Source organism: Ambystoma mexicanum, chromosome 2p (assembly GCF_040938575.1).
Source record: "Ambystoma mexicanum isolate Mex_15411 chromosome 2p, UKY_AmexF1_1, whole genome shotgun sequence".
Lineage (NCBI taxonomy): Eukaryota > Metazoa > Chordata > Amphibia > Caudata > Ambystomatidae > Ambystoma > Ambystoma mexicanum.
In genome coordinates this window covers 109,754,499-109,898,677 of record NC_090923.1, presented here as the reverse complement: position 1 = coordinate 109,898,677, position 144,179 = coordinate 109,754,499, and the positions used below count along the sequence as shown (strand labels likewise).

General features: G+C 47.0%; 1 protein-coding gene across 2 annotated transcripts; it reads left to right on the top strand.

Annotated features, from left to right (window-relative positions):
• Nucleotides 1-35,172: 35,172 nt before the first annotated feature.
• On the top strand, nucleotides 35,173-137,410 carry LOC138566265 (renalase-like). 2 transcript variants are annotated; one of them, XM_069643352.1, is made up of 3 exons: nucleotides 35,173-35,305; nucleotides 104,688-104,826; nucleotides 134,821-137,410. In XM_069643352.1, exon 3 carries the CDS (start codon nucleotides 134,856-134,858, stop codon nucleotides 136,047-136,049), a length of 1,194 nt encoding a protein of 397 aa, XP_069499453.1. In that variant the 5' UTR covers nucleotides 35,173-35,305; nucleotides 104,688-104,826; nucleotides 134,821-134,855; the 3' UTR covers nucleotides 136,050-137,410. The 2 variants fall into 2 exon arrangements, with proteins under 2 accessions (XP_069499453.1, XP_069499454.1); XM_069643353.1 differs by lacking the exon at nucleotides 104,688-104,826 and having other exon boundaries at nucleotides 35,178-35,305.
• The last annotated feature ends 6,769 nt before the right edge of the window (nucleotides 137,411-144,179 follow it).

The window sequence follows — 144,179 nt, the reverse complement described above, 5'->3', positions numbered from 1 at the left end:
GACAGCACAGGGGGCTCACGTGCGCAGGTTGTGGATAGGTTTGGGGCAAATACTCTACAAAGACAAGGTAATATACTGCAGATGATCTTGCTATAAATCGGCAGAGTCTTCTCACATAATGGACAAACTCATCAGAGAAAATTTCTCGGTGATGTGTGGAAGGTAACATCAGTGAAATAAACAATAGAATCCCCACAACATTCACATAGACCCTGCATGTGCAGAAAGAAAAATAAAAAACAGGCAGTGCATCCCTAGTCGATTTGGACAAGTATTTCAGTTGCTACTTCTTCTGCTTGTGATCGTGTGACCATGAGGTCTTCCTAATTGAGTACGGTACGCATGCACTTGTAGTTCATCGAGGTCCTGAACATTAGCACTGTCAGTCACGGAGACTCTGCTGCCAGGTGAGGCAACTGCTTTGTAGGGCTTGATGTCGTGGAGGTGATTCCATGCAGATTTGCCTACTAGCTTAACAGCTTGGTCTGCCACTGCCTCCACCACATGGGGGCGACTGAATCTAGGCACATTCCAGCATCCCACAAAATGACTCAGAACAATATCTCCCACTTTCAGAGAATGCTTTAGTTCATAGTCTTGTGGTGCGTCGTTGCAGATGACCTCTTTGCTGTCTTCTGGGCACCCCTGGATTCGCTTTATCTGGCGAGAGATAATAGAAGCGCTAGCCACCAAAGAAGTGATGTAATCATACATCTCCTGTCCTAGCACATCTGCACTATTCTCACAGTCTTTCAGTGCGCTTGTGGAAGGAGCAAGGGGAAGATGCATGCACTGTCCTGTCACCACCTCATGGGGCATTAAAGGGTGGTCTGACTCTAGCTTATTGCGCAATTCAAACAAGGCTAGGGGTAAACAATGCAACCCATTTTTCTTGGTGCTTTGCTGAGTCTTGGCTATGCACTGCTTTAGGAGTCCATTCAGGCGTTCACACACCCCATTTGCATGCAGGTGGCATGCACAGGCAAACGTATGCTTATTGCCTAGCAGGGTTCTGATGTGTTGGAACAGTTTGTTGGCGAAGTGAGGGCTGTTGTTAGACCGCAGGACCTCACACACGCCCATCTCTGGAAAACCTCCCTAACCAGAAACTTTGCCGCTCTAAGGGCGTCGGCATGTGAACAGGGACCAGCCTCGGTCCACCTAGAGAATTGGAAATCAACCACTATCATGCAGCAGTATCCTTGGCAGACTGGGATAATTTCCACGTAGTCCATGTGGAGGTGCAGAAATGGGCATACAGGTTTTGGTATGGCTCCTCTCACAACTACCAAAGTATTCCCTGCTGTAAACTGCTGGTATGTCAAGCAGTTACTGACAAAATCAGCCACATGTTTGTTCAAATTTGGACAAAATCACGTGTCTCCAATGGGTGTAGCAATGACCTCCCGCCCTGTGTATGTGGGCTAGTATGTGGGCTAGTGCAATTGGGCTAATGCGGTCTTCAATATTGCTAGTGGTATGACCATTTCCCCTGTATTGTGTATTATTATGGCGCACCCTCTCTTTACCCATAGCTCCGTCGCCTCGTGGGGTGCAGCTCCCTGCAGCTCCATAATCTGTGTCTCTTGTAGTACATTGTAACCTTCCTTCACCACCATGGTCCTCACTCCTCCCTGAGCCTTTTGTCTCTCTTTTAGCTCCCATAATTGCCCAAAATACGCTGCACATTTTGCCTCATACTCGGCTGCTTCATTCCCTCTTGAGATAGGGTCTTCCTCTTTGGTGTGGGCCTGGCACTTCACTAGTGCTACCTTTTTTGGATCTGCAATCAACTCGATCAATTTGCCCAATAATAGTGCATGCTGCACTGGTGTCCCGTCTGCTCTCCTGAACCCTCTCCTGAGCCATTGCGCCAGTCCTGAGTGTACTGTTGACATCACATAGGTGGAGTCAGAATAAATTGTCACCTCTTTCTCTACACTATTTTCTAGTGCTAATATGAAAGCCACTAGTTCTGCTGCTTGTGCGGAATAATGGGATGGTAGCTGCACACTTGTAACCACCTCACTTGTCCCATCCTCCTTCAGCCTTACCACTGCAGTGCCAGTACATCTGATCCCATCAGTTTGATCAATTGTTGATGAACTGTCAATGTACAGCACGCCTCCCCACTCAAGTGCGTCCTCCTCTACCTTGCATGTCTCACTGAACGTCTGGAGAACGTCTGCCTTAAATGTCACTGGCCCTCATTACGACCCTTGCGGAAAGCGACTGACCGGAGCGCCACAGCGTAAATAGCGTTTCCGCCATTGCACGAAGGAGCAAAGTGCGGCCCATTCCGACCCATCGGGCACGAGCACCACGCCACGGCGGAAGTGCAAAGTCCGCGATGGCGGAAATGACCCCAAAACGGCCCACACCGCCGCCGTACGGCGCCCTAGGTGCAATACCGCCACCCCTCTTAGCGGTCACCGCAGTGTGCGCCTACCGGAAAGTACGGTGACCGGAAATATACGGAAACGGAAGTTAAAACATGGGCCCGGAACGGGAAACATCCCGGCGTACACCTATAAAACCACTAAAACCACACAACCACTAAAATCACTACCCTGAAACACACCCCAACCCGTCACCCACCCTAGCGAAACCAAGACAAATGGGAAAAGTAGCGAAGAAAGCGTGCGACCGCAAGCGGCAGGTCCACTTCTCCCGCGAGGAACTCACCGTGCTAACAGAGACCCTCCAGGAGAATGCTGCCGTCGTCTTCTCCACGCAAATGACCAGAACGGCACTTGCAAACAAGAAGACCATATGGGCTCTGGTGGCACAGCGGGTAAGTGCGGTGGGGACCGCACCCCGCACCCCACAGCAATGCCGCAAGCGATGGGACGACCTGCGGATACGCGTCCGCAGCATACTCTCTGCCAACCGCAACATTGCCACAGCCACCGGGGGAGGTCCTGAATCACCCATCAAGTTGACCCCCTGGGAAGAAATCTGTGCCTCCACCATCGGAATGGAGAGCATAGAGGGAGTCGGAGGGATGGAGAAAGGAGTGCAGACATCCGAAGATTCAGGTAGGTGTACCAGATAAAACAATGCCAAATCCACACAGTCCATCCATGTGAAGTACCATGCGTCCACATAGTGCAACAGAAACACATGTCCAGGAGAACGGCCACACACATCGGCCTGATAGCGCACGTTAAAACCCACAATAAATACATAAATAATTAAAAACCCCTAATACACGCACTACACGTGCAGCAGGCACACCCTAACTGCAGGCTGCCAAACAACTGCACCCTCACTCCACACACAAATCAAAGCACCTCCAAGGACCCGACCCAAATCACCCTCAGGTACCACCCCAGAGCATGTGATACAATGCCATTCCAATTCCCACAGACCCATCATTAACCCTCGCCCTCCTTTACTCCACCACAGGGTCCGATCCAAACGACGAGCTACAGGACACCCCTACCAGCACACCTGCAAAGAGGGCCAAGACCAACGGCCAGAGACCCTCCACCTCAGCTGCACGCATCAAGACACGGCAGCAGCACAAATCAGGTGGCAGCACAGAGGAGGGAACATCAACAGGCACCCCAGCAGCCAGCATGCCCACAACACCACCACCACAGGTCCCCCCAATGGATGCCACAGAAGGCACTGCCTCTGGTGGCAGCAGCACCATAGGTGACACCCCATTGATGGCAGCATGCTCCGACACAGAAAACGGGGATGTCGAAGTCAGATCCATCCATGACCTGTCCCAATCCCCCTGTCTGTCCCATCCCGTACAACATGAGGATACCACGCAGGGGCACCCACAAGACAACGACTGGCCATCCCCCACAAGCCCTGTGGCAAGGCAACATGAGGACAACAGCCCCTCTGTGACACCCCCGCAAATGGGCATGGCCCAGCAGAGGCAACAGTCCCTCGACAAGTTAATCGTGCAACAGCAGCAAATGGCCACGCTCCTCAAGGACCATGCCGATGAATGTGGGGGCACTAAGGCAGACATAGAAACATCAACTGAGACACTTAGGGCAGAAATGGAGAGAGGCACAGAGACGCTAAGGGCACAAATGGAGAGTAGCACCGAGAGCCTGAGAGTCCAAATGGAGAGAAGCACCGAGAGCCTGAGGGGGGAACTGCATGCGACGTCCAAAGACGTATGTGCCGAACTTGCCGCAGTGCGCCGTGTGCTCACTGAGCTCTCGCAAACCCTTAGGGACATGCATGGACGTGAGCAGGCAGACACATCATCCGTTGCAAGTTCCGTCCAGGGCAGCCCCCAACGTAGATCTGGAAGGAACCTGCGCTCCACAGGCAGGGGTGCCCCTGATACCCGCAGAGGGGGCTTGCAATAGCGACAGCCCACTGACAATGAGCATCTTTGGACACTGGGGTTCGGGGGGGAGGTAGGAGGGTGGAGGGGGTGTGTTGGGCTCACTTGGGTGGCGGGTCGATAGGGTGTTCAACATGACATCACATATGCCATAAAAAGTGCACGATCAACCAATGAGATGTGTGGACATTGATTTTTGTGTACTAGGCCATCATAGGCGTACAGTCCATATTGTGCATGTCCCAGACACGCACAGTGCCACGAGTCCCGTGTCCATGTATCAGCCACCAGGCGTGAGTGCTAGAAGCATACATCAATGAGATGCTGACGAATGTCACGGGCCTCCGGTGCCTCGCAGACTCCATGAGGTGCTGCCACATCCCCACCCTCATCATGACCATCATCAGGTGCTTGCAGTTCTGCGTCAGGGGGCATGGGCACATTTCTACGTACGCACATGTTGTGGAGCATGACACATGCCATCACCATCTTTGCAACCTTCTCATGGCGGTACAGGAGTGCCCCGCCAGACCTGCTGAGGCAGCGGAAACGAGTCTTCAGTAGGCCGAATGCCTGTTCAATGACTACACGGGTACGTGAGTGGGCATGGTTGTAGTCCTCCTCATGCTGGTCCCGTGGGTTCCGGACTGGTGTGAGGAGCCATCTCTTCAGTGGATATCCAGCATCACCTGTATGTGGACGAGAAACCTATGATGTGGAATGCCATTGCTACGTACGCACACCCCCCCCCTTCCTGCCAGGACATTGCCAAATCACATTCCCCACATAATCATGCATGTAATGAGACTCACCGAGTAGCCAGGATCTGTTCCCTGCGTGTCGCTCCATGTAGCGTGGTATTGTAGAGTTCCTCAAGACCATAGAATCATGGGTAGATCCAGGGAATCGGGCACAACAATGTGTAATGATCCTGTTGGAGTCACACACCATTTGTACATTCAGGGAATGAAATTGTTTTCTGTTGCGGTACTGGGCCTCCATTGCATGTGGGACGACCAATTCCACATGGGTGCAGTCGATGGCACCAATGCAACCCGGTATGCCGGCAAGTGCATGGAATCCCACTTTTGTGTTGGTAATTTCCTGCTCCGAGCGTGGTAGAGAGATGTAGTCGTCTGCGTGCTGCAGGAGGGCATCGAGCACTTGCAATAGTGTCCGTGAGAACAGTGGCTGAGAAATGCCATGCAACTGTCCGACTGTGTGCTGGTAGGTGCCTGTGGCCAGGAAGTGGAGTACAGACACCACCTTCAGTAGGGGTGGGATGGCGGTTGGGCTATCTATCATGCTGACAAGGTCAGCCTGTGTCATGTCCACAATGGCGGCTATGGTGTCCCGGTCCAGACGGTAGAGGGTGTGGATCTGCTCATCAGTGAGGTTGAACGGATGTGCTCGGAGGCGTGGGATTGCGGGCTGCCTGCGTGGTGGTAGTGGCTGTGCTGGCGGCCCTTGCTGGCCCTGCCTTGCCCTCCTCCTCCTCCTGCGTCTCCTTCGTGCGGCCGGTTGCAGTTGGTGTTCGTCTTCTTCTTGGAGTTGGAGTACTTGCAGTGCTATCAGGTTCCCCAGGGCCAACATCGCGAGTCCTGCCGGTAGCATTTCGGTGTGGTTGTGGGAGGAGACTGGCTGTGCAATTTATGTGTTTTCAGGCTGTATGGCCTCCACCTGTGGTGATTAATTCCACCTGTGCAAGCTGCTCTCCCCTTTAGCCGAGCACGTCCCGCGCACAACGCTGCAAATCTGGGAATGGCATCTTGCTATTGCAATCATGTATTTGTACCCGATGGCCGTGTAACATTGGTTGACATGTTCATTCTGCTGTGGTCCCATTGTTGCACATACTATCTGTGCAGTCGCGAACAGACTTGTGAAGGGTCAGTGGAACGTAGTACTCGAGTAACGGTGGGCCCTCATGCATCACTTTACCGAGTTGCAATGACGGGCGGGGCGTCCCATTTGTGGGTGAAGGCAGTTGCCATTTTCACACACAGCCGCACTCGATGGAATAATTAGTGATTTCAAACGGCCACAGATGCCTTTTCGGCGTGATGTTGCAAATGTGGAATTCCAAGGGCGGCGCTTTCGGTTTCCAGCTAGCGGCGAGGAGATGCCCACAGGTCTGACTGCAAATATAACGTTCTGTTGTTCAATGTCCTTGAGACAGGGCCCATGGCGAGGAAGCAATGATTGATATGAATAGTTTGGGATGCGCAATTGCTACGTGGGCGATGAGGCCGGCCGTTCCCAGATACATGTTACTTCACAACACTGGAATTACGGGCTGGGGCACTGTGGATTTTGCAGGCTGCATAACGCACAGACTCAATGGATGTTTCTAATGTTATGTGAGTAATTATTCAGGCGTTTTGATTCCGGGATGAGGGAATGATGAATGGATGCATGGGCAGGTGATTTGATACAGAGTTTGCCATGTACAGGGCTTCTTGGGATCTATCCGCCTCCCCTACGCTATGTGATGCAGGGCTGCCATGGTGGGACCATCGTCTATCTGGCCTTGTTGAGCCCTCCCTGTCTCGACACGCCCTCAGACACTTGTGTCCATGCACATTAACATTCCCATCTGATGGATTCTGTTTTGACAGACGCATGCACAGGTACACTCGTTTGTGATGGTGTTTGCACCTCGATATAGATGGTTAGGAGTCGCAAGTGGTTTTGGGGTGGTGATGATCCTTTGGAGTGGGCTAGCATGCATATGGCTGTGGATTTCGTGTGATCATTGAAGTGAGTTGTTGGAATGTAGTTCTGATGGCCATTCTGTTCTTTTTCTTTTCTTTTGGTTGACAGGTATCTCCTCCCCTTTTGCCACTGCCATCTGTATGCCACTCCTGCAGATGGGTTTTACTCCTGACACCTGCTGCTTCGTGTTAATCAGTGGAGCAGCATTACGATCTTATGGGACGATCGCCAATGGCCCACATGCCCTTACGCTGTACTGGTGGCTCGGAGCAACATTTCGGCCTTTCGGCTGGACTAGTGCCTCCCCATTGGGACGGCCCTGCGGTTCTGTGCGCTTCCATGTTGCCTTTTCGTACGTGAATGTGGCTCTGTGTACCATGAGGGAACAGGACGACACACAAGTAGTGGCTGGTCATTTCTTGCGGATGCAGCCCACAATGGTGATTGGTGTTTAGGAGTTCATGGCCTGATGGCTGTATGGGCTTGGTGACTTTGATGTGCATTAAATTTCTATTCTGATTTGGCCCGTGTAGCGTTTTTCTTTGCAAGTGATGTGGCATATGCCTATTTGGGGGGCGATGTATTGTGAGGAGATCTGCATTGGGTTCCAGCTTCGGAGTTTAGTTGCGTGCTACTGTACTGGGCGCGTTTGCCTACTAAGCCCGTGAGGTCAGGGATGGGGGCTGCCAATATGACAGTTTGAATGTTGTCATGCTCAGGGGCGGGGGATTGGGTTTTGTGTAACAGATGCCGGTCAGCCAGGTGGACTGGTGGAATGATGTGATTCTCGGAATATGGCTGGTCACAGGTGCCTGTGTTTGCGTGCGTTTCTTGGTGGGGGACTGTGGTCATGTCCATTGGGATGGCTTCTGTATTCGTGCCATCTGTGCCCTGCAGCTCCCATTGGCCCCTCTTGTGTTTCTTTTGTTCGTTGCCATGCATGGGTGACTTGTACATTTCAATGGTTGCATTGTGGCTTCATTGCACCTACGGGGAGTTGTACTTTGTGGGCAGGGAGCGGTGTACAGGCACTCAGTGGGGCCGTTTACGGTTGATTCGCGATGCCGTACTTCTCACCATGGCGGAATGGTACATTACGCCATGCCTGATGGCGTTAGGTACATGTCCGCTAGGGTCGGAATTGGCGTACCGTTGCGCCATGGTGGTGTTTGCGGTTTCGCATGGCGCGCGCGCGCGTGCTTGGTGCAGTTAGCGTTGGCGTTCACTACGGTGTCGCTAATGGCTTCGTACTTTGCGGTGACGGGTCATAGTCGCACCGAGCGCTATTCGATGGCGGTATTGCATTTCCGCCATCGTTTTCCGATTTCCGCAAGGGTCGTAATGAGGGCCACTGTATTTACAGTCTTGCATTTTACTATCTTCAGTCCTATATTCGATAGTAACACCTCATACCCTGATGCTCTCTGTGTGGTCAGTGAGCTCTTTGGCTTATGCTGTATCGCGAAGAGGGCGTGCTCCGCGTACAAAGAGCTGTTGCACCCCATTGTTACTGCTGATGACTATGCCAAGGATTGTTCACATGGATAATATCCTCTCATCACTGGCCCATGCTTGTCTTCTGTATCAGCACCACCTTCATCACAACAACGTCAGTGTGGGAGAATAAGAAGAATTCCTTTTTATTGTCTGTGGTACCTAACACTGGAGCAGAACCTATGGCTTCCTTCAGCTCCTCAAAGGCCTCAGTCATCTCTGTGGTCCATGTCAGTGTCTTTGTTCTGCTCTATGCATCTTTCAGAGAGCCCAGTAGTGGCCTGCTGTACGTACTGTAGTCAAAGACCCATGCTCTGCAGTAATTGCTGAACCCCAAGAACTGTTGCACCTCCCTCAGTGTCGTGGGCTGGGGTGTCTTGTATATCGTCTCTGCTCTGCGGGGGCAATCTGGTGGCCATCCTTGGATGTCACCTGTCCAATGTACAGCACCTACTGTAATTTGGCCTTGTCCACTTTGTACCCCTTGTCAGCTAGCATTATCAACATGTGCACTGAGTCCCTCCTGCTCTGAACTTCTGCCTGCAAATCAAAATGTCGTCTACATACTGTAAAACTGCGCATTCTGTTTGTATGTTACTTAGATCAATCTGTATCAATATGTTACAGATGGATGGTGACTCACAGTACCCTTGTGAAAAATGAGTATGTTTCCACTTCTGGGTTCTGTAAATAAAGCTGGTCAAGTCTTGTGAGTCTGGGTGTAGTGGCACTGAGAAGAATGTGTTCTTACAATCAATGACTGGGAAGCAGGAAGCTTCCGCTGGACTGCTGCACAGAATTGTTGCTGGGTTTGCAGCTAGAGGGTACTCATGCCATGATCCCCCATTTGCTTTGTGCACAGGGTACACTGCAGCATTCGATTTGGTCGACCATGAGATCCTCTGCAAGCACTTAGAGACGGCAGCCCACTTCTCTCAAGAGGCAATCGACTGGATTCAGTCCTTTCTCAACAACAGAACAATGTGAGTCTTCTCCCTGTTAGCTGCTGCGGTCCCTATACATATAATGTGCGGTGTGCCACAGGGCTCCTGTGTCTCGCCCACTTTGTACAACATCTTTACAAATCCCCTTTTCGATGATCTTGACGGTCTGGGTATCACCTACACAAACTATGCCAATGATACCCAGATCCTCATCCCGTTGACGGGGGATTATGACAAGGATTTGGCCTTTGTAAACGGAGTGTACCTCGTCATCCAGGCATGGATGGCCTCCCATGGTCTATGCCTGAACGATGACAAAACAGAACTCCTCATCTTGGGCACAACAGCTAACCTTAACAAACTTGGTCAGAACTACTCTTCATTCGAAATTGACAATAATACCATTGCCGTGACTAAGGAGGTAAAAACCCTTGGCTTCCATTTAGACTCCACACTAACATTAAAAAAACAAGTAAACGCTATGGCTTCCGCCACATCCTATACTTGCAAACTCATCAGAGCAGCCAAACCTTTCCTCTCCTCCAATAATTGCATTACCGTAGCTAGAGCTTTGATCCTGTCCAAGTTAGACTATTGTAATGCCCTATACGTAGGCAGTAACAAATGCATCACAAACAAGATACAAATCTTGCAAAATAATGCCTTAAGAGCAGCCCTTAGTCTCCCGAAGAAAGCCCACATTTCAGCTATCAGAAGATCTGTCAACTGGCTCTCCACGACAGACAAGATCTTCCTTAAATCTGTCTCTGTGATCCACAAATGTCTCCACCATTCTGCCCCTCTTTACCTGACAAAGAGATTTACCAGACAAGTTTCCTGCCGCTCTTCCAGAAAGGTCAACTCAAACCTCCTATTGGTACCGAGATTCAAACGCACTACAACCGGGGGGAGCAGCTTCCCCGTCAAAGCAGCACAACATTGGAACGCTCTACCACCACCCCTAAGGGAAGACCTTCCTTACTTACAATTTAGATCCAATCTTATCCACTGGATCAAGGAACATGACAACTAACGTACTTTCTCACCTACCCTATATGCTTAGCTTTACTTGTAAAATGAGTATATTATACTTTCTGCAAATATGATTTATTGTATCTGTGTTACGCTCACCTGGCTCCCACAGGGGCGTCAGTAGGACCCGGACGGCTGCGGTCTCCACCAACGTGATGCGTAGTGCAGAAATGACTGACTGGACTGGCCCTCCTAATCTTGTCTGCTTGACCCGTAGAAGTATTCTCCTGCAAGTGGAGGGATGGATTTAGCCACCCGTGGATTCAAGTGGTGGCACCCCCCACAGTCCTCCCCACTAATCACCTCCGAAGTGCCTTCTCAGCAATCTCACCTTATACTCTTGAAAGATGAGCTCTCCATCCTGCATGGATTGCAGGGGCGCGTTGATGCCAGTTACTTCACTGGTTTGAAGGCATGGGAGAGATCCGGAGAGTATTGACTCTGAGGTTCCTGGCGAGGACCAGTAAGTATCAAGTTCATAGAGTTCAATATGTCCGATGTTCACTCTTGTTCCCCCCTTCCTTCCTTGTCTTGCAGCTGCGTTCGTGAGAAGATGCTCTCGTGGTAGCTGGTGGCGCTCAGGTAAGAGTCTGTATTACCCGACGCTGTCCGGTAAATGCTGCACGTGTTTAACGTGTTGTTTTTCTCTCTCTTTGCAGGTGCGGCACATGAAGATGTGGAGAGTTATAGAATAATGCCTCCGGTGGTAAATCAGGTAAGTCTATGGTGATAAGAGTTATATTTGTTGGTTTTCTCGGCTCACCTTATTGTTTTCTTTTGTCCCCAGGTGCCGGAGTTCGGAGAAGAAATGATGGAGGCAGTGCCAAATTGAAAGATGCTGCAGGGACTGGTGAGTATGGTGCGATGCTGTAGCTGGAGATGCGACGCGTACTGAAATGATGTTCTTTCCAGGTCCGGAGGCGAGATGGATCCGGAATCAGGGAGGAATTCGAAAATAGTCAATTTTCTAACCTTGTCCGTTTCTTTCCTCTTTGTTTTAGGAGCTCTAGATTCGAGGCGGGCGTGGCAGAAGACTGGATGCTGACTGCAGGCATGGTGATCGTTACGCTGCTGGATGCAGAATAACACGAAGCGTGTGCTGCTGTTCGGCGTGGTTTAAATAGCCTCCAAAGTAGTTCCAGGTAAGAAGTTCCCCAGAACCACGCCCGAGTAAAACATAGTCCCTGTAATAAAATAGTCCCATCCAGGCCTCACGTTGGCTTGGACTCACTTGCAGCATGGTCTGCATCAGGTAAGTAAAGTCTATGAGCCTGGCGCCTATGGCACCAGGACTGATTTCTATGATGAGCCTGGCGTCTAAGGCGCCAGGACTGAACCCAAACAGCCCCCAGCCGGGGCTGTTGGGCTTTTAATAAATATCTGGATGCCTGCTTCCGCAGCTGATGGGCTTGGTCCTGAAGCCGGGGGTAGTTATCATGACACCACTCTCCCCCAAGGCCCCTGCTAAAGTTGTTCTTCCCCTTGGCCCTGGCTTGTCTGGGAAGTCCCGATGGAATCTCTTCACCAACCGAGGTGCATGAACGTGGTCACTAGGCTCCCATGACCTTTCTTGTGGCCCGTAGCCCTTCCAATCGATTAACAAAAAGGTTTTGATTTAACCATCTTGGAGTCCAGGATATTTTTTTCCTCGATTTCAGGTTCTCCATCTATCAAGATGGGGTCGGGTGGTTTGGTTAATCTTTTCCCTGGTTGAACTGGTTTTAAAAGTGAAACATGGAAGACAGGATGAATTTGCATATTAGAGGGTAGGTCCAATTTGACAGCCACCTGGTTGATAATGGCCTTAATGGTGTAAGGTCCCAAATATCTAGGGTTAAAAGTCTGAGTTCCCTTCAGAGGTATGTGTTTTGTAGCCAGCCACACTTGATCCCCAATCTGGTATTGTGGAGTTTCACTTCTATGTTGATCAGCATTTTTCTTATATTTCTCTTTTGCTTGTTTCAAATGTTCTGTTGCCTCCTTAAAGGCTTGCGTAATAGTAGAGTGCAAATGACTAACTGCGGGCATTTCTAAGATTCTGAGTCGAATCTAGTTCTGAGGTTCGAGGGTGATGTCCATATATAGTATAAAAGGAGCTTTGTCCGGTTCCTGAATGTACAGAGTTATTGTATGCATACTCGGAAATCCATAAAATATCTTTCCAATTACTTTCGGTCTGGTGTAGCATGCAACGTAGGTACTGTTCAAGGGTCTGGTTGGTCCTCTCCATCTGACCATCAGTCTGGGGATGGTGACTGGTTGATAACCTCACATCGATTTGCGCCAATTGACAACATTTCTTCCAAAAAAGTGAAATGAATTGACTACCTCGGTCAGAGACCAATAAGGAAGGAAACCCGTGTATTCGAACAATGTTTTCGAGGAACTGCTTGGCCAGAATTGAAGCAGAAGGTAATCCCTTTAAAGGAATAAAGTGGGCCATCTTGGAAAAAAGATCCACAATAGCTAGAATGGTGTTAAATCCATTACATGGAGATAGATCTGTAATAAAGTCTAAAGATAAGGTGTGCCAAGGTGTAGGTGGAATATCCAAAGGTTGTAAAAGGCCAGCTGTTTTTTTCTTCTGACTTTTGTTTTGGGCGCAAATGCCACAAGACATCACAAATGACTTTACTTCTTTTCGCCAGGTGGGCCACCAGAATTGTCTCTTAATTTTAGCTTCAGTTTTTGCGATACCTTGGTGCCCTTCCATCAGGGTGTCATGATAATTAGAGATGACTAGTTCTTGTAGTTCCTTGTGTGGTAGAAATAGTCGCCGTTGATAATAAGGTAGGTCATTGATGACTGAGTAGTCCGGCCCTTTCTTTACCCAGTCCTGCAGGGCTGTTGGATCGAAGAGTTGTTGGATTTTTACATGAATATCCTCTTGTGTCTGTAGAGTAGTTATGCCAAGAATTCTTTGTTCTGAAATTATAGGCACCGGTTCCGGGTTCGCATATGCTTCTCCCATCCCTATTTGGGATAAGGCATCTGCCTTGCCATTTTTACAGCCTGGTCGATAAGTGATCACGAAATCGAACTCGGCAAAGAACAATGCCCATCGAAGTTGGCGCGACGATTGGGCTTTGGCTGTTTTTAAATACTGCAAGTTCCGGTGATCGGTGATTACAGTAATGGTATGCCTGGCACTGAGAAGATAATGCCGCCAAGCCTTGAAGGCGGATTTGATGGCTAATAACTCTTTATCGGTAACCGTATAGTTTAACTCGGGTGCCGAGACCTTTCTCGACCAAAATGCTACTGGGTGAAGTTGACCGGTTTCAGGATCCTTCTGGGACAGGACAGCTCCCATGGCTAAACTGGATGCATCAGTTTCAACTATGTTTGGAAGATCAGGGCGGGGATGCTTTAAGACAGGTGCAGACGTGAATTTCACTTTCAGTTCTTGAAAGGCCTTTTCAGCCTTTTCGGTCCACAAGAAGCGTTTGTTTTTTCGCAAAAGTGCTGTGATGGGGTGTACAACTTGTGAGAAATCCGGAATAAATCTGTGGTAGAAATTAGCAAATCTGAGCATGCTTTGTACCCCATTAACTGAACTGGGTGATGGCCACTTGAGAATTGCGTCCACCTTTCGAGAGTCCTTTCGGACTCCTTTTGGAGTCAGGATAAATCCAAGGAATTCAACTTCCGTAGCATGAAAAACACATTTTTCCAATTTTGCATATAACTTGTGCTGGCGTAGTTTCTCAAGGACTGCACGCACGTGCTTAAGATGGTCTGATTCTGAGGAGGAGCACACTAGAATATCGTCTATGTATACGACAACACAGACGTCAATGAGTTCACGAAGGACATCGTTCATAAAATACTGGAAGGTTGCTGGTGCATTGCACAACCCGAAGGGCATCACCTGATATTCGAATAATCCGTACTTGGTGCGAAAAGCAGTCTTCCATTCGTCACCTTTCTTTACACTTACCAGATGATATGCCCCTCGGATATCCAATTTAGTGTAGATGCAAGCATCCTTTACTTGGTCTAGTAATTCGGGGTTCAGAGGCAATGGGTATAGGTTCTTCACCGTAATCTGATTTAATGCGTGGTAGTCTATGCATGTTCTGAGGTCACCTTCCTTTTTAGGCACGAAGAACAAAGCTGAGGATGCAGGGGAGTTGGATGGACGAATAAAGCCATTAGCAAGGTATTGGTCCAAGTATTGTTGTAGGTGAAGATTTTCGGGTTCCGTAAGGGCGTAGATCCTACTGCATGGAGGTTGTGCACCGGGTATGAGGTTGATTTGACAATCGTATGATCTGTGAGGTGGTAAGGTGTTTGCCTGTTCTTTTTGAAAAACATCCTGGAATTCTTGATATTCCTGAGGTAACTGCACGACTGGATTTGCGACTGTGGCCAGGCCTTTGTTCAAGGTTTTTTCCGGGTAACAGGTGTGTGCACAATCCGGGAAGGTTATTCTCTTCTCTTGCCAATCAATACTAGGATTATGTGTTTCCAACCAAGGTATCCCCAGTATTATTTGGAACTGCAGCGCTTTGATTAAATCAAACACAATAGTCTCTCGATGCCCATCTTGACCCAACAGTTTCATCTCTGTGGTGGAATGAGTTACAGGCGCAGAGGCAATTTCACTTCCATCAACTGTGGTGATGACATCCGAAGAGGTTTTTTTGCAGAAAGGTAGATTCATCCTAGAAGCCAACTTGTGGTCCATATAGTTTCCTACGGCCCAGCTATCAATGTATGCCCTTACTGCATGCATACGTTTTGGCTGCCTCAGATCAATAAGGACCATTGGTATGATTAGGTGCGAGGTCTGAGTGTCCTTCTTTAAGCTTGGCAAGCGGATCTCTACACTTGTCGGGCGTGGTCGTTTCCCGAATCAGGTTCTGTTTGATTTCTATCAGCGCCTCCGACTATTTTCTTGGATGGTTTTATAGGGCAATCCCGTAGAAAATGTCCTGAGGCCCCACAGTATAGACACAATTGCATCTGCCGTCTCCTTTCTCTTTCCTTTGGAGTTAAGGGTCCCTTAACCCCCCCCGATCTGCATATGTTCTGCTGCATCTGTTCCTTTGGGGGTGACGTTGGGTTAACAGATCCTGGTTACCTTGTCATAGGGATAAAAGTTTGTTATCCAGGGCCTGTCCCCGGGAATGTCTAGCGAATAGTCTTTCCATGCTCATTTGAAAACCCTGAAAGTCTCGAAGAAGAGGGTCATCCTGATTGACTAGTGGAATCGACCAATCAGCTGCACTGCCACTCAAATATGATAATACAAAAGCTACTTTGGCTTGGTCATTTGGAAAAGCTCCAGGTCTGCATAAAAAGTGCAAGCGACATTGGTTCATAAACACGGCGAACCTTTTTGGGTCCCCAGCAAAGCGTTCAGGTGGAGCTAAAGGAATAGCCCCTGGTAAAACCACTTGCACCGGATTGCTCGATGAAACAGGAGTTGGATTCCCCCCGAGTCCTGGTAAAGGTGTTTGCCCTGCTTGGTTTTGCAGCAGCTGCCTAGCCAGATCGTCAGTGTGTTCCTTCGAGACAATCAGTTCTTTCCTGAGGGCATTAGTCTCTTGGCGAGCGGAGTGCACTTCCGCCCTAAGTTCCCCCAATAATTGGGCCAGTTGGTCGGTTTCTGAGGTTTCCATAACGCCCGGGTGGGGATTTATAGAAAGGCTCCGCGTTCTGTTACGCTCACCTGGCTCCCACAGGGGCGTCGGTCAGACCCGGATGGCTGCGGTCTCCACCAACGTGATGCGTAGTGCAGAGATGACTGACTGGACTGGCCTTCCTGATCTTGTCTGCTTGACCCGTAGAAGTATTCTCCTGGAGGTGGAGGGATGGATTTAGCCACCCGTGGATCCAAGTGATGGCACCCCCCACAGTCCTCCCCACTAATCACCTCCGAAGTGCCCTCTCAGCAATCTCACCTTGTACTCTTGAAAGATGAGCTATCCATCCTGCATGGATTGCAGGGGCGCGTTGATGCCAGTTACTTCACAGGTTTGAAGGCGTGGGAGAGTTCCGGAGAGTATTGACTCTGAGGTTCCTGGCCAGGCCCAGTAAGTATCAAGTTCATAGAGTTCAATATGTCCGATGTTCACTCTTGTTCCCCCCTTCCTTCCTTGTCTTGCATCTGAGTTTGTGAGAAGATGCTCTCGTGGTAGCTGGTGGCGCTCAGGTAAGAGTCTGTATTACCCGATGCTGTCCGGTAAATGTTGCACGTGTTTAACGTGTTTTTCTCTCTCTTTGCAAGTGCGGCACATGAAGATGTGGAGAGTTATAGAATAATGCCTCCGGTGGTAAATCAGGTAAGTCTATGGTGATGAGAGTTATATTTGTAGGTTTCTCGGCTCACCTTGTTGTTTTCTTTTGTCCCCAGGTGCCGGAGTTCGGTGAAGAAATGATGGAGGCAGTGCCGAATCGAAAGATGCTGCGAGGACTGGTGAGTATGGTGCGGCGCTGCAGCTGGAGATGCGACGTGTACTGAAATGATGTTCTTTCCAGGTCCGGAGGCGAGATGGATCCGGAATCAGGTGAGGAATTCGAAAATAGTTCATTTTCTAACCTTGTCCTTTTCTTTCCTCTTTGTTTTAGGAGCTCCAGATTCGAGGCCTCTGTGGCAGAAGACTGGATGCTGACTGCAGGCACGGTGAGCGTTACGCTGCTGGATGCAGAATAACGCGAAGCGTGTGCTGCTGTTCGGGCGTGGTTTAAAGTAGTTCCAGGTAAGAAGTTCCCCAGAACCACGCCCGAGTAAAAAATAGTCCCTGTAATAAAATAGTCCCATCCAGGCCTCACGTTGGCTTGGACTCACTTGCAGCATGGTCTGCATCAGGTAAGTAAAGTCTATGAGCCTGGTGCCTATGGCGCCAGGACCGATTTCTATGATGAGCCTGGCACCTAAGGCGCCAGGACTGAACCCAAACAGCCCCCAGCCGGGGCTGTTGGGGTTTTAATAAATATCTGGATGCCTGCTTCCGGAGCTGATGGGCTTGGTCCTGAAGCCCGGGGGTAGGCATCATGACAATCTGTTCTTAATGATGCAGACCCGTCCAGTATTGTAACCACAGCTGGACTCCATCAATTTCACCATACGTAACCTAAGCTATACAATCCTCTTGTTGCTCTTGCGCCCTGCTACCCCCGGGTTAGGTGCGCATTACAAATAATAAAAACAAACAAACAAACAAACAAATGCCCTTGCCTGCCTCCTTAGTTAGAGGGTACTGTTTCACTTTTGGCAAAATCGCTCCTGGTTTCAGTTTAATCTTCACTCCCCCAATTCTCTTTATGCATCCCACCTCATAAAGACTTGTGGTCCATAGACTGCTGGGTACTTTGGCCATGAACTCCTACCAGAATGAGGGCGGCATGTCCAGCGCCATCGCCATTCTCTGTGGCACCTCTCTGTAGTGTATCTGTAACCAGTAGGTTACACTCATTTCAAACACCATCTCGACTTCCTGTCTCTCTTCCTGGAATAGTTCTTCGTCTGTCACTGTAGTCAACCTGCACCCCTGTGCAACTGCAATTATTGCTCTTCATGCCCTCCCTGTGTCATCCATCCAGTGGACTACAATCCTATTCTCCCTTGCCAACACTGCCTCTATTTCTACAGACACTATTGTTCCCTCTGGCTCGTCCAATGGTGTTTCTGGCCTGAACAGGTATTCGTTTGGTACTCACCATATCTTCCCTGCAATGCATGGCATCCATGCAATGGCAATGTCAATCCCATATTGAAACACCTCTGGGTCCACTGGTACCCCCCTCTGTACCGTGCATGCACAATATGCTTGAACAATCTCCTTGACATTTAACATGTGTATGCCTGGTGTTGAGCACACTATGCCCTGGTCTGTGAATGGGATGGTCATGTTTAGCCTGCTCATGATGTCTGTCTCGTCCCAATATATTTACAGGTGTCTGTCGAGAGTAAAAAGGTAGTGATAAGTTGTGATCTCCTATAGAGAGATATTATCAGTAAAAGAAACCACTTCTCGAGCCCCAGAGAATCCTTGATTGTTCATGGCATCATCTGACAACGTAAATGTTCCTTCTCTAATGCATGACCTACTCGCCCCAGTGTCAACAAGAAAGGAAATGTTATGTCACCTATCGCCACCCCTATGCGAGGTTCCTCCACAGGGTTGGGTGTGATTGACAGGATGGGACACATCAAGTTTGTCTGTGGACTGTCCTATTGAGGGTACATAGATAACCCATTTCCTGTAAAAAGGTTGTTCCCTACCATGGTAACTCCTCCCAGTCGTCAGATGGGTACTGTCGCCACTGAGTCCATGTATGCTAGAGCGTCATCATTCTGTATTTCGGCTAGCTGTTGTACATAATCTGTGGTGCTTGTAAATACTGTGGTAGTGGTGCTGACATCTGTAGTATCTGCATTTGTGCTTGTGGTACATGTGCTTGTGGCACCTGTTGATATGTACCCTGTGTCTGCCCTTGTGGCTGTTGGTCCTGTGCATAATAATCTTCTTGGCCTCCTTGATATGGTTGCTGGCCCTGCTCTCCCAAATTCTGTTGCATCCCTCTAAATCGGCATTCCCTTGAAATGTGCCCTAGCTGCCGGCAGGTCCAGTATTGTGATGGCGCCCTTCCTTGCCCTGGAAAACCCCCCAGGAAAGTCCCCTGGGTTCTGCTGCACCTGTTGTCCATATCCCGAAACCCTTGTGGGAACCCCTTTGATTGTGATGCAACTGTGGCCCGAATCCACGCCCTCTTTGTAGTCCTCCCCTTCTTCGAAACCCCTGCTGTGGGCTGCCCCACCCCATCTATCCTCCCTCTATGGATGATGCAAACTGTGTGGCTGCTGATGCTGCATCTACTGCTGTCTTTGTGGGGGGGGGTTATAATCGCCCCTTCCATCGCATACTTTGATAGCTTTCTGTGTACTTATTTCACCTCATCAGCCTTCCTGTCTTCCGCCTTTTGCTTAACCTTCTCCTGCCATAGCCTACAGTGATGTACTATCGTGAGCTGTATCTCTGGCCATCCTTGCCAGTTTCTTTAAACTCCTTTAAACTGGCTCTGGTAAAATGTTGCTACAGTTTTGGCCCAAGCTCTCGAGTTTTGAGGCGCCAAAGCTCTTGAATCTCCTGAAATTATATGAATGTACTGCACAGGGTCTTCATCTTCCTGTATTTTACGTGCAAGGCATAAAAAAAGCAGTGTCACATAGCGATTTGCTATGCATTTCTGTAGGTTTGCTAATCAAATGGATACTTGTGTAGCAAAGTTAGCTATTTAGGTTGCCCTCTTCAATGAACGCACAGCTCGCCCTGCATTCCTCTCTTACCCATGATGTTCTCTTCACCCTTTTTTCTCTGTTAACAAGTGCTAATGGAGAGAAAGTGCAGCAGTAATCATCTCCTCCACTCTTTAGTGCCAAAGGTGTGTGGAAGTGCTAGGCAAAAATTTCTTTTTCAAATAATTGCAAACTAGAAGTAACAAGGATGATACTTTTATTAAGCTTTCTATATCCTGTCTGGCAAAGACCAGTATGTGTCAGCTTTATATTTATATAAAATGATGTATGCAATTCCATTCCTAAAATGTACGTTATTACATAATGAATAACTACAGTATTGATACTGTTACACACTGCATCATCTCCATGCGTTACAGTAAATTTAGGCTAGTGTATTTAAATTTCATATTGTCCACCGTATTTCATTTTGTTGGGAAAGATGCATCATATTGACACGTGAACACTTTTGAAAATGTACATGATCACATTCTTTTCATGGAAAACCTAGTTCTGTAACCTGTAGATTGCATACATCTTGCAACTGGTGTTAAACCCATGAGCAAACTCATATTCCTTGAAATGTTGTATTATCACTCTGTTGATTTAAACCAGGTACCCTGAAATGACCACAGTATTCCACCTAGTTTGCCCAGTTCTCTGCTTCCTATGCAATCCACTCTGCTTAGTCTCTTTCTTACCGCTTCCATAATGAATACATAAAGCGAACTAGATGCTTATGCAAAATAGTGATAAATAGTTCCTTTGTCTGTACATCTACAGATCTACTGCAATACCAAACACTTTACCAAACACTGTAGTTGGCCTGCAGAGGACGCTTTGCTTTATGATTGTATTATATTACTACCTGCAGGATACAGCTGGCCAAACTGTTTTCAGAGCCTTTTTATCATATATATTTATTTGTGTCCATTCATGCAGCTAACCTTTTACAAAAATACAAATGTAAGGGTTGGTAGTTCACTAATGCACTCCCCTATTGTTCAGTCACCGTAAAAATAAAGTACACACTTTATGGGTTGTACCCTGGTATGATGATTCTTAGTTTTTATATAGTCACACCTAGTTGCTTAAAGTATGGCACAATATAAAATATCACAGAATATTAGGTTTTGCTCATACAGAAAAAACACAAGAACATAGACAAGTCAGCACAATTGCTTGTGCATTGAACAGAGTATAAATCCTCTACTGTCGATACATGGCGAACAGTGTCAAGAAAAACAAGTGAACATTTAGAACAGAAATATGAAAGACAGGTTTCTTTACAGGACAGTGTCAATATACTGGTAACACTCTGGTTAAAAAAGGTTTGTCTACACCGGGGTGTTTCAGATGTCTATAGGGGCTGGATATGCATTATATCTGATACGGCCTTCTTCAGGACGAGGGACTGTATGAGCAGGATGTTCATGGAGTGCTGTGATCAGTGAAAGGAAGTATGGTCAGGAGAGTGCTAAGGTCATTCTATTTTAGGGTGATAAAATCACTGGGTGTGTCACGTAAGAATTCTAAACACAGCTTACCTGTGGAAAGGAAATGGCCACAGGTATTGTAATGGAAGGGAATTCTCATCTATGAAGGTCACATTGGACTCCTGTCGTAGAGTAAAAGGTGACATTATTATTGTCTCCTTTATGCTTATACATTTTTAGAGAAGCACATATAAATTGTGCGCCGGTCTGTCTCCACAACATACATGGGTGAGCTTACCTCTAAGTGGAGTAGTGGACTTCAGGGTGCGGTATACGCATCGGCGTGACCTCGAGGGATTATCAGAGTATCCTTCAAGAGGGCACGCAATTAGTGGAATGCATGGTGATAAGGTGTCAATCTAGCGTGGTTGGAAATTACGTTATTCAGTAGTAAAATACCTCTGCAGTAATCTGTGTGCGCGCGGGCTGCGTGCAGCAAGAGATGTGCTCCTGCAGGAAATGCTGAGTCACACTGTATGGCGCGAGCCTGATGTTGGCTCGTAGCTTGTGGACCAGGAAGTACAGCGTTGATAACGCCTTTGCTAGGTCACGAGCATATAAATACCAGTGGCCATCTTGGAATGGTGAAAGAGATTGTCTGGAAAAAAACTTGATTAAATGCCTCATGGGGATCGGAAAATGTTGATAAACCAATTATGGTCGATACCTTACAAGGAATGTGTATTATGGTGACAGAATGCTGCATATTTATTAAGGTTGCCATAGCAACCACTGGCGAAACACCATGCTTGATTTAATGGACAAACCGGCCATTTGTTTGCAGAATGCCATACGGTAATTAGTCATAGATTTCAAGTAGTAGATAGTCAAGTAGATTTTTATAAAGGGCGAGTAGCATTTGCAAGAGATGTTTGAAACTTTTATTTAACATTTACTCTGCAGAACAATGTCAAATACAAGTTTCACTGTGCATGGTTGGCCTCTGGGTGGCAGCAGTGTGCCAAACAAAGTGGTTTTGTAGGGACTTGCACCCTTTTAAAGAAACCACAATTTAAATGTGTTGTCCTCGGTTGCTATGGGTCGAGTGAATTTCTCTTAGTTTGAATAGGTTACCCACCTGCAGGTCTAGTTGAAGTTTAAAGGCCCAACTCCTCTCACTAATGTCTTATTACAGCAGTACGCAAAATTGCTGTATTGTTGCTCATTTCATGGGTGTCCGGTCAAAGGGTCGACTACAAATGGTCGAATGGTCAAAGGATCGACACCAAAGGACGGAAAACAAAAGGATCGAATTTTTTTTTTTAAATTACATTTTTTGGGGGGTTTTAGTTTAGGGAAAAAAAGTGGTTTTCCCACAAAAAAATGGGGATTGGACGGGGACCCCCCCCCCAAAAAATAAATGTAAAAACAAAAAATCATTTTTTTCCATCCTTTTGTTTTCGGTCCTTGGTGTCGACCCTTTGACCATTCGATCCTTTAGTTGTCGATCCTTTGACCTATAACCATGTCATGTCTTGGGTACAAATAACTTCTGGTGTATGCCTTGATGTGGCGTAATTGCCCTAATGTCTAATGTGTCTGGATATTGTGTCCTTAATGCTTGCCATACTGCTGCCGTGCAGTTTGCAAATGGTGCCCCATTGTGCGCTGTGTTCTGTTTCGTCACCCCTGGGAAACCAGCCCTCTTTCATACGTTATCTGCTGCATCTCCTAAGATCAACACTAACAGTCCCTTTACATCACCCACTGCTAACCTATGGTCAGCTGTCATCTTCTCCATCTCATAAATCCATTTCCCAGCTCCCACACTCAACGATGGTAACCTACACTTTACATTTTCCTTCCATGCTTCCATGGCACATACTGAGGCCTCACCCCTCCTCTCTCTAATAGAGGCATCTGTGTGTATGCTGTCACCTCCTGAGGTGTCCTTCTGGTCAGTCTAATTTGTCAAGGCCCTCTCTCGTCCTCAATGGGCCTCATTACAAGTTTGGTGGTAACCTTGCCGGTAAAACCGGAGGCTGCCGCCGAACTTGCTAATTTTTGCCGGTGCCTGGCAATGGGGAAATACAGGGCCATTACAACCCTGGCGGACCCTGTATTTCCCCATTGCCAGGCGCCGGAATGCATTACTCCCCATTCCCATTTGAGCCCTATCGGCTCAAATGGGAATGGGGGGGTCGGATGCCCCAGCACCATTCGTGAATGGTGCCGGTGCATCCGACATGGTCTGCTCGCGGGTGTCGTTTCGCCCGCCAGGTCAGGCATAGCAGGCGAAAAGGCACCCGGGAGCAGACCCCGTAGTTTGCTGGTCCAGTAACACCAGTACCGGCAAGCTTACCGGTACCGTTGTTACCAGACCAGCAAACTTATAATTAGGCCCACTGTCTGCGCATACCTCTACTGGTTCCAATATAGGCACTCTCTTGTTATCGTCATAAGCTTTATACAATCGTCCCCTTGAACAAGCTATGGCTGTCTCCCCCCTCCTTTTCCCTGGGAGATCCCTTAGTCTATTAATAGAGGTGCTGTGTGAGGTGCAAAAGTCACCCGTCTATTGTGTCTGCTCGTTTGAGCCACCTCCCTCTTCTCCCTGTGTGTGCATCCTGAACTCCCATGACACCCGTTTGTCTGTCCCTATTTCCGTGGACTGTGATCGGTACTGCTCCCTCTTCTCGTCCCTGCTGTATTTGTCCTCGTTTTCAGACCCCATATCCATGTTGCTACAAAAGTCCTCTGTGAACCTCAGTCTTCTCAATGTCAAGTCTGTATTAGGCTTCATGCTAAGATTGATGTCTCTCAAATCACCCCTGCATCCTCCTACCCAGGCCCGTAGGCCTGCTTCACCTCCCATATTTGCGCTCCTTCCCCGAGAGTTTGTGCTGTCTGGTTCTGTCTGCCTATCTTCCTCACATCTATTACTTTCCCTATGCAGTGCTACCCGTGTCTTCACTGACTATATTGCTCGCTTGTCCTCCTCTCTGCCGTTCCCTTGCCAGTCGAACAAACTGCAACTTCCTATTTTCCCTCTCTGCTAACTTGTGTTTTTCTTTCTCTGCTATCTCTCTCCTTCTCTCTGCCTTTTCCAGTTCCTCTCCCTTTTCTCCCTCATCTCCCTTTCCGCCCGCTTCCTTTCTTTAAGATCTCTCTCTATTCTCTCATCCTGCTCCCTTTCCAAGTGCTCCCTCTCTTCCTCCCTCCTTCATTCCCTGTCTTCCCGCTCCAATTTCTCCTTTCTCCTTCTCCCTATGTCCTTGCGCTCCAATCTCACCTCTCTGTCCTTTTCCCTTCTATCCTACTCGTCCATTAGTTCTGCCCAGTCTGTCGTGTTGCTGTCCCTCTTCAGGCTTGCTATCATCTCGGTCGCCCCTTCTGCCTTTCCATTTGTCTTCCCATGAAGCTTTAAAAGTACCTGAGCTGCTATCCATTCGCTCACGCTTATGCCCTCAAGCTTCTTCTTTGTGCGTTGTTGCTGCGCATTACTGCTCGCCCCTGAATCACTTGCTGGCTGCCCAACGCCTTTCAGCTCATCTTCCTTTGTATATGGTTGTGGCTTATATGTGGGATTTCAATACCCCTCTGCTGCTCTCAGTTCCCTCATTGTCTGTATCATGGGATACTACACTCGGAGGGGCAGGGGGAGGCGCAGAGGGATGGGTCCCTTGGTCCTTCACCTCCTGCTGGCTTAGCATCCATTGACACCTCGCAGCATCCACCTCTCCCTCCTGAAACATGCGCCACAACTTGAATATGGCCATACGTTTGGTCAATTTCTTCCCCTGTATGTTTGTCAATAGTGATTGCTTCACGTCTTTGGAGAAACTTCCACAAGGTGGTCATGGTTTGGTTAATTTGCCCTCAGTAATTTTGGAGCATGCTATGCTATATTTACAGATCGTTCCCTTATAAGGTGGAAGTGTTTTACAAAAATGTTGAAGGGGCGTATCCCCCCCACACTTGCCCTGGTGCATCTCAATACCTTTTACCTGACCTCAAGTCGAGGGTTTTGATAATCCGCTGTTTAGGGGTAAAAAGTCACAATGCAATGATAATACTCTCCAGTTTCTACGAGCCTCTCTGGCTCTACAACTAGTCAAGAGTGCTCCGTGCATCGCCATGCCTTTGCAACCACTGCCATCTCAGGCACATTCACAATATTGCACATGCGCCTTCCGTGTACCGCCGCTTGTTCACCTCGTCTACCAATTCCAAGTTCCCAGTGCTAGCTCCTCACCGTCATAAGCTCTGTGTGTCTTATATGCAAACCTAAGGGTGACATCAGCAAGCTACCAGAACGACATAGGAAAATCAAATATTGTGCGCACACTGGTACACTCAAACCCACACAAAAACCCCAAAGCTGTCTTCCTGCACTCCAGGCTGAGTATACCAATATTCTCTTGTGATCAACTGCACCCACTGCGTCGCCTAACGTGTGAAAAGCCTCACTCCAGGAGACTTAACCAGTCGACTCACCCTACGCAATCTAGGCCAGCTTGCTTGCTAACCCTCATGGGGACACCATTATCTATGACTGGAGCTAAAATGCCCAACCCACAGGAATACCTTCTTTACATAACTTTTGTCATCCAAACCCTAGAGTCACTAGTCTAGGTTATTCACCAGAACTGTTTGCCTCTGCTACCAACTTGTTGGGACAAACTCCCAGGTATGCCAGAGGGCCAGTAGGAGTTTGCGGACTCTCGGAAGGCCCAAAACCTTCCACAGGACAAACGGAAGACTCAGTCAAACGGCAAGTTCAAACTGCGGCTTATTACAGCAAAACCAACAGGAATCAATACAGGGACAGAAGAAATCCATGGATGTCTCAACTTCTTTTTGTACCCGAATGACATCAGAGTGACGGTACAACCTGGGCCCTTCTCCAGAAGACCTATCGGAGCACTGGATTGGGTACTAAGTAATTGACCACCTATAGTGGACACTATACATGTTAGTCTACTGGCCCTCGCATGTCAGGTGGCTAGCCTGATCTATCCCCAAATCACTATCTATAACAATGTTGCAGTGTGAGAGTCTTACCACTGGTTCTTGCCTGCCACTCCCCTCCCCTAGATTACTAAACTGTGATTGGCTACAGCTGAGGTCCACAGGCCTGGGATCCACAAAGGTTCTCAGCTCTTGGTGTACCTATTCAAGGTGATAAGAATGACTATGTGTCTGCATTGTAACTTGTGTGTACTACCTTAGTCTATGAGAGTGCTTGTTCGCTCCGTGCAACACTTGTCTCACATTGTAGCATCTTTGTTGCGAGCTTCTGTCTGGTAGCGTGAGATCAGCTCTCTTTCTCAGTGCTGGTTGCTGTTCACAGTCTGCGTGAGCCAAGTCATGTGGTCCGAGGCCATGATTTGGATCTCTGCAGCTCTGAATTAGGAGAATTATTCGCATTTACTGCAGCTGTGGCTACTCTCGTTCAGGTAATGGAATGTCATCCGTTTCTGGTGGCCTTGGCAGCGGGTCCTGTCTCACACGTTTTGCTCTAGTCCAGACTGAATTCAGCTCAGCTTAATCCTCGCTGAGAGGCGTGTGGCCTGCTATAATTTTCCTAAACCATTATGCGGTCCCTACAGTGTTCGTGCTATTCTATATTCTCCATAGGTTAGTCACACTTGGTTCTGTCAGGTCCCATAGGTGATCCAGCAGTTCCATAAGGTTTTTCGCATATAAGCATCTGCAAGCTTTGCTCAGGATCTCTTGCTTCTTGCGATTTCTGCATTGCTGCGTCTAGCTAGTGGCAAAATAATAAAAGCAATGACAGTATGTATATGTATCTGTCCTCTAACTATAGCACTGTACGCTCATGTTCTTAGTTTATTTGAGTGCGATTTTGTGTCCCGAAGTGCAGATGGCATGTGTGCTTCACATCTAACGCTGCTAGGTCGTGGTGGCTCTATCAACGTCAGCAACATGGCTTCTTAGTGCTTTAATACTGTCAATTGAGGTGTATTTAGTTGCAGCTTGGGGCTCCTTGTCTGCTCTGGGGTAGATTTGTACTGTACCTGGCCTATAGGGCTGGCTGAGGGGATACCTCTCGACATACTTATCAATCATTTGAGCACTGGGAATTGGTCCAAAATAGTATGGACGAACACAGTATCTCCTGGTCTTCTTCCGTGTCATGTATATGACAGGAGGGGGATGAGGTGGTAAAGTTCCCCATCCCCCTTCAAAAAATGTTGTAACTACAAGGCTATTTTGACTTCAATATACCCCAAATTCTAAAAAAATAATATTATTTTAAAAAAGGAGATAACGATAAATATAGCAATTTCAATTTTAGCTGCTGAATCATTTCCTAGCTGGAGCAGAATCTGTCAGAGCAGAGCGCTGTGCTAAATCGTAGTAAACTGCACAGTATCAATATGCTTAAATAAGCCACAGACCGGCTTGACGGTGTCACGCCAGTGCTGTCGCGCCTGGTGGCCAAAGATATATCGACAAGAATTACAGCTCTGTTGAAAATCTGTTTCAATGATTTTGTAACTATTTGTTAAGTGCTGATGAATTGTAATGTATCATGCAACACTATAGGAGTTTGGAAGTGCTGTGAAAACAACAATAAGGTTGCAGTATTTCTGTTACCATTAGTTTACTGCCACGTTACTGCACTGCCGAACCAGAGATTGGAGGGAGAGGATTCACCAACAGAAAACAAAAAAAAACAAAAAACTGGGGGTACATCTTCCACTTTACATCGAATAATCAGCAGATTTAGTGCACAGAATTACCGCTCACAGTAAATCTGCCAAAAATTCCCATGCAGTTTTATGGACTCCAAAAATGGGGATTTACACTGCAGTGCCACCACTCGGGATCCTGTAGTAATGCCTCGGGACCAAGTGGCGGCAATAATAAATGATTTTGACAGTACATTCGGCAGATTTACTGCCGATTTATTGCCAGACTTGTAATGTGGCCCATATGTCTTTGTATGAACTTTCATGGTTATAAATAACTGAAATAAAGTTTTTTACAAACAAATTGACTTGTTTCTGCTCATTGTTCAATCATTCCAACTTTGTTTCCTTAAATGGGAAAATGTCCATCCCTATGCTGTGTGTTTGGGTCTCGCTGGAGGGAGCTTCATGCTCCTTCCATACAATACGGGTTTCTGGACTTCTTCTGGCCCTATGCGTGTTGGGATTCACAGAAGTGTCCATGGAGGGTTTGTGAGACGAGGGAAAGTGAGGTGATGGTAAAGGTAGAATTCATAATTAGGTACTGGGACGAAGGATGTGTGGGTACTGTAGTGATTACTATTGGGGTACTCTGATGGAGGAAGAGTGAAAGATGTGTAGTTGGAGACCGACGAGGAAGAGTGAGGTGGGGTAGTGGGGTACAGTGACAAAGAAAAGTGAGGTGGGGCTAGCGGGTCACTGTGATGAGGAAGAGTGAGGTGGGGCTGTGGGGAACTATGGCGAGGAAGACGGAAGGTGGGGGCAACGGGGGACTGTGACGAGGAAGAATGAGGTGGAGTTAGTGGGGACTGTGAAGAGAAACAGTGAGGTGGGTGTTGCGAGGGACTGTGAGGAGGAAGAGTGAGGTGGGGCAGTGGAGGACCAATGAGGAAGACGAAACGGGATGTAAAGATAAGATCACTATTCAGTACAGGAACAAGAGGAATGTAGGAGTTGAGGTAAGATTACGAATTAGATACTGTGACAAATAAGAAGGGGTGCAATAATGTAAAGATCTTCCCTGCTGACGTCAGGAGAAAATCAAGATCATGCACCATTACCCCATGTAAAAAGCTTGACCAATCAATAGAAAGGGTATAGTAAACAAGCATCAGCTTCCCTTGGTCAAATGTGCACTTTCTTCATGTAATTAAGCAATGGTATTGTGGCGCTGGCCCTTTAAGGGCGCGCACGCGACAGGGTGACGTTCACTCCGTCGCGTGTGCTGTATAAATAAACGGGGCATTCCCGGCGGCCGCAGAGCCACCGGGGAGCCCACACGAAGCACATCCAGTCTCTGTGTCATGGTGTATGCGAGTGGGGGGCTCATGGCGGGCAGTCTGGGTAACTGCTAACAGTGGCGACGAGCGATCGGGCCATACTCCGGGACAGGCAGTGATTTTGTTGAATGCGCGGATGATCGTACGTGAGTGCATTTTGCAAAAACAGGCCGCGGAGAGGGGAGTGAGACACGCGGCCGGCGGCCATTTTGTTAAACAGGCCCTGGGAGGTCATGGCTTCGTAATGAAGCACCAGTGAGCCATCCAAGCCAAATTTTTGGACGATCCAGTGGCGGATAGCCACTAGAAGCAGCACATGTCATTTTCATAGTGAGTTATTGACATTTTCACTGTTTTTCACCGAGTACTTGGGTGAAGCACCAAGGAAGGCCTGCTGGATGCACACCTTGGGGCCCACCCTGCTCAATTTTTGGATCCTTCACATCTGCCTGGTCACCTGATCTACCCATCGTGGAACTGCAGTTGCCTGGCTGCATCTGAGGAACATTGGTATCTGTGGGCTGGTTGTGGCTGCATTTCAGGACCATTCTCTGCAGAAGAACACTGGTGTGTGTGGTGGTGAGTTGCGGCCCCATTATTTGTACATCCCTGGCGTGCCTGTGCGCTTACCACCATTAGCCAAGCTGCAGCGGCTGCCCCTCAACAACCGGCGGCTCCTGCACCACAGCCACCACCCATCCTGCCGCCAAGACCGTTGCTGAAGCCACCTGGGGCCCTACAACCAATGCCTGAGTCTGATGTCTCAGGCACGCCATCAAGTCTGGGACCGAGGTGGAAGATGTGGATAGACAGACTCGAGGTGTACTTCAGGGCCACAATGGAGACTAGTGATGACAGTAAGTTGGCCACCCTCCTGTACTCTGCAGGCCCTGCAGTACATGAGATATTCTTATCCCTGCAACCTGCGTATGGGTCTTTTGCAGCGGTGAAGGATGCGCTCCACAACCATTTTCTGCCAATGGCAAATGCAGATTATGAGCGTTTCCTCATGGGGGCGGCGCGTCAAAATGATGATTAGACCCTTGATGTCTTCTATGGGAGGTTGCGCAGACTGGCGGTGACGTGTGCGTGGAATGACCCAGACACCATGATTCGCAACCACCTCATACAACGGTGTGTGTCTGGCAAACTGCTGTGCCAAATCCTGCGAGAGCCTGGCATCACCCTTCCCCGCATCCTAGAACTTGGCAGAGGCCATGAGGTGTCCGAACTGTGAGCAACCAGAATGGAGGCCGGAGTGTGCTCCAGCAAGTCGGATAACATCTGCGCGGTCGGCAGAGGCCGTGGGTTTAGACGCCCCGCAAGAGGCCAAGGAACTAGAGTGCCAGCAGGGAATAACTCCTGCATGAAATGCGGATGCGATCTTCCGCACCCAGCAGAGTGCCCAGCCGTGGGTGTGAAGTGTGGCCGGTGTGGGGGTGCGGACGACTACGCCAGGATGTGTAGGACCACAACTCCGAAGGTGGTTCCCAGAGGACCTGTCCGGGCTGGTTTCTTCCGCCCCCAGAGGTCGTCAAATGTCGCCCAGGTGGACCAGGGTGATGATGGTGCCCCTCAGGAGGGTGACGAGGAGGAGGAGGACGACGAGGAAAAAGTGTTTTTTGTGTCCAGCATTGGTGTCCTGAGAAACCACTCCAAGAGACAGCCCAGGTGCAATGTGCTGGTCAACGGGGACTCAATACCAATGTTAGTAGGCACTGGGGCATCTGTGAATGTGATGGCCAGACAACACTATGACTCGATGCAGACCCCTCCGGCTCTGGCGACGCCGAAGGCACGTATCTTCACTTTTGGGGGCGACCAGCCAATCCCACTGGATGGCGTGTTTGTGGCAGGAGTCAAGTACGGCAACACATAACTCCGAGCCAGGTTCTACGTCACACCGGTAAGCAACAACACACTGCTATGCTGTGCGGCGGCTGAGGCTCTCAGAATTGTGACATTTGCATACTCGGTATACCTGGACAACATACAGGTATTGCTGGGCAAGCACGCTTCCCTGTTTGAAGGAATTGGACAGATGGTGGGTGAACCTGTGAGGATACACATAGATGAGTCGATCCAGCCAGTGGTGCTCAAGCATCGGCAGGTGCCATTCCACCTTAGAGAGCTGGTGGACCAGGAGTTGGACAACCTTGTCGGTTTGGGCATCATTGAAAAGGTGGAAGGCCCCACCCCGTGGGTGTCCCCCATTGTAATCGCCCACAAGCCCAAACAACCAGATGCAGTAAGAATCTGCGTGGACATGCGTCTCCCCAACAAGGCCATAACGAGGGAGCGGCACCTGAAACCCACCATTGATGACATCATAATGGAACTGCAAGGGGCGAGGTTCTTCTCTAAGCTGGATCTAAGAGCAGGGTATCATCAGGTGGTCCTGCACCCCGAGTCCCGCTATATAACGACATTCACCACTCATCGGGGTTGTACAGATATAAAAGGCTGAGCTTTGGGGTCTCATTGGCGGCAGAGGTATTCCAGAACATCATCAGAGGGGCGTTGGCAGACCTGGATGGAGTCCTTAACATCAGCAACGACATCCTGGTGAATGCCAAGTCTGAGGCGGAACATCTGGCGCACCTTGCCAAGACATTTGGACGCCTTCGCTCACTGGGACTCACGCTGCATAGAGACAAATGCGAGTTTCTCAAAATGCCCATTGAGTTTTTTGGATTTGTTTTCAAGGCGGACGGCGTGTCCGCTGACCCCCGCAAGGGGAGGGACATAAAGGAGGCCAGACCACCGGAGAACGTATCTGATGTGAGGAGTTTTCTGGGCATGGTCACGTATTGTGGCCGTTTCATCCGGAACTTGGCATCCCGCTCTGAGCCATTGAGGGCACTAACGAAGAAGGACACCGTCTGGCAGTGGTGGCCGCTTGAACAGGCAGCCTTCGATGACATCAACAGCGCTCTGGCTGCCGAGGACACCATGGCGTTTTTTGATCCGAGCCTACAGACTGAGATCATTGTGGATGCCAGCCCCTATGGTCTGGGGGCGGTCCTCACCCAAGTTGGGAGTGATCAGGAAATCCGCCCGATAGCATACGCCAGCAAGGCGCTCTCCGACACCCAGCAACGGTATTCACAAATCAAGCGAGAGACCCTGGCGGTGCTGTGGGGCTGAAGACATTTTCGCTTGTACATCTTGGGGCGACCAGTGACTGTGGTTACGGACCACAAGCCTTTATTGCCCATCTTGGCTGGGTCCTCATCGAAGCCACCAGTGAGGATAGAGCGCTGGATGCTCGCGCTACTCGAGTATGGAGTTTCGCTGATCTATCGTCCGGAAAGTAACAACGCTGCTGGCTATCTCTTCAGACATCCGAGAGGGGGCTCCCAGGAGTCCACGTCGGCAGAGGAAGCAGATGAACATGTTCGGCTTGTCATTGAAACGGCAACCCCAAACTCAAGGCAGGTGGAGGAGTTGGAGCAGGCAAATGATGAGTGTTTTGAAATACTGAAGACGTCCATGGGGCAAGGTGCCTGGAAGACTGTGTTGGAAGCTTTGGGCAGAAGAACAAATGAGGCCAAAGTGGCGCTGGAGCAACTCTGGCGGGTGCGCGAAGAATTGACATTCTCGGAGTCTGGGCTCCTGCTGAGAGGAGACAGGATTGTGGTCCCCCAGGCCAAGGTTCAGCAAATCATCGCCTTGGCGCACCAGGGTCATCAAGGCGCCCCCAAAACAAAGGCTCGTCTCCGCCAAAAGGTGTGGTTCCCAGAGCTGGAAAGGAGAGTGAAGGAGTTTGTGTCGTCTTGTGTGTGGTGCCAGGCTGCTTCACCGGCCCAGCGCGAGCCATCCATCGAAACGATGCCCCAAGGGACCAGGCCATGGGAAGTGGTTCATGCTGACTGTGGGTCCACGATCAGGGGCACTCACTTCCTAGTGGTGGTGGACGAGTGGTCTCGGTACCCCGAGGTCGAGTTTGTGGAGTCGGTGGCATTCGACAAGGTGGTGATAGCACTGGAGAAGATCTTTGCCACCCACGGCCTACCCACTGTCCTGTGCTCCGACAATGGGGCGCCCTTCCAAGGAGAGAGCTTCGCAAACCTCATGAAGGACTACGGCATCCATCATAGAAAGGTCACTCCACTCTGGCCTCGGGCCAACGGGGAAGCAGAGCGCATGATGCGCACACTAAACAAAGTGTTTAGGATCGCTCAAGGAAAGGGCGAGTGCCTACAAAGGGCGCTGTATGTGTTCCTGCGAGGATACCAGACGACACCCCACTCCTCTATGGGTGTGGCACCAGCAGAGGCCCTGTTCCAGCGTTGCCCGAGAGACATTATACCTGAAGTAGGGGAGCGAGAGCCGGCTGTCATTGACGATGATCAGGTGGAAGAGGAGAGAAGGGCAAGGACTGAAATGGAAAACAACAGAAGAGGTTTGAGACCCCAAAGGACTGCTCCTGGAGACGAAGTGCTGGTGCGGAATCGTCACCCACAGGGCAAGTTGTCTCTCACATATGAACCAGCTCCTTTGGACGTGGTGGCGGTCAAGGGGTCCATGGTGACTGCATCCGATGGAACAGCATCAGTGACTAGGAATGCCAGCTTCTTTAAGAGACTGGGTGAGCCGAGGGCGGAGGCCATGGAGGACATGCACCTCGAAGAAGCACCGGACGAAGGAGGGGGTCGAGCCCCCACAGTGGACTCACCAACCCGTGGGGGGCCAAGCGAAGGGACACCGATCAGAGAGGCTGGCAGGAGGTATCCCCTGAGAACAGGGCATGGGAAACCTGCCCGCCTTACAGACTATGTGGCAGACTGAGATGGGAAGGCTGGTCGGTAGATATGCCCAGGCCTTTGGGCAAAGTGCTATCGGGGGATCCAGGGTGGTGGCCAACAAACAGGGGACGTGTGGGTGCTCTAATGTGTGCTGTTAAATGTGTGATAGTTTAGACCATCCTTTTTCAAGTTTTGTTGTTATGGAAAAGGAGGAGTGTGGCGCTGGCCCTTTAAGGGCGCGCACGCGATGGGGCGACGTTCACTCCGTCGCGTGCGCTGTATAAATAAACGGGGCGTTCCCGGCGGCCGCAGAGCCACCGGGGAGCCCACACGAAGCACATCTAGTCTCTGTGTCATGGTGTATGCGAGTGGGGGGCTCACGGGCGCGCAGTCTGGGTAACTGCTAACAGGTATGATTTTTAAATACATTTAACACGCCCAAACACTAATAGCCCCCTAGAACCACCCTCCTACACATTTTGTTCTTGGACGCAATCTCTGCAAAACACGGGATTGCTTCCTCAAATAACTTAAAATATGTATCTTCCCCTAACTAGCAATCACAGTGATTGCCACATCTGAATATATATCAATTTTGAAGTATTTACTCTTTTTTTTTGCTACTCAAAACCAATCGAGATCTTGGTAAAACGCTCAGAAAAAAATACTACATTATCTTCAAGTCCCATACCTTCACAAATCATCCTTTGGAAAAATGAATGGAAAAAAGTGAAAAATATACCCCTTTTGACACTTTATATCTTTTGAAACGTAGCATGGATTTGCATGAAATGTTCCCATTGTGGGGGCCCCAGGCACCAAATTACATTTGTAAAAGATTGTGCTGATCTTCCTAAAGCTCAAAACGTCTGGCATTTTGTGTGGAAGCTCTTTGCATCCCTGCTTCAGAAAGCAATCAAGCACCGGTTTTTGGTTTTAATTCTGGGATTTGTAGTCCTAAATGTAATGTGGAACAAACAAAACGACAATGGAAAAATAAGACGCATTCTCACGGCATTGTTCAAAATAAAGCGTACAGCTAAAATGTGCAATTTTTTTTATTATAATTTTGCAACAATGTTTAACTTTCTCTACCTTAAAACTACTTTTGCCCAATGTAAATCAAGACGAGACGTGCAGGTCTCCCGTTTCCTCATGCAAAACCCACTGCATGCTTCCCATAGCAACAAAATAGAGCAGACTGACACATTGTGAATTGCAGAGCGGGGCATGCTGGGATTGACCGTCCTAATAACCCGGAAGCTGTTTAAAGCTGCAAAGCTACTTTGAAAACTTGGGAGTCCGAGTGCAAATGGCTGGCTAAGGCGGTTGATTTAGCGCCCGTCGCCCTACGTGTGTGTATTGTTTGTAGGTAAGTTGGACTGATGTGCGAGTGCGTGTAGAGGCGGAAAAGTGAACAAGATCGAGTTCACTGATTACACGGAACTTCCATTAAAGTGACAGACTTCGTTCGTTGTAGGATGCTGTACATATTCTAAACTAGCTGGAAGGTGCCTCGCAGTATTGGGTACAATCCTGGGGGGCGGGAGGGAAAGGCATATCGATGCATAGCTCTTTACTCACACGCTTTGTAAAGGACTGACTCACCCGCCAAGCCTCATGCACGCCCATTCATTCGAGTGGGTGACTCACCCGCCAAAAACAAAAGCGGGTGATCATTTCCACCCGCCTTTGCGACACAAATGGTTGAGAGCTATGTGGATGAATGGCTTGGACGGGTAACCGTGCACAAGGAGTCTGTTGTGCAACACTTGGCTGCCAGGCTGGTGTGGCAGCTGTGGGTGCACTTCTGTTAGGGAAAGCCGCGTTGTAATTTGAGACTTGGAAATCTCGGGAAGAGGGATCGTAGTAAAGAGGCTCGCTACTTCCAGTAGGTGAAGCGAGCATTTGCCATTCTTTCTGGGACCTACCCCCCCGGCTTCCTCTTCCGGGGAATAACGCGCTCACTCGTTTACAACATCACGTTATTACATTGGGTCTGCAACAGAGCCATGGAATGGCTTCCCAGTGGTAATTGTCATATATCCTGGCTGGGGTGTAGTTTAGTCAATAATACTGGAGCGAAACCGCGGGAGAGGGATTTCCGCGTTTGTGTTATAGCACGCTATGTCTTGTACCGAGCTGAAAAGGAATGCACACTTGTTTTTACTGTGGCTGCTATGCCGTCAGATAGTTTAATGTAATACCCTAGGCTGTCAGAATGTATATCGGTCCTGTATTTGAGGAAGAACAGGGTGTCGTTTTGAATAGAAATGGCTTAAAGTAGCGAACAATAGCGGAGTCAGTCCTAGGGTAAGGCACTCAGTCCTAGGGTAAGGCACTTTTACATATTTGTATTTGTTTATATTGCGCTTTCATTCAAAGCGCTTAACATTATTACAGAGTACATAGAACATTATAACAGTAGAAGCAATAAACAATCATGAATCGAACCAATAAAACAGTCGGTAGAGCAATTAATCTGTGGGGGAATAAGGAAGGGGTGAGGGAGGGAAGCAAGGGGTATAAGGGCGAAAAGGAGGGAGGAAATATGAGCATCGTTTCGGTCATGAAATGGTAAAAGAAGAAACCTACGGGACTGGAGACCATTTAAAAAAAAGTGCCTGATTTTGTGTATTTGAAAATCATAGAATGGTACTGAGGGTAGAATGAAAGAGTAGAGGGTAGAGTTGTTTGTTTAGGAGGGTAGAAGTTTTTGCAGACTTTCTATTGCTTGCAGTTGGGGTGTGAGTTGCGCTTTGAAGAGATGACTTTGATGGCCGATGTGGATGGAGGCAGTGGAGTGGGAAAAGGGTGAAACGTGGGATGTTTATAGGGGACCGATGGCTAGAGGAGAGGGAGAGTACAGGGGACTGATGGGTAGAGGAGAGGGAGAGTAGAAAGAGATGGCATCAGTGGGACTGCATGGATTGAGTAGTAGTAGGATAACACTATCCCTTCTGCAATTATTTTAACCCCAAATCTTTTGCTGATCAGGAAGGACCTCAATTTTCTATACTTCAGCGAGTACCTAGGGATCACCTAGGACCCTCTGCTCCTCCTTCAGGAGGAAACGAGGAATGTGGAACAGGACCTCCCTAAGACACAGCCGGAACCGGTTCCCGCTGGGTCCAGATGACGCATTTTGCTGTAATCCTCAACCAACATTTTGCAGTGCTCGGTTGCTCTCTATCTAGATTCATGCTTTATAAGACTATAAACACAAGTACCAAAAACTGTCAGTTTCATTGTTTGCGCGTTCCGTGAACTACAGATATTTCTTTAACAAAGCTTTATGATGTAAAAATAAAGCAGAAATTCAGATGTTCTCCTTAATTTGTTTGAGTGCAACTCCTACTAAACACACAGAGGGCGATATATTGTACAATATTCTTTACGCTCCCAGAAGCAAACGATAGAGCATTAATGACATGACAAAGATTTGCATCTTCTGCTCCCTTCAGTGGCCCACAGCCTCTAGCACAAAAACCTAGCACTGGCTATTTTTGGACAAGATTATCTTTATCCTCGTGAACATGGCAATGATCTCAGGTCAGCTGTGTTAGGGAGATTTTTCTTAAGATACCTGATTTTTAAGTGGTTCACGGGGTGTTTCCCTGAGTTAGCCTGACTGTAGTAAACCTGAGAGCTAGAGCTTATTTAAAGGTACAGTTGCGTGAGCATTTCCTCGGTGCCTGCCTTTTTCCTCTTCTAAGCTTTAGAAGGTATTGTTCTTTTCTGATTATAGTTGGAAACGAATTCCCGTGAAGTGGAACGAGATGAAAGAAGTCATGGCCTGATTTTGCCCATCAGCTGTTTATTCACTAATAATGTGCACCAGACCCGAAGGTAGCCGGGCGAGGCAGTACAGAAATTGTAAAGCTTAAGTTACAGGGTAAGGTCATGGGTTGCATACTGTACACAAAATACAGTATATCACAGGTAGGTGGCAATTGCAATTTACATGCAAAATGAATACAAAATACAATAAAGGCAGTATATATATATATATATACACTCATCGGCCAGGTGGGCAGAGGTGAGGAGGTCCATGAGATCAAAGGAGAACAGGATAGTGATGTGTACATGCTAGGGTTGTGTGAGGAGAAGTGGTCGCCAATGGGCTAATCATTGGCAGACCTCAGCAGAATAATGTAGTTGGTTCTGAATTTTGGAAAGGGCTGCTCCTCACGTAGAGGGTTTGGCAGTGAGTTCCATAATTGGGCCGCTTGAACCTGGAAGCTGCTACCCCCCCCCCCCGCCTTAGATAGGCTGAATCTTGGAATGATGAGGCTATTTGCATTGAGGTTCCGGCAGGGCGCGTGTGGTTTCTTTTTGTGAGTTTGTTACAGAGATAGCTCGGTGCGGCATTGTTCAGGGCTCTGTGAACCAGGGACGCTACTTTTAAGTGGATTTTGTTTTGGGTGGACAGCCAGTTGTTTTGACGCCTGATCTTTTAGACACACCGAGGGCGGCTCATAGGGCATTGTTTAGTAGAATTTGAATTTGGTGGGTGATGTTATTTGTTCCAATGTAGAGGGCATTACAATAGTCGAGCCTCGAGAGGATTAGTGCTCTCGCTAGGATAAGGCAGTTGTCAGAGAGAAAGTGCTTGCCTGCTCTAATGAGCTTGCATGTGTAGGCGGTGGCCGAAGCCAGTGACTTCACCTGCTTATCGAAAGAGAGGGTGGCACCCAGATAGAAGCCAAGTGTCTTCATGTCTTTAGATACCTTGTTTCATCAATTTCAAATGAGGTATGGTCCTGGCTAAGTTTTTTAATAGAATGTGTCCCTAGGATGATCAACTCTGTTTTGTCATCGTTCAGGCATAGACCGTGGGTTGCCATCCATGCCTGGACGATGATATACACCCTATTCACCAAGGCCAAATCCTTGTTGTAATCCCTGGAAAGTGGGAGGAGAATCTGGGTATCATTTGGATAGTTAGTGTAGGTGATACTGAGATGGTCCAGATCATCAAAAAGGGGCTCAGTGAATATGTTGTAAAGAGTCGGGGAGACACACGAGCCCTGAGGAACTCCGCACCGGATGGTGATTGGGTCAGCTGCTGCCGATGGGGAGAACACCCTCATGGTCCTGTCACTAAGAAAGGATTCAATCCAAGTTATGGTCTCTCTGGAGAAATGTGCGGCAGAGTCTAAATGGCTGCAAGTACCCCATGGACCACGAGGTCGAATGCCGCTGAGAGGTCCAGCAGCAAGAGGAGAGCCATTTTTCCTTTCTCTTAGTTTATCTATTTGTGCCTTTAGGTCAATGAGGGCAGTCTCTGTTTGGAACATCAAGCAGATTAAAGTCTTTAGAACGTAGTGACGTGATGGAAGTATTTCTTGAATTCTAGGTTTGTTTTTATAATTATATTTTATGAGTAATGAATCCTGTTTTGAATCTTACGCTTTTTGAAATGGGAAGCCAGTCCAGTTGGTGTAAGGGCACATCTACGGAACCGTAAGAGTAATCCTAGTTGTAGATTTCTCTCGTCAAAAAGAACTTTGGGAGAACTAAGAATGATGCCAGGGAGCGGTTGGTGCCGAAGGTGTTGGTTGCTAGGTTGAGTGGGGTGTTGCCTTCTTGTTGCTGAAGCGTGTGGTTGTATGGTCGCAGATTTAGTTGGTGTTGGGTTTTTATTCTTGGATGAACTTTAAGATTCTCTTTTAGCTGTATTGTGCCAGTTCTTTCTTTGCTTTGATGATAAAGACTGAAGGATTGAGTGCCTTATGTGTCATGGAGCAAGTGTGCAGCCCTGGGACTCCTTTAAGCGTTAGTAACCAGTCACTACAGCACATCACCACTTGCAGGCCTGTGATCGCGATGGTAAGGATCCCTGAAAGAAGTTGTGTAGAACAGTGTCTGTGTAACGTAACTGCCCAGCTGTACAACTACCAATCCCAATAGCTCCTCGAATGTACTTCCGCAGCTGATAGATAAGGGACAGGGTGAGCGGGCACACATACTACAAGACAGTGCAGAATAACTGGTTCTTTTAAAATGCAGCTTCTGCCATTGTATGGGTGGCCTCTTGGTGATGGTCCACCAAGAAGAAGGGTTAGCAGGGAAAGTGGAAGAGGAGAGTTGTGTGTGTGTGTAATGAGTGCAAGTCAGAAGAGATCTGGTATGTGTGTGCTATTCAGCTTCTAGATATTTGAGGTTAGGCAGGTGCATGCTTGTGGGTCAGAGGAATCTGGCATTTGTGGGCTATTCAGCTTCAAGGCATTTGGGTTTAGGAGGTGTATGTTGCCAGCAGTTCTCCACCTTTTTTTGTATCGCAGTCCTTTACTCACATCGGTTTTGGCCCAAAGGCATGGATGCAGTCAAGATGAGTGTTGAGGTGGAATGTGTATCTGGAGATGGTGGTTCAGGTGTGCTACTGCGCCTGACCGGTGGTTGGTGGTCTGGATGTGAATATGGTGGGATGGGTAGGTAGGGATATAGTCGGGAGGCAAATGGAGCAAAAGGAAGATGTTTGCTGACCCTTGTCCTCGACTACTATCAGTGCATAATAAATACATTTGTCCTAAAGAACAATACAAAAGTGCAAAGGGAGCGAAGCATCAAAACAATTGATAATAACAAGGCAACATAATGGCAGCAAAAGGAAGAGGCATATTGTTTAGTGAGGCATCATAAACTGAATAGCTCAAATCTGTTTTATAATATCATACTTACGTTTTGCGGTTAGGTTTTAAAGTAAAGGGAATGTTTCATAATAATGCCTTTCCTTTATATTAACCTAAAGGATCGAGACCCATATAATTTGCAGTTCCTTCTGCCAGCTGTAATACAGTTAGTTACTAACTTTCTGGAATTTATAGCATTATCTAGTAGTAAAACATTTAATTCAGCACAAAGCCAGTTTCAAGTTGCTATACAAAAACATACTGAACCAGTAACATAAACACAGAGATAATGGCACCAACTAAGAGTAAGTGTAGTGGCCACCTGTAGGATTGTGTGTGTGGGACCACGTGTGCATGTTAGCGGCAAGGTCTCCAAAGAGCCCAGTTGTGAGTGATGTCTGCTGCTACAATGCAGTGACGTGTTGTTGGCATTCCGAAAAGAACCATTGACAGCCGAGCGGCATTGGGATAGCTTAGCATGGGTGGCGGAATTCTGGCCTCTGTCCTCTTACCATCTGGTGCACTGCAAGGCATTTCTATCACGTTGTGGCAATACAAGCAACTCGCATGTAGTCTGTGGTCTTGTCATCCACTTGGCAACGCCAAGCACGCCACAACAGTAGACTTAGATAAAGGCCCCGCACCCAAGTTGTTTACGGAACTCGCAATGCAAATAGATTATATCTTAACATATGCTTAGTATAAATTCTAGGGCACCTTGTGATTCCCTGGTCTGTCCAGGTAGGTAAAATGATAGTAAACACAATTGACCAAGGTGTCCCGAATATATGGAAAAACTATAGAGAATTTAGTAAATTTTACTCATGACATGGTTGCAATGGAAATTGAACATGACAAAACACATTGAAGAGCAAAAAGGTCACTGTAGTCAAACATTGGTATATTTGATATCTGCACAGGACAAAAAAATTATATTTCCAAGAAGAAGTTATCGCACTTCTTCCAGAGTGAGACGGCACTCGTCAAGTTACAGCCATATGCCAATTCGTAGAATTCCTTCAGGTCATCCCATCACACAACAACATATGTATTTCTCATATCCAGTTTTATTTAGGCATCGGTAGAAACAGATTTGCCTCGTACAACGCGTTTCGCAACGATCCCGTTGCTTGATCACATACAAAAGAACAGACATACAGCCAACCAACCATTAAATACAGGTACTCAAGTAAAAAAACTCTATGGTTCTACTGAGTTTATTTGTCCGTTTTCACTTTCTACCGTAGTTGAATTCTATGTTTTTCTTTGTTGAAAGCATTCGGCCATTTTGTAATGACTTTTTTTTTTATATTCACTACACCTTTAGTTTAAAACATCATTAGTGTGCATCTTATAATAATGTAGTCTTTTGTGTATTCCATATGTTTTCAGGAATGAGTATATGGGAGAAACTACTTTACTAATTTTAAAAAAAGGATATATATAAAGTGCATAAAAAAATATATATATATATTTAATTAGATCGGCAACATAAATGCACATGCGGAAAAACCAAAGACTTTTTACATAGCATGTAGTGCAGAATGGGTCGCATTACATTTATTGGGAGCCAAAATGTTATTTCATTGGCCGATTCAAACAGTTTAAACTGACTGTGTGACCATTCAACACTGTATATGAGAGGCACCGACACGGGTTGGCCACTTTTAGCAGTTATGAAATGCTCTAAGGTTGGGCGGCCTTCATCAGTATGAGGGAAGGATAGATGGAAATTCAATAGATAATGGATCCTTTGTATATCTGTGGAGTAATCGGGTGTTTAAGTCACTTGGTCTTTTTACAGGTATCTCGTACATGATTTACAAAGCTATAATTGGTGAAAAAATCCTGTGAAAGGATTACCGTGTGTTTTGGGTTTTTTCCTTTCTAAATCGTGTACAATTCTCGCGCACTTCGCCAAGGCCTGGGACGCCTGGAGGACTTGCTTGGTGACAACCCGAGTAATCCCCTGCTGGTGGACCACTTTCGGGTTCTCCTTTTCTTCCCTCTCGGCTAACGTCTGCTGCTTACCTGCATGGCTCCCGTTGTTCCTCTCAAAGCAGCTCAGCTGGGGCTTGGCGAAAGTCCAACGTGGGATAGTTGTACTTCTTTGGACCAATCCGTTGTGGTGAGAAGCTAGACTGCTCATTCTGCTTCTCAAGAGTGACCCTCTTACTCCTGGGTATATTCTTCACAGTACCGGTTCCCATCTATGTATAGCACTTTGTACTTTCTGGTCTCTCAATCTAGTCAAATATGTTGCTCTGACTGACTTGACAACAAAATACACTAACTCCATGTAGTGAGGGGCGAAGGAGGGTTTGGAAGCATGCAGCATTCTCTGAGGGTCGTCCTGAGTACCATAGAGGAATTTCTTCCCCATCTGATCCTCCCTCGGTACACTATACCCATGGGAACTATTCTGCTGTGGACACAACGCCCTGGCCACATGGGGAAAGAACTTTAACCCTCCCCCACCCCCCATGGGAGAAGGGGTGACCTCCTTAGATTCATCAAACTTCCCTCACGCATAGAAGGCAAATCAGGACAACGGCAATGCCAACCATCATGTAGACTGATGTTATTCCTTGCAAGGCAAAGCCAGGGTAGATGATACCTACACATAACTGATAAGGAATGGGTCTCTGCAGTAAAAGCTCCCCTCACAGATGCAACATATTCTTCAGGAGTGTGCACTCCCTAATCTAGAAAGGGTTTGCCATGGGCCTCAGTAGATCATTCTTTCCTCACATGTACCAGGAATGTCATGGGTCTCAACCATACATGATTAGCACAGATAAGGTCATAGTAATAGATGTTTCACTCGCATAGAGATGAAACTGCATGGGATGGAGCTGTGCAAGCACCCCCACATTGAAAAGGTCAATGAAGAGCCCCAAATGCAAGCTCGACTCGCATAGAAAGGGAACCGCATAGGCCTTAGCAGTGCAAATTTGCATCATAACGAAGTTGCCCAGCCCGGTCTAAGCGATCCAAGCTCCCCTCACATAGATACCCACATAGACCAGGAACATTTAATTGCCCCGGCAGTGCAGGCTCGCCACAGATGGATCTAATATAGCATTGATAGCGACTAGTTCAAATAAGAAATCTAACTCTGCTTCCAGAATCAGGAAACCCTCCCTTAGTAGGAAGTCGGTAAACCATAATTAGAAGGAATCCTGCCTTAGAACAGTACATGATTTGTGTACCAATTCCCAGCCACTACTCTGTTAGTTCATTTCCCGAAACATGTTGCAGAAGGTGATCTTAATATTACAGGCGGATATTACTTTTATATTTCCTGCACACTTCTTCTGTGTATATTTTCAAAAGATACAGGCAACCTTGCCAATTACACAGTGAAGCAAACGTGACTTGAATTCTGTGCTTTGAGTTTTCATGATAGAATTATCTGATTAAAGTCTGCAATTACTGGCACTAGTTCTTCTTAATGGTATGACAGTGTTGTGATACGATGGTGCAGAGGCAGGTGCCTCTATGCCTCTAGTAAAATCTATATCTAGTGTCGTGGTTAAATGTGGGTTGCTGAGAGTTACTCTTAGATCCGTCTGAGGTCACTTAAGTATTGGGTGAGGTAATAACAATTGCACTGCTTAGGAGTTAAAGGAACCCTGCATGAAGCACTACATAAAACAGTTAAATCCCTATCTGGATTACCACTAAAGTAAATTAGATTAATTTTTTTAGAAATGTGACTGTTTCATTTTTGTTTTGTAGCAGTGCTTGTGCTGACTGGAAAGTTTTGAAGTGTAGATTTGACAGAGGCTGTGACCACTATGATTGGCGTAATGACAACCACTCACTCATGGGCCTTGAAACCGCTGACCATTTATAGTACCATCCAACTTTGATTGCATGTTTAGGTTTAATGGACGTTTAAACTGTTCATTGCATACTTGTCGATAATGTTTTGAGGTGGCAGTAATGCACACACTGTGTTTAATAATTGGAGTGTAAATTAAATAAGTGCTAATGATTAAGATAGTATATGAAAGGCAACCGAAACCTTACTAAACTTGAAAATAAATAGAGCACAACTAAAACAGTTGTGTAGCAAAGATGTCTGGCTTCATGCACTGGTAAGAAATCTCGGCAGATTGAGCACTCGCTGCGATGTCTGAGATCTGCAGGTCGCAGTTTGGAATCCAGCAAGGCCAACTCAGCCTTGCATCATTCTGAGGTCGATAAATATCAACTTTGGTTGGGGGACACGTGTATGTAAATGTTCTTCGTACAGCTCTTTGGCGAAAGCCCTATATAAATTGCACATTGATGATGAATGCACGCAACACCGGAACTCTGAAAAATACTTTGGTCCAATGCAAGAAAGCATTCACTAAAAGCATAATTTGTACCCCCTCTCCTCCACCATTGCTAAATTCGTCAACACCTCCTTCAGCTCCTGCATTGTGCACAACTCCATAAAAGATGCCTGAGTCTCGCCGCTCCTGAAAACCCTTGCTCGGTCCTACCGTGCCTACCAACTACCGTCCTATCGTGACAGTGCACTACTTCCTGGAAATTCTTGACCGCGTGCTTACTCAACTCTAAACCCATTGAGAAACCAACAGTCTACTTCGGCACTCGCCAGTCCTGATTCAGGCCCAGACACAGCATTAACTCTCCCCACCTTGACCTAAAGATTTAGCTCTACCACATTTGTGACAAGAGATCTCAACATCCTCCTCTTACTGGACCACTCTGCGGCCTTAGTTCTCATTGACCACAATATCCTGTCGCACTGCCTTACTGTCACCATCAAACTCTCCCAAAGCGTCCAACTGGATCACGTCCTTCCTGAAAGAACCACTAGGGTCTTTGCTGGGGCTGAAGCAGCTGACCCCATCCCAGTCTCCTATGGGGTTCCATAAGGGTCCTGCTTCTCGCCTACACTGTACAATATGTACACCAAGCTGATCACCTGGACAGCCTGAACCTCCCATACACAAACTTTGCTGACAATACACCGGCCCTCCTTAATCTCACGTGTTAATATTAAGCTTATTTTCAGCATCATGCAGGCATTGATGACTAACCACAATCTCTGTCCGAATGAGGATAAGACTGAGCTGCTTATTGTCGGCTCACTGCAACCCTGCCTTCCCTTCCTCTGTCAACTGCAGGAACATCACCCCTTGTCCAAACTCTATGGGTCTACCTTGACTCTGAGCTTAGTATGCACAAACATGTCGAGGCTTTAGCCTCGCTCGCTTCATACTCAACCAAACTCATTAATTTATCCAGGAAGTTCCTTACCCCCAGCAACTGCCCCATGCTAGCCAGAGCCGCAGCAAATTAGATTACTGCAATGCCATCCTTGCAGCAACCTCCCAATAAAACCTGAGTAAATTACAGCTGATCCAAAACAATGCCCTCAGGACAGTGTGGGGCCTGAAACAAACGGATCACATCTCCCTTTTTAGAGAAGAAACCTCTTCCTGAACTTTTGTTAAAAAAGTCATAACTGATCTGTTCAACAAATATGCATGATCCTCAACGTATCCTCTGTAACCTAATGATACGTGTAACCTTGTACCTGTTACTATGCACAGAATGTGTCTGTACTCACTAGCGATGTGATGCCTCCGGGTCTTGGGAGCTATCAACAAATTAAAATAAACAAATACAATTGGGTAGTATTGTTTCATTTTATTACTGCTGTAATCCTAAAATGCTATGAAATGCATCATTTCCATGAGCATCAACAGACCCAAAACACAGCAGAAGTTGAACAGAAAGAAACTATTCCTCCTCTCACTGTGTACTGTTTTGACTGGCTCGGTGCATGCAAAACAGAAAAATGTCTGAATTGCTCCCATATCGCCTGCAATTTCATCCATGCAGCTAAGACTCGAGAGGTGTTCTGGTTTCCATCTAGTCACTTGCCCTCTGCATTGCACTCCTCTCTCAACTGGTGCGTAAAGGGTATGCATAGAAAGATAAAAGGTGTCCCATTTATAAGATTTTTATGCATAGAAGGGCCCAGTATGATGCTTATCTGGAGGCATGCATATAACATAATAGTTTCAAAAAGCATTTCTCTGTTCATCCCTACATTCTTCGTTCTTTTCACCTTTATGCAGATTCTTAGTAACTCTACTCCATTCAACGGCGACACCCGTTTTCTCCTCTTTGTCGCACTTCCATTCCCCAATTGTATAATGCTTCACTAGAATTCCGTATCCCAAATACAACACTCCCTGTCTGCTGTTCAAGCTTTCTAGAATATCCCTTCATAGTTTTGTTCTCTCTTTGCGGATAGAACAGTGTTGCTGATTTGTTGTCCTGATCTATTCACTTCTAGGGCATTTGGATTGCTGTTAATTGAATTAAAGTAGGTTAGTCTTCCACTCCATCCTTGTGGCACCTCTTTCCAATCCTCCTTTCTTGGACTGTGCTCCTTACCCTCTTGTCAAAGGTTTATTAAAATCCACAGACTTGCGCAACCTTCAATCTCCTGTGATCTGCTTATCTGTCTTGACGACCCAAGGCCATGTTTGATTATTTTTGTTTTTTTGAAACCTCTGTTTATTGAGAGATTTTTTGCACATATATTTTCAAACATACAAATGAATAATGATCCATACAAAAAAACATTTCATAGGTATATTCGATCCCTCCCCGGGTCTCCCCCTAGCGAATGTGGGTCGGGTGGGGATCTCGATCCATTTCCTCCGTTGCCAGTCGTGGCTGACGTCAGCATGTCCCTGTGCAAAATCGTTGACTCGTTACACCGTACCCTCAAACCCCCAGTGAAGCCCCCGTCCTCACCCCCCTCCACCCCAACTGCCAACCACCACAACTACTGCACGGAATCAGACTCTTGGTTTTCGGGGAGCTATCATTCCATCACCTGTGAATGGGTGTGTTGGCTACATGTTGATAATGTAGGGTATCTGGGATGGGATGGAGCATATGTGGTTTGCAGTGATTCCGTAGGTGGGTATGGGTCGGAGTGTCATTGGGAGGGGAGCAGCAGAATAATGGTGTAGTCAGTCCGCAAGTAGGGTGGATTCTGTAAGTGGGGATCAAACGGGTCCCAGAGTTTATGCATTGACGCGCCTTGGCTGGGTTCATTTGTTTAGTGCGCTTCTCTCCAGGGAGCACGTCCTGGTCAGCATGGCAGAAAGCTGAGGTTCGCTCGGTGGCTTTGGTGCCTTTCAGTGCATTACTATGAGTTTACGGGCTGCTCACACCACTGTGTTCATGACTTAGCATGTCGGGAAGTCTGTATGCCAATCCTTATAATTGGCCCCAAAAAGCATATCCTCTGGTCAGTGCTATGTCCGCCTCTGGGGGAAATGGGTGTTCAGCAGCCTATGCACCGTCTGCCAGTATAGTTTGATCTCGGGGCATGACCACATGACCATAGTATGTGTCCTATAGTGCCAGATCACCACGCACCCGCGCCAGCTGAGAAGGGGGGAGGGTATTGATCCCATATTGTGCATTTTCGATGGTGTATAGTATAGATGATTTCTAAACTAGATTTCCCTATTTTTTATTTATTTTTTTTTTTTTTTATTTTCACAGAGATCCCTGGGATGGCTGCGTAAGTACTGATCTGTTTGCTGCCTCAATTGGGGTACTGTGACCACATTACCACCAGGGCAGAATTTCTCCCCACATTGTTGGGGATGGCCATGGAGTAGAATGTGCGGAGGCGTGGGTGGGGCCCCACCTGTCGCTCGAGTTCTTCTTCACATGGGGCGGGGCTTGTCTAGAGGCCTCTGTGGAGTAACATGCTATTGCGGCACAGATGGTACCAAACTGCAGCCACTGTCCCGTGTGAAATTCCAGTGTTCTGCCACCCTCAGAGTGTTTGTATTCAAGAACCATCGCCTAGCTCTAGTATTTTAACTTGTGACCAGCGGATGTCTTGTTGCGGATGGAGTTTAGGTACATGATTTAGCGAGAGAAGGGTCTTGTGCCAACTTTATATCAATGCCCTGTTGGGATTGAAGCCTGTGCCACTGAATTATGGTCGGACCCATGACCTGGTATGACTTAAGATGCTGTGCAAATTTTGATGGGGAGACGGTGGCAAAGACGTAAAGGGGCGTTAGAGGGGTCATCAGTCAATTCCAGCCCTCTTCAACTAGAGCTCTCCCCCACGTTTAGCCAATTTTTGGCCCAACATATCTGGACAGCTTGGTAGTAACCCATCCAAGATGGGAGCTCGAGGCCGCCATCTGGTTTGGATGCTACAAGGGTCTCTGAGCGTATACGTGCTATTTTACCCCACCAGATAAATTTCGAGAATGCAGTGTCCAATATTTGGTACATTCCTGGGATGGGGCGCACGGTAGCATCATAGCCAGGTATACGAGCTTGGCCATCGAATTCATTTTGATGGCATTGATTCTACCAGTTAGGGAGAGGGGGGGGGGGTCCCACTTTCCAAGCAAATACACTCCATTATCCCTAGGTATTTGAGGCCCCAAAGGTCCTTAATGTGAGCGCTGATGTTGACCTCCAGGTATTTGATGGATTCCGTTTGCAAGCGGAAAGGTGCCACCCTCCTCGGGTCCCAGGGGATGCCCGGCTTCAGTGGTAATAGCTACGCTTTGGCCCAATTAACCCGATAGCCTGCCATCAGCCCATATTGTTGTTGGAGGTGTCGCACTCGAGGAAGTGTGGTGGAGGTGTCACCAATGTATAAGAGAAGGTTATCGGCATACAGGGAGACCCGGTGTTCCACCCCGCCCCCCCCAGAGACTCTGCCATTGAGTATCTTTCTGTAGTATCGTATCTGTCCGTAGTATCACCACCATTGGCTCAATAGACCAGGCATACAGGAGGGGCGACAGCGGGCATCCCTGATGTGTGCCTGAGTGGAGAGCGAAGGGCGCCGAGGTAAGGCCATTGATGGTTACCTTCGCCTCTGGGAGAGGCGACAGTTTGATCAGGGACGGGGGAGTACATATTCAGCTAGCGCGAGAAACCTGAGGTCCCACTGGACCTTGGAGAAGGCCTTTTCCTCGTCGATTTGAGGATAGTCCTCCCGCTCCCCCGGCAATTACATGTAGGAGGCGGCATACGTTGTCCCCCCGAATCGGTTTGCGTATGAAGCCTGTCTGGTCGTCATGTACCAGATGAGGCAAGACTGCTTCTATTTTCTGGGCGAGCAATTTGGCCAGAACCTTAGCATCGGTTAATCGGCAATGTGGGTCGATACGACCCACATTAATCTGCTGGTCTCCCCCTTTTGTGGAACACCACTATATTGGCGGTCATCATTGATTTGGGCAGCTGACCAGTATTAAGCGCCTCCGAGATCACCTCGTGAAGCTTCGGGGCGACATAACCAGTCATGAGTTTGTAAAGATCGATCAGGATCCTATTGGGTCCTCCTGCTGCTTTGCCCGGAGTGAGGGCGTGCATCGCTCAGCCGATGTCGGCCACTGTCGGAGGGATATCCAGTGCCTCATATTGGGCCTGGGGGATTCTGGGGAGTTCAAGAATCCCTGCATCGCCTGTGTGGGGGTAGGGGGTGTTTCTGATTTAGCATAAAGGTTGCATAAAATTCTGCAAATCTAGCATTGATGCCTGCGTCCCTTGTGATTAAGACGCTCTTCCCATCTTGGATCGCAGTGATTGCCACGGCTGCCTGAGGCTGTTTCAGAGCTAGAGCCATGAGGCGTAGGAGTCTATCGTTTTCTAGATAATATCTTTGAAACCAACTCGAGAAGGACTTCTGGACTCTAATGGTATGATGTCTTTAATATCTGCACGCGTCTTGCGTGTCTGTGTGAGGGTTTGGTGTTTTTTGTGTTGTCTTTCTAGGGCCTCAAGAGGTGCGAGGGATCACATTGTGGGTTCCTCTCGCCCCCGGTTTCACCCTCTAAGGCCTCCCACAGGTCTAAGCCTCCCGCCTCTGCTGCGTGGCACCTGGAATCCGGATGAAGTTGTCGTCTGCGATGTCAATGGTCTTTAGTCGGCGTCCCACGGATATTCTGTTGACTAGGTTTTGCCGTTGCAGGAATCACCAAGCGTCCTCCGGGTCATCCAAGGAGTGCCATTGGCGGTCAATTTGGACACACCAAACTGCTGGGAATTTCAAGTAGTGCCTCAGTTCTTGGCCTTAGTGCCTCAAAAATGGGATTGAAGGCTTTCATGCGGCGTGAGACCTCTGCCGAGTAGTCATTGAATAATCTGATGGGTACCCCCTCGATGTTTACCTGCCCCACCGTTCTGTACGATTTGAAGATCGCCATCTTATGTTGGAAATTCGTGTCTTGAGTGTGATCGGCCTTGGGCGCTCTCCAGCCTTTGGTTTTGGCATTGGTGCACTATGGATCCATTCTATGGTTGGTTCCCTGGGGTTTTCAATGTGGAGTACGTCCTGTAGAAAGATGTACATGAATGATTCTATGTCGGGTCCTTCTGCATCCTCTGGTACTCTGACCATCCTGAGGTTGTTGCACCTGGACCGGTGGTATGGCGGGCCTAGAGGTGAATGATTTGGGAGCTGTCCCCTGCTCTTGCTGCTCGATCCGTGCTGGAACCACTGGCCCCCTCCGCTTACGGAGCCGATGTGTCGGGTCTTTTGAGCCTTGAGGGGTTGAAGGCCCACAAAGGGTGATGACGTGGTAGGCCTCTTATGCCTGCAGGTGATGCCTGATGTTACGTTCAGTCCACTCTGTATAATCTGGGGAATGGGGCCTCCCTCTCCTTGCTGTCACTGGGTGCGGTGCCTGGCACAGTTATGAGGCTTGCTTGGTTGCTGGCCTGCCGTTGGTCGCTGTCGTTCCTTGATGGAGGAGTATGTTGTTGGTGATCACAATGGGTCCAGTGGACTGGTCCGGGTGGAGGTTACAACCCTTACGTTGTGAGGTGGTTGTGGGGAAACAGACTCTCACTTTGCAAAAGAGGGCTTATGCTCCTTGTCAGAATCCGTTCACCTCCCGGGTGGTTTTGTTACAGGGCCCGCCAGGGGGTTGGAAGACAGCGGGGAGTGGGCCTCAGTGGCAGCGTCCCATAATAAATTGGTTTAGAGGCGCGCTTGGGGTCTGGTCTGACAACTGGCCGTAGGTTGTGGTCACGTTCTGATGGTGTGGTAATCTAGTGGTGATGAGGGAGGGCTTAGGGGTCAGGTCAGGGTGGGGGCCACCTTCTTGGGCGCAGTGATTGTAGCGGGGAAGACCTGCGACCCATAATACTGATGTTGCTACTATCCCCCAGTCCCACGTATGTTGTTCAACCAGGTCCACTGCAGTATCTCTCAGTTGAGGCACATTAAGGTCCAATCAGCTGATCTTGTCTGGTGTTGAGCCTCGGGGTACAGTCATGGATGCGGGGCCCAAGGAGCTGGAATTAAGATAGCAGATATTGGGCCCACCAGTGCAGGTCTGGGCATCTCGCAATGGAGGTATTGTTCAGTGGTCTTCTACTCTTCTCTGCGTTTGGACCCCGTGTGAAGTTGGTTCTCCTGGGGCTGTCTCTTGATGGAGGGTTCCCCCCCCGCCCGTCCATTTATGCGATGCAGGCTGCTTGGGACGCAGCATAGGGGTCCCCCGTCCAGGGAAACCAGTACGATGGGGGTGGCACAATATACCTGTGGTTCAGCTGGGTGTTCTGTCACGGTGGGGATAGTCTCCCAGATTAATAGGACCTCCCCAGGGTGGAGCCAGAGCCAGCCCGCCCTCCAGGCACAGCTGGGCTGCCCCTCACCTCCAGCGCCCGTAGGCGGTTCTCTCCCAGCCAGTGCAGGATGTCAGGAGTCAGTCGGGCGTTGCGGTCTGCGCCCGGGGCGGTCCTTTCACAGGGGCAGGCCTAGTGCCTCCCTGGTGTCTCTGGAGCGGGGCTGAAAGTAGGGCAGGGTGTGAGGTGACAAGCTGGCAGTGGGGCTGCTGGGCCGTGGCTCCCTCTAGGTGGACCCCCACCCCCGGCTACCATGCGCTGGTTGCAGCAGACTAAACTCAGTCCGCCAGGGCCCACTCAGGATAAGCGTGGTCCATCTACTGCGGTCTCGGGTCATACTGCCTCCCCCAGGTCTGTGCACGTGGGCAGGAGTAATCTCATGAGGCTCTGTGATTAACGCGTACCGCCTGGAGGCCCACACAGGGAGCGATCTCAGAAGGCGGCTAGCCGGCTGTATGCACGGCTGAAATTCTCAGTGAATGCTGTAGTGTCACTTCTCGGGGGTTGGAGAGATCTGGTGTCATGGCACGAAGGCGGGCTCGCTCAGCTTCAGCGACCTGCAGCCATCTTTGCTCGGGCTCTCAGCCGTTTTTTTTAAGTTGGTTTGTGGTGTTCAGTGCCTCCCATGCATAAGCTGTTGACGGATTTCCACCATAAGGTTAAATGGTTGCCCATAAGGAATATAATTCAGTTCATGAAATATCATTAGTCATGGTAGCTGATAATGCTCCTGAAGTTTCAAACAAAAATTGTAAAAATGAATATACTGTCTCCACCTTTTTAGCCATTTACTTGAACATCCCTCTTCTGACTTGCGTCCATCAAGATTTTTTTTTTTGTGTGCATCACATCATTGTCGGGCCTTTTTTAGAAGTGGTGTATTGGCACATGTCTTGTTGGCCAACCGACATCTTTTCGTTCTGACTGGGGCTTTCTAGTTTCCCATGGCTTATGGTTATGTTCTCCAGAGGATAGACCCTTTTTATCCTTCTTTGCTCCTTTTTGTTATTTTCTTCATATCAGTCGACATTGTGTGTTTATTAAATCAACTACACTACACTGTGGTTTCTCATGCCTGATGGCCATACCACACGCCTTCCGTAAATGTGTCAGTTACTGCTTAATCCGAAGGATGAGAATTGATGGTGGACGAACTTTACCCTGTCCAATGTATTGTTTCCTAGTTTTTAAATGTTTTTATTTAAAGATTCAGAAAATACTGTGCCACCTTTTTTTAAAATCCTAATCCTTAATTGCTTGATTCCAGGCAGTGTGACCATAACTGTTGAACAAAATAACTACTACCCAAAGGTTGCTCTATATGTACATGGGCATAGTATTGAGAAAGCATGCACTTAGCTGGGAAACAAAGGCACTCTGTACACGAGCTGCAACAATGGGATACATGTTGTGGGCAAAGATGGTGTAAGGGGGGGGGGGGGAGTAGGGTTGTGTTAAGCGATCAGCAATTAGTGAGATGTAATTTTAAAAATGTAGGCTCTTCGTGTCCTTCCTGAAGCATTGGAAGGTGTGAAACAGCCTGATATTTGCCAGTACCCACTTCTGGATACCAAATGCATTATAGGAAAATGCCTGTTTACTAGTTTGTCCCGTCTTGCATTTCTTTGGTTCCAGTCCAGTATTGTGGTGCCTTCCTGTGATGTAATGGCCTCTAGAGGTGGTGTTTCTCAGCCAGGTAGAGTGGTGTGGGACTGCTTTGTGGGTGATGTAGGCTGTCATGCAAATGTTGCATGTTTGCCGGGATATTTAGTGTGGCTCTCTTTAATGTGGTTGTACAACATGTTAGTCTGCTACAGATGGACCAAGGTGGCATCTGGCACCCTTAAACCTCTGAGACTGAGTAAAATCTTACCCTCTCTTTGGACCAAATTGAGATTTCTCTCACTTGCATCTCCTTCTTGTATTCCATGTCGTTAGGATTCACCACGGATGCTCCTAGCTAAATAAAATGTTAGCACAGATAAAAATGTATTCTCCAGTTCTGTCACACACTAAAAACGTGGGTCTTTCAACAATACGTGCCGGATGAATTAAACATGCCCCCCCCCCTCCACCATCAGTACTGCGTTACTGTAGAAAATGCCAAGCCCAGTTCTGTCCCAATCCTGCTGTAAAGCACTCTGCTGCTTTTGCGCTATAAGCAATACAATAGACATACTTTTGCACCCCTTTCAACCCCTTTTAATAGTATGCAGAGGTCCAAGTATTTGATTTGCTGCCAGTACATCAGCCTATGCAGTGATCGCTCTGGCCATATTCTCCAGTGTATTATGATTCTTCTGAATGTTCATTTAATGTGTTGGGTTTTATAAAGGAGAAACCTAGCTGGAAGTACCGAAGCACTGTAGATCTGGGGGATAAAGTGATGAAATACAATAATATGGACACCTTTTGGCATAAAGTATTAGGGGTACAATTAGAATGAAAAACAGTGCATAAATGACCAGCAAAGGCTAAAGGTTAGGGAAAGCAAGGCAGGGCCCCTTCTGAGAGTTCTAGTTCTGTGAGTTTTTAAAAAAAAAAATGTTTTCTTTTTGCCCTTTCTGAGGAGTAAAGGAGCTACTCCGATGTCTGACAAAATATTGTTGCATGTTCCTTGATAGTTGGAGTAGGCTTGCTTTCTGGTCTTTTCCTGTTTTCGTTTTCAATCTGGGTTTATCTAGGCATCTGTTTTGGCCTCCATGGATGGTTTATGATTTGGTAAGGAAAGCAGCAGCATTGGTGGTTAGGACCTTGTGGGAAATGCAGGTCTGAAGTGGGCGTCTGCATAGATCACTCACGGTCTAGGGTTCCTGGCCCTACTTCAATATTTTTGGATGGGATGTGTTATGCGGGATTCACTTGCTGTGTTGCTTGAGAGGTCTGGGGAAAACTGGGCAGGAGGTCATTGTTGCCAATTAGGTGAGTATTAACTAGTCTAGGCCACTGGTTCTGAAGTTTGCTTTAGTGGGGTAAAAAAATGCATTTACAGCTAGCTATTTATTTTATTTATATAGCGCGCAAGCAGCCCAAGGGCATTGAGGCGCTGTTACTTGAATGAGCTTAGTTACAGAGGTCCAGACATGGTAGCAGTAAATGGCAAATTGCATACAAACAGACATGGGTATCATTACAGCTTATTTGATTGGTCAATACAGATTTGGCAGTGGGTCCTATGGTTGGTATTCATGCCGCTACGAAGGACCTTATGAGAAGAGAATGGGTTTCATTGCTTTACGGAAAGCAAGGAGTGAGGCCTCACTTCGGATGGTGGGAGGTAAGGCATTCCAGTGAGTAGGTGCGAGATATGGGAAGCTGGATCCACCCGCTCTAGCTCTTTTTACAAGTGGCACATAGAGCATGTTGGTATAGGGTGATCTGGTTGGTCTTGTAGAGGCGACGGGGTGGATTCTTTGTGAGAGGTATTGAACAAAATCTTGAAGGGGAAGGTGCTTCACTCCCAAGAGCTTCAAAGAAAAACTTAAAACGGTACAATTCAAGCATTCGCCAAATATTGAGAAAAAGAGGAAAGCGACCTAAGATGGAGAGGAAGAGCATTTCGGTGCTTTGGGGCGAGAACGGAAACGGAGCGGAAATGACAGGAAGCTTATCGGGTGGTGCTGGGGTAAGTGACGATCCATAAAAGACTAGAGAGGTGAGGTAAGGAATGGCGAGAATAGGGAGGAATTTGATAACCACATATAGCAAATATAATAGGCCTTGAAATTAAGAGAATGTCGGGCCATGGAGATGGAGTAACTTGCTCAGAGGGGCAAGTTGATGGGTGGGGGGTGGCGGGGGTTGGGGAGGTGGGAGAACAGGATATGGACAAGATCAGTAGAATAACTGGGAGAGAACTAAGTTGCTGATTAGAAGTTTAGATGCATAAAAAGTTACTTTCTTGATATTTAAGTTGGAAACAACATGAAGGGCAGATGGAGATATGAGAAGAAAAGCAGGGAGACTAGTGGAAGATAGCTGCAGGATTACAGGCAGAAGTGGAAATAGAACGGGAGGTGGGGGGGGAGACATAAGTGGGGAAGAGGAGAAGAAACCGTAGAAGTAAGAAGCCTGGTTTTGGAAAGAATGAGGTGTAAATAGTGAGAGGACATAAAGATTGGATGGAAAGAAGGCAGGCCACCAAAGAATGAATAGAATCAGAGAAGAAAGAAAAGGATGGTTAAATCTGAGCTTTGTTGTCGGCATAGAAATAAGTAAAACCAGAGGAAGAGATAATCAAAACAAGAGGAGAGGTATAAAGGGTAGTATCTAAAGCCAAGCCCTGTGGCACACCATCAGAGAGAGGAAATAGTGGGAAACGGAGAAAGTCCAATAAGAAAGGAACCAATTAAGAATGAAGTCTCAAAAGCCAAGGTGAGAAAGAAGAGTGGTTTGTCTTGATACTTGAAGATTACACACATGCATGTGAATAAGGCACTACATAGTCATCCCTGATCCAAGTGTACATTACCACAGGAATGCAGTTCCTGACATACCATGGAGGTGTTGTCTGAAGGGGAATATGTAACACACCATGCAAAATCCTTAGTCAAGCTTGGTACTCGGGCTGATGATGTTGCGAACATTTTGTAAGGTCACTAAGCCACAAGACCGTAAAGCCTGACATTGCCTAGCGTATTGCAACCTTGGTCAAGTGCATTTATTTGTTCTGGCCATGAAATTACATTCCAATCTGGGACTCCTCTAAGAGTGTCTAGAGAATCTGTTACCACAGAAAGACTTATTGCTGCTTCTTGGTCGCTTGGGTCACTCTGAACCAATCCCACTACATCTGTAATGGCACCCCTTAGCGGGTAGAAGCCCTGCTTTAGCTCTTGAACATTACAATCTGATGCATGAAATCCTAATTGTACTGCCTCTCTTTCAGCCCGCAAGATTTGCATTATTGCTTGTGACAAAGTGTATGTTTTACCTGTTGTTGACGCTTGTCCCACCGCACAAGGTATTCTAGGATCAGAGGTGGTGTATGTAGCTGATCTCCTGGCACGCCCACTCTCTGTACGCCTCCGAACAGCAGCTGACTGCATGATAGCTGTCCAATTTTCTTTTTTATGAAGTTATCTAGCGATTGTCATCTCACTCGGGTAATACTGTGAAAGCGTTCCTTGGCACAGCTTACCTATGGATATAACTTGTGTTAAGGGGATTCCAAGCCCTATATGGGTCCACACTGGTTAGCGCGGCCAAGCCCTGGGGCAACTGGGCACTGCAAACTTACATGTTACAAAATCACAACTGAACAAAAAAAGATAATGCATGTTATAGGGCATGACAATAGGTTAGGGGAATAACAGACAGGTGAGCTAATATTCTTAGGAGCAGATATTATACAGTTTGCAGAAGACAAATACACAGCAGTGACAGTAAGGAAGCATCCTGAGAGTAAATTGATGTGTTTTTGTGAGGGGGGGTAGGTTAAGGTCATGCTCCATAAGCCAGACCTTGACCTTATTTCGTAGGAGAGAAGGAGGGTTCTTCTCTTATGGCGATGGGTAGTGTATTCCAATTTTTTTGCAGCAAGGACTGTGAAGCTGGCTCCACCAGCTCATTGTTGGTTAAATCGTGGGATGACGACAGTGTTTGCGCTAATCTGCTGGGTCGCAAAGGTGAGTGGCGTGTGAAGGCGTCGCAGAGGTATATGGGTACCTGGTTATTGAGGCATTTGTGCGTGAGAGTGATTTAAGATCTATTCTTTGTTTGATATTAAGCCATTTCATATTCTGTCTGGTTGCAGTGATATGCTGTTTTCTTGGGATAATACATGCCGATCGGACAGCATTATTTTGCATGACTTGCATTTTGTTGGGATGTTCCTAAATAGAGCGCATTGCAATAGTCCAGCTTCGATAAGACTAGTGCTCTTGCTACTGAGATGCAGTGTGGAGTAGTCAAGTAAGGTCGGCAACCTGTGATAAGCTTGCAAGTATATGCTGTGGATGATAAGGCATTGGTTTGTCTTGTGAGTGATGGTGCTGAATCAATGTAGATTCCTAATGTTTTAACGTCCTTAGCTACTTGAATTATGTTATCGTCGCTATTGAAGGATTTGAAGAGGGATCCTATTTTGTTCAATTTAGTTGGAGAGCCAAGGAGTAGTTCGGTTTTATCATCGTTTAAACGTAAACCGTGCTTAGCCATTCAAATTTGGATAGTACTTTATACATCGTTGAGAGTTTTACTGCCTGCAGCGTAGTGACCATTTATCTGGATGAGTATCTGGATGTCGTCCGCATAGTTGGTGTATGACACCTAGATGAGTATATCAAATAGAGGTTTGGTGAATACATTGTAGAGGGTAAGGGACACACCGGATCCCTGAGGGACTCCACAAGTAACCGGCGTAGGTGGTGATGATGCCGAGGGTGCCAAGACCCTCATGGATCTATTGCTAAGGGAGGATTTGATTCAGGAATTGGCTTGGTCTGAGGTGTGCAGCAGATAACATATGTTTGCATAATATTTCATGGGTCACTAGTAGGGGTGTCACGGTATTAGTTTTCTGACGGTACAATAACCTTGCCAAATGACGGTATATCATGGTTATCGCGGTATAGCAGGTGGAGTTAACAAATTGACAGATTTATCATCACAAACAAAACCAGGCACCCAGGGCCAGTATTGGGCATTTCAACATACTTTCCACTGAAATGGCTTTCTTCCACCAAACACACGTGTGGAGAGGGGGGGCTGCTGCAACTGGCAAAGCAAGCTGAATAGCTTTTCTTGTGGTCATTTAGGCGTTTTGCTCCCCCACTGGCTACTGGTGAAAATGAACATGATGCCATCTTGATAACCTGCATGCTCAATGGATCAATGGAGGATGATGGTAGTATAAGCTTGTACACACACACACACGCACGCGCACACAACACTTTACAGCCTTTAGTTTTGGTACGGCAGCAGGGAATACCGACAGATGAGTGAATTTCGCAGTGTGACTTATTATATGTAAATTCAATGATCGAACCAGGGAAATCCCCCATTGCCATATGTTTAGAGAACATTATCCATTATAAATATATAAACCCAAAAGCCGCCACCCCAAAGTAAACCCTTTTCCTTCTTGGCACTGTATCTATTCTTCCTATTGCTAACATATTGATTTTGTGTCAGGCACGTGTGGCTTATGGAATGGCATTAAAAACTGCTCTAACAAACTACTTGGCAGACGGCACATCCAACAGTGCAAGACCAAGACTGCGCAGCACTTGCTTACTGCAGCCTTTCCAAATCAGATTGAAAAATCACACTTAACGGTATGAACGGTATAACGGTATGAACAATGTGACGGTTATTATTGTTCAATTAAGTGGTTCACGGTATCTTTAACGGTATACCGTTATACCGTTACATCCCTAGTCACTAGATCAAATGCCGCTGATAAAACAGGGCAGATTTACCTTTTAGGATCTGAATTTGTGTCTTTAAATCTATAAGCGCTGATTCAGTCCCATGTCTGGGTCTGAAGCCTGACTTTCGTATGCCTAGCAGACTGTTTGTTTCCAAGTATTGCTATATCTGGAGGTATGCATTGCTGTATCTGGAGGTATGCTGCGCGGTCCAGAATTTTTAGCAGAAACTGTACAGTCGTAATAGGTCTGTAATTCGAGGGGTTATTGGGATCCAAAGAAGGTTTTTTTAGTAATGGAAGTACACAAGCGTCTTTTTTTAAATTGGTGGTACGGCACTAGAATTAAAGGATGCATTAATGAAGGAGGTAATGAAGGGAGTTGCCTCCTTAATGAGCTTATCCGCGCAGACTTCACCCTTACAGTTGCAAGGTTTGAGTGTGATCAATTCTACTTCTTTTGTTGAGAGAGGCTTGAAGTGAAATTGTGGCATATTTGAAGTCGGGCGTGAGGGTAGGTCCTGAGGCATGGCATTGTCGATGTTGTTTTTGGTTTTTATTTTGTTTAGAAGCATAGTGATTTTATCTTGGAGCTCATTCTGTATGTTAGCGCACCATAAGGTATGCTTCGTACATGAGTCGGGTATAGGAGCTGGAGATAAGTTCTTTCAATATATTGGATAATTCCTTGGTGCTGGATTTGCCTGTACAATAGCAGTTTTGTAGTTGAGTGAGGCTACTGTGGACATGACTTCATTGGTTTCTGATGGGGACTTTTTCCATGCTGTTTACGCTGTACGTTTTTCTTTCCTGAGAGTCTTTAGGTGAGGTGTGTACCATTTGTTAATATGGGCGCGAGGTTTGGATTTTTGCATTTTAAGGGGAGCTAACGTATTGATGGCCTTGAGGATGGTTTTGTTGTATAGATTGACTAAATCAGACGGGTCTGAATGCAAGATATTAGGGTGGGTGATAGGATGTAGTAAGGGTATCAAGTTTTCTAATGTGAGGTTCCATTTACTACTTGTTAGCATAGCTCGAGCATGAGTTTGTGTCAAGGAGGGTACTGCCTTATCGATGGTGAATGTGATAAGGTGGTGGTCGGTCCAAGTGCCGTGAGTATTGGCCAATACATTAATGCTGCAATCGAGGTCCGCTAGCCAATCAAGCATTCTACTTTTTGTTATGGGTAGGGTTGGTTATGCGTTGTGTGAACCCTAGTTCGAAGATGGTGTCCTTAAGGGCAGAGGCTTTGGGGTCTTTAGGATCATTGAGACCTAGATTAAAATCTCCTAGGATGATCAATTGTGAATTACTTTTGGTATTGGTGGCCAGTAGCTGAGAAATATTGTTTTCAAAGGTGGAGGTAGTGCCAGGAGGACTGTAAATTAGATGCATAGTAATAGTCGATGAGGCAGAAGTGGATATTTCAATAGAGCGAAGTTCAGCGGATGGTAGGTGTGTTTATTAACCATTCTAAGCTCTAACACTGATTTGAAGATAAACGCATCCCCTCCGCCTTTGGTGGTGTTAGCGCCTCTATCCACACGTAGAATGGTGTAATTCTCTCATAGGGCTAGTGAGGGTCCAGATGTAGGGTTGAGCCATCGTAATGGCAATGATATCAAGGTCATGGATAGTCAAAATATCCACTGTCTAAAGTATGTGCTTGAAGAGATCTGGCATTGATGAGGCCTACCTTAATAGTATCAGTAATATTACTTGGTGCAGGTATTTGTGTTTTACTGTTATTGGTAGATTTGATGGGTCTTGCTGAGGAATGGTCTTTGAGAAATATACCTGTATTACGATCTTTAGATGTCTGACTGTTGAGAGGTTCTAGAGCCAAGTCTAAAATTTTGCCGCAGTATAAGGCACGGGGCTGCAATAGTAATGGGTACACAGTTGTAGTGTCAACCAAAGGCGTAGTCCCTAATTCAGCTTTTAAATTGTACGGCGCAACTATTTTGTGGTGAGACACAGTATAGGCCAAGTTAAGAGTAAGTGGAGGGAGCCTCGGAGGCGAATATGGGAGTACATTCGTGCAGGGTTGTAGGAATTTGGAAGGGGCGTATCATTCGATAAAGGCAGGTTGGTTGTCTTACTAAGGTGTAAGACTGGTATATTGTGGCACAGATGGGAATCCATGTGATTTAAGTGAAGGACCTTAGTTCTACAGGTATGATGGGATGAGGTACCGGAAGTATGCTCAATAAATGGGAGTAAAAGCAACTTTATTTGTGGGGGGAACAGGACTAGTAGCAGGGAGAGCAATTTAACATTAGTTTGCACATATGGAGAAGTTGCGGTGTAGTGTGAAGCAGTTTGCAACACAGATTACCTTATATGGTCAAATTATGCTACAATGGCAAATGGGTAGCATAAGAGGAGCCATGTAAGTACTTGCAGTCGATATAATGCAGTCAAGCAGAGGCAAAGCAAATTACATGGTGTGTATGCCATAACTATCGGCATGGCAAAATGCAGGAATTACGGTAAATGCAAGTGATAATTGCAGAAACATGTAAGAGCATATCGGTCCTGCTCTTCTTTTATTGCATGCATTTGCTTGCACCGCCCGTAATACAGGACTCCTTGATGCATAGGTAATATGCTTGGTGCCAAGGCGTTCTTTTTCTTCTCTATAGAAAGCATTCCGGAACTCCTCCTCCCTTTTCCAGTCAGGTTAGAAGCTCAAGTTCCTATTAATGCAAGTGGTCTGGAACTGCATATAATTTAAATACATTAAATGTGGGAATCTACATCCCATGTATAATGTACAAGCCGGTCAAGTGGCACAACGAGTGGAGCGCTCGCTTTGACATCCATTCAGAGCCTGCTAACGCAGGTTTGAATCCCGGCAGGGCCAAACTCGGCCTTTCATCCTTCCGAGGTCGATAAATGAGTACCACACACCGTGGGTAATAAGCAGCGCTCAGATACCTGAGGGTTCGTAGCGCTACATAAAAAAAAAAATGCAAAATGTGTGAAAACCTGCCATATCTGCTGACCCCAAGTAGACCAGAGAGGGACAGTTTCCCGCCATGTTTGTTCTGTCATGTTTGAAGTGTTCTCTGTCAAAACAGTTGAATCTGCAACATACATGTGCTGTGCACCATGTGGCTCTGGCAGGAACTTCTACTGAGTTTCAAACATGTAATCCCCTAATTGGTATGGTCTCTGTGAAATATATGGTAATTGTGTTTGGAATTCAGGACGATCGGTTTGGCAAGGCAGTGTATTTGGGCCACAGGATGGGCTCACATTTGACAAGTAAAATGGCACTGTAATATCGCACATAACACACATGGGACCCCATCTCATGGAGATTCTCAACATTAGATGATGAAAAAAGGAGATGGACCACAGCAGTGCCCCTTTTAGTGTAATCCCGTCCTTGAACAACTTTAAAACTATTTCTCTACAACTTTCTAGGTGCACGTCATACCTTGATTCATTTTCCTCCCATCAGAATCAACGTCCTGACGACAGTCGGTGCCTCTAACCGTGCTGTCCAACCAATTTATACAGCCCTTGCTACAGTTCCATTCTCTCACCGAACCAGAAACGCCACAAATTTGTGTGTCGACAAACATTGCGTATTGCTAATTGATGTAGCAGTACATGAATTGATTGTCATTACTTTTTCTGGCTACTAACCCACGGATATGCATGTTGTTGTTACGCACACCTCTCGTGTACCACTTAAGTTCTTATGTATTTGTAAATGTGTGTCTCTGTAAAAGATTACATTCATTTGAGACTTTTCTACTCCTGGTGATCTGTATGAGCTAGTACATACCAGTCTAGCTTCACTGCAAATATAGGGTGACCACCTGGGTGTCAATGGCAAGGGTAGCCTTTGACTCGGTTCTCCATTTCACCGATTCTCAACATTATCAAAAGCGCCAAACAACGCATTCTGTGCGAATGTCTTCAGCCTAGTTCTTAACAGTTCTCTGTATGTTCTGGACACAGAATTGCAAATAGTCTGGATTCATCAATCACAGAAAAAGTGTAAACTTGCAGCTGCTTGGCTTTAATGATGGCCTCCACACAAGACCCAGGGTTGGAGGAAACATTTGTATTGAGACTGGAGTTCCTGGCCCTTGAAGTTTTTTTTTTTTTTTCTTTTTCTCTAACGTGTGAAGATTTTAAAGGCTTTCGAACAACTTCTTTGCTTGCAGGTCGAGTGGAAACCTTGCTCCAAAAATGCCCCCAAGTCGGTGAGATGAGAAACCCAGTGAGGCTCAGCCACAGTAGAAGGAAGTATACTGCCAGCGTTACGTACCACTTTTTCAGAAAGTCTGTCAAAAGAATTCTTTCATTACTTTAGCAACCAGAAAGGTTTTTGTTTAGATTTGCAGACCTGCAGTACTTCCCTAAATTGTGGAGTTGTAGTCAAGAGTGGAATATTCTTACTCATCTGGCACGCCAATCATAGTAATTTGTCAGATCTCCATCTCTTCTTCTGCGGTCTCCTCAACTGGAAGAGGATGATTGTATGAAAGAATTGCAGTAACCATCTGGAGTGGGTTTCAGGTGATCCACAAACGTCTGGTGCCTCTCTTGGGTGGTATTGTGGTCAGGACAGCAGTGCTGGAACCTTTCAATCTGACTTCTACTGCTGGTCTGTAGGATGGGCCAAACAGTCTTCTTATCGTGTATCTTCTCCAGGACCCAATCTCCTGCTTTGAGAGTGGTCCTATGCCTCCGCAACATCCACCTGGAGGGATCCCCTCGGCAGAGTTGTCGTCAGCAGTTGCTCTTGGCCAGAGAGGGGGCTTGGGGGAGAGTGCAGATCAGGCATAAACCTCTTTCTCCCAAACAAGAGTTCAAATGAAGTCTTACCGTTGCATAGGGACTGGCGTGGTAAATTATTTAAACTTCTTAATCACCAGAGGCACGTGGTCTACCCAGTTACCACCCATCGAAAGGATGCCTTTAGTCAGGCACATTCAGTGATTTGCCTTTCCTATAAGCCCATTTCATTTCAGGATGATGATGATATGGGTTTCTGATCACCAAGCCTCTGCCTTTCTCATGGCCCACCTGCGAAATCTGAACTATTATCGGCAGGGAACATTTGAGTTGCTGTCATGGCTACTACACCCTGAATGACTGATTGCAGTCTGCTCTCTTTTGAGGAATCATTCAGGTGAACCTAGTGCAAGAATCCACTGTAACTAGAACATATTTGTACTTATTTATTGCTCGTAGCGGGCGTATAAGAGCCAGATATTGAATCTCAAAAGACGAGGTTGCCGTTCTTAAAGAAGCCTCTAGGTTTTTGCTAGGTCTACCCCTGTGAGTGCCTTGCAACTGTGGGGCACCCCTACCTCCTGTAGTATTTCCATTCTTTGGTTCATGTTCTAGGCATTTTTCTTCCTCTATTGGTGAAAGTTGTTGTTTGTGTGTTCTACCACCCTTTTTTACAAATGAATCTAGAGTTTTATCGGGACTCTGGAGTAGGCGAACCTCACCGTCCTAACCTTTTGCATAATATGAATAAAAATGACATAGCCTATGCTCGTCTGTACACCTTATAAACCACAGCAATAACAATTTCAAAAAGGCACTCAACTTTGGTTTGGGTCACGCTCCGAACACAAAGTTGGCAAGCTTAGAAGAAATCAGGCACATTAAACCCCCCCCCCCCCTCCCTCCCTCGTCACCTAATTGGTAGCGCCCCTGCAGACCATTAAAGGAAGTACCTCCTAGGGGGTGAGCTTTAGCATAATGAAAAATCCCAGGCAGCTCATTCACTGTGCAGTTTAGGCACAGGCTTGTTTGGGATTTTATTGAAAAAAACGCAGGTAAAAGTTCCAGACATGTCATTCGCCACCTCAATTCTACACATACACACAACGTACCATTTCTCACCCGCCAAGAGTCAGTTTCTACTAGTCTGGGGATGGTGGAAAGCCCTGAAACAAAACTATTTCCAGCTTTAATATAATGGGGGGAAAAGAAGAGTGCAGTAAAAAGCAGGATTTTTCTGACTGAGGTGGTAGCAGTCGAATTTGTGGGTGTAACTGCTCCAGAGGTCGTGTGTATCAAACAAATCCATTTTTGTCTCATTGCTACTCTTGAAGGCACATCCCTGCATGTTCACACCAGAACAAATAGAGCCCTCTAGGGGAAAAAAGCCAAAGTTACGCTTGCAAGGATAACCAGTATTATTTCACAAAAAAAAAATGCATCTGCAAAGAGCTGCTGCCACCGAACATTCTGAGGTCCGTTGGCATGTGCAGTACATTGGAAGCCCAAAAAGTGTCACTAAGGACGTCCTCATATAATAGTACAATTCTACAATCGGGGATTGGAGGAGGCCTATAGTTGTAGGGCCTGCTCCACATGGGATGTTGGGCCATCTTCATCTTTGTTCATGTGGGTGCTGCTGGGCTTGTCATCCGTGGTAAGATGACCTATCAATTAATTAGTTAGACACGCAATGTTATTATTCTGATTGTAACAATGCACCTGGCAGATATAGGGATGGGATGGGGGGGAAGGGGGGGGGAAGAGGGGAGAACAGAGGTCAAACTAACACACACTTCTCTTGCTCCCAGACAGATCAGCAACCCCCAAGAATGTCCTCCACCTTAGTTTTAGGCTATAATTCTGATGCCACCCTGCAGCTCGCTGCGCAAATCATATGACCTTGCCTTCTGATCTTTGATCGATCAAGGGATGTAAATGTTTTATTGTCGGTGGTCTGGGTTTGGATTGGTGCTTTGGCATGCGGGGGTCATGGGATGAAAGCATGGCAAAGCTGTATTTCTCATGTGGGGATCGTTGGGGCAGGAGGGCATAGTGCCTAGAGGCATCTGCTTTCTTCTCATGACCTTGTTGGGCGCATTCTTCCCAGGACACGAGGGCCTGTAACTTTCTGAACAATGGAGTGGGTTGTGGATCTCTTCAGACCTGGCCAGGGAGGGGGTGGTGTTTGTGCTCCTGCAAGGGGCCTAATACAAACACAAAATGATATTCGCCGCGCTTGGGTCTAACGTCTAAGATTGGCTGTTCTCTGCCAAGATCTACCATATAGCTTATAATGCATGCACTAAGGTGGTCATGCAAACCCCCCCCCCCCCACCCCCAGTTATGAGCACCCCTGCTTGCTGGATATGCTCTATTGGCATCTAGTTCGTGTGCGGTATCGTCCTAGGGGATTTTTGAAGACCCTCTCTCCTTCCCAACACACTTCATGGCCTAACGCAGGAATCTTTAGTTTCAACAACCTTCTTGAAATGACCCCCGATGAGGTTGGCATTGAGTCCATCAAAGGGTGTATGAGAATGGATGATTGATGGGCAAGTTTTATTATGCTTCATATTTCTGGAGACCTAGAACTAGTGTGGTGGTCATCTTTATAGAGGCTAGAAATTAGGAACCCCCCTCTGCAGAATCGGAGATGCCTGTAACATCCGATTATGTTTATCGGCCTCATGTAGGGGGCCATCCATCACTGCTAACGGCCTGGCAGTCAGAGCTTGGGGGCCGTTACTGGCCATGTACACCCCTCCCTTATAAGGGGGTGATTGCTATTCGCACCCTGGGATCTCCATCCGAGTTGTGAATTTTTATTTTTTGGTTTCTTGTTGGAACCTGGGCTGTGCATGCCCAATCGCCCATGAAAACAATTCCCCCAACCATAGTAAATAGTTATTTTTCTGTTTCCATAGCGGCCGCCAAGGATGGGAGACATTGCCAGTACCGGCAGGTCCAGCAATTAAGTGGGAAGGGTGCAGGGATGTCTTGGAAGTATGGAAGGAGGTTGGGGGCATGTGAAGTCGACGGGGAAGAGACTCCCTGTTGCCTCCACACAATTAAGATTGCCCCACCCGGGGAAGGACCTAAGGTGGCTGGAAAATGCGGGTGGTACAGTATGCTCCACTACCCCCCCCCCCACCCAACCCCTGCATTTCCAGCCACCTAATTGGCTGAGCACCCTTCTTTGGGTGTGAATATTCACGGTAGGACAAGGAATTCTGAACTACTTACATTCTTCTTGAGACTTATTTACCTTCAGTTATAGGTGAAAGTGCTCCGATCTATACCACAACCATATGCGAAGTCGCAATGTCTTTAATTGGCAATTTGCTTCTCCACCCTATGCAAGCTATCTGTGTTAAGGTAGATGATGACAATGTAATTATTTTTATAATCCAAATCTAGCTCTGGAGCAACTGTACAGGTCCTAGAGCAATAGCAAGAATTCAAGTAAACATTAGAATTATCACAGTACAATATAATGATGGACACACACAAGATAATGGGAGGTTATGTCAGAAGAGCCAGGTCTTCAGTTTTTTCCTAAAATGAAGGAGGGCATAAAGTGAATGAGAGTACTGTTTTCTCCCTCGGAGCCAGTCTAGTTTCACCTTTGGTGATGGTTGTACTGTGAAATGACTGTGGGCTTCCCAGTATTTCATTTGACATTCAGATAGGCCTGCATACAGGTGGTGGTTACCTTGTAGTTTAGGCACACCATCTTGAACCAGATCCTGGTGAGCCAGAGTAATTTGCACAAGTTGGGTGTGGGGTGCTTACATTTCCTAGAGTCAGTGATGTGAGCTGCTGTGTGGTGGGCTGGTGATGGACAGTTCGACCGGATTGAGAACACATGATTATACTTGTTTCCAGGACTTGTACACTAAATAAAAAATGTAAGCTCTTCTGTAGTCCAATAGATTTTTCATGCTTCCTCCGTTTTATTTGAGAAGCATGGTTTTGTCAAATCATTTGAACTTCTTCAGTCCTAGGTATATAATTCAAACGGACATTTGAGCGCAGCCAGGGTCCTGCGAGAGCGATTTGCACAGATCGGGAATATATTTGACATTTGGCATGCGCTTAAATTGGAGGCCAACAAAATAAATATTGCAGGGGTGGGGATTTGGGAATAACTAATATTTGTCCCCGTAATAAGGTATCCTCTCTGGTGGAGTTATCGCATTTGTGATAAGATGATCTGCTGTTCGAACAGTGACAATCACTTTTGCATTATACTGCCAACTAACATCTATGGTAACATGCAAACAGACCTTATATCATGCCTGCGCAAATCCACTATTGGGTGAGGACCAGTAGCGGAAGAACAGGCAGGAGCAGTCCTATAGCCCTTTTCAAGATTTATTTTATTCATAAAAAAGGTTGTAAAGCCCGACCAAGTGTATCACAACATCTGTACAGTAGCAGAAAACTTTGCAATCGAGGTACATGGATGGGGTAGGTGAAACGGGGGGGGGGGGGGGGGGGAAAGAGTATCATATTTGTTGAAAAGCCAGGTCTTGATTAGTTTCTTGAAGATGGTGTAGCATGTTTCATCCCTGATGGAAGGTCGCCGGGAATTCGAGTGCGGGGGCAGTGACGGCAAAGCGGACACTTCCAGCTCTGGATGCTTTGAATATAGGAGTAGCCAGTATGTTATCTGGGAGAGCAGAGTGCTTGTGGGTGATATTTCAGTGAGAGACTCTTGTTCAGGTAAATGGGGGGCCGCATTGGAGATGCTGCGATGTGCCAAAGCCAGAGTTGTATACACGATGCAAGCTTTAACAGGTAGCCAGTGGGCTTCTCTTTTGGGGGCTGTGATGTGATCGGGCCAGCCAAGGACCAAGATTCTATTGGACAAGAAGCTGACCAGAGATTTGAAGGGCCCTACAGAATTTTGCCACATTGGGGATTTAGAGGTGGTCTATTTCATAGTTCTCAAATACTTCCCCACAAGATAGCCTTTCAGCATGAATGGCATGCAGGCAAGGGCATGCTTCAGTTTTGGCACACAATGAAAATGTGGATAGGCAGCCGGCAAGAACTGGAAAGGAAGGTAGTGGAGAATGGCATTATTGATTAGCCTCACCAAAAGCCAATTTTTAAAGAATACTATATGATCTCGTTTTATTGGTCATGGCAATGAAAAACCATAGACCTAAAACCAAATTTAGATTGCATGTAGAACTATTGCCCAAAAACCTAGCTAACAAAGGATGCCCTTCAAAAACTGCCGTATCACCCGACTTAGTAGCTGATTCTTCTTTTTAAAAAGAACATTGGTGGTCCAGCTGAAGTCTGAGATGGGCAGGGAGGCTGTTGCAGAGGGGGGCTCCTGCAGAGGAGAGGGATCTACCCCCCCCCCCCCCACCCCCCACTCTGTCTGGAGAAGCATCTGACCCCTTAAGAGTTGTGGATGATGCATAGAATCTGGAACTTGATTCTCGCAGCCACCGGGAGCAGGTCCTTGGGCTTGAGGCCAACAATGGTCTCGGGCCTGTTCTGGATTAGTTGTGGAGGACGCCGAGTAGTGGCAGGCAGATTGGAAAGGCTGTTGCAGTAGTCCAGCCTGGAGGGAACCGGAGCTCCGGAGACGGTGAGCTTCTGGGGTAAAGTGAGAATACCTCTGAGGAGGCTGCAGCTGGAGGTGGCCCTTCTTGGGCAGGTCTGTGACGTTAGGGGAGAAGGAGGTAATGGAGTTGAAAATGATGCCAAGGTTTTTTGCCACATAGGAAGCCAAGGGTAGGGTGTCATGATGCCTGCCCCCGGAAGACCAGACCAGGCCCAGCAGCCCCGGAAGCAGGCATCATGCCACTTGGAGAATGCCCAAAAGCCCCAGTTAGGGGCTGTTTGGGTACAGTCCTGGCGCCTATGGCGCCAGGCTCATTATTGATAACTTACCTGAAGCAGACCATGCTGCATACTCACCTGAGGCAGACCATGCTGCATGAAGACTCAAGCCAAATGAGGCTTAGGAGGGACTATTTTACTGAAGGGACTATTTTTGTTACTTGGGTGGGGCTGTGGAAGAATACTTACCTGGATCTTCTTCCAAGGCTATTTAAACCACGCCCGGACAGCCACACGTGCTTCGCGTTATTCTGCTTGCTGCAGCGTAACGCTCACCGTGTTTTCAGCAGCTCCAGTCTTCAGCCACGCCCGCTTCAGTCCTGGGACTCCTGAAACAAGAAGACAAAAAGGATAACGGTTAGAACAGGAGTTTTAACTTTAATCCTTACCTGAATCCTGATCCATTTCGCCACGTAACTGAAAGACAGAAGTCTTTGAAGCATCGCTTTGCATGCCTACGGCGCCGCACTGAACTCACCTGCTTGGCGGTACTTCAGCATTCCATCACGCTCTCTCCATCTCGCGGCCGCCCTCCGACACCTAAGGAGACAAAGACAGCAAGGTGAGCAAGGGGACTCTCTAAGGCCATACAAGCTACCCCCAAGGATTTACCTGATTTACCACGGGAGGTACTCACCTCATTTCGGGTCGGCGCAGTCAACTCTGCTTCATCGCCGTACCCCGGCCCCTAAGGGGAAAAACACAATAGACTTACCTGAATCTTACCGAGTGCCATTTGGAAATCTTCAAGTGGATTAATCGGCAACCTGCAAGGAATCGGACAAAGTGAAGAGCAGACATTTGAACTCTTATGAACAATTGGACTTTAGAGTCAATACTGAAACTCACCAATTCCTCTACGCCAGTGAAGTAACTGGTCATCAACGCGCCCCTGCGGTCGACGCAGGATGGAGAGCTCATCCTTCCAAACCATCAGGTGAGACTAAGGAGGGGACATCAAGAGTGATCAGTGGGAAGACAACAGGAGTGGGGAAGGTGGGTTGACACTCAATTCCACGGGTGGTTAATTCCTCTTCTCCTTTGCAGAAGAATATTCCTTTGAGCCTGACAAACTAGACTGAGTGGGCCAGTCCAGTCAGTCATCTCGACGCTACACGTCACGCTGGTGGAAATAACAGCGGCCCAGTTCCGGTCGACGCCCCCATGGGAACCAGGTGAGCGTAACATAGGGGGCCCAAGGAGGACGGCCAAAGTGAGAGGGGGGGAAAGCCGGAGCAGGGGTCCCAATGAGAATGATCTGTCTTACTGGCATTGAGGAGCACCAATGCTGAATCGCGGATAGACGGTCAGTAATGAGCGAGGAAGGAGAGGCGGCTGAGGGAAGCACGAAGAAGAGCAGAGTCTTATCCGCACAACACAAAGTTGGTGGAGATCAGGTGGGCCAAAGTGGCCAAATAGACAAGAGCCAGGGTGAGAGGGTAGAGCCCTGTGGGACACCACATGTAGAGAAAGAGTGCTGGTGCAGAGGCAGGACCCATGTTGGACCTCAGATGGTCGATCCAACAGGAAGGAGGTAAGCCACACCAGAGCCGAAGCCCTGATGCCCAGGTTCTCATGAAGTCGATTGATCAGGGTGGAGTGATTGGCCATGTCGAAAGCAGAAGAAAGGTCAAGGAGGATGAGGACAGAAGGAGAGTTGGAGTCCAGATAAGTGAGCAGATCTTCACGGGTGTGATGTCTCTGGAGGCAACCAACAGATTCAGTAAGATTAATCTGGGACAAGGACAACTTTTCCAGGATTTAGCCCAGGAAAGGAGTGATGGCAATGTTTTGATAATTTGCTGGAGAGGTAGGTTTGGCAGAAGGCTTTTTTTAGGAGGGGGTGCACAAGGGAGTGCTCGAGGGGAAAGATCCAGTGGTGAAAGAGTGTTGCAGAAATTAGCCAAGGCTCCACTTATTCCCTTCCCCCTTTCCATGGCAGACAGTCACGGGAAGAACTCCGGACACAGCAGACCTTCTCGGGCAGGTAAGGACTGGGCGAGGGCCATTGTGCTTGCGTTTTTCAAGTTCGTTGGCCCTCGCCGGGTACTAATGTGGGACACATGCATTTGTGGGACCATATTGCTCTGTGGTTGAACCACACTACTTACTGATGTAATCTGTTTTATGAACATAGGTAGTAGTGGCTTGCAGATACTGCATTGCCGTCCTTTTGTGGGGTAAAAGTGGCATATGCCGAGGGCATACACATTGAGAATCGTGGCGGACACTCTCATTGAGTGAGTGCCACACATTTTGTCAACAGAAAAATAACATGTCATGATTTAGTTAATTGCCATTGCTCAGTTATCAGCTTTGACGCTGCGGCATCACTGTTTTTGACAGGTACATTTCGATCTGATTTATTTAGCCTGTATTCTTTTGTATTCTCAGTAGTAATGCCATATCTCTAGAAAATTCACTGCACACATGAACTGAGATTTGTAGAAATGAGAACTGTATGCCTCCCTGATGTGGGATTTGATTCTTCTATGCACAGGGAAACTGACCATATGGTGCAAAGTCTGTATTTGAACTGGTAAAGTTAATGTCTTGGTCCAAGCAGGCAGATCCTTGTTTAATGGCATTGTAAGAGTGTGGAAGGAGGAGACGGGCACACAGGAGGCATGTTTCTTGCTATAGACTTTTTATTGGTATTGAACGAAAAGAAAAACTCTGACCATAGTCCTAAGCAGGGTTTCCTGCATGAAATGATACTACGGAATGTGTCAGGATGTCAGTTTAAGAGTCCACTGTCTGTGTCCAAAACCTATTTCCGACTCTTACACTATATACGCAACTAAAGAAAAGTGTAGGTCTTCCATGATTCAGAAGTTTTTTAATTTGTATATGGTTAGGGGAAAAAAACCTTTACAAATTATATCACAAGCATATCAACATACCAAATTAACAATAAAAAAGACCAATAATTCAATTTAAGCAATTCATACACTAAAATCTCAACCATGTTCGCTCTATAGGATACCAGATCTCTATTACCTCTGATCACTACCCCCTGTCTTGTTACACTAATGACTTTGTGTCGCAGCCTCCCATTTGTCAGTCGTTTTTCTACGATACTGCCAGATCACGCCCCCATCCCCGTCTGATGGGCTTAAGTGTGGAAATGCAGGCCTTCAGTATTCCAACCACAGCTGCTGTTAACTGTACTTCTTGGCCTTAAATCCTTAAATCCTTCTATTCCAAATATGTTCTGATAGCACTATCCTCTCTATGGACCAAGCTTCGAAACTTGGCTAACCTCAGGGGCCAAGTTCCTTCGCACTCCATTAACAGGTGGCGGAGCGACTGATTTGATGGCGTGGCACAGATGTTACACAACTTGATTGCTTGCTCCCCTTGTTTGCGGATGTTCAGTATTTCCTCAGTGGGTGAAAGATTGTCTTACCCTCAAGAAATTACTCCTTATCCTTTGGTCGGGGTAGTTTACGAAGTATTTGAGCAGACAGCCTTGCTTTTTTCCACTGCCGAGAATGTGTTGGATGGAATCGAGCTGCGTACCTTGGCTATAGTCTCTATGCAATCCAGATTTTCTATGTCACGCATTATCTTCAGGGGATTGGTTATCGGAACTTCTGTGTCTAATATTGTCTTTGCTAGAATGGTTTTACTTTTTCTTCTAGCCCTGCCAGTATCTGGGATTTCGAGTTGGATAGATGTTCTTTTACGTCCTCATACAGGGAGCCTGACCTTGGACTTTCTCTAAACAATGTTACCAATTTCCACTCGGCCATAAGCCCAATTCAAACCGCACATTCCACCCCGGGTTACTCGTCTGCAGATTTAGGGATTCCTTCTAGGTTCTGCCTTCTATTTTTGACCAGTTTGTGTTACACAGGTGTATTTTGGCCTCTAGGCCATATAGGATAACTGGTACTATTTTGGCTTGATAGTAATTCACCAAAGGCACAATGGTAAATATGTACAGTACCTACTCATGATTTTCTTCATATGGGGTATCAGTCTGCACATGTTTCAAATGTCAGACTCCACTTTAATCACTGCCGGACTTGAGTAGATCTTATATCCCAAATATGTCAGTTTGTCCATACGCCACGTGGGATGGCTTGGCCATTCAAGGACCAATCCCAAAATTGGTTTGTTTGTGTTTTTTTTTTTGGTTGGGGCTCTTAAACACTAGGATCTTTGATTTTGAGGGATGTACTTCAAGCCCATTGGAGGTGGCATAGTTTTTCAATCTCCTAAGTAGTAGACCAATGGCAGTCTTGTCTAGCAAGACTATCATCCACATAGGCCAGCCAGAAGATCTTTTTACCATTTGGGAGTGGGCTGGCCAATGCACACGATTCCAGTTCCTCCCCAAAGTCAGAGAGAAACAGATAGAAAAATAATGGGCTCCCAGAAAAATAATGGGCTCCCAGGCACCCCTGCCTTACCCTTCCCTCTACTGCCACCGATTCGGACAGATTTCCTTTATCGTTCAATCTCACCCTCACTGAGGTGCCTTTTTATATAGCTCCATTAACATAGCTAACAGATGTTCTGAGGCGCCCTTTGCCCTGAGCTTTGCCCATAATTTGGATCTATCTGGTCGCAAGCTTAGGAAAGGTCAATCCAAGCACCGTATAACGGCTGACCTCCCTTCGTCATAGATGATTCGCTCACCAGGTTCAGTATCGACCCGTTTAGCGTGGTTGACAACCCGCGCCTAAAACCTGTCTGGAAACAGGACAGGACTCTGACCTGGTCTACCCAAGATGCAAGTTCCTTAACTATCGGCTTCATAAAGATCTTTCTCTCTATGTCCAGGAGGACGATAGTTTACTGGATCAGTCCTATCGCCCCCCCCCCCCTCCCTTAAAGAACTGAATTACCAGGGCCGATTTCCAAGATGGCGGGAAGTGTTTTACTCTTAAGATCTCCTCAAAGAGTTGCAACAAAAACCTTGCCCAAAATTCTGATTCATTTTTGAGAACCTGGTAGGTTAGGCCGCTAGGGCCGGCAGCCTTAGAAGATAAAGACTTGCGAATCATATCTGCAATTTCTTCCTCATTCAAGGCTACCTTCCACTTGCTATCTGATGGCATAATTATCTCACCCTCTCGGGGCTTCCTAAAAATACGGGAGAGATGTTCTACCCATTTGTGTTCCGGTACTAGGTTTCATAAAGAGCTATCTGAATTCGAATCAAGCTGGCTCACGACTGACCAGAAACCTCTTGAGTTTTTTTCTGCTAGAAACTTTAACATCCCCATCCATTTGCAGGCGTGCCATCCTATAGTTTCTCGACCAATACCTATAGTTAGTTTTTTACGCTTTTAACTTCTGTTTGGTATGTCTAGATTCAGGGGAAGCAACTTTAGCCTGCCTTATCTTCTCATTTTTCAGATTCAGAAGAATGGTTTCTTTCTTCGGGATGATGGGCAACTTCACTGCTGGGTGATTCAAAATGAAATGTTCTTCTTAAGGGATACAAATCAAGTCGCAAAGGTTCCTTGGGTTGATGTTCCAATAAAGTACAAATAAGAGTCTCAAATCTTTGCAATGTCAAGAGCAGGACACCCTGCCTCTTCCTTTTTCAATGTCCACAAATACCAGGGGATATGTCTGCCTTTTCCTGGTCTTTTCCACAATGCTCACTGTGTTCACAGCCGATCTGGTTCACTATCCTGTCCGGCACAGTGACCATAATGAAGGCTTTGTGTGTAGTTTATTTGGTTTGGATCTCAATTCCTTCTTGGCTTTTCCTGATTAACTGATTTTACTCGGTTCACTATCCTGCCAGGTATTATAGTGTCGGGTCCCAGGCCCATGTGGTATTGGGTTCTCTTTTGGTCCCAGACTCCTTTTGGTTTCTTACTTTCGGGCCCCAGACCCTCTTGGATTCTTTCTCTTGGGTCCAAGACCCCTTTTGCTTTTTTTTTTCTCTCTTGATCTGTGCAGCCCAGGTCTTCCACGCTCCTAAGGACTGCCACAAAGAAGATGGATCTGGAGGACACACCTTATTGGATGCGGGACCCCGACCGGTGTCCCACTATGTGTAGTCTCTGGGTGCCCAGCAAGCCTCCCGGTTTCCCAACCCTCCTCGCTGCTCACTGTTCTGTCTGCTGCTTTTGGGTCTCTTGCTCCCCTTTGGATTACCTCCTGCATTCGAGTTCTGCGTAGGCTCTGCTTTCGGGTGTCTGGACCAGGCTCTCCAGCTCTCTCAATCAGCTAGCACTTTGTCTTCCAGTTTCTGGCCCTGGCCCGACCATGGTGGAGCTCTCAGCAGCATCTTTTCTGACAGGTAAGCGTCCTGTCCTTGGTTCCGCAACTCCTGGTTCCCCCCAGGGAAGATCTGAGTTTGAATTTCCCTCTTCTATTTCACTTGTGTCTTGGCCACAAAGACTGAATTGCGCCATTTGTTTCACAAAGCTGCTCTCTATACCTCCTCCTCAGCTCAGTACTGATCTTGAGGACTCCTAGTGAAACAGTTGGAGTCATCCACGTTCCAGTACTCCTACCTTACTGGTTTTAAGGAAACCGATGGGAACACTAGGGATGGTGTTGTAGGGGGCGAGGGGGTTGTTACAGAAGAAGGCTGGTTGGGGTTAGGTGGCTATGGGTAAATCATGTTCTCCCCGGTTTGTCACTAATCCTATAGGGGGCTTACATCCCCATGAGATCCACACGCTGAGTAGCACCCTGGGGGGCGGGGGGAGGGCGGGATTATCGCGTAGTGGCCTCGCCTCCCTGGCCTCATGTAAAGGGGTTCCTCCAGGCGAGAAGGGGTTCCTCCAGGCGAGAAGAGGAGACAACCAGCGATTCGGCACAGCATATATACCTGATATTGGTAAGCCATTGCATTGGTTGAGAATATTTGTATTTGGTGCCTCGCACCAGTAGAATAAGGACCCTCCTGCAGGGTTTACCTGTGTCCCTTGCCTCCATTTGCCATCCTCAATCTCCCGCCTCCTGTGCCATCCCCTCTCCTTACAAACCGACCCTCCCCCCTCGATAGGTCAGTGACTTGGTCCCCTTCACGGATCCTCCCAGGGCAGCCTTGCCCGGGCAACTGGCTAGGGACCGAGGTAAAGGGCAGCTCTTTTCCTGGTTTACCCCTTCTCACCCATGGATGCATGACAAAGCAACAGCTAGGGTAAGGCCGTACGGGCAGTGAACACGGCCATTACTGTGCTCCATTGAAACCCTATCCACTCCTCCATTACAATCATCAAATTACCCTGTGTAGATTACCTACTTCACCCCTAGATAGACAGATGTATTGGGAGTTACTGTCTTTCGCACTTGTATCTTGGGGGCAGGACATTTGTCACACGTAGATTAATTTTGAGGGGCAGGAAATGTGTTGCACTTGAACGGGCTTTGGGGGTAGGCAATGGTGGGCAATGTATTGCATTTAGATGGTTTTTAGGGGTGGGACAGGTATTGAAATTTAGATGTTTAGATGTTTAGATGTTTGGGGGGTTGGTAATGTTTCGCACTGAAAGTATTTCTGAGGGTGGCCAATGCGTTGAACATAATACATTAGTACGGCAGCCATTGCTTCTGCTCTTAGATGATTTATACGTGTAGTCAGGGTTGTCCTTTGATTATTCATTAGGGTAGCCAACTTGTAGAACACTTGTGCAGTTGGCCATTGTGTTGCACTTGGAATAATTCAGGAGCGCAGCCATTGTCTTGCACAGATTGTATGGTATCCAGTGATATTAGCGGATAGGTAATGAATAACCATTTAAACGAAACCAAAACGGCGAAAAATCTTTATATATATATATATATATATATATATATATATAATATATATATAATATATATATAATATATATATAATATATATATAATGTGTATGCATGCAGAGTGGGTTAAGGGTTTGAAATGGGTGAGGAGGGGGTTTGTGTGGGGTTATACACCTAAGCAAACGGGGGCTTGGGTAGGGTTCCCCCAACTAACAAAAGAAATTTGGTATTTTTCCTTTATGCTTCGTTGAAAATATTTACGTTGGAAGAGATTTCGATAAAATCACATGGAACCGATTGTAGCCTTTGCGCCAGAGGATCTCTTGTGATAGCCATTCTATAGCACTTGGAAGGGTTGTGCAGCGGGTGCTGCACTTAATCAAGGTCATAAGAGCGACCATGCTATGGATTCTAGACATCTGTAGAAAGTTGGCTTACTAATCTTGTAATCCTGTCAACTAGCCTTGTGTCAACTTCTCTATGTATCTGTAACATTCACCTAAGCTCAAACTCCCAGATACCTCCGGGTTAGGTGCGCTCTACAAATACTAAACTAAAGTGTTCCACTACAGGTAATGCAGGTGTCTGCAGTATGCTGCCTTGTGGTTAAGTGGGGTCTTGAATGTAGCCACGTGATGGCTGGAAGCCTGCAAAATGTATCCACTATCATTTTATCAAACAAGATGTTAAATGTGCCAATTCCAGGCTTTCATTTGATTATATAACTTATTGCTTTTGCATGCCGCGATTTCTGGAATTTAGCTAAAGATGCGGCCACTTTCCCGCATGCATCTTTACATACAACTTGAATGACACTTTTATTCCTTAAGAATGTAACTACCTTTCATGACAAAAAATGGCTACACACATGACTATCCTCTTCCCCACAACCTAATCTTCTTTCCATAGTGTAAATCTCCACTCGTACACATGCCAATTGGACACGGGTGGCTAGCAGGGACTCTGCAAAAGCCTTCATAACCTTTACTAGCCATTATACACACACGCATACTAGCACCTCCTAACTTTCCCATACTTTGGTCCCTCCGAGGGCGTTGGGTGGTTGGGACCATACTTATGGTGAAATGTGCTATACAACTGACTAAATGAAATGAACAAAGTAAAGATGCAAGCAGTATTTCTGCACACACTGATTACGAGAAGATTACATCGAAGTGGGTCTGTTCTTTGTGCAATCGTTCACTGATAGTCCCTTTCCTTTGAAAAAAACATTTCCATGCACAGTTTTGTTTCACTAGACACCACTGCTGTCAGCCTATGCAAGTTTTAGAATGCATAACATACTACATTTAAGGTTTACAGAGCTCTGTTACTCCGTTGGTTTTTAGTATATAATCCTCATTCACTTCTAATAAAGATCATGAAACCTTATGCAATTGTAAGGAGGTAGATACGTTTGAGACTGCACAAAAAGAGTTGCTAATCGACACGATAATTACTGGTATTGTCCACAATCAAATTCCAAGACGTCCTTGTAGTCCTGCACATCACTCCAGCCAGAACACTCATTGTGGTTACCACTTGGTATTATGTTTCCCTTTTCCTTTCTGTATGTCGGTTAGTATGTTTCGGCCCTATATGCGCCTGGTAGCAAATGGAGTTGGTGGTAGAGCATTCTTCGGCTGGGGTCTCCCTCTGGAACAGCCTCCCTGCCTCTCTGAAACTTGAGGAGAAACATCTCCAGTTCCAGAAGCACCTCAAGACCTTCCTCTTCGCTTCTGCCTTATCTCTTCCTCTGCTGATTTCCTGTCTGATACTGCACTACCTGGCTCCCCTCTGATTTCGGGCCCAAGTCCCTGCTCTCCCAGTTGCACACCTGCACTGCCTCCCGGAAACCCTTGCACTTGGGTCTGTAACTCTACAGTCCCCCCATACCTGCACTTGCTGTCTGCACTTACCCTTGCACCTGCCACCTGCTGGCCACACTTAACATTTTGATCCCATGTACCTCCCTCCCCTGGCACTAGTCTAGTGGGATGGACGTCTGAGGGAGGAAGTGAAGGGGAAGGCAGAAAGGAGAAAGAGTCTGTCTTAAATGAGAAAGGAAAACGGTCCAGTTAGGTGATGAGGAGGTGTTGGACAGGAAGCCTGGGCTATGTAGGTTCTTGGGCCCACAAAAAAAACATGTGGGTGTACGGGGATGCTGAAGTAACAGAAGATGGTAGAACCTGGGTCAAGGTTAGACTAGCTATAAAGAATTTAACCTCATCCTGAGTTTGGGTGGGGATCTTTGTTTCAGGTTGCTTCATGTTAGTTAACACTTTTTGGTATGGGGTGGGAGGGGTGTCCAGGGGGTGTCAAATGTGTGTCTCTGTTGTCCCTGTGTTAATGGCAGACAGAGGACTCGCTCTTTTCTATAATCTAGTCTTTCAGAATGACCAGTGGCACCGAGGATTAGAAGAGAGATGGTTGGAGTATCTAGCAGCTGCACTGTGGCTGGGCGCTCCTGGAGGCCTGTTGCCTCATGTCTGGCAGTTTATTTTGACCAGTCAACCTTGGAGAACTGTTATGATTGCCGTCTTTTCATGGTGTGCAGTGAATAATGAATAATATGTGACGTGATTAGTAGGTAGTAGGCGAACAAGGTGGTATCATTTTGGCTATAAACTTTTATTCAAATAAAGAAAAGAACCTGCTTTTCCTTGTTTCTAGAGGCATTTTCACTAACAACACAGAATAACTCTGGTGCTGCTTGTCAGGATGCAATCAATTTTAAAAAAAAAAACAATGTTGTATCCCTACCACTAAGAAATAAACCAAAAAGGATTAATTTAACTTTTTATCAAATCCACCAGGAGAATGAATCCCTCCCCCTGGTAAAACAATCCAGTCTTAATCGGACTTAACAGCAGTCACTTTCCACAAGGACGGATTTACCAATATACGTTTAGACCAGGGGAATGACTCTCTTCTCTTGGTCTATCTGGAAGTGTTTTGTAGATTGTTACTTGATAGCCCTTTGTGTAATGTTCCTTGATAGTACTTTGTATAAGTCGTTACTCCCGGGGATTTGCAAACAGTTGAGGCTTTATCCACTCTTCTTACTGTTACTTTCTTAGGACTTTTATATCTTGACATTTGGAGAAATTATTCCTTGGTAATTGTTGGTTCTTTTGGCACCTTGGGTTTTCTACTGTGACAAGGGAGTTAACTCTGAGGCATTCTTGAGATGTATAATGTTTCGGGTCACCATTGTGACAAGGGAGATCACTCCCGAGGAATACTTGACTCTTTGGGCTCCCTGGACCCCACCTGGCCTTTCTGCAACGCCTGTTACCTGTATTTTGATTCGCAGTGTAACCGGTTCTTCCTGGGGTTCTCGGGTCGCTGTTGGTTCTGCATGTTTTCCTGCCGTCCTCTTTGGTCTGTGCGACTCCAGAGTCATTGCTGCGGCGGTCTCAGTGTGTCTTATGGACCCCACAGGCCACTTCGTAGAGGCCATGCCACTGCTGGATTGTTCCTACTTCTGCAGAAATTTGGTTTCACTACGGCTCACGTAGTTTCCTTTAGCTGCTTCTCCTGAGACTGACTGTGTCTCGATGTTTCAGGCAGTGCAGGGTTGAATTTCCCGGGCCCTGCAGGACAGGCACCAGCTTCCTTTGCTGCTCTTCCTGCTCCTGAATACCTGTACTTTATATTTTTGGGCCTGCTCCAATGCCTCTGAAGTTATCGTCATGTGTCTAGTGGCCACCACGTCACTTTTCTTTGATTCCTTCTACTGTTTCTTTGGTTCGTCTCAGTCCTATCTGGTCTCATGAATGTTTTTTTTTTAATTTTTCTTTTTATTTTTTATTCTACTTACTTTGTACTGCACTTCCCCTTGCCCTGTTTCCCTTCCCCCTACCCCTGCACTTGCGCGGTCTGAATGACACCTGGCCTAGTAGGATCATTGTCTGTCTTCCCCTTGTTCCCCCCTCCCTGCCTCGTCGCACCTTGAAACACTTGTGTATAGGCGCGTTACAAATTCCATATCATATCATGGTAGAGACTTTGAGATAAAACACAGTAGTATTTTCAGGTTGGGAGGGAGGATTCAGTAAGGCCATGGTTTCTGGGATAAAGGTTTTAGGGAGGTCTTTCATGTGACTGGAGTACCTATTCCTATGAGGGGATCTCTCCCTATGAAATCCTCCCACTTTTTACCACCTATGGGGGGACTATTTGGTAGTGGCATCACCTCCCTAGCCTCATAGGAAAGGGCTCCCCTCTGGGGAGAAGTGACGAGAACCTGTGAATCGTCACACATACCACTAACATCTGAGTGTATTTAACTACCTAGAAAGATGGTGGGTAATACTCAGGTGAGCAATTGTAGGCTCAAATCGATATTTGTTTGGGCACTATTGTACCATAGTTTATTAGATGGAGAGAAAAAAGGTGAAAAAAAACAGGTACAATGTCTCTGGAATAATATCAATTAAACCGGTATGGATTAAAGTAAAACATTAAGAAAAATGGCCTTGCAGTAAAAAGAGATGGGAGAGGAATATGGTCACCTGGCCACTTAGCTGAGTAAGCTGAACTGCCATGTTCGTCCTCAGAAGAAAGTGATCATGTGCTACTCATTCAATCACATGGTCCTCAAGCTGCTCAAATCCCACTTACAGAATATGTCAAAATAATCTTCACCTATGGGTGAAAATATTACCCTGGTAAGTAAATCCTAAAAACATTATAGGCTTTTACCCGATAGGCAGTGTTGTGAATGTTTGCGACATAGCATATGCTTGACGAACAAGAGTATTGAAACTCAAGATGGATCTTGAAGCAACGGTGGCGAACAGGGCTGAAGCCATGCTGGATCAACTAGAAAAGAATTGGTCTGCCCGATCGAGGCTGGTGTGCACATCCTAAATTGTTCTCCTGCTAATGAGTTTTCAATGGCCACCATTAATGAAATGCTATTAGTTTATATTTTTAATAGCCGAATAAAAAATGTAAACCGTTAGTGGTGGGCGTTTAATTTTCTGGATGGAGTTCTTTTTTTATCTGTGGTGGACTTGGAATTCCAAGCGACAAGTTAGCTAAATACAAAAGCTATGATGGAGTCCAGAAATATTTGATGATACATACGAAATGTAACAAATGGTGCGTCTGTGATTTGGACCGGGATATGGGAACTTGAAAATGACTTGAAAATATTTATTTCAATTAATTGATTACACAATATATCTCACCATGCACTCGTTGTTGTACCAAAGAATGAAAATGTATTCTCGTCCCTCGGTTTTTCAGACAATTTTGAGCTTGTTTTGAAATTCCACCATGACGGGTGGAATGTAAAACCACTTTAACTCATTCAGAGGCATTGCCACAAACAAACCAGGCTTTGCTTTTGACAGCAAAGAAAGTTGCATGCTGGAAATGATGATCTATAATGATCTGTTTTCATAATATGCTGAAGGATCACTGTGCTGGAAGCTTTTGAATAACATTGTTCTATATCTAAAATAACAATCCTTAAATTGAATTACTGTGAGACAGCTTTCTTTATTTTAGCAATCCTATTACTTCGTCGAGAATGCACACTTGATATGCATTGGGGGAGCTGCTTTCACATTTACGTGGCAACATCTGATTGTGTGAATATGTTGGGAGTATGCTCCTCTCTGATGGCCAAAAGTGTCACCAGCAGGGGCGTTGGCTCCATTTTGTGCCACCAAAGCACATGTTAACTCATCCGTACATGACTGTCCCTTAACATAAGATGGCTGTCGTGAACAAGGGTGTGTCGCAGTGATTGCATCAAAATGAAATTGATGCTGTGTAGAAAGACACTTGTAATACATCGCTATGGGGTGCGGAGTGGGTGTACCGACTGTACGTGGAGAAAATGCGCAGGAGTGGCCATACCTTTAACTCACAGAATTTGTTAACCAAATTAGATACTTTTGATTGTAAGTGTGCCTTTATTATAACGGGTTTGACAGTTATGGGAACGAGCACCAACCAGGAGGTAAAGGGGTTAATTGCTACAGACTGCACTCCTGCCATGAAGAGCAATGGCTATCCACACAAGTGGAACGAACATTGCACAATAACACTGGACTAGAATCTGTTTAGTTGGTATCCCAGCTTTCATCCATGACCAGTGGCCCACAAACTGCTCATTCACATTAAGCGTTGACTGCTCGATTTTTAAACTATGCTGTTAAGAGTGTTTTTTTTTTTTACACCAATTCAAAGGGTAGGTCTGGGCACTTTTCTGTCCATCCTCCCCGGCATCAGCTGAAGATTCCTCCCTCCAGCTCTCCCTCACGGAGAACCCACTGTTGCTGCTTCTGTTTAATTTCCATGCCTGCCCTTTGCAAATCCAAATTGTGACCATGGCCTTAACTACCACCAAGTCTGTCTGTGGTGAGGGGGGGGTGAGGTCTAAGGAGGAGATGAAAAGAATGCTACAAAGGGATCTACTTCTTCATGCTTAAGAACAGAGGTGATGTTATTATTGGTTTTCCGCTATATTCTTGGATGGATGCAACCTCAAGTACCCACCGCCACCAATGCTGTTTGGAATAAATCTGCCTTTCTAAGAAAAGTCTTGGGAGTTCTTAGGCAGACATGGGAATGAATTCAAATAAATCCTTTTCCAGACATTGCCAATTCCGACCACACATCCCTTTCTTGCCAAGTAAGGGCGATCAGTGGTGGTAAGCTTTCGTAATGCTAATGCATGGTATGCTCGTCACCTGGTATACCAACTTCAGAAGCTTCTTTAATTTCAGCATTATCCCAAGTTGACCCATCCTGAGGCTTACAAGGCGATTAGCACATGGAGTTTTTTAAATTAAAAGGAACTTTCGAATGGATTGTGTCCTCCCACGTATTCCTGATCTTTAGTTATCTTCCCTTTCAGCTTTAGCTGCTTCATGATACATTTTTGTGCAGATGGGATGACGCTGTGTGTCAACGGGGTCGTCTCGATGCCCCTCGGACTTCCATTTCAGGGTCAACCTCATCGTAGGTGTGTGTATATATAGAACACGCAGCGGCCGTAAGCTACAGTTGCAATTTTCTGCGATGTTAATGCTTCGAGAAATATGGCGCTCTTAGATTTTTGCTAAAAAAAAAACACAGCAACCTTCTTGAGATTGATGACCTCATCGATACCGTCAACCCCAAAGGCCCAGTTAAAAAAATGTGGCTCCAATGTCACTAACGGACCCTCACTGAGTATGTCTGTGGTGCCTTGGTGTGGAGCATAGGGCGGCGGACTGTGGGTCCTGTCAGTCCATGACTGGGAAGGCTCAAAGAGCGTAAACTGAAATTAGTCGCAGGTAGCCCCCTTACTAAATCCCCCTTGAAGTCTAAAAAGCGTTCACGGTCCAGGAGTGGGTCTCAACAATTCTCGTTTTCCAAGAAAGAACATCCTGCCCAAACAAATCGACTCCTGCACAATGGGACAAACCTTTGGACTCTAAGCCATTGATGCCATTACTCACTAAGGAGGTGGAGAAATCCTATAAGATCTTGCCAAGGAAGTTTTTCTTTAGTCTGTATCCTCTATTTATGAAGAGCATGAGCAATCGGACCACCTCACCTTTTGGTTTGGAATTTGGCACTTCTAATGTCCCAGAATTCCTTATTTCAGAAGAGTTTAGGCTAAAAGACTTGTATTGCAACTGGTATAGACACCTCACCGGAACTGGCAGACCAGACGCAGTAGACCATGCAGATGCCGCTTACAGGCAGCTTATGAACAGAGTTATTGATTTTCTGTGATGGGGCAGACCCGCTCCTCCATTCGAGCAAGACGACCTGACACATTCTCGGCACACGGGTCCGCAGAAAGATCCTCTACTTCCTTTTCCTATCGCCCTTCAAAAAAGGGTAAAGATGAATTGGGAGGCTCCTGAATCAAGTCCAGCAGTGAATAAGAACCTTGCAGGCCTTCAAGTAGCGACCCTGACTACTTGTCAAAGCACCCAACACCAGCGAGCCTGGTAGTTCAGGCAGCAACATCTACATCTAAACGGACGGCATAGACAACCATCCCACCAGACGTGGATGATGCACCACTCATGTCATTATACCATGAGTTGGTACGCTCTGGATGACGGATGTCCTCAATCTCATCCAAACCCAGCCCTTGATACGGATCATACTTTTTCCGTACTTCTCTTTTCATTATTCTATAGATGCTCTCAGGGCTGTTATCCTTAACAGTGCTATCGAAAATAACTTTGTATTGTTTCGAATTATTAGACAATCCTTGACTTTTTGAAAACCTTTTCACTGTTTTCCCACATTGCTAATTGTGCACATACTTTGCTGTCGTATTGTACCTGTTATAATCAGCACTATTGTTACTTGTATATTCATTTCCATTATTATTGCTGGCATTCATATTTTTACTAATATATGTAACATTGTTAATATTACCATTTAATCTACTGTCCCATTTGGATAACATACAATCCCATTCCGCCCTTTTAGAGGGCCTCCTCCTAGAACAGACTCCCCACCCTCCAGCCCCAATACAGTCCCAAAAGTACCTTCAATATCACACCCAGACCTGCAATAATGGTCAACTCACAATAGTAAGCATGGGTCCATATTTTCTCATTTGTGTATCTACACATCGGATCACTACTTAACAATTATTTACATTCGTCACGTCCATTGTTTTCTCTTGAAATGAAAGCAGACTCGCAAAACAACAAAAAGGAGAGACTTACGAGACATACTTTTTACACAGAGAGAAAGCTCTTGAAAAAGCTCTGGGGGGGGTGAGGTCTGGAGCTAGCGCTGGTCATCTGCTCGTCAACCGATTGCGACACCGCACGCACACGTATCATGCCTGGACAGGCCGGCGAGGTAGATGGGGTGCAGGTTACTTCTGCCCCCCTCCTTTTTAAGACGACTGATGTGCAAATCTGCTGAGGGTGCCCTGCGGACGTCGGGTGTACCAATATCGCAAGCCCTTTACCTCAACTTTGAGGGGAGTACAAAATACCACCACATAGGGCCCATGGAACTGAGGGTTGTTCGACCTACACCCAAATTTTGAATGTACAGTCACCAGCAGTTGTGTGGTCAAGCACTCTGGATCCGTTGCTGTCATGGTTGCTACGTCCAGTGTCTGTCGTCTGGTAGCAGTAATTTGTTGCATGTATTTGCCCTCATTAGTGTGGTCAAGTAACCGTTGAACTCCTCACCTAACTCCACTTCTGTCCTATGTGCATCTGAAGCTCATCTCACAGGGGATATGGGGGTGTGCATATGCTGACCATTCACCACCTCGTGAGGTGACCAATAGTGGTCTTTACTGGGCTGCGTACATTGACTGAAGGGCAAGCAATGCACCCAGTTCTTCATCGTGGTACACACTCTGGATAACTTGCTTTTGAGGAGCCTGTTTATTCTCTCCAACGCCTTTGGCCTGTGGGTGGTAAATTTAACACATCCAGTGCTTGTTGCCAAGTAGTGCTGTGACCTGCTGAAACAGTATGTTAAAAAATGTCATTGTCTGACCTTAAAACATTGCACGCAAATCTAGCGGCACATTTGGCATCTGGATTTACAAACAGCCCTGCTTCCACCCACCTTGAGAAAGGGCAACCCACTACTATGAGATCCCTAGAGCCATTGTAACACTCACCTATGTCGGCATAATCTATGTGTAGTTCGCGTAATGCCCAGTAGGGCGGGCAAGGTGCCCCAAAAAGTCCATAGTGTCATCCCTGTCCTGAAAGTTTGACATTTGGTGCAATGAGCGACAATTTCTGTAATGCTTTCCTGGATGTTTTGTATAACCCAGTCCTCTGCTGCTAAGAACTGTGGGACGGATAGTGTAACTGTTCAAAAGCTACTGCTAGCACCTCCTGGGGCATTCCTGTCTTCCCGGAGCTCTTGTCTCCATGATAGATCCATCAGGGATTGCTTGCATCACCTCCGTAGCCACACATCGTTCTCCCTTTCCGGTACCCTACCCTGTAACTCTATTATTTGGGAGATGGGCAATGCTGTATAAGGTGTTGGATGTTCACTGGCTGGGGAATGGTTACAATGTACTCAGCAGGCATCTAATTTTGCAGGTACGCTTCCATATCGGCTGCTGTGTCGACAGCTATGTTCCCCATTTATATTTCATGTGTCCATTAGTGTGGGCGGCCCACTTGATGACCGCCACAACAGATGGCTGGTATAATGCTTCTGTTAGTATTTCTTGCAACGCCACATGTTGTCCTGGAGATCCATCCACCCTCCGAAACCCTCTCCTCTTCCAACGGGATAGACTGGTGTGTTCACAGTTGTTGTGACATTCGCCGAGTCTGAATATATTGCGTTATGGCACCCTTTGGACGCTCTCAATGCTTTGATGAGCACTGCGAGTTCTGCCCCCTGTGCAGAATAATGAATAGGCATTCTTTTCATGATCCCTGTCTCATACTCCCCTTCCTCAAGTCGTACCACTGCTGCCCCTGTATCTTTGTCCATCCATCAATTGTGGATGACCCATCAACTACGAGTACCTCACCCTGCGCCAATGTGCAATCTTTCACTTTGAGGATATCGTCCTCTTCCCCCTTGTATGTGGCACAGTCGTGCATTGTCAGATCTTCGGCAGTGGGCATACCTGTTAAAAAGGTGGCCGGATTCACTGTTTTACATCCAACCACATGAATGTGGGGCTTTGAAATCATAATCTTGTATGCCGAGGGTTGCTGTGTAGTCGGGTTAACTTTGACCTTTCTAGGATGGCAAATAGACTGTTCCACATACAACATAACTGAGCACTCCCATCGCAATAGAACTTTAGCAGCTGCTAAAGCTTGTTCGCATTGTGAACTTCCCCTGCATCATGGAATCCAGTGTACCGCTGTAATAGCCAACTACTTATGGCCCATAGTAATTTGTGTCAATACTGCGGTCATGAGCTGGCCATCCAAATGTGAGAATAAGTAGAATTCCTGTGTAGTGTGTGGTGGCCAGTATGGGTGCTGACCTAATGCCTTCTTGTAGATCGTTAAATTGTTTGATAATAGCCACAGTCCACTGTAATTTATGATCCTTTGTTTTTTGTGCTTCCCTAAGAGCCTGCAGAAGTAGTCTTGTGTAGGCTACATAATCTAAGATCCTTGCCCTACAGTAGTTTCATAGCCCCTGCATTTCTTTAACTGCGGCAAGTCTGAGGTGGCGCGTACTGATGCTGCCCTATCTGGTAACCTCATGTTACCATTCGCTGATGTGAACTGTCCCAGATAGAACACCTCCTGTTGGCAGTATTGCACCTCCTGTTGGCAGTATTGCAAGTTAGCCTTGCCAACCTTGTACCCCTTATAGGCCAGCAGGGAGTGCAGTGGAATCCCTTCTGCAGTGCTGCCCACTGTCACTGCACACAAACCAATCATCCACGTACTGGATAATCGTGCTGTGCACCTGAATATTCCCAAAATCAGCATGTAGTATTCTGTTATATGATCAGGCTCTCACACTACCCCCGAGGTAATCTTGTATGTTTCAACCGCATCTGGCCATGTGTAAATGCCGTGAGGAACTCAGGATGGTGCAATCGAGAAGAATGCGTTTTTCAAGACCACTACAGTGAATTATGTGGCTTCTTTGCAGAGCTTCTTGAAATCGTCACAGGTTTCGGGACGACTGGGCATTCTTTTTGTACCACGTCATTTAGGGTGCGCAAGTCCTAGATCATTTTCCATTTGCCCCCTGTTGATTTATTGGCAGGGTATGAAGACGTCAATGGCACAATAATCCCCATGTCCAGTGGGGCCTGTATTGTCTTTCTAATACCCTCATCCCTTGATAATTGAAAGTTTTACCCTGGGTAGCACCGCACCTGTCTTCAGTGACAGAGGTCACGTCTTTCAGTAATCCTATATAGTGTGGATTTGTAAACTGCGAAGGCGCGTGTTGTAAGTCTCCAGCAACAAATGGAGGTGGGGTTAGTACTGTTATTAGGGGGCACGGCACCTTACATCACAGGAGATGCGAATATCTCCATTTTTTTTCCATGTTCTCAAACAGCTCCTCATCAGTCACTTCCTTTACTGAACTGTTGGATCTATACAGAGCACTGTGCGCTATTCACTCCCATCCTTGTCTATTCCTATCACGACAACCCATTTGCACGAGACCAACATCTCTGTAAATCCAGTGACCATATTGTTCCCGCCACCACCTCGGGTGACGCAGCTGGAAGAAAGATGATATATGTAGGCAGTCACCAACATTGCTTGGCAATCTGAGGCACTGCCTCCAAGAGCACAGTAATAACCTGTCCACTGGAGTCCTGCAGACCACCACCTTCCTTGTCGTGTATGATCAACATTGCTCTTATAGCACACATCCCAGGCGTGGAGCCAACTATAATGCGATCTGTGAAAGTTATGGTCGTGTTTAGTCTGCTGAGCAGGTCCCTACTAAATAAATTAACAGGGGAGCTTTTGGAATATAGAACGGGAGCCCGTACCACCTTACCCCCTCCTCCCCCTTTACATCCAGCTCATCAGTGTATGGAACCTTGGAGATGGCTCCATAGAATCCCTGCACGTCAAGATATTTGCTTGATCGTGGAAAGTTTCCCCTCCATGATGCACTATTTTGTTGCATCTGAGCCCACCATAAATATGAACTGCTAGTTTCCCATCTCCGACCCCACCAAAGGTTCCTCTAAAGGGTGGATGGTTGTTGACCAGACCGGACACGCGCTTGCTCTCTCTGGGCTTTCCTTATCAGGATACGTGTTTGTTCCAGGGAACGAGAAGGGGTTAGCCCCCATCACTGCCGCTCCTCCAAAGGGAGCGGTAGTCCCACTCAGTACCATGCTCACCGGGGCAGCACCACCCTATGATGCACTTGCATGTCAGCAGCTTAAGGCTGCTGATTATGTTTGGTGTTGCCCCTTTTGGCTACCCTTGGTACTGTTGTAGACCCCCTAGCCCTTGGGGCACTGGCACTGCTGCTGTGACCCGTAATTGTAACCCATTGCAGGCCTACTCCTGCACTCCCTTGCAAAATGCTCTCACCTTAAACAATTCCAACATTGTGATTTTCCAAACACACCACCTCTGGGTCCAAATCCCCCCCCCCCCTCTTCCTTGCATTGGTCCTCCTTGTTGCCACTGTGGGTGGGATACTGTTGCCCCCCGCCCCATTGACTTTGTCCTCCTTCAGCCCAGAGCACAGCAATAGTGGCGCTTGTGACCTGTTGGGCTCTCTGTCCCCTCCACCTGTACTGGCATTGACACAGGCTCCTGGACAAAACCCTTGCCAATTTCCTTTCTACCAACTTTGCTTCCTCTGCCTGACGCTTTTGGGCTGTTTCCCTTTCCCACTCCTTGATCATTTTGCAATGGTGCACTAGTATACTCTGTATCTCCGGCAACCCCTTTGCTTCAATACCCACAATCTTAACTAGCGCCTTATGCACTTCCTTTGGCAAGCCCTGCTTCACAATAAAATAGAAAAATGGTATCTAATGATCCACGGTACTGGCGTTTCAGAATAAATTTAGCTGGGTCCTCATCACCTATAGTACACCGCATCAGGGACTGTAAATCGGGGGTATCTGGGAAAGCTCGTCGTAGTGCATCCCATATGTCTGCTCGAGTTCTGTTGAATGATGCTCCATCGTGTGCATCGACCCCAGGGATATTCCTGGATATCCAGCCTTAACCCACATGTCCCCATCCTGGTCCCCAATTATAGCAACCATCAAGCTCTTGATGTCCCCTAATGGCAGGGGCACCCCTGCTGTTTGGTTTTCAAACTCATAGATCGACTTGCTCGCTCCTGCTGTGAGCTGTGGGAGAGCCTTGCTCAAATTGTTTTTATCCATCTGGTGCCAGGACATCTACTGTGTCCTCCCTGCACCATCATACATGAGGAGCATGTGCATCCCTAACCCCACTTCCCACACCCTTCATAATCCCCCCCCCCTTCTTTTGACCAACGCCACCCGACAGATCCTATTTTTCAGTCTGCCCATCCCCACAAACCTTCGTCTTTGGGGAGTGAGGGTTGCTCTCCACTGCCTCTTCACCACCTTCTTCACCCTGACCCTCATCAAACAGATCATTGTCATTCGCCCTCACATTATTTCCCACCATGATATTCTCTTGTCCAAGGATTGTCCACTTGTTTCCATCCTTCTCAAAACATGCATGTCTTATTCCTTCAGTATCCTTATTCCTTCATCCTGAGCAGCACCTCCCCTGATCACCCCTACATCCCTTACTCCTCAAGAGTAAGGGATGTATCCTCTTCAGCCCTGCTAACCACTCTGACAGCCTATCTTCAAACTCCCTTGACCTGACACCTGTGGATGCAGCTAATTCAGGCGGTGTTCATATGGGCGTAGGGGAGCGGTGGCCTGAGGTGTTACTGGTGCTGAAGGGGTCCCTACCACAGTGGGTACATAGGTTGGGTTTGTGTACTCATCTGCGTGACATGCTGCCGCGTTCCGCCCTCTCCTTCAGCAAGCACTTTATATCTTTCTCTATCTGTGCCCCCACCCTGTCCTCAAACATTCGCCAGAGCTCTCAATTATGTAGCCATTTGTCACGATCCATGCCCCTGCCCCCCCAGGTATCTCAGCCCCTTGACAGCAGTGGGACTGCAGCCCTTCACAGTGGCCCTGAAGGCCTTTAAACTCCATCATAAAAATACATGGAGTCAGTTCTGGTGCCTTTGATGCCAGGCTCAATATCAGGAATAGGTCGGTACCAGTTTTGGACCTTAATCCAACATGGAGGTTTGTTACACAGCTCTGTTCCTAGAACTAAGCTATGCAGTCTAGTGTTTTGGGTTGGTCGAGCCTTTAGGTGTGGCTGGCTATATAAGCCACGCCCAAACTGGAATACATGCATCGCGTTATTCTGCACTCCTGCAGCGAAACGCTCAATGTGTCCAGCTCCTGCTCATCTGCTTCTTCCCGCGGCCCGATCCTGAAGCCATCGATTCCAATTCCATCACCAACCTGGAAGAACAAGAACGGCATTAGCAAGCAAGTACACTTACCTGTGAGTAGCAGGTCCTGAATCCATCCTGCGCTTCATTTGTCTCGCCCCCTCTGGATTTCACCGCAGCCAGCAAAGGTGAAGAAACCAGGATAGCAGTAATAAAGCACTTACGTGGGCAAGCAGCCCTTCGATCGCTCATCACTTCGGAACATCACTGCAACCTGCGCGAAGAGAACACAGGTTGGCAACGAACTCTAGATAAACAGCGCAGCGCTCCACATCAACAACTTACCCGTAGTCTCCGCCATTGGGCGCTCCAGCTTTGAAATCGCAACCATCCCTGTGGAAGCAAGGGACATTATTAGAGAAAGCGTAGTGGAGCAAGTATCGCCGAGAAGAGTTAAGAGACAGAATAAGGACACTATAACTCACATGAACACAACCAGCTGAGTCGGAGTGTCAGCCGGTCTGGACCCGACCTAAGGGCACACGGACCAGTGAAGCAACTAGGTCCACGGAACACCTGCACTTACCACGCACCCCTGCACAGACACACAGGACGCGCCCCTGCTTAGAAACCTAAGGCGCTACCCAACGTCTGCCACATAACCAAGCAGAGAGGGGTCTGGGATAGCACACATCCTTCCATCCAGTATCATGTGGCGCCCCTGTGGATACCAGGTGAGCTTAACACTGTTTCCCCTTATACTTGGCTACTAAAAATGTAGACCTAGGGTCCAAAATGCTCTTATTATGGGAGCCCTGCTCTGGCCACAGGCATGGCATCCTCCCGTCTCTGTAATCCACTGCTTATGGTATTTCTCCACCCTGTCACGATACAGTGGCAGGGCCTTTTACATATACTCTATTGGGCCCAAGCCCCCCCCCCCCCCCCCCAATGCTAGTGATGTCTATCTCTTACTGGCCCTGCTAGCGTGCCGTGCACGCTGCTGCTGCTTGTGACAAAAATATCAACAGTCACTCTTTTCTGTCCGCCTTCTTTGCTAACCAACACCATTCCACAAAACCATCCAATGCCACACTACGCTGTGACACACACAATTGCCGCCCCTCCTAGAACCTGTTCTTCATCCAATAAAACTCAAATACTATAAACTAAAATAACAACCACTACTAGTTCCAGGCCTACTACTTATGAGACTATTTTTTTATTTCTGTATTCCTCCTTCAAACAGTAGATTTTATTGTGGTACCACCTCCCCCCCCCCCCCCCCCCCCCCCCCCCCTTCCCGAGGATGGGGCTCCCTGCCTTACCTTGGCCTTACCTTTTTATAATGCCTGAATGAAATAATCTCTTTACAATGCAAACGCCAATCAGAAATAACACAAACCACACCCACATCACTTTAAAGACCTCACTCTCCACATGTTAACACCTCTCACACTTATATAGTCCCCTGCTTGTTACAAGAATTTACTCACAAGTGCAGTTTCACCCAAACTCCTTTGTCATAGGGTTCCAACACCGGCCTGCACTCTCCTTGGAGACACGCACTGCTTCAAAGAGCAGAGAGGACATCTTTTAAAAATGGCTCCTGCTAAACCACTCGGAACCGGGACCGGTTGCTGTACGTGGGCATGGCTTCTTCTGGAGAAGCGGCCTGGACGCCTCTACAAATGCAGGCGGTGCTGGGATCACGACTGGGTCACCAATCAAGTACCTGAACGCTCACACCAGAGAGAATACAACCCACTAGGGAAGAAGAGCCCAAGTCGATCGTGTAAGGCTAACCAGTTTTAATCTCGCACACAGATGGGAACAGCAGAGAACTCTGCTGCTAAGAACGTTTTGCTGAAAAGTAGCACAAGCGGAACCTTCTAAAGAAAAACATTGTCATTGATGATGCAACATATACAGTAGAAATCTGCACGGCTAGTTAGTGTGTGCCAAAACATGATCTGCCTGATCGATAAGAGATGCCAGGCCATTTCATTTGCACACTGCTTGTGTGAGGGCTGGAGCCCCCCCCTCTCAGGACTGCAGGAGCAGTTTTCACCAGCACAGCCTGTCCTAGCTGATCATCGGCATGCCTTGCATGGCCCCATCCACACGGTGAGCTGGCCACGTGGATGACCACATCTTCGCCCGCACTGTGCCCCGAACGGCATGCTACACTCCGATCAGCTGTTCCCGTTCAGTATTTCCCCATCGCGTGCATCGCCTGACCTAATAATGGCCGGCGCGATGAAACCAAGGCTCCTCTCGGTTTCTAGGCAACAGCGTGCCTTATCAAACCCCTGCCTCCGGTAGGCGGAAGCCGGTCCGGCGGAAGAAGGCCCAGGAAAAAGGCTTCCTTCCTGTTTGCCGCCTGTTCGCCGTTGTGCGCCACGGATCCGTGTTATAGAAAGCAACCTGAGATCCTGAAGCGGCACGGGCAGGAGCCCCCACTAGCAGCCACCCACATGCTCCAAACCCGATGGTAGCGCAGCGACCGCGACCGCTACGGGCCATCCCTCCCAGGCCTGGAGGTATCCACTAGCCCTGCAAGGGCCCCCCATCAGCCCACTTTGCCTCCTCTAAAAACTAACCCTGCGATTGCATCTATGCCCACACCACTTAGCGCCGGCATTCCTTCATGAAAGAAAATGTCGGGCGCGACATTTCAGGACTGGGTGCCGTGCTGTGTCAATTACAAGGTAGGCCAAATGCCTCTAGCTGTTGCTCTTTAGAGCATGACTACATAATTGCTATCTCTGCCAAAGTCAATTCCACTTTTTGCATTCTTCCTGCCAGGTTGCGCCTACAGATCGGCGCTCTGGCACATGTCACACTAGTCAACAGCCTAAGCATGACCCTGAACTTAGTTGCTGCCCTATGACCTTTTGACTCAAGCGTCCTTACCCGAACCTTAGGCGCTGCCCAATCTAGCCTTTATTCTACTCTGGACTCAGTAGCTGCTACATTGCAACCCATGATACTCTTAGGATCGCCAGTAGACCACAACTGATTGTGTCTGCCCTGATTTGTGTTGTGCCTTATGGTCGCCAATAGACCACAACTGATTGTGTCTGCCCTGATTTGTGTTGTGCCTTTAGTCTTATGGCCCTTGCCTTTCACTGCCAATCTGATCTTAGGTGACCCCTGTCTATGTACATGGTTGTTGTGCCACCTAGCTCTTCTCTCTCACCTAGGTTACCAGGACTGTCATCATGCACGTCAGTGTACTCCTTCCATTACTCTACACACTATTCCTTCGACTCGCCCAAGTTCTCCAGCTACCTACGGTAACAACCTCCACACTCTGGGTTAAAATGGACCAGCCTTCTACCAGCATGGCATCCCCACGACCTCTTGTGTCACCTAAAATGAGCCCGGCAGCACCCGCTATAGGCCATACCAACCAATACCTCAACGACCCAGCTTTATGGTTGGATCACTTTGCTAGGAAACCTACACCTAACCAACCCTGCCCCCTCTCTCTTAGAAATAAGAGACTAGGCACCAGATTCCGCCTAAGCCTACGCCACGTCCGTCACATCACCAGGAAACAAACCCCCCTCTCTCCTGGATCTGTCAACTGCCACCACATGCAAACCCACCACCACCGAGGTTAAACTGCCTATGTTCAAAGGTGCCCTTATTAATGCTAGATCCCTCACTGCACACGCACTTGACATAGCTGACCTCATCACCACGTCTGACCTTGACTTCATAGCTATCTCCGAAACATGGCTTCATGCCGCATCTGGCCCCTTACTAGCGTTAGCCCTACCGCCGAACTACGGCATCACACGATGTGACCGCTCCACCGCCTCTTCCAAAGGCGGCGGTGTGGCCTTCATCCATAAAAATACTCTTGACCTAAGAGTGTTACCTGATTCCAAACTCACATCAGCTGAATTGCTGTCTGTCAAACTAGCACTCACACCTAACCAAACAGCCACCATGCACCTAATCTATAGACCTCCAGGACCCGCACCAACCTTTGTCAGTGAAATCTCCACTCTCCTCCTCACCAATACAAAGAACAATTCGCAAACAATCATCCTAGGCGACCTTAACTTAGGTCTTGGTGACTTAAAAGATCCTGTGGCCTCTGACCTGGAGAACGCACGGCCTTACCCTATACATCCAAGAGCCTACCCATATTAAAGGTAGAACACTTGACTGGGTAGCTGGCTCCAATTGCAATATCAAGGTCCTTAACAATACCCCCTGTCTATGGTCCGACCATCACATTATAACTTTCAACATTGAAGCCACACCACGAATCCTGTCACCATTAGCCCCAGCACTCCCAACCAGAAGCAAAAAAGATATAACCAAGGAGAAACTCCTCCCATTGTTACTCCGTCCCTTAACACAGCCACCAACTCTTACTCTGATCCAACCTCACTAGCACACACCTACAACCAAACAATGCGAACTGCCATTGATTCTATAGCACCTCTCAAACTTAGAAAGGCTAAACCTCAAGCTTATCTTAATTCATGGTTCACACCACAGTTAAGATTGCTCCGCAAAGCTAAACCCTGTGCCGAAAATCGATGGAAAAGCCACCCCTCAGACGAGCATAAAGACAGTTTCCTTCTAGCCTCACTCTCCTACAAAGATGCCATCATCACGGCAAAAAAGGAATCTTTCAACAACCGCATTATACAAGCCGACTCGAACACCAAGGAACTCTTTAAAATCCTAAGACAGCTTGAAACTCCAGTCGCCCCCCCTGACACATGCGTGAAAGATAGTAAATGGTGTGCCAACATCCAAGCAGCCTTACTAAATAAAATCTCCACACTACAAGACAAAATCAAAGATAAACAGGACAGCCTGAAGCGCGACAACCGCGTTCTTTCCCTCACTAAGGCCCCCTTGCCAGACTCTGCCAATATCACACCATTCGCATTCTCTCCGCTTACCGTTGCAGAGGTAGAAAATATAATTCTTAGAATTAAGCCAACTAACTGCCAAGGTGACCCGTGCCCAGCCTCTACTATCAAGGACTCAGCGCATGAGTTGGCCCCATTTATCACGGCCTTCATCAACTCTTCCTTTCAAACAGGTATCGTCCCGGACAATCTGAAGGACGCTTGGGTTATCCCACTGCTTAAAAAACCTTCCCTAGACCCTAACATTCCCACTAACTTCCGACCTATCACCACTGTACCATTTCTGCTCAAGATCCTAGACCGTGCCGCATACTTTCAGATCCAAAATTACTTGGAAACTAATAACTTGCTAGGTCTACGACAATCTGGTTTCCGCCCCAGACACGGGACAGAGACCGCATTATTAGACCTTAAAACTCAAATCGAGGTTCTAAAGGATCAAGGCAAACTAGCAATGCTACTACTTCTCGACCTTTCAGCCGCATTCGATCTGGTCAACCATCAGATCCTGTGCGAGCACCTCCATTCCGCTGCCAACTTCTCTTCCTCGGCTGCGGCTTGGATCAAATATTTCCTGAGCAACAGATCCATGAGAGTCTTTGCCCCATCCGCAGCCGCGGACCCTTCCCCGATTCACTGTGGCGTTCCTCAGGGATCTTGTGTGTCACCTACACTCTATAACATTTTCACGAAACCACTCTTTGATGTGCTTGACTATCTGGGTGTCTCCTATACTAACTATGCGGACGACACCCAGATACTCCTCCCCATCACTGGTGATTATCTAGGTGACACCAAGGCCCTTAACGACGTCTACTTGGTCATCCAAGCCTGGATGGCCCAACATCAGTTGTGCTTGAATGATGACAAGACGGAGCTCCTGATCTTGGGCACTGCACAACGCCTGAGCAGACTAGAGCCGTCCTATCAGTCATTCAACATAGATGGTAATATCATTCGTGTCTCAAAAGATACCAAAACGTTAGGTTTCTACCTTGATGCCACACTCTCATTAACCCGACAAACTAATGCTGTCAGATCTGCGTCTGCATACACATGCAAACTTATCGCAGCTTGCAGACCATTCCTCACTACATCTAACAGCGTTACGCTAGCGAGAACCCTTATTATGGCTAAAATTGATTACTGTAGTGCTCTTTATCTTGGCACCAGCCAAGAGAACCTGAACAGACTTCAAACGACACAAAACAACGCCATTCGTGCCGCTTTAAACATTCCCCGACACCACCACATCACAGAAACCAGAAGTAAGTTAAATTGGCTACCTGTCAAACAGAGAATTTCACTCAAAACACTCGCCCTTACGCACAAATGCCTAGCCAACAAAGCCCCGATCTACCTTGGTAGTCGACTGTCGCGCCATTCTACCTCCCGACCTCTAAGAACAGCCCAATCCCACTGTCTAGCGATCCCCAGATTTAAATTGCAAAAAGCAGGGGGCTCAAGATTCCCCGTCTTAGCTTCCAAGTTATGGAACTCCCTCCCTGTTACAATTAGAGCGGAAGACTCTTTCAATACCTTCAAAGCCAATACTAGATCTTGGCTTTTCAACCAGCTTTAAGGCCGGCTTCGCGCTTCTTCCTGACCTACCCTGACTTGCCGACCGCTACTATCACCTATCGGCACTGAAACTACTGTACATATGTATATAAGATCCTCTTGTAAATGTATATAATGTTTCTTGGTTATACCTGCATATCTGATCCCATGTGTAAATGTTTAATGATTCTCTGTTATACCTGCATATCTGTAACCTTGTACAAATTGCGCCCTGATGCCTCCGGGCCTGTTGGTTTGCGCGTTATAAATAAAAATACAAATACAAATTGGTTCCAGCCCAGTCCGTCTGTCTTACATCACATGGTTGCTGCAGTGATCATCTCGCGTCGAAGGTCAAAAATATTAACCACACCTACAATGCTACTTTATCACTATACTGTGCACCTGGCAGGCCTTAAAATGGGCACAAAGGCAGTTCTGGGGCACTCTAAACTTCACACACACATTGCACTCGCTCCCTTCCGCGCCATCTGGCTTCTTGGTCTCCACCCTACTACAATTTATCCTTCCCAGCACCTCTCAATACAAATCATACGGTTGTCACTCGGACGTTCGCTGTCCGTCCTCTTTGAACATTTCAGGACCTGTTACTTTGGGGTTGGTGCTCAAAGGGCACCTGGTGCTGTGGAATTCAGTGATCTGGGCTATAACTCTTGGTCGCATGGGGATCTGCTGGGTCATGCTTTGGCCAATGTGAGATAACATGCACACCAGACGCCAGTCTATGATCGAAGCTTTGTACGGCACATTCCTCTCGAGTAAAAAACACATAATGAATAGATGTTGTGGCGGTTGGGGTTGTGGACTGTCCTCATGGGGGCTCGGGCATGGCTGAAGATTTCCCTCGTCTCGCAATTTGGGCGTAGTGCATGCAATGCCGCCTTTGCTGCATAGGCCTCGTCTTTTACCTATGAATACTAACATTTTACATAAAAAAGCAATGTTGCTGTGGGTTGATAATATTTGATTATATAGAAGTAGGGGTCTTTATATTGGGAGGTGGTCTTTTCACAAGCCACACTCCCCTCTCTGACCAATCATAGTGCTTTGAATGCATCCTGCCTCACTTTAAAGCGTTGGGGTGGGGGGGCTGCCTCTTCCCAACACCAGTGCTGTTAGAAATTGACACTTAAGGTTTTTGACTGCATGAAGCTCAAAAAATGTTTTCTTTAAATCGCTCTTCATTAAAACGTTCTGAAGCAAATCACAGTAAACTAAACTGCCGAATCTGACCCATGAATGAATTCTGAGACAGCGTTCAAGAGCTCCAATATCAACTGCCATTGAAAAGGAAACCCCTCTGGTCCCAATGGAAAATGCCAGATTGGGGGAGAATGTCTGAACTGTAGCACCTCCGACTACTGCTTATTCATGCCCTCTGTGCAGTGCTGCCCCTTAAAGTGCATTGCCTGCATCTCCTCGAGGTTCCATATCTAGATGGACATTACTGGAGGTTATAATCCCCTGAACTTCTGCTAAATCTGGCACACCATGCCACCTAGTCATTCAAGTGGTCAATGGACGTGTGTGATTGACAGTGTTGTACTTCCTTAAATGCAGCTGGTTCGTGGGCATTGTAGCAGTTAACAGTAATTGTAAAAATCTCGTTACTTCTGTGGTGTAAAATGGCAACTTCATTTGAATCTTAATGGGCACCAGGCTCCTCCACAACCAGTTGCCCTTGCGCTGCCTGCGGGCCTACCGCGCACTTGGGGCTGTCTCTGCAACCCTACAGTCCCCTGGCTCCCTGCACTTACCCAGAGCCCTGCTGCCCTGATTGTACTTCCCCTCCCCCCTGACACTTCTCCACTCCCTTTCCCAGCCGCACTGGCAAGATCTGAATGAGACAAGGACAAGTAAGATAGTTTTATCCGACCTCTGTTTTCCCTACCTTCGTCTTGTCGCGCCTCAAAACACTTGTGTACAGGCGTGTTATAAATGACTCCTCATATCATAGGGCTCGACACCAACCGGGCTAGATTATCTAAAGTTTGCACTGACCCTAAAACCTGAGCAATTGCACTTTGCAACAGTTTCACTGCTTGCATAATACGCTGGTAGGGAGAATTCTATAGGCGGCGTCTTTACATTGTGTCGCACAGCAACTTCAGTGCAGCGGCACAGGGAAGTCTTAGATTTCCCCAAGGTTTAAAGACCTTCTCTTGGTGAAACTGTTTCCAAGAGCAGTGAAGTGAAATTTAAACCAACACACACTCTTACAATAGGGTGCTGGAGGGGGTACTTATCCCCTTTCTCTAGATTCCCATGTAAAATGTGTTCATGTTACCCTTGCTACAATTAATGGCTGGTGGCAGTTGTTTACTTTTTACTACCATTGTGTGTTTTTACCGCGGGCTGCGTTCGCAGCCAAGGACCAATGTGTCCATTTCGTCAAAAATCCTTGGTATTTTCTTTCCCCATTTTCTGTTGGCAAGGTCCTTGAGATTTACTCTGCGTGTCAAACCAGGTTTGGTCCCTTTGTTCATTTTGTCTTTGGCGGGATTCATGAGTGAAACCCCCCCCACCCCCTGGCTCCAGTATATCTGGCAGGGGCAGGAAGTGAGGGAGGTGCCTGAAACTCCCTGTGCTTAACCCCCCCCCCCCCCTTGGATACAGGAATGCACCCAAAGATGATTGGCCGGCTGGCTGTCCAGCAAGGACAGCTACCCTGCTGTGTGATTGAGAGCTAGACTGGAATGAATGGGAGAAACCTGCATAAAAGGCAAGGCTTTTTGGCCTGGAAGGGAGAGTCGACCACTGAACGAAGTAATCCGAAGAAGAACTTGGAAGAGACGCCTGCTGCAACTCCTGGACTGTTGGTTTGCCCGGTCAAGCCTTGCTGCTGTGCTTAAGCTTCATTCGTTTCGACTAGAGAAGACCTACAAGGATGACTTCTCCCTTTGAGTTGGTGGGACCAATCCACTCCTAAGCCTGTCTAGACATCCTCTCGAAGCTGGTTGCACGTCCACTGCTGCTGGAACCGAAGAGCCAAGGAGAAGAACACCAGATTGTGTGCGTTGCTTTAAGTCCGACCCGAGTGCTAGGAAGATCCTCAGGACTTCCCTGATGCAGGATTGACCAAGCCTGAGCCACCTCCAGAGTGCTGGACCCCAGAAGCAAGGAATGTCTGAAGTGGTATCCGAGAACCGCAGTGTTGCTATTTGCTGTTAAGCACGAGGAGCTGAAACGCCGAAGAACCACTGAATTGAAGTTTGCCTATTGCTGCCGCTGACCATCCCATTGCAGAGCAGGAGTCCCCAGATGTCCTCCCTCTTGTCCCCATGACTGATGCTCAGGAACAACAGGATCTGTAGAGCTATACAGGAACTGTCAAGTATAAGAGAACGTACCTCGTATTGTGTAGCCTTACTTGCTCTCAGTTGAGACCTGTCTTGGTAACCTTGCAGAGTTGCCAAAGCTTTGCCCTTCACAAGCCTATCAGCTTGTGGCCCTTCAAGTGTTCCATTTTCTACAAACATTGTGCAAGACTTTTTGCCTAACTGCAAAGATCATCTTCAGCTCCCCTTGACATTGTGCAATTAACATTGGCTGTCCTGGCTCCCTGAGAGACTTTTCTTACCACTGACTTTGTGCTTTGGCCTTTTCCCCCAGGAACGGGTTAATTTACTCTGCTTTGAAAGGTTTTTAAAAGTACTTGCATGTTTATGAACTATTTGTTAACCTTCGTTTTATTCCTCTAATCTTTTTTTCACCAAACTCAGTATTGCTCTAAATGTACAAGTGTGACCTAGCTATTTTAAGTCACATGAGGGTGTAGGATATGTCTGTGTGCCAGTGTTTTGAAGTATATTTTAAGTGTAACATATTTTGCTCTTTCTGAAGAAGGCGTATATAACTGACTGTGAAATAAATTAATAATTGTTTTATCAAACCTTGAGTAGAAGTGCTTTGATAACTGTAGTGAATGTGTCTTTACTGCTCACATTGACCCCTCTTGCGATAAGCGTGGCTGCTCAGCCACACTACCACCCTGACTTGTACCATAGTTTGGGTCCCTATTGACAGGAGTTCCGGGTTATTGTAGTGCACCCAAAGGGTACTGCATACAATCCTGCCTGACATACGCCATGGAGCAAACGTGTTTAGCCACAATCCATTAAGATTTTTGCGCTTGGGCAAAAAGGCACGAGCTTGGACATGGGATGAGGCAACATAGATTTGCCGGTCTACTACTTTTCACATTGGGAAAGCGAACCAAAGTGTGTACCAAGTGTGTTTTTTATTTTTGTTCTTTAAGGCATAGAAATATTTTTTGTTTGCTAAATTTTCTTGGCTTGATTCAAAATGTCAGTAGCGGGGTCCTGGGTAAATTCGGAACGTCTCCTGTATGATTCCTTCATATATACGGGAAAAAGAGAATTGGGGGAAGGGACCATTTCACGCTATTGCAAAACTCCTTTCAGTTCTCCGGATTTCTCGCACTGATGCAAATGTTTGGTAATCTCACAAACACGATGCCTTATCTTGTGCATATTATTTCGGCGAGCGCCCGTAGGACTTGATCAGCAAGCCACTTCTTTTTGTTGCTGGTAGGAGAGGGTCAACTAAGCCCTCCTGGGCAGAGTTGATGAAGGAAGGAAGGAAGGAAGGAAGGGAGGCTGGAGCTTTGTATATACCGGTGTTATAGTAACATATGCAGGAACGCAAGAATGTCTAGAGGCCAGAGCTGGTCCATCTCTCGAAGGCTATGCTCGGCGGTACTACCTTTTGGAACACTGCCTTTCCTGATCCCAGTTAAAAACTGTTGGCAGAGTACGGATATTCTGGTGCAGGAACTTGCCCTAGGCTTGTTACATCCTTGCTCTGTGCTGGTAAGGACTACTGACCCACAGCCGTCCACGGCAGTCTATACACCAAAGGGCTGGGCCTTGCAAGGAACCCATGGCTCCTGCTCTGGAATATATACGTTTGCAGCACCAATCCCTTTTACTGGGCGGGGTTTTCTTCCATGAAAGACACTTAACCCCCAAATTCCTCAGTCACCCAACTTTTCTATTCCATTTATGGACGAAGAAAAGTGCAATGACAATTAAAAAGAATGTATTGCTCCCAACAGAGCGTCCACCTATTTAAGCACGGAAGTGATTTGGTGCGCAGCTTCCTTCTTCGAAGCATGGTTAGTGGCACTCTGCAGCGGGCCTCTGTCCTTCTGGTTCATGGCAGAACATAAACACTAGCTCTAGGTATTGTCTGAAGGTTTCCACTACTTGTCATGTTCTGTTCGAACGCCTGCCTTCTTTGAACTGTACTCTGTGATTGTATCAAACATATTTATTTTGGGTTGTTTTTCTGACGCACAATTGGCATTGATCATCTCTCCTCTTAATCTTCTCTGCAGGGCCGGACTTGATAGCTCTTCTAGTTTTATTCTCGGAAGTACACGCCCAGGCCCACACTTGCAGACGTCTCCGTTTTGGAGGGCACTAACGCTGCTGCGGTTCCCTTGAGACTGGATCTGGACACCCATAACGCTTCTGGTAGGTTGACACCTTAGCAGAATTTGCACACCACCTGCCATATTTAGCTTTTAAATATGGCGCCTGGATTAATTTTCTTAATAGAAGTTTATGATTTATTCCGCTTCCTGTGACCTTCTATATTTGTGGCCCTTCTAGTCCAAGAGGGATTAGCTGTCCAACATTCACACACCTATAAAGAATTGAAAAAGGAGGGCTCGTGTGTGGCCAGATGGAAACCTCAGACTGGCAATACCATGAACTGTACTAAACCTACTTATTTTCATAGCTGTTCTAAGGTTTTTTTTGAACCCTCAAACTTACTCAACCCCTTGCAGAAGGCTCCAGCACACATCATCCAAATGTGGCACACCAGCCAAGGTTGCAAAATGTTTCTGGGACGGCAGTTGGTAACACGCGTTATGCAATCTTCACCAACTTGCGGAAACCACCGTGCGATTCTATTAAATTGGACGCGCCATTCCTCATCCATCATCTCAGCTGTACTAATGGGAGGAGCTGGGAATAGTGGCTGTATGTTGCACGGCTTCACATTGGATTCCCCTTTCCAAACCCATTTGATAGTTCCATATTGCTGCAATTTGTATGCACGCTCTATAATGCACTGTTTTGCGTTCCTAAATCTTAATTGGACGAACTATGATTTTTCTAGTGGAATTTATTCAAAACGTCTATTTTGTGACATGAACAGAAATCTCAGCTTTTGCACATTTTTCTACCGGTTATCATCCATCTTGCTCTTGGTTCAGCATCGCTGGACAAAATTGCTATGACTGCAAATCATTCGGCTCGTGTCCCAGTAGAGGGTGGTTTATGGTTTTCGCTTATCTGCTGTGAGCGGCGCGGTTTCGGCGCAAACCTGGGATGCGTAGGAAAATTGTTCTCCAAGATAGTGCAGGAGAAAAGCTTAAGGAGGTGTGCCCATCACAGCGAAGTGTTGCTGCATTAAATGTGACTGCTCGTTTCCCCTGCTGGGTGTCTCCTGCCTACTATTTCATGGAAAGGATAAGAATGGGTAAGGCCCACAATGTTTACTTTTTCTTTTTTTTTTTTTTTTGGGGATGAAGCAGTATAGGGACCAACAATGTAGGGCTTGAAAAGAACAAACTGCTTAATTACCCCTTTCCTAATCTACCTTAAAGGGTGGTCAGTAAGAGGAAAAAAAATAGATTATCTAGGTCATCTATCTAAATAGTTGTGCCAAACAAGTGATCATTATAAAAAAACACATTTTAATGAACGAACAATTCATTAGAAAATGATATGATATGTATGATTTCCCGCGACATCATAAACATTCAGAGATAAAATGAAAAACTTCAATTTAAAGAAAAACAGTCCAACAATTATTGCATTCTTGTGCCCAAAAATTTGGATGGTGTTAGTAAGTGACATTAATCATTTATCACCATGACATTGAAAATGTTACCACAGCTATTGTGGCAGGGGAATACTGTCAATGTACAGCAAAAGCTCAAGTTCATTTAGAAGAAAAAGACAACGTTGCTGTGGTGTCAGTGGGATGTCTACATATGTTTCGGCTGAACAGATGTCGTCAACACCTTCCCTGGTGTTCCGCTGTTTGCTTTATAGCCCTCTTCAGGACGGTACGCTGTTTTAATGGATTGACAAAAAATTCAAGGTAAATCCCCAAAGTGTCAGAATATAGTTGGCAGCTCTTTGATCTTAATATGATTAGACTGGAGCGTTGTAGTTAAAACCAGGAAATTGGCTTCCTTTATGATGATTGCAGATTGCACTTTAAATCGTGTTCTGATCTTATATTCAGATTAAATCCTGCTAGGTGCTTCTTCAAATGTGTGCGCGAAACCTGCGTGGGTCTTAACGGTCTGTTAATTGTTGTCGTGCCGTTACGAAGCTGGATGGTCACCCCATGCAACAGTTCAGTCTGTGCTTTTTCTCGTGTTATATCCTGCGAGAGAAAACTGTCTTTCGATGTCTGTGCTGGTGAAACTCTGGTGCAATATGAGGGTCTCCTCCACGAACTAGATAATCTATTTCTTTCTTACTGACCACCTTAGACTAGGAAAGGGGTAATTAAGCAGTTTGTTCTTTTCAAACCCTACTATTTCATGGGTTTGTTCACCTCCACCTTATATTTCTGCCTTTTGATGGTGTTGAAAATGTTCCACCTATTAACATGGGACTATTTAAAACATGGCTTTCAATACTGCCATACGATTGTATCTCGTCTCTAATCTGATTGTGCATACAAGCTACATCTACAGGCTGTCTGTGTCTACGAATCTGAAGAGCCCTGCTCATTCAAGAGATGATCAAAACTAGGCACGTGTTGGACTAAAGCACAGCATCCAACCAGAAGAGCACCTCTCCAAGCAGTGCTGACTTCTGAAAGTGCTGGTATCCAGACCCAGTTCCTGGAACCTAAAAATATATCTTGAAAACTAGTCAAACAAATTGGATAGCATGGGCAGCCTGATCTCCTAACAAAAGATCACCTGGGAAGTAACTAACTTTCTATTTAATATTCGTATTTATTGTGAATCTGATTGAAACCAGTCAACCTTATACAAAGCATTTAAAAGAACAATCCTAACATATAAAATACATAGCTTTCATGTTAAAAAAGAAATCAAGAACCTAGACAAATACAATAAACACTAAAAAAACAAAAAGGAAGACCTAATCCTAATCACACAACAGTATCAAAATACACACCATTCCCTATTATCCTATAATGGGGTAAAAACACCATAACATTCAAGAATTCATTTACTAAATGTGCTTTCCCAGATCACATATGTGCAAATATGCTGACTTGTGCAAATACGCAAATGTTCAACACAAAGGTTCAAGCTCTTGTTCCCCACAAATGTTTCCGACTTTCTACCTCTTATTTCCTTTCCCCTCCATACGTTGCCATAGCAGTACAAATGATCACTTTGAGGGGACACGTTCCTTATCGGATGTCACTCTTCTGAAAATATGCATTACAAAATGAGTGCAAATCCAATTTATATACAGTCATAAAATGTATTGCCCATCCACCCAGAATGTTTTAATTTAAGTAGGTTCCACTTTCTTCTGTACAGATACTCAAAGTATAAACCAATATCCGCCCACAATCTGCCTAATTCTGAGCCATTTCAAATACTGTATCCTATTGGACAACCCTTCCCATAGTTCCTATACCAGTTTGCAGTGTTAGTTGAGGTCACTCCTTTGCTCTGCAAAATATTCTTGGGCAAGAAGCTTCAATGTTGCTATCGTTGGCAGAGTTGCCACCCCGCTAGCCATTCTAAAAAACAGATCTTTTGAGCCGATGTAGTCTGAATTCCATACATCTGTCAAACAATATTCTACGCCGGCTCTGCGAAGCCCCACATTCTATCAAACAACTGTTTGTATCTGCTCTGGGATTAAGGGGCCCACGAATAGAGTGCAGGTAATTACTATTGCCGTTTTAGTGTACATTTAACATTGATATGATAATGGCATTTATAATGTGCCTGTACATAAGTGTTTCTAGGTGCAACAAGACAAGGAGGGAGGATAAAACAACGATCTTACTTGTCATTCAGATCACGCATGGGGGGGGGTGGAAGAGGAGAAATGCAAAAGGGTGGGGAGTGGTGAAGTGCCGGTAGTCAAAAGTGCAGGTGACCAGTGCAGCCAACGGGTAGCTCATAAGTGCAGATTGAGGGCACTGTAGGGTTACAGATACAGACCAAAAGTGCTGGGGGAGCCAAGAGGCAGTGTTGGGTGCAACTTGACAGGCAGGGACCGTTCAGAGGGTGGCCAGGTAACCAGTGCGTGGAACAGACGGGTCATCGGCAGAGGAGAGGAAGAGGGAAAGCTGAAGCGAAAAGGAAGAGTTGCTTCTGGAACCGGAGATGGTTCTGCTGCTCCAGTTTGAGAGAGGCAGGGAGGTTGTTCTAGAGGGAGGCCCCAGCCGAAGGAGATCTGCCCCCAACTCGAAAAGCGACTGACCCTCAGAGTTGGAGGTGGATGAGCGGAGAGCTCGAGATGGGAAGTACCTAGGAAGAGAGTTGGAGAAAGCCTTGTGTACAATGCAGAGGGTCTTGAACCTGATCCTTGCCGCCACTGGGAACCAATGAAGAAACTTCAGAGAGATGTGATCTCTGGGCTTGAGGCCAAGGTCAAGTCTTGCCGTCCTGTTCCAAATTAGTTGTAGAAGATGGAGAGTAGAGGCAAGAAGATTTAGTAAGGGGCTGTTGCAGTAGTCTAGCCTTGAGAGGACCAGAGCTCTGAAGACGATGAGCTTCTGGGGGAAAGTGAATAAATTGTGCAGATGTTGTGCTCCCTGACTTCCCAGGGGAAAAGGGCTCCAAAGGACTCAGGCTACACCCAAGTTATGGGCCTGAGCCAAACAGGGGGCACATAGTTATAAGCGAGGGTAACACATGGTCATGTCCCCTGTCCAACCCCCCCCCCCCGCTTCAGAGCTGTTGCCCCATTACCATTATAATATGGCTCAGTCACAAAAATGTGTCTGACAGTTGGAGCCGGTGCTCATTCATGCAGTCGGTATTGGACTATTTTTGCCCCATGCAGATGCTGCCGAGCCTGTGAACACCTTCACATGACTCGACACATGTGGATCACTTGAACATGCCATAGCTCATCCATGGGAAGACAGTGAGTCCAACATGAGCTAACTAACAAAACTGTTAATATTCGGCCATAGCGTCGACTTGTTTTACCATTTGACATGTACAGCGATTGGTAACTCGTCACTGTCCCGCTTACTATTGATACATGTATCCTTAGCCCTGTGTTCAGTGATTGCATTGTCCTTCAGAGCCTGGCTCATGTTCTTTTAGTCGTAATATTAGGGTCTGATATTCGGTCGGATTTTTACTATGCCTGCATATTTGCCTTATTATAGTGTACCATTATACCTGACAATACTGTCTATTACGCCAGCCACACCAATAGTAACGCTAATCATTGAACCTGTCTTGCCACAAATCATTGATACCTGTATAGTTGTATAATGCACTGCATCGTTACGGCTGCACCACCTTTAAACACTGGCCACCAGTTCACTAGCCGTTGACTGAGTAACTATACTCCCGAACCTGACTAGCGATTGACAAACTCCACTAGAAGATGGAGATCTGAAGTCTTAAGCCTAATATCAATACCAGCCACGACCAATACATGTCTAACACTCATTGTGTAACACTAACCATGTCCGTCACTCCCACAGGTACACTCCATACTGCCTACAAAATTCCTCCCTGCATTACAATATATTAACAATACAGCAGAAATAAAACAAGGGACCCTACTTGATACTAATTGCCTACTCACTCCTAACCATTGGATCCAAAAAAATGTGCTACTTGGCTCACACCTAATCAACTTTGTCCACCTAGCATCACGAACACTAGACTAAGATCTCGACTTGCAAATAACCAGCAACAGTAGACCTATCTCTCAAAAAAGGTCTAGCGTAAAGGACTCTCAATCTAACCGTAAAGACTGTTGCCGGCCCATAACCATTGGGATAATTCCTCTAACCCTTCCAACTCCTCCACCTGCTCTGCACCTATTGCCCAACACCTTTAGCCTACGCAAGACTCTACTCATAACAAGATCCACCACTTCCCTAAACCAACACACACCCACCCCTGAAAGTAACAGCTTACTTATAGACATACCTAACTTGGATACCCCATTAATCAAGGGCACGCTTATTAACGCAAGAGCGCTCATGTGTTGGACATTGCAGCCCTCACCCTGATGAACAAACTGGACTTTTTAGCAATCTCTGAAACCTGGCTCCATGCAGCAGCAGGTCCTTCTCTCTGGCCATTCCTGAAAATTACACTATATTCAGAATGGACAGAGAAGCCTCTAAGGGTTTGGGGGAGGGGGGTGCTTTTGTTGCTATAAAAACAACTTGGCTTGAGAACTCTCCAACCAACCATTACCCTGAGGGGGCACGCCTTTCTATTAAACTACCTCTCATAGCTTCCCGTACCTTGACTATCCACCTCATCTATACACCCCCAGGTCCAACATCACGTGAGAAAGATATCACACAACACCTCACATGGAGTAATATACCAGGCTCCCAAATGATCCTGCTTGGAGACCTACATTTAGGCCTTAACAACCTTAATGATAACGTCTTAGCCAATAACGTTACTGTACTGGGCTTTGTGAACCGTATCACTAACCTCACTCATAATAAAGGCAGAACATTGGATTGGTTAGCAGACTTAAACTGCGACACAAAGATTCTCTCTAATACACCCTATGTCTGGTCTGACCACCATGTTATCTCTTTCACAGGATAACCTTCTCCCAAACTCAAGTTCTAGCCTTGCACCATCAGCACTCACTCGAAACAAATGCAATGTAACAGCTGAGAGATTGCTGCCGTTATTCGCCCAATCATTAACTATGCTAATCGCAACAGTATGGACCCGTTGGTGCTGGTTGAGTTGTATAACCAAACCTTACTACATGCTGTAGACAAAGTAGCACCCTTAAAACAGCGCAAAGCAATTTGCACATTTAAACACATGGTATACCACCAACCATAAAAATATGCGCAGTAACGAGAGCTGCAGAAGGGAACTGGAAAAAAATCCCTATGGTACTGAACAAAGGTTTACTACCGCTTCCAACAACTATAAAGTTGCCATCTACCACAAGTGCCACTTCAACTAAAGAATTACAAATGCAAATTCTGGTACCAAAGAAATGTTTGCTATTCTTGGAGAACTAGAATCGCCTGTGCCTCCACAAGAATCCTGCATCAAAAACTCCACCTGGTGCACAAAAATTCCTGCTGGACAATATCTCACTTCTACAAATGAAAATTGAAGTAAAAAAATAGCCTTCCAATTGACACCCAATAGTCCTTACGAATCCTCTCACTCCATTTGAGTTTGCCCCATCTCTGTATCAGAAGTAAGAAAAATAATTTGACGCATCAAACCATCGAGATGTCAAGGTGATCTGCCCAGCCACAGTTATGAAAGATGTGGTGGAGGAGCTTGCACCGCTCATCACCTCCCTAATAAATGCATCCTTCGAAACAAGCACTGTCCCGACCAACCTCAAAGATGCCTCGGTCCTCCCACTACAAAAAAACCTACTCTAGACCCCAACACCCCTACTAATTACTGGCCCATAACTGTACCATTCTTCAACATTTTGGACAGAGTGGCCTACCTGTAAATTCAAAACTACTTAGACTCCAATAATCTCTTGGGCCTTTGCCAGCCAGCTTTCAGACCAGGTCACACCATAGAATCTGCTCTTATAGACCTAACAATTCAAATGGATGAGTTGGGAGACAAAGGTTCCCTTGCGCTCCTTCTCCTATTAGACTATCGGCGGCCTTTGACCTGGTTAACCACAACATCCTCTGTAAAAATCTGACATCGGCGCCTGACTTCTCTACTAAAGCCGCTCTATGGATCCAGTCGTTCCCCTCTAACGGAACAATGAGGGTATTCGCTCCCACGGCATCCGCCGATCTGGCCCCTGTCTCTTGTGGAGTACCGCAGGGTTCTTGTGTTTTACCTTCACTGTACAACATTTTTTCAAAGCCACTCTTTGACCCCCTTGGACAATGTGGGTGTCACCTACACTAACTATGCAGATGACACCCAAATACAAATTCCTATCACAGGCTATTACGACATTGACGCTAAATTACACAACGAAATATAGGCCTGGATGGCAATCCATGGCCTCTGTCTGAACGACGATAAAAAACGAAGTTGCTCTTCATTGGCTCACAGGGCCGACTAAACAAATGAAACCACCAATTCAAATCCTTTAATATTGATAACAAGTCTCCAAAGAAGTTAAAACATTAGGCTTTACCTTGACTCGACCCTCTCGCTAACTAGATAAGTTAATGCGACGGGCTCTGCGGCTGCCTATACATCAAAACTTATCATTGCATGTAGACCTTTTCTCTCATCTGACGGCTGCATTGCCTTGGCCAGAGCCCTCGCACTACTAGACTCGGACTATTGTAATGCTCTATCTGTTGGTCGAATAGCCGTAACCTGAAAAAACTGCAAGTGCTACAAAACATTGCTCTACGAGGGGCTTTCAATCTACTGAGAGCCAACCACATTACCTCTGCTAGACAAAAGGTCCACTGGCTCCCAGTGCAAGACAGAATCGCCTTGAAAACCTTATCACTAACACACAAGTGCCTCTCGCACACAGCCCCAAAATATCTAGTAAACAAATTCACTAAAAATAAAACCTACAGACCTACCAGATCCACACAGGCACATCTCCTACATATACCTAGATTTAAACTACAAAAAGCAGGGGGTAATAGCTTCCCGGTACTTGTCGCTAAGCTTTGGAATTCCGTAGCCCCAGTTCTCTGAAAATATGTATTGTCCCTCCATGCATTTTATCTGTACTGTCTCAAATGTATATTTTGCAATGTATGCTTCTGTAACACTTGCGTGATGAACTATTGGAACAAAACTCTCAAAGAATGCGCCCAGATACCTGTGGGTTAGGTGCGCTCTAAATTATTTTTGCAGAGCTGAGCGGGTGTGAGCGGTCGCCGCTAGGCCAGACTTCTGTTTCAAGCACGGGCCCCGGGCCTCAGTGAGTTGTGTGTGTTTGACTTTTTATTTATTTTTATATTGTCTCCAGTCCCGCGCTCGTTTTCTCCACCCCCCCCCCCCAGCCTCCCTGCAGTTCCTGGACCTCCCTCTCTTCCTGCCCACACCCCCCCCTCTATTGGTGCTTTCTCTTGTTCAAACTGTCCCTCCTGGGCAGCCTCCCTGCCTGGCAGCCCCCTCGGCTAAGGGCACCTTAGGCAAAGGGCGGCTCACTAAAAGGCGGCTACTGGTGGTGTCTGCAGGTGTCCGCAGGGGATGCTTGTTGCCTATTGCCTGTTGCCACCCTGCTCATTGGTCTGGGCCCCCTGTCCACTGTGTTCACCTGGTTTGACCAACTAACTCAGCTGTGATCTGACTGTTTCAACTGTGCACTGTCACCATATTTAAAGTTGCTCTGAGAAACCTAGGCCTTTTTATCCCTCTTTAGGATTCTCAAATTTAGGTTTATCTTCTTTCCTGTCTTAGAATGTCCTATGCCTCTCTTGCGCTCGCCGCGTAAGTACCGTCCTGTGCCTGCCTCTCGCTGTCTTGTCTGCCTACCCCGGACCCCTTCCTCTCCCACCTACTCTATGGTGCTCTGTCTCCCCCATCTTTTCAAACTGTTTCACTATTGACTATCCTGCTCTCCTCACTAAGTCTGATAGGAAAAAGTTTAAAAAGGACATCCTGGTCTCCAACCCAGTCCTCCCTATCGCTGACACCTACATGAGTGCCTCCTCCAAGGAAACTCTCACCGACCTCCTTTGTCATTCCTTCTCCAGATCTATGGACCCCACATATGGTCTCTGTTCTCTCGCCTTTCTCCTCTTCCCCCATTAATGGTGGTACCCTTTGGGATGCCCTTCTGGCCTCCTTCCTTTCCTCTAGGGTCATCATTAATGTCTACTCTAATGGAACCATCTTGGTCCAAGGCCCTCAGGCCAACCTTCATCTCTTTGATAGACTCTTTACGCGCCTCATCAACTTCCTTTCTTCTGCTGTCCCCTCCCCGCTCCCTCCCTTGGCTACCTTGCCTACCCCCTCCCTCTCTGCTCCCTCTCGGGCGCTTTCAACACCTCCGCAGGGCGTACCTCTGATCTGTACCCCTCCCCGGAAGTCATTCAAGGAGGGCAACCTTCTCCACATTGCCACTCTTATCTCCCGCTCTGCTGTCAAACACTCCTGACATCTGCCGCCTTCTTGAAGAACTTGACCTCGATGTCCTCGGTCTCACTGAGACATGGTTTACGGCCAGGTCTGTCACCAGCTTTGACACGCTCCTACCTGATGGCTACAAGATCCCCCTCCGCGCCCAGGCCCAACCGATCTGGTGGGGGCGTAGCCCTTTTCTTCCCTGAGTGGATTCCTGCCTCTATCATTCCTACGCAGGCCTACTCTTTTGAATGCCTCGTCTGCAGGCTCTCTCTCTCGCCTAGCCATTCCCTTACTGTGGCTACTATCTATCGGCCACCTGGTCAGGTTTCTTCCTTCCTCTGAGTGGGCGGACCTCTCCTCCTCACTCCTAGAATCAACCACTCAACTCCTCCTCTTCAGAGACTTCAAAACCCACCTGGATGCCCCCTGCCCCCCTCTGAACTCTTTTGTGACCTCTGTGACAACCCTCTCTCTCACTATTCTCCCCTCTGGCCCGACTCACTCTGCAGGGCACACTCTCGATGTTCTGATCTCTTCAGACCTTCCCCTCTATCCTGGAGTGACCACTTTCTCCTTTCCTCCAAGCCACCACCGTCACTGCCACCCACCTTCTCGGTCACCCGACCCATGAAGCGCGTCATTTGAGGCTTTCGCTGCCACCTTCTCACCTCCTCCCCCCCACCCCCCCTGGCTGACTCTCACCCTGACACAGCCCTCTCCACTCTGCTATATCTGATACTCTTGACGTCCTTGCCCCCGTCATGAGAATACGCCTGAAGGCCAAAGCCAAGTGCAACTCCTGGTATGACTCGGACCTCGCCAGCCTAAAACGCAAGTGCAAGTTGCCGAGAGGAAATGGCGTGCTTCAAGTTCATTCTCTGACAAACTGGCCTGCCGCCAGCTGCGAAGCCATTACCGGCTCTCCGTCCTCACCAAGAAGAGAGCTCCTATCCAAGCCAGCGTCTCTGCGGCATCTAACAACTCTGCTGAACTCTTTAAAATCTGCAAGGAACTGGCCAATCCTGCTGCAGTCTCTACCTCTCCTGTACCTTCCCAGGCCCTCTGCACGGCATTGGCCTCTCACTTCATTTCTAAAACCCAGGACATCCTGTCCTCACTCTCCTCCTCTCACCTCTCTCCCGCTATTCCCTGCACTTCCTCTGACCCTTCCGCTGCACCCCTCCTCCCTCCTCTACCATTCCCCTTTTCTCTCCAAACAATGTTTCCAGACAAGTCGATCTATGAAAGTCTCGTCAAAACAGGTTCACCCCTGTTCCTCCAACTATCAAGGATCACATCAACTCCCTAGCTCCTGCCCTGGCGGATTTCTGCAATCACTCCTTCGCCACTGGAGTCTTCCCTTCCTGAAGCACTCCCTTGTGCACCCTCTGCCGACCCTCCTTCCCGGCTAACTATCGCCCAATCTCCATAACTCCCTTCCTGGTCAAGCTCCTGGAGAAACTGGCCATCTCCCAACTCAATCTCCACACTGAATCTGTTGGTTGTCTTCATGACCATCAGTCTGGCTTCAGAGCTGCCAGAAGCACGGAAACTGCTCTCCTGAACATCTGTGAAGACTTGCTCTCCAACCTCGACTCTTGCGTTCGTATCCTGCTTGATCTCTCTTATGCCTTTTGACACTGTCAAACATGCCATCCTGCTCAACCGTCTTCGTGACAACCTGGGTATCACTGGTCCGGCTCTGGCGTGGCTGACTTCTTTCCTCTCCGACCAACCCTCCCAGGTCCAACTTGGGTCCTTCCTCTCTGATATCTTTCTCTACCTGTGGTGTCCCCCAGGGATCTAACCTCTCTTCCCTGGCTGTTCAACCAATACCTGGCACTCCTTGCCCACCGCATTGCCGCTCACTGTCCAACTTTCAGTGCTATGCGGATGGTACCCAGCTCATTTTCAAGCTACCCTCTGCCGCCGCCTCTCCTTCCCTCATCTCTGTCTGTCGGTCTGCCATCCAGGATTGGTGTGCTGCCAACAACCTCTGGCTTAATGCCAGTAAGACTGAGATTCTACTCATCGGCACACCCACTCCCTCCTTCCTTGCAGCGCTCTGGCCAGCCTCTTGGCCCCACTCCCACCTGCAAGGCAAAAAACCTTGGGGTTATCTTCGACTCTGCATTCTCCTTCTCCCCTCACATCTCTGACGTCTCTAACAGGTCACACTACCAGCTGCACCTCCTTAGAGGTATTCTTCCTTTCCTATCCTTCCCCCAGAAGCTCACTGTTGGTGGCAGATCCTTCTCTTCGGCAGGGGCCTCTCGAACAGCCTTCCTGCCTCCCTGAAACTCGAGGAGAACCACCTCCGGTTCCGGAAACACCTCAAAACCTTCCTCTTTGCTTCTGCTTTCTCTCCTCCCTTCCTAAACTCACAAATTCCTGACTGAAATTGCACTGGTTACCTGGCCACCCTTTCTGATCTCTGGCCCAGGCCCTGTCAACTGCCCACCTGGCAACCTCTGCACTTGGGGACGGTTTTCTGTATCCCTTCAGTCCCCTTTCCAGCACTTCCTTGCACCTGCCTGTTGTATGTGTTTTTGTTTCTTATTTATTCCACTTCCCATGTACTGCACTTCCCCCTCTCCCTTTCCCCCCTTGCACTCTTCCTTTCCCCCCTTCCCATGCACTTACGCGATCTGAATGACAACTGGCCTAGTAAGATCGTTGTCTGTCCTCCCTTTGTACCCCCCACCCCTCCTTTGCCCTGTCGCGCCTTGAAACACTTGTGTATAGGTGCGTTATAAATGCCATATCATATAACCAATAAATTGTCCTGGTGGAATGTTGGCTATGGGATACCCTGAGCAGTGAGGCGACGTGTTCAGTGAGCACCTTCAAACTTTGTAACAGTGGATTGGGCCCTCTGCTGACCCATTGTTCACAAAAATGCCAATGGCCTAGTGAGGTGATTTAACTCAAGGCAGCGGGCCACCATGCTGTAACAGCCCGCCCCCCAGGTTTATAATGTGTCATATCATTTATTGTGCCTATACACGGGTATCTGGACTTTGCATCTAATACCTTTACATCAAATGCATTTGTATCGAATGCATGTTTTTGGGGGGGTGTAAAGGGTTCATTTTAGGGTTAAAACAGTGGTTTCAGGGGGACCCCCCAAAAAAATGCATTTGATGCATATTTTTTTGATGCAAAAAAATATATAGAAATGCATTTGATGCAAAGTCCATAAACCCCTATATCCCTTGGGCCACTTAACGAATGTTAAATCGCCATTTGCATCTGCTAACACCAGAAGGGTGATGAGGCCTATCTTTAAATTAATACAATTTAGATTACCTTCACATCACCTCACGCCAGCCATCCAACCTCTGCCACCTACCTTCCCTTTGTCTTGGGCTGCACTCCTTCATTGCCGTCACTTGCCTAGTTCTTCTACCTTCATCATGCAGTTAGATTTCAGTCCATTCATCCTCCTTGCCTTCTCGCATAGCCTTCATCCTCCTAAGTGTAATTTCTGCATCAGTCTGAGGCCTCCCCATCTTCCTCATTTCCCCCCCCGTGCACCTGCCCCCTCCCCTTCACATAAGATGCTCCCAGGACCTCCAACCATCTCCACACAAAACCTGCACCTCTCACCCACCTCCTGTCACTCTTTTACTTAGCCTTTTGGAAAGCGTAATCCCTCTGCAACAAGTCTTCCGACATCATTGACCACTTTGACACTTCTCACCCTCAACTTTCACTTCTTCCTATTACAGAAACCTGGATCTCCCTTCATGACTCTGCTACACTTGCAGCTCTCCACACACTCTACCTTCTCCCACTCGCCCAGACCTGTTGGTTGGACAGGTCAGTGGTGTGGGGTTCCTTCTCAATAAGGTCCTCAACACTGCCCTTTACACATGCTTCTAACATCACCTTGTCCAATTTAAATCTGCAGCTATTCAACGCCTCCCTCCTAATCCCCTCCATGTTCCCTTCTCATTTAATCACTTCCTACCGCCATGCCCCAGGACTTAAACCTTCAGCAGCCACCTGCTTTGAACCTAATACCTCTTCTATGACCCCACTCCCTCCACTATAAATCTAGCCGCTCTGGTGAAAACTCTCTTGACCTTTTGTCTACCGCCTCCTAGATGACTGGCTAATAGCCACCCCCTCGCAGACACTAGCCCTGCAGCACATTGAAGAGTCCATCCAATGCCTGACTTCTTTGGGAGTCTCCAACTTTCCATGTCCAGCATATCGCTTTCTCAGAACACAATGTTCCTGGGCTTACGACTGGACACATTGCAATGTCTGGTGACTCCCTCGGAGGAGAGGGTCCAGCCCATACGACGCAAGGTCAGCAAGGGTGTGGGAGCCCCTCTACTGAGAACAAACATAGGTCACCCTGTTCTATGGCATTTCTTCCACTAGGGAGGGTCTACAACCACATTTTAGTTCACTGCCCCCTTCAGAGGAGACATTTGCATTTCAATCTGGTCCCACCCTCAAAGGTTGTCCAGAACCAAAATGCTAGGCCACTCTCAGCAACCCCATACACGTGTTGTGGCCTTGTTGAGCCTTCTCTGTGAGGTGAAGCTGAGCCTCTCTAAAGCACAGTGAACATGGGGGTTCACCTTTTGGATTTCCCTTGGTCACTTAGGGTGAATACTCTACAAGGTCCAGCAGCTGTCCTTTCTCTAGCTAACAGTTTGCTCCATCAAGTTGCTTCTGGGAATGAGCTCTTCCTGTATTCCTCTGGTATCTCGCTGCAGGTTGCCTAGGTGTTGGGCTTTGAGAACGACAATATCAAGCTCAGCTCTCCACTGAACTCTATGGTGGTGGACTTGACAGCACATGCCACAGGGCGCCCATTTAACCCGCCGGCACATAAAGTCGGAGTAACAACCAACGCCTTCCTGGAAGGTTGGAGAGTGCACACAGTAATCGTCCACACCAGAGGACTCTGGCAGGCGGAGTTCAAGGTGCTTCAAGTTGAGGTGTTTGAGCTCTGGGCGGTGTTCTTGGCCCTCAAGTCATTCAGACGCCAGCTATAGGGCAAGGTGGTTTGCATCTTCAGACCACACAACCACCATGTTCTACAACAGTAAGCAGGGCGGGTGACCTTCTCTCCAAGCAATCGCAAATGCTGTGGAACTGGGCAATCGTGCACAATATGTTCCTCCTTCTGATTCATCTGGCCAGAGTCCACCTTCGTAGATTCTCTCAGTAGGGAACTGTGATCCTGCTATGAAAGGGAACTCCGTCAAGACCAGGTTCTTCTCTTTTCTCGACATGGGGCCGGCCGCAGATGGACCCTATTTGCCACATAGCCAACTAGAAGTGCGCCCAGTTTAACCTCAGGTACCCTCAAGCGAGGAGCCTAGGGGACGCATTCTCGATTCCATGAGGGTCCATTTTAGTGTATGCATTCCCTTCAATCTCGATCCTACTACGAATAATCCAAACACTTGCACCGAGCCGGTACCGAATGATCCGCATTACTATGCCGCATTTGGTACTCCGACCTTCATCTGTCGGTAGCACCTTGCATCAACCTGCCTCCTCTTCCAGACCTGCTCTCTAGTGAAGGGGTGGGGGTATTCCATGCTGCACCATGACCCTGCATCCCTAAAATTGACGTCTTTGCTTCTGCAGCCCTACAAGTGTTTTGCAGTGCCTTTGGAATGCTGTGCCATCCTGACGAAGGCTAGGCCTCATCTACTCCGTCATGTACAAGCACAAGTGTAATCGTTTGGTATTTTCTGATGCTTGTTAATATGCTTAGAATCGCATGCTGTGCATATGGTCCGACATCCAGTGGTAACCGCAGAGTATTGCATCGTCTTTCGATGATCGAAAGGGGATGTCGACATAGGCGTCTCTGTAACACTATCCCTAACGTGTATTGTACCCAAAATCCCTCACGCACTGAGGTCCCTCAGATTGTTTTTTCCCCACCCAGATTACTGGCCGCCCTAATGCGGAGCTCTTACATAGAAATGGAGTTATTGTCGTATTTATCGACTGTCGTTATTCCCGTTAAGTCACTTCAACAGTTGAATCCTGTGAAACAATGCCGAAGACTGCTGCATACTTACAATACCTGGTTGATACGGACGGTGCTGCTACCACGTGGCCGGGCCTTCTGGTAAGCCTACACAGTATGTCTTCCCCTTGACCACAAAGAAGTGGGTTGCGTGGCCTGAAGACACCTGCGCCCTTAAGGAGCACTGCTTTAAGCTGTGGGCGGCCTACAGTATGTCGCAGGCTGAATGTTCTCTATTCCCCCTCCGACCATCCCCCCCACCCCCCCTACCTCCCTCCCCCCCCTACTCCCCCCCTACCTCCCTCCCCCCCCCCTACTCCCCCCCCCCCTGTACTTCCCTCCCCTCCCCCCCGCCACCTCAACCGCCGAAAGTGACCCAACGGCGGACTGCTCCCGGTCTGTGACGCCTGTGCCCAACCACACCAGGCCTGACGCTAGTCACGCTATGGGGAAAACAACCGGCAACCGGGGCGAACACGATCATAACACCAAACGCACAACCAATGATGCTGCTTCGACGACACTGTCGAAGCGTACCAGTGCCAACGGAACCGTCAAACCGACTGGATCCTCTGATCGGCAGCCTTCCCCGCAACCGCAGCTGAGGCATGCGACTGAGCAATCCAAAGTAAAGGGCGCAAACACTAAACATGCGGCCGTCGAAACGCACTAGATGGACGCGCAGACGCCGCTTAAGGCCCCAGTGGCGCCAAAATCCTCCGCTCAGCCCCTGGTTCACCCGGTGATGCCGAATATCTACCACTCAGCCTCCGGTTCAGGCGGTAGATTGACCCACGGGCATTGACGAGAGCATAGCAAGGTTTGCTTTGGCAGTTCGACTGAAGCAACGGTCGAAGGAGGCGGCGAAGCATGAAGAACGTCAAAGACACGCCACAGTGCCCTGAACCCTGCCAGGACTACTGAGTCTTGTGCCTTGTCTAGGACATTAGGGGGGACACATCTTGACGTCACAGAGAAGAAAATGAACCGTTTCTTCCCCTGGACCTCTGTTTCATCCTCATGGACCAGGGAGAAATTTGAGGGATGTATGGACACATTAGAAACATGTCTCTTATTCTGAGAAGCTTGCTCCCAAGAGCCCTCGAGAGGACCTTCCTTTTACGCCTGTATCCAAGTTCCAGAGGACCTTGGAAGATCCACATGAGTATACCTGTGTCCTCATAGATGATGTTTTGGACACATATCCAATAACTCACCTTGCCTGCCCCATGTACACTTGTAAATATATATTCTTGTAAATTGTTTAATCACTGCATAACTGCTTTAACCATGTACGCACTAACTATTGTACAGCAATGTAACCAAGCTGAGAATAACCTTGTTGCTCCTGCACCCTTATACCCTCAGATCCGAAGCGCAATATAAATAAACATAAACATATGAACAGGATGAGGATGCCACCTTTCTGGAAAACTACAATGTGGATGAGCAGGCAGATCATAGACAATTGGGAAGACAGTCGCGTCTCAACCTTGGACGTCCCCTTCTGCCACCCAGTACCCCGATGTCCTGTGCATAGATTCTCCAGTGGACGATCAAATGTAAAAGGCTGCTGACCATTTTCAGATCGCCATGCATGAAGTCTTACCAGATTCTGATTTTGTGGGGGATATACTAAAGAAAAACCTCTGGCCAGCCAGGCCATCCCTTTGTTAAACTCTCTATTAAGAGGAGATTGGAACCTTCCTTGTTGACGCCAACCCAAACGAGGGCGGTGAACCCTAGAATTGAAAAGTTGTTTTGCCCTTCTCCGACCGACCCTGCCTAAATCAAGGGTCATGTCACTCCAGATTATTTAGTGGTTACTACTACTAGATAACAGGCTGGTGTTCACTTACAGGGGAGACACCAGCCGATAAGGAGTCCAAGAGACTATATGCACTGGGAGAGAGTTACAACTGCTGCTGCATTTTCCACACAAATAGCTAATAACGCACGCTATTGGCCAGCTATGCAGACGCCCAGTGGAACCTTCTGCAAGAAATCCTTCAGGAAGTGCCAGAACCTACAACAGACCAAGTTGCTCACCATCGTTTCGGAAGGCAGGCAAGTCGACCAGAATGTGCACAAGAACACTCGGGACGCTGCAGAGACAACGGGGAGACAAAAGGAAGAACCCTGGCACAAGGACCTTGCTCAAGCGACTTGCATGGCTGAGGAATTCGTGTTTCAAACCGTATACCCAAGCAGCCCTGATTAACAAACCCGGTAAGGAGACCAACCTTTTTTGCAAGGCAGTGGACGATGCACTGGAAACAGCCAAGAAAGAACATGAAACACTTAAATCCCTTCAACAGGTTACCCAGAAATCCTCTCCTCAGAGAGGAAGCGGCTCCCGCCGGTCCTTTCGGGGCCAATATCATTTTTCCCCAAAGCCAGTATAATGCAGGAAACTGGAATTTGGGACAAGGGCTTAATACCTCCACCCTGAGGACAGCGGCGTGGGAAAGGTAGAGGACGAGGTTCCAACCCCCGAGGCACCCCGGCCTTGGGTCAGAAAATGACCTTCGATCCAGGTCCCCTTCCCATGCCACACCCCCAGTCGGGGGGCGTATAACCTTTCCTTACTGCATGGGAGGTAACAGACCAGTGGGTACTCAAGGCGGGCGGCCACGGGTACTGTATAGAATTTGCCCGACCACCAAACTCAAGACCCTGATGCCAGACCACCTGTGAATCCTGCTACAAGAGGTGGAGACCCTTCCAGGAAAGCACGCCATAGAAGTCGTCCCTATTCTACAGGTAAACAATTTTTTTTATTCAGTATACTTCCTTGTATCCAAAACGTATCTCGCCATGCGCCCTGTGCGAGACTTGCACCCAGCGAACAAGTGTCCAACCTTAGTTTTGTATGGTCACTTAACAGGAAGTAATCCCGCTGTTGAAACGGGGGGGGGATTACATGACAACACTGGACATGAAAGATGCATACTTTCATATTTCAATGTTGCCAGTGCACAGAAAATACCGAAGGTTCATGATCAAGACATGCACTATCACTTCCCCCACCGGCACTTGACAGGGGCACTAGTGATGACCAAGCATCCATACCAGATGCCCTTCTAGGTCTGCCACTCCCGTCCCCGACCCCTCCAGGCCTGACACAAGTCGCGCTACGAGGACACCACCGCCGACAGGGGCATACATAAAACACACGCTAGACACACAACCCCTTCCCCAATTTCGACGGTTTAGTTGAAACGGGTGAAAGCGGCAACAGGACCGCCAAAAAATGTCGACCGAATCCTCTGATCCTCCAGATCAACAGCCTTCCCCGCATCCACGTATTGCGACTGGGCCTTCGAAAATTAAGGGCGCTACCTCAATTCACATTTTGCCAGCAAAAAAATGTGAAGGGTGCATGGACCGCTTGGAAAGGATTCACCTTCAGAGCACCCTACACCCAAGAGACCTCGAGAGGATCCTCTTTCTATGTCAACCTTGAGATTCCCGTGAAATTTAGAATCTTCTCAGGACCATTTAATTTCTGTCCACCCTGAGGAGAAAATTCAAATGTACATTTATCAAGATATGGAAGAAGAGAATACCTTCCTACAAGACTATACTGCAGATGACCAGGCGGATGCCACGGACAACTGGGAGGACTCATCAAGTTGATAGGGAGCCTTGGGCACTCTACTCATAATCGGGACACAGATGTCCTATGTCTGGACTCCCCTCCTGCCATCCTGGCCCGCCAGGCTTCACGAATAGATGATCAGATGGCCTTTAATGCAATCTTAGCCGATCACTTTCAGATCACCACCCAGGAAGCCATACCTGAACAAGATTTCATGGGGGACATTTAAAGAAACCCCCCGCCCCCCCTCCCCCATCCAGTCAAGCCATCCCTCTCCTAAATTCCATTAAGGACTGGCTCCTTCTCTTGTCACACCAGGGCAGTCAATCCAAGGGTGGAGAAATTATTTCAGCCATCGACTACAAACCCTCAATATATTAAAAGCCACGCCACCCCCGATTCCCTAGTGGTTACCACCCGGAAACGGTGGGAGTACCCCTACCTACAGGAGAAGCTCCACCCGATAAGAAGTCGAAAAGATTATATGCCTTGGGTAAACGTATTACCACGGCAGCAGCCTTTACCACACGCATAGGAAACACCATTTTGCTTGCCAGCTATGCTGATGCACAATGGCACCTTACACAAGAAGGTCTCCAGGAGGTACCTGAACCCGCAAAATTCCAAATTACTCACCATCGTGGCTGAAGGCAGGCAAGTCAATCAAAATGTTTTTTTAAAAAACGCTAGGTATTGCAGAGATGGCAGAAAGATCCCTGGCGCAGAGCACTCTGCTTAAATGGCACGCTTGGCTCGGAAACGCAGGATTCAAGCTGGAAACCCAAGCTGCTCTTATTAACAAGCCTATCGCAGAGACGAATTTCTTTGGTAAAGCAGTCGATGATGCTCTGGAGACTGCTAAAAAAAAGAGCATGAAGACTCTCTTGTCCCTGAAACAGATCACACAGAAACCCTCCCCCCAGAAGGGAAGTGGTTCCCGCCGGTCCTTTCGAGGCCAATCCCGTCCCGCCCAAAACATCTACCACACTGGAAACAACTGGAATGCAAGCCAAGCATCCAGCACCCCCGCCAACTATCCAACTAGGGGTAAGCGAAGCAGGAAGGCCAGAGGCAGAGGCCCCAACTCCAGGGGTAAGGCAACCTCTGGTCAGAAATGACCTACAGATCCAAGTTCCCTCCCATGTCACCCCGGTCGGGGGGTGCTTAACATCTTTCCTTTCGGCATGGGAGGGGATTACATCAGACCAGTGGGTTCTAGAGACGGTCGCCCACGGGTAATGCGTGGAATTCGTCTGGCCTCCGCGGTTCAGACCTCCCAAGACTAGACGCCAGATCCTGAAGCAAGAGGTGGAATCACTTCTGGAAAAGGACGCCATAGAAACCATCCCTATTCTTCAGGTAAACAAAGGTATTTATTCAGTGTACTTCCTTGTACCAAAAAAGGACCTCACTATGCACCCTGTACTAGACTTGAGCCCAGCAAACACATTGTCAAACATCAAAAGATTCATATGGTAACTCTGCAGGAAGTAATTCCACTGTTGAAACAGAGGGTTTACATGACAACATTGGACATGAAAGATGCATACTTTCATATTTCAATGTTGCCAGAAGAAAATTGACTTCCTATTCCGTCTAGGATGCTCCATCAATGAGAAGAAATCCAGCTTAGACCCCAGTTAAGCCAAACACTTCCTAAGTGCTCTGATTCAGACAAAGGAGGGTCTCGTCTTCCCCTCAAACGAGAGGGTTCAGAACATGCTTTCTCAGATCAATATGTAGCCAATCAGGAAGTGACGGTGCGCAAGGCTATGCACTTGCTAGGTATGATGGCGTCATGCATTTATTTAGTTCCACACGCGCGCCTGCATACCATGCAAGAGTGGCTCAACAGCCAGTGGTGTCAGGCCAGCGGACAATGGGAAGATCTTGTAGTTGTCTCGCCAGCCCTCATTCTCTCTCTGCAGTGGTGGTTAAGGGAAAACCTCTTAAAGGGGAAGACCTTCACCACCCCCCACAGTGGAAGCCACTCTCACAACAGATGCATCTCTCACAGGGTGGGGGGGGGGGGGGAGAGCGCTCACCTACTTCAGCAGACAGCACATGGAGTGTGGTCCCCCACAAGTAGCATCCAGCCATATAAATCTGTTGGAGCAATTAGCAGTGTTCAAGGCACTAAAAGCATTTCAGACTCAACTACAAAGGAAGACAGTTCTGGTCCTGACAGCACCACAGCCATGTACTACCTAAACCAACAAGGGGGGGGGGGGGGGGGGGGGGGGCGGCACACACTATCCAGGGTTCTCCAAGCTGTCCCAAAACCTTTGCATGTGGGCTCTCAAACACAAGATGTTTCTGTTGTCCGAAACAGACTTGCTCAGCAGAGATTTCCTTCTGCCCTTGGAATACGAATGGCGTCTTCACGAAGGCATCGTCTTCAACGTCTTCACAGAATGGGGCTTCCCAGAGATGGATCTGTTTGCTACTCAGGAGAGCACCCAATGCCAAGACTACGCCTCCAGGTATCCCCAGAACCGCTCCAAAGGGAACGGACTCTGGATAGCATGGCCAGGGAAATTTGTCTAGGCTTCCCCAGGCTAACCTCAACAGGATGGTGCACAGGATGCACCAGGAACCAGTTACCATGATACTGGTGGGCCCACCAACCCTGATTCGCTCATCTGATGGAAATGCCCACCCACCCCAGTAAAACTACCCTGCCCGTTCAACATGTTGTCTCATGACAGGGGGAGACCCTACACCCATGCCAACACACTCTGGACCTAGCAGCCTGGCTCCTGAGGTCATAGTTTGGACACATACAGCTCCCTCAGAGATGCATGAACATACTCGGGGAAGCTAGGAAACCTAAAGTGCTATTCCAGTAAATGGAAACGCTTTGTCATCTGGTGTAATATCAAGGGCGTCAAATCCATTGATTTCTCACCCACACACATTTGTGCTGTACCTAACCCATTTGTTAGACTCGGGGCTGGTCTTCAATTCCCTAAAGGTTCATCTTGCTGCTCTCTCAGCCTACACCACGTCACAACAGAGTGTCATGGTTGAAAATACTGGTTATCAAGGCCTTTATGGAAGGGGTTAAGAGAATCCATCCCCCTCCCCCCCCCCCCCCCCATTTCTCACCCAGCTCCTGGATGTGATTTAAATGTTTTAACCAGACTCCTGTGATCTCCCTTTGAGCCAATGCATAAAGCAAGTCTAAAAGACCTTACTTACAACGGCCTTCCTAGTGGCTATCACTTCTTTTAGAAGGGTTAGCGAACTACTGGCTCTTTCTGTTCTAGACCCCTTTTGTTAGTCCACAGGGATAAGGTGGTTCTGCGCACTCATCCCAGATTTGCACCTAAATTAATGTTCCATGCAAACCAATCGGCCAAACTACCCACTTTCTTCCAGAATCCCACTAGCATGGCCGAACGAAGCCTACACACAGTAGATGTGCAAAGGGCAGTCATGTTCTACCTGGAAAGAGTGAAACCACTGAGGAAAACAAACCAGTTTTTCGTTTCAGTGGCAGAGAAGGGAATCCTGTCTCTAAATCGGCAATATCAAGGTGGATTGTCAAATGCATCACTGTTTCTCTTGCTAAGAGAACTGCCCTTCAAGCCTAGAGCTCGCTGCTCTGGGGCTTACGTAGCATTCATTGCCATTGTTCCCCTTTAGTCCATTTGCAAAGCGGCAACCTGGAGTTCTATACACACCTTTACAAAACACTATTGCCTAGGCACTCCTTCTAGATCTGACTCTCAGGTGGGACAAGCAGTAGTAAGACCTCGTTTCTCTACTGTTCCTTCTCATAACCCACTTCCAACTCCGGGTACTGCTCGCTAGCCTATGCACAGCATGTGATTCTAAGCAGATTAACAAGCATCAGAAGACATGCATTACTCACTTTAATAGCATTTCTGATGATTGCATCTGCTTGGATTCACTTGCGCCCACCCTCCCGGGTGGAAGGAACATAGACGTCTTACTACTTTCTCTCTTATGTACTCACTCATGATAGTCCGTGGGCTCCCTCATGGCAGAAAAAAATACAATCTGAGGGACCTCGGCGCGTTAGGGATTTTGTGTACACTACCCATCACGTTAGGGATAGTGTTACAGACACGCCAATGCTGACGTCCTCTTTCGATCCTCAAAAGACAGGATGCAATACTCTGCGGCTACCACTGGATGTTGGCCCATATGCACCGCATGTGAATCTAAGCAGATACAATCATCAGAAATGCTATTACGGTGAGCAATGCATGTCATTCGCAAAAGCTAAACCCTCTTCGTAGCAAGCCTTCTCAGATTCTGCCATATCTGGCAGAGGCAGGCTTAGCACACGCATCACTTAAAGTCCACGTGGCTGTTATCTCACATTACACTTGCATGTCGAGCAGGCCTTCTCTTTGGTCTAATCGACTGGTTAAAGATTTCCACAAGGGCCTGTTTCTAGCTTTCTCTCCAGTAAAGATGCTTGCTCCAGCTTGGAAGCCGAATGTGTTCCTCTCTAAACTGATAGGCCCACCCTTTGAGCCTCTCTACCGGGCTCCTCTGAAGTTCTGATCATGGAACACTGCCCTTCTATTTGCTATTATTAGCTCTTTCCTGAGAACCACTGTATTTACCGTTCCATGCATCCAGGGTGGTGCTGTGCACTCGCCTCTGGTCCTTCTCGTGTCCTTTGGCTCTCCCACCTCTCCGGCAGAGAGAGCTTTGCATTCACTTGATGTTGCCCGTGCATTTAAGTTCTATATTGATATCACTAAAGAGTTTTGCTAGACTTTGCCACTCTGACATTTGGACCGAGAAAAAGCCTGCCAAAGACTTCCTTTTCCAGGTGGCTATCTTGCTGCATTTCCGCTTGTCATCCGCTTGCAAACAGACTGCTGCCAGGTAGACCTAAAGCACATTCAACCTGGGCTGTGATCCCTACTACAGCATTCCTGTCTGGTGTTTCCTTACTCGACATCCGCAAGGCTGCTACCTCGATGGCTACCCACACCTTCACAAGATTGTACTGCGTTGATGGGGAGGGAAGAGTCCCATGTCGGGCAAGCAGTGCTTTGCAACCTAGAGGGAGGAAAGGGGAATGTTGAAGAGGCTGTTGCAGTAGTTTTGCCTGGAAAGAACCAGAGTTCTAGAGACATTGAGTTTCTGGGGGAAGATGAGGCAAGGGAGAGTGCCTCTAAGGAGGTGCAGCTGAAGCGAGCCTTCTTGGCAAGGGCACCGATAAGAGGTGAGAAGGAGAGTGGAGTCTAAGATGACCCCAAGTGAGGGGAGAGGGTTAACATCTACCTTGCTCCTCTCATCCTCCAGATTTCAAAGAGTTGCAGCGAGTGGATGGATCCCTGGGGGACGCCGCAGGTAGAGAGTGAGGTAGAGTAGAGAAAAGGGCCCATTTGAACCTGGGAGGACCGACTCAAGAGGTCAGCCAATCCAGTACCCAATCCGTGATGCCAGAGTCTTGAGTCGATTTAGGAGGGTGACCTGGTTGACCCTGTCGCAGGCAGAGGAGAGATCAAGGAGGATGAGAATAGACAGAGTTGGAGTCGAGCTTTGATAGTCTTCATGGGCAGTTTGTTCCCCTGGCTGCTCTGAAGCCAGACTGCTGGTCATGGAGATGAGAGCCAGTCTGGTTGATTAGTTGGATACGAAGTTACGACCAACTGCGCCAAAGGTTTGTGGAGGTAGTGGAGGTAGTTAGCCAGGCAGGAAGGGTCTGTGGAAAGCTCTGGGATCCCAATCCCATCCTTGTCGCCAATGTAAAGCTCTGGGTTCCCAATGATGACTCTGACATCTCTTGATGTTCCAGTTGTTCCTTTAATGAGTTTCCAGTACATCTTTTATGTTTCTTATGTCAAGTTCATCAGAGCTCCAGGCAACCATGCACCGGAATCCTCCCAGGTAGGCTTCATCTCACCAACTCTCACTCAGAACTGTTAACCATACAACAACATTCTCACCAGCAAGATTCCATGTCACTCACTCAGCATTCTACTCATTCTGCAAAGACAACATGGAAACCTAAATCAGGGGGTGCACAAGGGAGTGCTTGAGAGGTGAAGAGAAGGAGCCGGTGGCAAGAGTGATTACAGAACTCTGCCAAAGAGGAAGCGAGGGTGGCAATATTGTCTTTGATGGTTCTAGAAGAGCAGGGAAGCACCTGTTTGAAAGACTTTCATAGAGCAAACGGTTTTGATGACTTCATTGGGTGCTATGGGTTGGAAGGAGGAGGGATTGCTCAAGTGCAGGTAGAGGATGGAGGGGGAGTATAGGAAAGGGAGGACAGGATGTCCTGAGTTTTGGTTGTGAAGTGGGAAGCCAAGGCTGTGCAGAGGACCGGGGAAAGGTGAGGAGAAACCGCAGTAGGATTGGCAAGTTCCTTACAGATTTTGAAAAGTTCAGCCGTGTTGTTGGTGGCACCAGAGATGCAGGCTTGAGTATGGGCCCACTTCTTGGACCGGATGGAAAGTCTGTAATACCTTTTGAAGCAGGCGACAGGCCAGGTTGTCGGAGGATGTGCGAGAGGCCAACCGCTACCGTTCTGCAACTCTGCACTTGCATTTCAGTGAGGCTAGGTCAGAATCATACCAGCTGTTTTATTTGGAGGACGGCTTCATCCGGATCCTCAGGGCAAGGATGTCAAGGGTGTTGGAGATGGAGAGGTGAAGTGTAGCAAGGACTGAGTTTGAGTCAAAATTAAGGGTGGAGGGGGGGGAATAAGGGCCGGCAACTGAAACACTCTTTGTTGGTCAGAAGACGTAGGAGGCTGTCCGTGCAGGCAGCGGCTTAGCCAGGGAGCTTGAGATGAGTGAATGATCAGACCAAGAGAGGGGTGTGTGGAGAGGGAGAGGGGGAGATGTATATCTATCCGCAGCAGAAAGGAGTGCATCCAGAGTGTGAATAGTGAGGGAGAAAGAGTCAGAGGTTGAGGAAGGATAAGGTCGCATCAGGGGAGTGGAGATGGATATTTAAGTCTGAGTAGGAGAAGCTTAGAGGTAGAAGTCGGGAGGGAAGAGGTGAGGTTGGCCCACTCCGGTAGGGAGACTAGCCCAGGGGTCCTGTAGGTAGTAGCGAGAGTGATCGACAGAAGGAGAAATGCTAAGCTTTCAGAGACTTGTGAAGGAGGAGTAGGGTTAGATGTGTATGATAGAGGCAGGGATCCACTCAGGGAAGACCAGAGCCATGCCAACACCAGGCCGGTTAGTCCCTGACTTGGAGAGGATCTTGTAGCCCTCAGGAAGGAGTGTCAAAAGCAGTTACAGAGCTGGCATTGAACCATGTCTCGGTAAAAGGTCAGTCTTCAAGGAGGGGACAGATGTCACAGGAGTGTTTGACGGCAGAGCGAGAATTGAGGGTAGCTACATGAAGCTGGTTACCCCCTTTAAAGCTTTTCGGAGGAGGAGACCACGAGAATGTCAGTGATAGTTTGCCTGTCGAGAGCATTGACATAGATGTTGGTGATGAGAAGTCCTTGGTATTATACCAGAAACTCTTCTTAAACATTTTCCTTCCAGGCTTTGAAAGGGATGGAGGGAAGGTAAAATAGAGTAGCAGTTAGTGTAGATAGGGGAGGTGTAGAGTGCCATAGAAAGGTTGTGGGGAGTGGCAGAGGCCAGAATGATGCCCGTGGGGGGAGGCGAGAGAGCTGCACAGTGCACGAAGAACTCACCAGGCGGCCTAGCAGCCAATTAATCAAGTTCGCACAAGGGCAGCAAATTTAATGCCCATATTGGAGGTTCAAGCACACATGAGAAATGATAACTTTTAAGAATCCGGGCAAACTTGCCGAATGCAGCAAAACTGTCAAGGTGCAAGTTAAGAAACACATCTGGATACGTGAATCACGTGGGCACACATGAAGCATTGATGGGAACTCGTAATGCACCACAACCTTAAAGTAGGACAAAGGTTTGGTAATGGGAGTGGTGGGGGGGGGCAGGAAGCACCAAACGAGTGGTGTGAGTTCAGGTGAGGAAAATAATTGCCCAGGAGACAGAAGACCCAGAGAGTTAAGTTGCAGGTACATGGGCAGTTTGTCTGGCATTCAGATAGTTAGCAGTGCAGCACGTGGTGGCCTTGCGCTAGTGACCTGGTGAGAGAAGAGGAGACTGCTGCAGGCGGAAGGAAGCATCAGAGAATGTGGCCGCCATGAGGATGTGGACTAGGCTGCCTGCTGAGTGCCAAGACGAGGTGACGAGGTGAAAACCCAGATGTGAGCAAGGGGTGCTGGTGCTGCAACATGTGCCGGGTTCCTGTGATCAGTCCAGGTGGGAGAGCGACTACCAGCACTATCCTTCAGTTTGGCGAGTAGCGGGAACAGCCCTCTAGCTAGACTGGGGGAGGGAAGGGCCTTAGTCGAGGGCCTTTGTCCAGAGGACCAGTTCAGCCTGCCGGCTCCCAGGTTGTCCTGAAGTGCTGATCATGGGCCAATCCCTTCAATGCAGGGCGGGCTAATGAGGGACACACAAGGCACTCTGGTGCTTGGGGATGGCGGCCGCCCCCTCTAAGGAGAACCCGGACCATGATGTTGAAAGTGCGCCTCCCGTGCTCTTCCAGCTCTCGCCTGCTTCTAATGGAGATTAGGTGGGAGAAATTAATCTGTCTCCTCACACCGCATCAGGAAGGAAATTCGACATTTTTAATACAGGCATAATGTTGAGTCAATTTCAGTTATCAATATCCTGATCGCATGATGGGCCTCAGATCATTTCCGTTCTGATTTGTCATTTTGATCTCAAATAATGGTGAGAGGAGACCTGCAACTAATAAGTACATTTTCTGTCTTGTATTCACTGCATCCTGGCCATAATGTCCACGGCACTTTGCAATTTTGACTTTCCTTAAAGCTCCTCTTCCTATAGTGGATTATTCGCTCGCTTAGTCTTCCAAACACCATGGCACACCAATCTTGTATCCGACAGTGAGCACATCGCCCCAGGGTTACGGGCGCTCTATTAATTGCCAGTGTAACAGTTTATAAAAATGTAAGGCACTATGGATTTTGAACTGGGCCCAGAGTGCAATCCCCCTTTACAGATCGCAAAGGCACAACATTCTGTACTATGCATTAACTCAAGCAGCCTATAGTGTGGTGATTTACATGAGAAGAAATGCAACCAAACAATGCACGCAAAGTGATACCATATGTTTCAAGGACAATGTGTCTGTGTACATTTGTCAATATTTAGTAGAATATTTAATCCTTCAAGAGCGCTGTGCAAATAAATGAACAATCGGCTTTGCGAAGTGCTTGAGTGCATCACAGCAGTAGTTGTTTAAATGTCCCATTTTTTTTTTAAATAATTCTGATCCTAATTTATAATTTTCAAGTGTATTAAATTGTGGAATTTTTACCACTATAGTATCCAGTTCGCAAATATACCTTTTGTAAAAGTGTGATACAAATAAGCGAATTGTAGTCAGCTATCCAGTCTTTGGTCGGGTGATGGGGGGGGGGGGGGGGGTAGAATGCATTATCCTGCACCTTAAATTATTTCCTACTTAAAGTTTCTTATGCCACCTCCATACTGTACAGAGCTTCCGTGTAACCATAACTTCCACTTCCGAAGTCCAGAATGCACATCTTTTCTATGATAAGTGAAATGTACCTACTTGAGGTATAATATAGATCGAGGAAGTGCTACAGTGTGTCACGAGAAGTGAGCTCATGGGCCAAACGTACGTTTCAAATCTTTATCCTCTTCAGGTACTTCCCACTGGAACAACCTCTCTCCGCCTTGGTCTCCTTAAGTGCTAGAAATTCCTCAAGACCTTCCTCTTCTCTTATCTCTCCCTTGCTGACCTCCCCTCCATGCTTGCCAGCTTCCCCCTCCTTCTCTTCCCTAACTCTGCTCCGTTCTGTGGTTGCCTGGTGCACCTCCAGAGCCACACAGCTCCCAGGCTCCCCCGCCAGGTCTTGCACTTGCCTCCAGGCCTCTGCTCACCACTGCTGCACTTCTGGAATTCGTCCCATGAGAAGACTAACCTCTCTGCACTTAACTTGGACCGGGCGGACTACTCCCCTTCCCACCCCCACTAATTAAACATCCTGTCTGCAGCTCTTACATTATCTTGAATGCACTAAGCCTAGTTTGCCAGGCCTAGAACTGTAGTTTGTTTCTGTATGTTCTTCTCTCCCCTCAGCCCCCCACCTCCCTTATCAACTCGGTCATGCACTAGGCCAACGTGGTTGGCCTAGTGTGTTAGTTTAAGGATTGTATGGTTTTTTTTTTTTCTCCCCTCCCCCTTTGCACCTTCCTTCTTGTCATGCACTTGCACTAGTAGTGATGCCGTCAAGCCTAGTATGCTAGTGAATTTTGGTAGATCATTCGGAAATTTAAAGGCCCAAGAATGACTCTCTATTCCCTTCCTGCCTTGAAGCACTTGTGTATAAGCGCTTTACACATAAACAATTACTATCACAAATAAAGCCCTTGCATTTTAAGCAAAATAGATGCTAGTTTAAGTCTCTTACACTGAACGCAAGCATGTAATGTAGAAATTGGAAACGTGACAGAACTGCTCAAGATATTTCAACAAAATGAATGCAATGTTAAAACGGGCAACAGAATGCTTGATGACGCCTTTGTGTGGTAAAACCAAGATTAGTAAGAAATATTAGTGCTAATCTTGTGTTCTCTTTTCTATAGGTTTGGCGCACCTTTGTGAGCGTTGATCGTGTGAAATGGATATCATGCCAGACAGCCCTTCGGTTGCTATCGTTGGCGGTGGAATATCGGGGCTGGTCTGTGCTGCAAGACTCTCCCAGCTCGGAATAACAAATACCACAGTGTTGGATACAGGGAAACGGGCCCCGGGCGGCAGGTGTAGTAGCAGATACATCAACATTGATGGTGCAGTCCAAATATTTGATCATGCAGTGCAATTCTTCACTGTGAGCGACCCCAGGTTTGCCAAGATTGTGTCCTTTTTACACTCCAAGAAAGCAGTTCAAGTGTGGTCTGGACCCATTGCCTCGATCAGAAAGGGATGCAAGCCAACAGAAGTGAAAGGGTTGCAGGCATTCATAGGGACACAAGGAGTACAGACCGTCCCCGAGTGCCTTGCTGGACTGGTGCAGTTCAAGGGGAACCATTGGATCAACAGTGTCCAGTGGGATGCAGGGATCAAAAAGTGGAAGGTCGACGACCATGGATGGTTTGATTATTTGGGAATTGCCCATAATGGCAAGTGTGCAGATAGACTTATGGCGAGCGCTGGTGTGCCAGAAATTCATAACCTTCTGAAGGTTAAATTCGGACCAGAATTGGGCCCTAGAACTAATGTAATGCAGTTGTGCTCTCTCTGGGTCCTGCTGGTGACCTTTGCCAATAAACTGGGTCTTCCTTATGAAGGTGCATTTGTGGAGCACCCGGACATTTCATGGATTGGGAATAACACTGCTAAGTACAACGTTGCTAGTCAGATGGAGTGTTGGACCGTGATTAGCACAAAGACCTTTGGCGCAAACCATAAAGTCCCCCAGGAGTTTATCCCGCCAGCCAAAGAGAAAGAGGTCATCCATTTACTACTCCATGCTCTAGCAGAGGTGACCAGAGTGGAGCGACAGTCCATGAAGCCACGGTTTACTAAAGTCCAGCTATGGGGTGCTGCAAACCCGCTGAATGTGCTCCATGGGGAAGAGTGCGCTTTCAAGGCGAGTCACAATGTTGGAATTTGTGGGGACTGGCTGGTCAATCCCTGTGTGGAGGGGGCAGCATTAAGTGGCCTTGCCCTGGCAGAAGTCATACACAAGCATTGTAAAGGCGAGAGAAGGGACGTTGGGCTGAGAAATTCCTTTGTGCCCATCGAGTCTCCTGCATTGGGGGCCTTCCCTACCAACAAAGAGCTGCTTTTCAGGCCTGCACAGCATAGCTGATTCAAGAATGCTGGGATCATGAAGCTGTGACCGCCACAGCACACCGATGCCCTTGTAACAGTTTCTTGTCATTGTTGGAACTTTGCCACTAAGTGTTCTTTTAGCAATCCTTTTTCTCTTCAGCCATCTTCAAACAGAACTGTTTTCAAGTGTCTTCATGCCTCATGTTGCTAGATCTTCAAGAGGCCTGCACGTTACTTCACGATTGCTTTTCTTTGCAACCCTATGAGTGTGTTGGTTGAGAAGAGGCAATTTTGGACATGTGTTTTGGATTGTTTTGAACATTGGTCTGTGCAGGTGCATCTGTAGTCCACCGCACTCCTTACGGTATCCCGATAAAGTATTTTCTGAGAATGGAAATTGCCATATGGGTACAATAGCAAGGTCCCTTTCAGCCTTTGGGCAGCTAGTGTAGTCCTGCGCCCCCCCACCACCAAACTCCACTCTGGAATGTGAACCAGTAGAGTTCAGTGGGCAAGTGAGGTGAATAAGTGAGGCTAGGAAAATGCTTTCTGGAGCAACACCATCCGACAGGTACAGTGCACACATGCAATGGTCTAGAGCATTTTCATTTGAAGCTATGTTTCATGAATTTATATTCGAAATTAAATTGTGTAGGAACAGCAATCCAGTCCTGGAAGTCCTCATAGCCAATTCATGTTTTACAAAATGTAAGTCCCAAAATGATGGTGGACAGGGTTTAGCCAGTGGACGTCTGGGGGTTACAGCCACGGAGTTGCATGCTAACAATGTTTTAGCTCGACTGAGAGGGCAATAACCGTATGCAAACGAGCCAGGCCATGTACTGCAGGGTGCTTTCTACGCAAAACGCCTTTTGAACTATAGCAGAGCCCCACTAGTGATGCCCAAAGAACCATATTCTGTTCCTTGTCCAGTGTGTAGAGGACACTGCTCAGCAGTCGGAGCCAGACTGGTTGTTGAGGGTCTGGCTTGGACTGGTTTTGCATTTGATTGCTCCTCGGTTTGTTGATCCAGTGGAGCCCAATGATGAATGACTATTCCTAGTAATCTAGAGGTGTGTGTTTGGTTTCCAAAAACAACCATGTTTTTCTATGTCATTTGTGCTTAGATACCTCACCGTTTGATTGTCAATGAAACCCAAAGTCAAATGCAAATTGGACTAGTTGAATTATTTACTTTTTCGATGTTAACAGATTATGACTTGCAGTAATGCCCTCTGCTAAAGAGAGGACTATGGTATTGCACTCTCATGGTTTTCTTTATCTGTTTTCTTTGTTCTGTTTAATAATACCATTAGGCCATGAAAAAGTTTTGTTTCATAATGCTTTGTGGCAATTTTAAACAAGGACAGAGGTGGGAATAAATATTGTTTCAGTAAATATATTGTGAAAATATTTATTTTTTAGAGCCACCCTTTCATCATTGCAATCTGGTCAAAGATCTAGTTTTGATCAATCGAATGAGCGTCAACGAGAGCCCATTGTATTCACCTCTCACTACAACTAGAACCGGGTCTTGGGGCCTACTGTTGGCAAAGCATTGTCGAGATTGGGGAAGCCACCCCCTCTCGGGAGCGGAGGAGCAGGGAGCATCCCACGCCCAAAAAAAAGGAGTGCTATAATGCGGCAAAAGTACTATTTTATAAACGATAGCCAAAACGGGGACAGCAATGGACATCAGCGATCTCCAGTTATCTCATCCTGGTACAATCTTGCCATAGAGTTTTACTTCGAGATGTCACAAAAAAATGATACATTGAAAGAACTTAGGTGGGATATGATTGGGTGTGCACTATGGTAGAGTAGGTAGTCTATATGGGGTTAATAATCTAATTGGTGTGACGATATCCCCCCCCCCCCTGGAACCACCTACAAAAGGATACATGGGTAACGTCATCTGGGTGTGAGTGGTAGCTGCAACATTATTAAGGTGTGCATGAAAGGTGGACGGTGATGGCTTTCTCAGCTTGGCAGTCTGGCCTGCTGCTAGCACACGAACAACAATTGAAGGTGGCAAGAATGGCCCAAGGTGCTGTGTGTTCCACTTAAGTTACTATTTCCTGATTCCCTGAGCTTTGAGAAAGAACATTTAGCTCTCAACTTTACACTGTATTGTAACTTTCGTCCCAAAGAGATGGATGGGAACGAAGGTCTCTGTCTGCCCAGGTCTGGCTGTAATTAATGGGCATTCTCTGCCAGCTGCCAGTCACGTGTGTGTGGGGACCATGTTTTAAATTATTCGGCTGCTTAATTTGAGGATTTTTGCTATGGTTGTACAAGTCTCCAGAGGTCAAGGAGGTAATGACAAACTACTTTCTCCTCTGTGTCCGGGGTGAGCTGATGGGATCCTGACCTTCCTGCAACATTTGTTTCTTTGCTTCTTCAGATTGTCGTGTCCATCGTCTGGAATCTGTTTGTACTTTTCCAATGCTGGTTCCAACCTGTCTTTCTCTGCTAACTTTGGCAACTTGCCATCTGTGCTGTTCAGGCCTGGCTCTTCGGCTGGCTCTGCGTGACAGGATATCTGCTGTCTTATGGCTTCACAATGTCTCTTATTCACCTAACCCGACTGTGTCCTCCATCTTGATTTTAAATGGCCCTAATTCTAGTTGCATTCTGCATTAAGCAATCGTTTATATGTATTCTCGTGCGATTTGCATTTCAGCGAAGTGTTTTCTACCCTTGTGGCTGCAAGCGTGTTCTTTGTGGCTAAGTGATCTAGTGTATGCGTATCTTTGTGATTGGATGTATGTGTGCTTGGTGTCTAATGCACCTATGTGTGTTTGCCTCAGCTATGACGTCATTTCTCGACCTCATCGATGATTAAGGGGACAATGTGAAATAGCTTATTTATACAGTGGAACGGTTGGCACCAGGACCTTGCATTAGCAGAAGACATTTTGGGTAATTTCCAATTCTGAGCTCCATCAGGACTTCAAAACATGACCCTATCTTCCCAGAGACAAGGGTCATTAAATTATGTCAGCCTGCTTCTGGTGCTTGGTAGTGGGGGTTTGGTTGTGTACGCATCAGTATGCAGAATCCTGGGTGTACACCCACTGTGGTAACATTAAGGGGCATGTTGCACCAAAGATCGAGGGATTATTTTTGTTTGTTTTATTGATTAAAAACACAGTTTAACCTTTAACATAAAACATCATGCAAGGCAACAAGCAAATATATTTAAACCATTATCCTCAATATAAAAGCAGAAAAAATATTAACTCTGACATTAATATCCATTTTCAAAGCTTTAAAATGGGTTATTTGTGAAACAGCAGAAGTTGTAGATCTGGAGAGACAATTCCACATTAATTTATACCGACTGTTGTAAATTTAAGATGTTTCCTGGAAGCATTCCATCTTTGGCCTTGTAGTGCAATGCAGTAATAAGTGTTTGATTGTTTCGCTCTATCCTAGGGATTATCATGTTGAATGGTGTCAATTTATCTCAGAGATCGGTTCTCGGGGTGCTTTTGACTGCAATGCCCCTCAGCCCCCACAAGCAGTCTATGGTAAAGGATCATGGTAAACCTAGTCCAAAACAGTTGGACAGCTGCTGGTTGCAGATCCCTGAAATAGCTAAGGTTCACATTTTCTGAGGCAGCAGGAGGACATATGGGGCAATAAGGCGAGGGGTAAACATCAGAACAGTGACCACATTACACCTCACTGCTAAGTGCCCATTTAAACATTTTGTTCACATATCTTGTGGCCCCATCTTCAAAACAAATTCGAGAGGAGCCAGAGGTGGTGTCTAAAATTAGACCTGATTTAGATTTAAAGCCTGTGAGGGGGGAAAATAATCTAAATATGCCCACAGTAGGGAGGAGAAGGTATTAGAGGGATGTTCACGTCTAAATGCTACACCATACACAAAGCAAGTGTTCTTCTAGAAAAATAGGTAATAGTATGAGTATGGAGCGTGAGGCTTGGGGATGGCACATGGACAAATGTTTCTTTTTAATGACACTGAATAAAAGGTTAATGGTAGAGACACTTGGAAGTAGTGCAGCTACCTGGTAAATCTGGATACAAAAGGGGATATGGGGTGTGAAAGCTATTATATTCATGTGGCCACTAGTTTTGCTTACTTAACAAGTAAACTCTTTTATTGAAATGCCATGTTCTGTTATAATATACCCACAGTGCTTCTGCTTTCTAAAAGCAACATGAAGAGTCATCCAAAACTCTTAATTCATATGCAGCCCCATGTTCTTCTCCTGTGCTGGGAAATGTGAGAAACCTGAAGGAGTCTTGCTTACTAGTCCGTGGGTATCTGTCACCCAGGCGGCCAGGACACGGCCATCACTATTGTAGCCAGTTCCTGGGGATGAACTGTGCGGGTAGATCACTTGAATTGGGGGGGCGGTCTTCGTGGCAGTATCCCCTTCCCTATGACCCCTTTTCCCTAACCTGTCCGGTAGGATACTTAGAAACTCTACCCCTCCACCCCCCTTGCCACACAAACCCTTTTTCGCACTGCGAACGACAACCAACTAATATCGTAGCTATTTACCTGACATGTCCTGACACAAGGGTCAGGGAATTGCTGATACCTACACACTCCGGACTGCCCTTTCCCTTCCCCACTGGGATAAAAGGTGGACCACAAGAGCACACTTTGAGCAATGTCGAATGCATGATGAATCTGCTATTATAGGACAGCAGCTCAAGCAGCTGAAATGGAGAAGGGTGGTGAGACCTGAAAGGATGTTAGCGGGAGTTGCCCTTTTCAAATAAGACCCGCAAAGCCTCCGATGAAAAACATAAGACCGGGAATTGCAGCTGGCGAGTGGTGTGACGGATGTCAGCGGTACAACCCTCCTGCACTAGCACGGGAAGACAGTTGCCATTGTGGTACCGTGCTGTACTCCCAATTGCAGAAAAATGCCAACGAGTTCAGCACAGCTATTGAGTCAGTCAAACCTGATAGTGGGCCGGTCTGTGTTGGTCTCAAGGTTGCAGTGGCAACATTAAGAAGATTAAGGGGTGTGTCTTGGACTGTGGAAAAAGGGGTAGAGAAACTACAAATAAGAGGCCTTAGGGAAACTCGACATGAGGTGTCAAGGTGGTCCTACATGGGGGGGGGGGAGCAAAAATCCCCTTACAGTCGCAAATCCTTGACACGTAGAAGTTTTACACGATAACAGGAATTGTGAAACTGACATTTGCATCCGACTGAGGGAATAGAGTCGGGTGTTTTCAACTGGTGGAGGGGAAACACTGTGCGAACTGGTTAATGTGAATAAATACGCCCTAACCGTAGGGTAACAAAGTGACCCGGATAGATGTGATCGCCCTTCAGAAGTCTTTGTTCAAAGTTGGCAAGTGCTGTGAAAGGTCGGAGCCCGGATGAAGGGAGACGTAACAAAAAGGTGGGTGTTTAAAAAGACAGAGACTCTTACATATTACAAATGAGGAAATTATGATTAGGTGGTGAGACCGACTGAGGGATGTCAGAAGAAGAGTTGTGAAGAAGTTAAGTGAACAACATTGTGATGACCAGTATGAACCCGACTGAGGGATGTCCACAGTGAATGGTTGGTCTGAGCCCGATTGAGGGAGGTTAATTATGGGGAGGAGGATCGCAGCCCAAATCTGGGTGGGGGGGATGCAAGGGTGAAGAGTAATCACCCGACGAGAAGGTTATCCGAAGGAACTTTCGTTTTGTTTGTTTGGCATATCTGGCCTCTGAAGCAAGAGACTTTGCATAAGAAGAGACTTTGGTACAGAAGGTTGGATATAGAGAAAAGGAATGGTGAGCTCTTGCCAAAGAAGCCCAGGAGTGTGCTCTGCTCAAGAGTCTCATGCTAAAAACCTGGGGAAGGGAGACCCTGACCATAACATCCTGACTTTGTGAACACTTCTTTCTTTTCTTGTGAACATTATCCCCCACTATTTTATAATATAGTGGTAAGGATTGGCAATTGTTATTCTTAGTATAGGCCCTTTTTTTTAATCTGACTAGACTCCACTACGACTGTAATCTTATTATTTGATGGTTGTAGAATGCTCCCATCTTAGATTTAGGTTTAGATTAGGTGATTATCTCACCCACTTTCCAGTTTAATAAACACCCTAGAACTGTGATCACTTGTCTTTCTTGCTTTGATACCATGCTTTTCTTACAGAAAGTGTTCAGATATTAAAATGGTATTTGACTTCTGATAAATTGTGTCCCAACTGTACAGAAGAACTAGCATGCATCTCAATGTGGGATAGCCTTCTGCTCGAGGTGAAGTTTTCACTTCTCTGACACTCCTACATTTGAATCTGTCATTGGAAGTCAGATTGTGCAATGCTGCTTAAAGGGGTAGTTTGCTCAAATGTTTTTGGCCCTATCATTCGGGAATGTATTTCTGAGCGTACATCGTTATTTAAAAGAAAATAAATTGCTATGCAACTTTTCGTACTGTGAAAACGATGGGTTGGGTACCGCCATCTTGTGCTAATATCTGTTGATCCATCGCCCTAGTTAGTCTCCTCGTTGCACTAATTCAGATCTACCCTTAATGCTGATATTACTAGACGCTCACGATGAGCTCCACCTATTTTAATGACGTTCGTGGGCAGCATCGTCAAACGTACGCTGTCCTCACCAATGTCATGTTATTTAACGCAGAACCAGCAACATAAATGAACACATTGCAACGAGCGCAAAACTTTTGTTTCTGTTCACAAAAATTATCAAAACTGTTTAGTTGAGTTCATTTATTCCACAAAAACATGGGTAACTTCTTCCAATTGAGGTTATAGCTAGCGAACATTGCATGGTTCTAATTGTGTTTCTTTTTTTTTTAACAGTGATATTTTCTATTCATTAATCCCAGTCTTTGCATTCTTCAGAGTTCTTGCATTGACGATTTTTGATCGCACATGGCGTTGCAATGCTTTCACATCTGAATGTTTTCAGAACCTATAGGCTGCCATGTTATTCCTTACTGCTGCAACGCCGAAAAGGACAGATTGGTGTCTGGCATTCGTCCCAAATAATGGTTAACACAGAGGTGGTGTTGATGATTGTCGTCCAAAAGATATAATATGTAAAAGGCACCTTTTTTTTCTCATTTTAAGCTTGGTTTAATTTCTCCATCTATGTGAAGGTTTAATCGTATTAGATGACTGAAAATTGTAAAGGTGCCTATGAAATGTTTTTTTTTTTTTTTAATGAACCAAATACAATTTAAAAAAAATAATAAATTGTCCAATTATGGTTGAAGAAGCTGTTGACCGGTAGGCTGTACCCATGACAGGCACACACTGGTAACTATGTAAAATCGAGAATGCAAAATATATTTCAGTACCCATATTTCAATTTGTTACAATCAACATGTACAATGTCTATTCTGTGTCAAATTGTACATTCATCCGTCACGTTAATCGTGTACCATACAGCACACTTTCCATCCTCACTTGCATACATATTATTTAAAACTTTGCTTACATTGTGTCTTGAGATTACATTTTCCCTATGTGATGGATGACCAACCCCTTCGAAAGACAGATCTCAGTAATACAGGATTTGGAATTGAGGTTCAATGAGCAGGAGCTAAGACCAGCTCTTGGTTGGCAGGCATCGCCAAGGAGGCAATAATTAATGTTGGGGAATCGGGAGCGAAAACCCAGCTCACCATGAATTTAAATTTGAGATACACATGCTAACTTTTTGTACATAATGTTTGATTCATTTTTTTTTTTAGATGTGTCCTATTTCCTCTATAGTAGCATTCTCAATTACTCAAATGTAATGTAATTGCATGCATGCATGTTTGCAAGGCACAAATTGCCTGGGGAGCCAAAAGTAGCTTCTGGTAGTTGTTACTTTAAAGCTAACCAGGCTCCCCTATGCTAGAAGCAGGAGCTAAATGGATGCCAGCTCCCTTCAATTTTCGAGCCCTGTAATAGAAAAATAACTTTTGAAAGTAAGCTTTCAATATAGTGAATCTTTGACACATTTTGTCCTTAAAATTGTTAGTGCAGTGGATTCATGGACAAATAACAATGGGACCCTTGCCAGATTGAGTTTCGTTTTTGGGAAGACATGCCTCAAAAATGAACAGGATTAATGACAAGCTGTGCAGTGCAAAACTGAAAATTTCAAGTATCCCACATATGAAAATATATACTTCATTTCAATGATATCCAC

Coding starts and splice junctions, on each gene's coding strand:
- LOC138566265 (XM_069643352.1), top strand. CDS start 134,856: ATGGATATCATGCCAGACAGCCCTTCGGTTGCTATCGTTGGCGGTGGA.